At 35.7% G+C, this 144,179-nt stretch overlaps 6 protein-coding genes and 1 long non-coding RNA gene across 7 annotated transcripts in view; 1 reads left to right on the forward strand and 6 right to left on the reverse strand.

The window, feature by feature from the left end:
* Positions 1 to 5,471: 5,471 nt before the first annotated feature.
* LOC123530142 (uncharacterized) lies at positions 5,472 to 26,239 on the forward strand. The gene is made up of 3 exons (XM_045310863.2): positions 5,472 to 5,621; positions 22,989 to 23,546; positions 25,165 to 26,239. The coding sequence occupies exons 1-3, from the start codon at positions 5,558 to 5,560 to the stop codon at positions 25,437 to 25,439; spliced, it is 897 nt and encodes a 298-aa protein (XP_045166798.1). The 5' UTR covers positions 5,472 to 5,557; the 3' UTR covers positions 25,440 to 26,239.
* A 9,126-nt stretch (positions 26,240 to 35,365) lies between these two features.
* Positions 35,366 to 37,473, reverse strand: LOC123528585 (uncharacterized). The gene is made up of 4 exons (XM_045308407.2): positions 37,329 to 37,473; positions 36,987 to 37,200; positions 36,510 to 36,569; positions 35,366 to 36,243 (listed from the first exon to the last, which is right to left on the reverse strand). Exons 2-4 carry the CDS (start codon positions 37,188 to 37,190, stop codon positions 36,124 to 36,126), a joined length of 384 nt encoding a protein of 127 aa, XP_045164342.2. The 5' UTR covers positions 37,191 to 37,200; positions 37,329 to 37,473; the 3' UTR covers positions 35,366 to 36,123.
* A 10,041-nt stretch (positions 37,474 to 47,514) lies between these two features.
* Positions 47,515 to 60,065, reverse strand: LOC123528494 (S-crystallin SL11-like). The gene is made up of 5 exons (XM_045308253.2): positions 59,861 to 60,065; positions 57,430 to 57,525; positions 54,532 to 54,647; positions 52,871 to 52,987; positions 47,515 to 52,250 (listed from the first exon to the last, which is right to left on the reverse strand). Exons 1-5 carry the CDS (start codon positions 59,994 to 59,996, stop codon positions 52,104 to 52,106), a joined length of 612 nt encoding a protein of 203 aa, XP_045164188.2. The 5' UTR covers positions 59,997 to 60,065; the 3' UTR covers positions 47,515 to 52,103.
* Positions 60,066 to 66,154: 6,089 nt separating this feature from the next.
* Positions 66,155 to 72,591, reverse strand: LOC123528493 (S-crystallin SL11-like). Its single transcript, XM_045308252.2, has 5 exons — positions 72,258 to 72,591; positions 70,136 to 70,237; positions 68,211 to 68,323; positions 67,444 to 67,560; positions 66,155 to 66,596 (listed from the first exon to the last, which is right to left on the reverse strand). The coding sequence occupies exons 1-5, from the start codon at positions 72,391 to 72,393 to the stop codon at positions 66,441 to 66,443; spliced, it is 624 nt and encodes a 207-aa protein (XP_045164187.2). The 5' UTR covers positions 72,394 to 72,591; the 3' UTR covers positions 66,155 to 66,440.
* Positions 72,592 to 80,011: 7,420 nt separating this feature from the next.
* On the reverse strand, positions 80,012 to 83,366 carry LOC123530049 (uncharacterized). Its single transcript, XR_008366631.1, has 3 exons — positions 83,197 to 83,366; positions 81,910 to 81,969; positions 80,012 to 80,248 (listed from the first exon to the last, which is right to left on the reverse strand). It is a non-coding gene; the product is annotated as an uncharacterized LOC123530049 (long non-coding RNA).
* Positions 83,367 to 89,435: 6,069 nt separating this feature from the next.
* On the reverse strand, positions 89,436 to 99,124 carry LOC123529924 (uncharacterized). Its single transcript, XM_045310521.2, has 3 exons — positions 93,891 to 99,124; positions 91,450 to 93,687; positions 89,436 to 91,052 (listed from the first exon to the last, which is right to left on the reverse strand). The coding sequence occupies exons 1-3, from the start codon at positions 99,097 to 99,099 to the stop codon at positions 89,743 to 89,745; spliced, it is 8,757 nt and encodes a 2,918-aa protein (XP_045166456.2). The 5' UTR covers positions 99,100 to 99,124; the 3' UTR covers positions 89,436 to 89,742.
* Positions 99,125 to 99,943: 819 nt separating this feature from the next.
* The window catches only part of LOC128547776 (uncharacterized), a 143,623-nt gene continuing 99,387 nt past the window's right edge, over positions 99,944 to 144,179 (reverse strand). Inside the window, exons 106-138 of the mRNA XM_053520948.1 lie at positions 141,025 to 144,179; positions 139,801 to 139,937; positions 139,281 to 139,458; positions 138,593 to 138,870; positions 136,388 to 137,957; positions 135,407 to 135,718; positions 134,650 to 135,093; positions 133,367 to 133,508; positions 131,757 to 132,463; positions 131,439 to 131,560; positions 129,177 to 129,321; positions 128,097 to 128,255; positions 127,438 to 127,587; positions 125,570 to 125,656; positions 123,192 to 123,429; positions 122,170 to 122,798; positions 121,307 to 121,495; positions 120,305 to 120,820; positions 119,651 to 119,812; positions 118,636 to 118,841; positions 118,316 to 118,373; positions 116,860 to 117,006; positions 116,156 to 116,344; positions 115,454 to 115,573; positions 114,519 to 114,810; positions 113,992 to 114,109; positions 113,430 to 113,664; positions 112,911 to 113,065; positions 103,932 to 112,367; positions 102,767 to 103,201; positions 101,916 to 102,460; positions 101,484 to 101,605; positions 99,944 to 100,308 (exon numbers count right to left, since the gene is read on the reverse strand). The exon at positions 141,025 to 144,179 is cut by the window's right edge and continues 3,067 nt beyond it. Of these exons, the coding sequence (XP_053376923.1) occupies positions 99,944 to 100,308; positions 101,484 to 101,605; positions 101,916 to 102,460; positions 102,767 to 103,201; positions 103,932 to 112,367; positions 112,911 to 113,065; positions 113,430 to 113,664; positions 113,992 to 114,109; positions 114,519 to 114,810; positions 115,454 to 115,573; positions 116,156 to 116,344; positions 116,860 to 117,006; positions 118,316 to 118,373; positions 118,636 to 118,841; positions 119,651 to 119,812; positions 120,305 to 120,820; positions 121,307 to 121,495; positions 122,170 to 122,798; positions 123,192 to 123,429; positions 125,570 to 125,656; positions 127,438 to 127,587; positions 128,097 to 128,255; positions 129,177 to 129,321; positions 131,439 to 131,560; positions 131,757 to 132,463; positions 133,367 to 133,508; positions 134,650 to 135,093; positions 135,407 to 135,718; positions 136,388 to 137,957; positions 138,593 to 138,870; positions 139,281 to 139,458; positions 139,801 to 139,937; positions 141,025 to 144,179 (20,743 nt within the window). The remainder of the gene's footprint in view (positions 100,309 to 101,483; positions 101,606 to 101,915; positions 102,461 to 102,766; positions 103,202 to 103,931; positions 112,368 to 112,910; positions 113,066 to 113,429; positions 113,665 to 113,991; positions 114,110 to 114,518; positions 114,811 to 115,453; positions 115,574 to 116,155; positions 116,345 to 116,859; positions 117,007 to 118,315; positions 118,374 to 118,635; positions 118,842 to 119,650; positions 119,813 to 120,304; positions 120,821 to 121,306; positions 121,496 to 122,169; positions 122,799 to 123,191; positions 123,430 to 125,569; positions 125,657 to 127,437; positions 127,588 to 128,096; positions 128,256 to 129,176; positions 129,322 to 131,438; positions 131,561 to 131,756; positions 132,464 to 133,366; positions 133,509 to 134,649; positions 135,094 to 135,406; positions 135,719 to 136,387; positions 137,958 to 138,592; positions 138,871 to 139,280; positions 139,459 to 139,800; positions 139,938 to 141,024) is intronic.

Raw genomic sequence — 144,179 nt, forward strand, 5'->3', positions numbered from 1 at the left:
TCAACTAAGGCTCTTAAGTAACACGTTTTGGCGAATATCAATTATTTCTATGGAAATAAATAGTTTAAGGTAAGTTTTGTCCGTCAGTACGATCTGTAGACTTGCTATAGGGATCGTATAACGCTAATCTTGGTCGCATTTTTTTCGAAAAATTCATCAATTTCTTTTTATTATAAAATGCGTTAAGAGTAAGATATCAAACTGAGATTTCTTTTAAAAAGTAGTTGGAAATTGTCCAATCGAATATGAAAAACAATTGTCTTCTCCGATGAGCACGCCGTCGGGAACATTTGCTGAACTTTGCCATTTTTGGCTTATAAAATATTTACTTTGGCGAAATAACTGCAAATTAAAACTTGTTTTGACAGAAAATGACAAAATTTGAAAGTTTGTGACAAAAAAGACATTATCTTTTCGTCCGTCTGTACTTAATTTAGGATAAAAGCTGTATTTCCGTACTTTTCCGTACGGTAAAAGGCAGAGTTTTTCATTAACTTCACATAATTGTAGAATGTTCCAAACACAAGATATTTTAATGAAATAACTTTTATAAATTATAACTAAACATTGTCTGAGCAGATATGTAAATTGTATATTTTTATCGCCGACGGTGTCGTCGGAGGACCGTCTCAAAATGTATCATTTTTCGTGAAGATATGCATACTTCTTTCATATATTAAATAGAGGGGCTGGCCTTGTCAGAGGAATCATATCTTCATAACCTGATGTCCGATTTTAATAAGTGATACCTTGTTGCGAAGGGCAAGCAAGTACCTAAAGAAAACAGGCCACTTCAGGTTCGAACCCGGTCGACTAGGGGTCAAGGTCATAGGTCAAATTCCGTAATATTCTCAAAATATGAACTTTTCAGAGCAGTCAAGGCAGTCCTAAAACATTCAAGCACTACCATCACTGAGTCCAATGACGCCATTGAAGCAATTCTCACGGCTCCCCGGGACGGACGAGCTTAGTCTTGGCCAGCACCCTACTGCAAATAACAAGTTTGGTCATTTTCTGATACCTGTCCTGAGCTCTGATGGCATCATATGGACTTGTAAGTAGATTAAATGTAAAGCTAAGACATCTACAAACATATTCATATATGGTATAGGTAGGTACCTGGGCTGTAGAGACTCGAACAAGGGTCAAAATCTTACATAGTGTCATTATCAGCTGAAATTCATAGGTATGAATTTAATACAATACTATTCCTCCATGTATTACCTCCCCTGACACATATGGCTCACCCAGGTTTTCGAACATGGTCTTAATCCGTAGCCAGGACCCATACCTAGTCGACCATGTATTAAAAGGGTACAAGTTCAGGTCAAAAGGGACCCAACTGGGTTGAAAATCTTCCAGACATGGTCAAAGAAGCCACTTCGAACCTACTTCGTAGCCGTGACATGGCCTTATACCTAATAATAAATATATTACAGTTAATTGTGATTGTGTAAATAAAAACTGGCGGCACTTTAGCTACCTACCCTATGTTTTTAGCATGTTACCAGAAACAAACTTTTTTTGCCTAACCTTAAGGGCCATATCTCCACATTCACGTCATTTTTTTCAGCGTCGAAAAATATTATTGTAGTGATGTTTAAAAAGTTCTTATAGCCACAAAACGGCACGGTAAAACTTTCTGTTTTTTACTAGATATTTACAGGACGTATTAATGTAAAACATATTCTATTTTGGTAAAACAAAATACGGATGGATATTTTTTAACGCTGAGCGAAGCTATGTTTGTGAAAAAAATTTAAGTAAAAACAAAACTCGTTTTTTGGCTCTCATTTTATTACGCGAAAACGTAGAGCAATTCCGATTAAATCATCATTAAATAAAAATTTATTATAGTTGATTGAAAACGTGTAAATAAAAACTGGCGGCACTTTAGCCACCTACCCTATTTGTTTAGCATGTTACCAGAAACAAACTTTTTTGCCTAACCTTAAGGGCCATATCTTCACATTCACGTCATTTTTTTCAGCGTCGAAAACTGTTACTGTAGCGATGCTTAAAATTTCTTATAGCCACAAAACGGCACGGTAAAACTTTCTGGTTTTTACTACATATTTACAGGACGTATTAGTGTAAAACATATTCAATTTTGGTAAAAAAATTACGGATGGATTTTTTTTTAATGTTGAGCGAAGCTATTTTTTGTGGAAAATTTAAGTAAAAAGAAAACTCGTTTTTTGGCTCTCATTTTATTACGCGAAAACGTAGAGCAATTCCGAGTAAATCATCGTCTGGAGTTTCATGTCAGCTTTCATTTCATGTATAATTTATGGGTTTACGTCAAAAAATATTGCCGGTACAATAATTTCAAGGCAGATTTTGTCCCCGTATATCTGACGTCAAAAGTGCGCGAAGTGGTCATGTTTGCGACGTCATGGAAACGTCACTGATACATTAAACGTAAAAATACACACAGATCTAAATCAGAAATATCCTCCAGTTTTTGTTGGTACCAGTCAATAACGTGGGCTCTGAAAAAAAGTTATAGTGTGGTTCCTCCTTAAACATAAGATGTGTAGGTCCAGCAGAACGCGAGCAGCTGCTATAGTCCTACAGAGTATCAACATTTATCACTAAATGAAAAAATGAAGAGTTCTCACATGTAGCAAAGGCAAAGATTGTTTTGGCAACATTTCCCTACAAGCCCATTGCTGACGGTGAATACCATTTGCATTTAATATTCTACTTGAAACTCCATGTGTTTTGTGTGAAACTAGAGACAATTTGAGTACGTGTGGCGTACCGCTTATAGAGGATCGACACTTATAAACGGCGACCCAAAAAGCGTCGTCTTGGCGTTCTGTCGTTCTGGCGGGGGCTACGGAACGAAACAACGCCAAATGTGAAAGTATCGATACTGGCAGAAATCAACCACTATGGAATATTGTTTGCCTGATATAGGTGAGATCGCCGTGACGTCACGCATTAAAACCTGTTTATGTGGTGTAGGCTAAACAAATGTTTTTACATCGTTTGTGTATGGGATCGGAATTTTTAATTTTTAATAACTTTTTCGCTAATTTATGGATTTTAAAAATTCAAAAAGTTTTGAAATGCTTACGATTTTCATATTTTCTGATTTAAATATCTTTTTAAAATGAAAAACATTTTAAATGACATATGGTTTTAATAGCGGCGTAACGATGCTCCAAAGCTTTAGAAAAAAACACTGTAAGTTAAGCGTTCATAATTAATCCATTTTTATTTCGAAATAATAATTAAAAGTAATCAATAAATTGCTTGTTTTATGTCCTTTCCATTGATCAAAAAATATTGATATCATTTGTGTTTTAAGAAAGTTTAAGGCGTTAGAAAAACATCACTTTTACAAAAAAACATGGACGCTCGGCGTCTGCCCACCTGACCTTTGTCTTATCAGTTCTAAAAATAGAAAATACAACGGATTTGTATACAAACACGATCTCTCCTATTGCTTGTTCAGTTTTGAATATTTACTTTTATCCAGAAGCGTGCAAACTGCTACTAAAGTATAGTTCTGCGAGAATTATTGATTATACTGCCTAAAAACTACATTTGATTGACACGTTCGAGAATTACTTGTCTTTACAATAGTCAGCTGTGACCTTTTTCCGTCACACCGATACCGATACAACTACAGGTCATATGGCGACTTTCCAGCTTTTAGTGGTGGAGAAAAAAATATCAGGTGCTTCTCTGGTCGAGCGGGCATCTGGATAGAACCACCAACTACTCGTAACCCAGCCTGTCTTTCTCACGTGAAATAATTCTACACTAAAAAGGGGTTCAAACCCACAGCTGTAAGTGGGAAGTGATACGAAGTCAGCGACCTTAACCACACGGCCGCGGAGGCCCCCACTACGGTCGTTACAGATCACCAAACACCACGTGACCACCTATGCTTATATATTACATTTTCGTTGACATAGAAAGTGCGAATGCCCGACAATAAGTACAAAAGTTCTCTGATATTTGTACCTTTGTACTGAATAAAAACATACGAATTAATATTATATAATACGAATATAATAATAGTATTTTGTCAAAGTGATTTAACCTAATACCTTGTCAGGAATTTCACATTTTCTCATATATTTACTCCGCAACTATGCATATATGTTTTCTTGTACTGCGACAATCGGAAATAATTCCATCTTTTAATAATAACATGTTCTTTTTCTTCAAAACATTTCTTTTTAATTATTTCATTGTAGATATGATATTTAACTAGTCATGGAACTAAATGAAACATGTAACAACCTATATGTAGATTATGAGATCAATCCCTGCGAGTCGTTTTCTGTCGTTAAAATAGACTGGTATCAGTCGTTAGAGTCTTTTAAAAAAAACTCTACCATAAAATCCTCTTTAATAGCATTTTCTTGAAAAACTTACAATATCTCTTGTCTCTGACTCTGAGCTTAGAGAGAAAATGATTGCTGAGAGAATGTCAGTGTCAGTATGAAGAAAGAAATTAGCGTTATTACAGATTATTTGATCTCAACAGATTCTGTAAATGTTCAGAGCATACCGCTTTAAAGGGACTTATCCACACATTTAAGGCGAAAAATAATTTATCTCAAAAATTCATAAAAAGTGAATACTCTGAAAGTGACTAGTAGCACAAACTTACTAACATAAGATTTTTGCAAGATATTCTTATAAATAACCAAAAATATTGTGCAGAAGGTAGTAAACCGTTGCAACGCTTTTGAAATAATGCAGAAAAAATTTACATTCGTTTTGCAATTTTACCAATATCTAACTTTTATTTTCACCCACTTTATCATTTTTCAGTGTCATATATACATTCTATGTCAAACTTGATGGAAATGAACTTGTTGAAAATTTTCACCCATTCATTTTGTAATGAGAGAAAAGAAAACAACGTTTATGTCAAGTAAAACTGGAATGTAATGTTTTAACCCTTACCCTGCTAAATTTCTATAATGGACTTGTCCATCTTTCAAGTTGGACAGTACCATTAACTGTTAAAAGGGGTGAATTCCAAAAAGATACTGACTGAATGGCGAACAGTGCAGACCATGATCAGACTGCACGGATGTGCAGGCTGATCTTGATCTGCACTGGTCGCAAAGGCAGAATAAGTCGTGCCCAGCATGATAAGGGTTAAATGTACAAAAGATACATACACCGTGGTTACAGACCAGAATAATAATTCTGTTTTAGCAACAAAGTCCCTACTTTATAAAATTAAGAGAAATAAGTTGTGCTCTTTTCGTCAGAACCATGATGAAACTTTAAATCCTCCTCTTTTTTTTGCACCTATCTTTATGTGTAATGAAATAAAACATTATCCCACAAAAATGTATATTTGCATTTTGCTTGTTTTAAACATCTTTCTTTACAAAAAGAATCACGCAAAAACGAAATGTAGCGTTTCAAGCCTTTCGTCAATTTTTATTTATGTCTTAGGTAGACTTTATATTGTTCTGCTTAAAAGAACATCCATGCATATCTTCAATCTGTGTTAAATATCTTGTTTGGTCGAGTTAGTCTAGAGTTACCTTTCTGGATTGAAGCTGTACATGTAAAAATGTTAATGCAAACTAGTTTCCAAAAGCGGAATATATATGTTTTATTAGTATTAGTTGCAATAGGTGAGTTATTTTCTTTTTAACAATACATATGCTTCTCAAATGTGTAAAAATGTCAGTCGCCATTTCTATTTTGAATTTTTAACGATATTCAATAGTTTATTTAAGTATGTGTTTCGCTTTTGAGATACAGCTTTATCGAAGTCAGGTGCGCCATGCTAATTTCTAAATGCTAATTGACAAATATTAAGTGCTATATGCCAGTTACTTTATGCTAAATGCTAATATTTAATGTTAAATGCTACATACCAAATGCTATGTGTCATTTACTTAATGCCAAATAGCTATTTTGAAATGCTAATTGCTTAATGATAAACGCTGATTGTCAAATTCCTTGACTTTATGAGTGAATAGTCTGTATTTCTTAAAGGCTCATAATGTCTTTGTTTAACATGTGGCTGCCACATTTTTCGTTTGGAACATAAAATACATTAATTTCTTGTAAAATCCTATTTCTGATAACTACTTTCTTTAACATTTGTCAAAGGTTTGAATATTGCCGAATGTACTAGAATGTTTTATTGAATCTATTGTTTTATTACCTCCCTTTAATGCTCTAACTATAACAGTTCATGTACAATATTAAAATGTGTGCTTTTCTAACCGTGTAAGTACGCATAACATCTATTTGGAAAGCTATTTCATCCGTTTTTAAGATAAAGATTTAAAGCATTATGGACCTTTAAACTAATGAATGTAACTTTTAATTATTTGAAGACATATCATGTTCTACTCGAAAACATGTTTTACCGGTCATGGGAACATGGGACCGAAACATAACCTTAAAATCCGGATACGCCCATGGAGATCTTATTGCGGAAAACCATGTATGAGGAAATCCACATAATACTGTTAATAAATGAGCCGTGCCATAAGAAAACCAACATAGTGGGTGTGCGACCAGCATGGATCCAGACCAGCCTGCGCATCCGCGCAGTCTGGTCAGGATCCATGCTGTTCGCTTTTAAAGCCTATTGGGATTGGAGAAACTGTTAGCGAACAGCATGGATCCTGACCAGACTGCGCGGATGCGCAGGCTGGTCTGGATCCATGCTGGTCGCAAAGCCACTATGTTGGTTTTCCCATGGCACGGCTCAAATGAAGAGTAAAAGTTTACAGAAAAAAAAAGAACAGGCGAAAAACTTACACATTCTTTGTTACACCTGCTGGATATAGTAGGTTATGTCCGTGACAGTTTATAACCATGGCAATGCGAAAACTGGTCTCACTCTCATCAACTGTTTTGTCAATGTTTAAGTGTAAATTACTATTTTTTGAAAAAAAAAATGATATATTAAAATTATATAAATGTAAAACATGGAAAAAGTTCTCCAGTTTATTTTCATGAATAATAATCAATCCAATGTCGTTTAATTTTAATTTATTACTTTACATTAATTGTAGAGAAAGTTTTTGCATTGTATGTAACAACACTCGATCATTTCTGACCAGTACTTATGCCCTAGGTAAACGATTATGGAGACTTCGGTCAATGCTCTCAACAGTATTCGAACCCGCGACCTCAGGATCAGGACGTTCTACGTATGCATCACTTTATTTCCCATAGATTCAATTTGCCTACGCGAGCCTATTTATTGCGACCTTAGTACGTTATTTTTGCGTTTTGATTAGTGTACTCTTTGTGTGCTTATTTATACAATTTAACGCGCATATGATTTATACTTTACATGTGTATAAGCATGGTCTGTTTTAAATAAATATGATAAACATATTACTATTTTATTTTCAATTCATTTTGTCATTTTTATAATTATTATTATTGATGATGATGATTATGATGATGATGTTATCACTGTAATAATCACTATCATTTTATTTTTCATTTAATGAATACAACTGAAGATAACTGCAAAATACATCAAGAGGTAATACATGTTGACTAAAATGCTTACTTTTCTGTAAGGGATAAGAGAAATTGCGGACCGTATACAAAATCTTATACATATACGATGTTGAAGCATAGAAAAATTCTCAAGTTAGGCCTTTATTCGGAAGTGGTTATAACCATATATAATAGATGAATTACTGTTACAGAATGACAATTAAAACCATTTTGTACATTTTAGCATTTTACTATATTTTCGTACTTTCTTGAGGTAGATTTTGCTAACTATAAATATTTAAGAGTATGTGTGTTTTACATAACAATACATTGAATGCAAGATGAAAGCAGAATACAATGACCCCGATGGAAATAAGAGATGATTTCTATCTCTTTTTTGTGTCATCCTTTATGTTATAGGCTAATGTATATGGCATGACTTTATTTAACATGCACACTTGTTCATTGTTATCTGTGTGTTGTTATATATATACATATTGCCATGCATATGTACATTGTACACAGAAATTAATCTATCTAAAATCTATCTAAAGCCCGCCCGCTTAGCTCAGTAGGTAAGAGCGTTGGTCTACGGATCGCGGGGTCGCGAGTTCGATCCTCGGGCGGGGCGTATGTTCTCCGTGACTATTTGATAAACGACATTGTGTCTGAAATCATTAGTCCTCCACCTCTGATCATTCATGTGGGGAAGTTGGCAGTTACTTGCGGAGAACAGGTTTGTACTGGTACAGAACCCAGGAACACTGGTTAGGTTAACTGCCCGCCGTTACATGACTGAAATACTGTTGAAAAACGGCGTTAAACCCAAAACAAACAAACAAACAAACAAAAATCTATCTATATACAAAATAAACCGACACCACCGCCAACAACAACAATACCAACAAGGCACTCTGAAAGACAGCTAAATCCCCCGCCACTGCTATGGATAGTGAAAGGGTAAACCTTTGATTTAAGCTGTGACCTTGACCTTGAACTGACATGGCTGACTCATGAATTCTGCACAACGTCTTGATGAGGTGAACATTTGACCAAAGTTTCATGAAAATCCTTCAAGGGGTTTAGGAGATACAGAGCTGAAACCTTTGACCTTCAGTTGTGACCTTGACCTTGAGTTGATATAGCTGACTCATAAGTTCTTGATGAGGTGATCATTTGACCCAAGTTTGATGAAAATCCTTCAAGTGGTTAAGGAGATACAGAGTGGACACCAAATGGAAGGCTCAAACCTTCGACCCTAAGTTGTGACCTTGACCTTGAGCTGACATGGTTGACTCCTAAATTCTGCACATCGCCTTGATGAGGTGATCGTTTGACCCAAGTTTGATGAAAATCCTTCAAGGGGTTTAGGAGATATAAAGCGGACACAAAATGGAAGGCTCAAACCTTTGACCCTAAGTTGTGACCTTGACCTTGAGCCGGCATGACTGACTCATGGGTTCTGCATATTGTCTTGATGAGGTGATCATTTGACCCAAGTTTTATAAAATTCCTTCAAGGGGTTTACGAGATATAGAGCGGACACAAAATGGAAGGCTCAAACCTTTGACCTTGAGTTGTGTCCTTGACCTTGAGCCGGCATGGCTGACTCATGGGTTCTGCACATCGTCTTGATGAGGTGATCATTTGACCCAAGTTTCATGAAAATTCCTTCAAGGGGTTTAGGAGATATAGAGCGGACACAAAATGGCAGACTCAAACCTTTGACCTTGAGTTGTGACCTTGACATTGAACCGACAAGGCAGACTCTTGGGTTCTGCACATCGTCTTGATGAGGTGATCATTTGACCCAAGTTTCATGAAAATCCTTCAAGGGGTTTAGGAGATATGGACCGAACACGATTTTGTTACGGACTGAAGGACGCACTGACGGACGGACGGAAGGACGGACGCAGACCATTCCTATAATCCCTCCGCCACTGCGGGGGATTAATAAATACCCTAACTGAATGTGTATCTGCAAATATTTCGATAAATTATAAAATCTGTAAGGTTAATTTTGATCAAAACTCAAGGACAAATAACGTTCTTTATATTAAAACGATGGGGGACAGTATTTGCTAGTAGTACGGGGGCCAATAAGGTCAACCATGCACCCCCCACTAGACTTTTTTTCATAGGTACCAAATTGTTCGGCAGGACCAACTCTTTCAAAATAAAAAATGTTCCCATGAAAAAACTCTTTTGAACAATATATGATTTCACCGTTTCCATGGCAACCGTTCATTTTTGAAAAGGACAACCATATAGATGATAATCAGTCATATCTTGGTCAGTTTTGGTGATAAAACAATAAAAATGGTGTCAAAATGGAGCTAAGACATTAGCCTTTAAAAACAGCAGCATTTTTGTGTTAATTAACTAATTTGCATATTCATGAATATTAATGAGACTGTTACAAAATGACAAAATTTTGTTAAAAAATAACATTTTCTAAGTTTCAAATCAATTTAAATGTACCAAACAGGTTTGATCCGGTCTTGAAGTCTCTCGGTGTTTTTAATATATCATTTTGTTACTCTTATGGTATTTTTTTGTTCTCGGCTAATTTGCATAAAATGAACCAGTGTCACAAACAACGAATAAAATTCTGAGATCACTAAAACTGATTAAAATGTTATAATTAATTGTTATCAATGAAATTACAATTTTTATGTGGTCTATAATATTTGTAGACATAGAGTTAACACTTTATTGAAGGAAAAATAAAAATGTAACATACAGTACACATGTTACGTTACCATTTCAACAACCTTGTTGTAATGCATCAATTATTTAGAAAATATTCCAGAAACATAATTAATGTTACTTATTTTGTACTATAATACAACATGCTTCTTTACTTGTCAGACAGTGTGATTATTTTCCGTAACACACTTTAAAATACGTTACCACTACCATTGCTTTTTTTTAAAAAAAAAGATATTTAAGAAGAAACTGAAGCCCAAATTGTCACATACTGATTTATTTAAACTGTTAGCGGTAAGTCTTAAGAAGGTTTTCTTCTGTTATTTCAGAAACTGCCTAAACTATATATTGCATCATCAATGTAACAATAATTTTTGATGGAATTTTAATAAAACATACAATAATATCCATCTGTGCGTTCATAATATTATGATCATACAGCTGATATGTGCAGTCATCCTGCGAGTAAAAATCAAGTTTTATAAGAAGTTTTTTTTGAATTTTAGAAATAGTAGCATTATAGGATCATATGCTAAACCAACTCTAGCTCGATAGGACAAATCATTGTGTCTGAAGTCAACAGACTTACACCTGTATAGTACGGGGAACTTAGCACTTGCCTGTAGAGAACTGAGTAGTTTGGTACAGAATCCAGGGACACTTATTAGATTAGGTTAACTGCTCAACATTACATGACTGAATTTCTGTGCTAAACCAGAACTAACAAACAAACAAAAATATGTAGGTATTAAAGTAAAAACTTTAGATTTAAAACTTTTACCAGGTTGACAATACTGTTTTAGTGATACCAAATCAAGATATAAGAAATATATAAAACTTTATATATATGAAATAAAGAAGACTGTTGTTGTCATTTTGAAACATTTACAAGAACGACAGAATATACAAAATATTTTTTAAATAATTTAAATTGTACAGACACAATAAGACAGCAACTAAATTGTATTATGTGGTGGAATATTCCTGGATATGCCGGAACATTAAGAGAAACACTACTAAGAGAAACTATGCATAAATCATTACAAATAAAGTTTATCAATTAAGTTACATACCAAAGGTTATGACAAAGACATGACCTGTCTTTGTCAAAAGTTCAAACTGTAGCAAGAAACTGGAGAGCATGATACAAATTGCTTCAGAATCAAAGTGTGACCAAATGTCATTCATAAACAATAAAGTGATATTTTGAGAGCCTATGATCTTCTTTTGTCAGTTGCTTTCTATTTTATAAATAATATGTTAAAAAGCAACATATTATTCATAAAACAGCTAAACAACAAGAGAGCAAATACGCTATATAAGGTAACATTAAAGTGAAAATATCGGAAGTCACATCATTTTTAAGACATTTCATCTGATTTAAGATTCAGATTTTAATTAATCCATACAATATTACTATAACAGAACACTGTTTAAGCTAAAGCTAGGGGTGTGAGGGCAATTTCACATTTCACTACTTCTAACAAACAGACACAATCAAATCAAGTCGGCTGTTATTTGCTTGGTTGTGTTGTTGATGCTTCCAAAGGATCATCTTAAACAAATATTTGCTATCACAATAAAGTCTTTAAGTGCCATGTGATGGTTGTAAAAAGTCTCCTCGTACTCGGTTTCAGTGCTTTTACATTTTTCTGGTCCTTTTGGACCATGTTTACTAAAACAGAGTTCCTCTTAAGCCAGTGCTAGTGGGCGTGAGGTGTGTTTCACACTTCATTACCTCTCTTAAACAGACTTGATCCAACTGAGTTTGCTATTTATTTGCTTGGTTGCGTTCTTTGCTTCTGAAGGATCTTCATAAAGTCTATTGCAAAATGTTTTCAGCAACTCCGAAGTGTCGTTCAGAAGGCACTCAGTATCTTCCTAAAGCTTTGAATAGCATTATGTAATTGTTATCTTAACAATTTTGGTTTTCAAACACTTAATATTGTTCACATTCTTGACAGCTTTTTGCAATTTCATAAATTTAAATCTAAAGATTACTTAAAATACCTGAATATTTCAATTTGTTTTTAATAGTTTTTGTTCAGTGCTGCTTTTCAACAGTGATTATTTTATTAATAAGCCCATAAATATCTCAATACAATGCATGTTTTTCTAAACTCAAAAACAAAATGCTTTATTTCTCACGTAAATAACTGCAGAAATACACTTCACAATCACACAAAACAAGATAAATATTCCATAAAAAAACATTTTCCATGAAAGACAGTCCCAAATTTTAACCCAATTATCGGTGTATGGATGTTAGCAGGGATTTATACATAATTGATATATACAGAATATATACATAAAAATACATAATCAATGTAAAATGTAATTAATGACAACAATATTGAAACCATCAAATAAAAGAACAGCTTGATTAAGAAACTGATATTAATATAATTGAAAATGAAAAAGGAACACTGACTGTGTAATGAATGGTTCAGATAATTTCTTGGTTGACAAAAGTAAAGAAAGAATGTAAGAATTAATACTTTAAAGTTTTAACAAATCAATTATATCATAATATTGATAACAATGATTCAAATTTCTTCCTATATATATCTAAATACAGCAAAATACAGTGGTAACGTATTTTAAAGCGCCGTTATGAAAATAATATCATTACTTGAGAAGTATGAAACTATACTATTTTGTAAGAGCTAGTTTTTAATACCTTGATAACTAAATATCCCGCTACTACTTTTTGAGAAAATACCGATACAATAAAACAAAATTACTGGAATATTAACATAACATGTGCAAAGTATGCTAAACAGATTCCTCCTTCAAATAAGTATTTACACTATATTTTCATATGATATGGCTAAAATAACACAAGTTTATTGATCACAGTTTATTTCATCATGTCGTTCAGTTTTAGTTATATCTTGTTTCCAGAGATGTCTGTTTTAGCAAATTAATAGATTAATTTAATGCAAATTAGCTAAAATACCTAATGTAGAAAAAATTATTCATCTGCAGAGTAACAAAATACTATTCTAGAAAACACTGAGAGACATTAAGACCAGATCAAAACTGTCTGATCTATATTTTCTAAATAATTGATGTAATAAAACAAGGTTATTGAAAGGGTAACGTAACATGTGTTAAGTATGTTACATACTGATTCCTCTTTAAAAAAGGTGTTTAAACAACATTTCCAAACAATATAGTTCACATAATTGTTATTTCATTGATAACAATTAGTTATATCATTTCATCAAATTTTAGTGGTATCTTGTTTCCCGAGACGTTGGTTGTGATAGTGGTTAATTTTATGCAAATTAGCTAAACATACCTATTTTGGAGTAAACAAATTACCATCAGTGTTACTATTCAAGAAATCGCTGAGAGAGTTTCAGAACATATCAAAACTGTTTGGTACGTTTAAATTGATTTAAAACTTAGAATATATTATTTTCAAACAAAATTTTGTCATTTTGTAAAAGTCTCATTAATATTCATGAATATGCAAATTAGTTAATTAACACAAAAATGCTGCTATTTAAAGGCCAATGTCTTAGCTCTACTTTGACACCATTTTTATTGTTTTATCACCAAAACTGGCTGAGATATGACTGATTATCATCTATATGGTTGTCTTTTTCAAAAATGAACGGTTGCCATGGAAACAGTGAAATCATCTATAATTCAAAAGAGTTTTTTCATGGGAACATTTTTTATTTTGAAAGAGTTGGTCCTGCCGAACAATTTGGTACCTATGAAAAAAAGTCTAGTGGGGGTGCATGGTAGACCTTATTGGCCCCCCACCTATAGGATGTAGTAAAAAAAATTGAGCTTCGGATGTTTAAAATGTATATTATTTGACATACATGTTGTAACAATTGACTTACTGTGTCATCTGTTATCTATCAAAGGAGTAAAACAGAGAAACCTAGGGGACGACCTGGTTAATTTGTTTTGACGTTAATTCAATATTCACACTGAATGAGAAAAAGTTATAGCAATGAAAATGTCTCCAATAAATACATTGTACTATAAACACACTGTATTGCACGCGTGGATTAAGGCCTGGTATGAACGTTAACAGCAGCCGCATCAACATTCACAGCCATTAATGTACCGTGACTCGTTTTATGTAAACCTATCGTGTACAATTATTGTCCTTTGTGAAAAAGTGTCAAAAGTTTCAAAACGATCTTTGTGTTATTTGCAGTCATTGAAAAAGAAAGTAGGTTAGAACTGAACACATTGATAACGTATGTACAATTTTTTTCAACATATTTTTGACAATTTAGTTTTTTTTCAGACTCAGATAAGTGACTTCCAATGAATAGAGTGTATATAAGGAAAAATATGCATATGTTATAGGGGTAACGCATGTTTTTTCGTTTTATAACTTATAACACGAAAAAACATGCGTTACCCCTACGTCACAGACGATTTTTCAATAAAGAAAATGTCCAAATCACTAGTATTTCTAAGTCATAAACCTATAAAACTGAAGACAGAAGCCTGCTGGCGGCGAGTGATTCTGCCTTTGCGACCAGCGTAGACCCAAGATCAGCCAGCACATCATGGTCTGCATTAATCGCTATTCAGTCATTAAAGTTTCAGCCAGCACCCCTTCGAATAATAAATGGTACTGCCCAAATTGAATGACGGACCAGCCCGTTTTAGAAATTTAGCAGGGTAAAAGTTAAGAAAAAATTGGCATTAGGTGCACTTTGCTATTTATATAATCTGTTCAATGGTAGTCACTAATCAGAGTCCAAATAACACTATGTCTTCAAAATTGGAGATACGTAATCAGACAGACATCAGTTCCATTAAATAATATAAAGAGAGCATATGATCTGTAGTCAAACAGACTGCCCTGAATCTTGACTGATTTTCGTTTAATATTTCGTTTTCGTTAATATATTTTGTAAGTCTAATATTAAGTACTGCACTGAATACTTTTCCGAGACAACTTAAAATAGTATTCAAACGGGAATAACCAGGATCGTTATGACTTTCCCTATTTTTATAAATTGGTCTAATTATTCCTTAAGCCACAATTTTGGTACAAAGCCCGAACCCATGATTTTATTAAGATACGCCCTCATTTAGTATAAGATCAATAGAGGGAGTTTTCACGTTGTTTGTGTTCGAAATTGCTTTCTTAATTTCACCAGTAATTATTTTTGAGTTTAATGTAATATCATCCTTATTTATTAGAAAAGGTTCATTGGAGTTTCTATTTTACCAATCTGAATTAACATTTGTAAAGAAATCATACAAGTCATTTATCGTCGGGTACCTATTTTTCGGTTATATGTTAAGTAAAGAAGCACAAAAACTAACATGCGAATGAAGAGAGAAAAATTTAAAAAAATCAACAACAACAAAAAAAAAACCAAAAAACAAAAGAAGTATTATAGAGAGTTGATTCTTTATTAAGTACCTCAGTAAAACAACAACTGAATTTAAAAATTACATATTAATATCGCATGGTTTCACTTTCCGCTTGTGATTTACCTTCTTTAAGAAGATGTGATTTTAAAGCAGATTAAATCTTGTTTTAGTTTTTATATTTTTAGGCTACTGGGCATAGCATTTCAATCTGAAATTGCTTGATAAAAGAATGTCCTTGACTCAAAGGATAAAATTGTAGAAACTACAAAATCTTGTCTTTGAACGTATCTCTAACACTTTATTAAAGTTTTGTTTCAAATAGTTGGGGCATTTATCGTGAAAAAATATTGAATGCATGATTGAAACGGAGTTGCTTTGCTCTATCGCATATATTTTGAGAGTACTGATTGTTTTCTAAAACATCATAATTAATACTGGTTCTGGTAAATCGTTGAATTTTGCTCTCATTAGATTTCTGCTTAACCTAACCGTTTGAGAGACTTCCAAATACCTTTAGAATCAAACTTGTTTTATTCATCTCTATTAGAGTAATAGCTCCGGCTTGCTGGTTTAATAAGATTTTGAACTTTAGTTCTGTAATTATAATACTGCTTGTGAAAAAAGAAGATTTATGTTTCCGTGATTGATGTAAAGCTGTATCTGTTTAAACTGAAACTTAACAGAGTTTTTAATTTAGTATGTAATTAATATTAACCATCATCAGACATGGATTGAATACGTGAGTGAAAAGGTACAAAATGGATACATTATCAGATATCTTCAGTAACTTTCTTCTAGAATATTTCTAAATATATTACTAAATATATTAAAACTTTAATTAGGCTATCAAATGGAAAAAATATCCATAGTCGTGCGACACAGATTTTCAAACATGATACTTGCATTTGTCCTGTGTTTATCTTAGAAAGATAAAGAGACAAACACAAACATGTCAATAGTAATGCACTTTATAAAAACATTTTTGACAGTATTAACCCTTACCCTGCTCAATTTCTATAATGAACTTGTCCATCTTTTAATTTACTGTTCAAAGAGGTGCTTGCAAAAAAGATACTGACTGAATGGCGAACAGTGCAGATCTTGACCAGATCTACACTGGTCGCAAAGGCAAAACCAATCGTGTCCAGCATGATAAGAGTTAATATTATAGAAAACATATCATTTGATAAATTTGCTATGCTGTATTCAAGATAGAAATCTTGACATAAAAATATATAGCGTATGAAACACATGAAGATCATCCCCGCAGAATATGATACTACGAACATCATGATCATGCGTAAGATAGAATATGTTGATGAAATTTGAAGCATTAGACTCTCATATGTTTTAAAACATCAACCGCATCAACGATCACCATGAAATATACGTTTGTCAAATCAGGGTAGCTACACAATCATAGCGTTCATTGTAGCTATAAATACTGTTGTCAAGCTTAGGTAAAGTAAAAATACGGATAACATAGATCTTTATGGCTCATAGCACAGAATGAATACAATTAGTCATAAAACTGTTTACCTCTCCTGTTCTTTACCTCGGGGATAAGAGTAGATGTACCTCAATGCTATAAAATACATTTCAACCATTTAGAAACAATATCAAGGTACTAAACCATAATACTTGTCACAAACATCTCTTTATGACATTGACCTTGCAAATGGAGCAAGGAAATTATGATTGAATTATGAGTGAAATATAGTCAAAGAATAGATCGTCAAGACAAAAAAGAGAGAAAACATCTAGGGGATTCCATTACATAAATCATTGCAATGTTAAGAGAAACTTAAACAATCCAAATAAGAGTGTGTTCTAATAGACATTTACGGATTAAGTCTACGTGGACTGTGGACACCTAAGGCGATAGATTTTTCAAGGGGACCGTCTCAACATAGTTTAATTATATTATGCGCGATATGAAAAAAGAGTTTATAACGGCAATAGAGTTTGAGTTATTATATCATCACTATGCGGTAGGTGATATAAATTTGGATGTGCCTATTTTTAGCTCGACTTTTCGAAGAAAAAGTAGAGCTATTGCTCTCGCTCCGGCGTCGGCATCTCTGTTGGGTTAAAATTTTTGATAAAGTCAAATATCTCTGTTACTGTCAAAGCTATTGACTTGAAACTTAAAATACTTATTTACTATCAAAGTCTACACAAGGAAGAACAATCCCCATAACTCTGATTGAATTTTTACAGAATTATGTCCCTTTTTAATTTAGCATTTTTGGTTAAAGTTTTTGATAAAGGCAAATATCTCTGTTACTATCGAAGCTATTGACTTGACACTTAAAATAGTTATTTACCATCAAAGACTTAACCTGGAGAAACTATCCGCATAACTCTGATTTAATTTTGATAGAATTATGCCCCTTTTTAACTTAGAATTATTGGTTAAAGTTTGTGATAAAGTCAAATATCTCTGTTACTATCAAAGCTATTGACTTGAAACTTAAAATAGTTATTTTCTATCGAAGTCTACACAAGGATGAACAAATCCCATAACTCTGATTTGAATTTTTACAAAATTATGCCCCTTTTTAATTAAGAATATTCTGTTAAATTTTATTATAAAGTCAAATATCTCTGTTACTATCAAAGCTACTGACTTGAAACTTAAAATAATTATTTACTCTCGAAGTCTACACCAGGAAAAACATTCTGCGTTACCCTGATTTGAATTTTTACAGAATTATGTCCCTTTTTAATTAAGAATTTTCTGTTAATTTTTTTGATCTTGAAAGTCAAATATCTTTGTTACTATCAAAGCTGTTGACTTGAATCTTAAAATACTAATTTACTATTTAAGTCTACACGCGTAGAAACAATCCCCATAACTCTGATTTGAATTTTGTTAGAATTATGTCCCTTTTTAACTTAGAATTTTTGGTTAAAGTTTTTGAAAAAGGTAAATATCTCTGTTTCTATCGAAGCTATTGACTTGAAACTTAAAATATTATTTACCATCAACGGCTTCACCAGGAGAAACTATCCGCATAACTCTGATTGAATTTTGATAGAATTATGCCCCTTTTTAACTTAGAATTTTTGGTTAAAGTTTTTGATAAAGTCAAATATCTCTGTTACTATCAAAGCTATTGACTTGAAACTTAAAATAGTTATTTACTATCGAAATCTACACCAAGAAAAGCAATCCCCGTAGCTCTGTTTGGATTTTGACAGAATTATGCCCTTTTTTAATTAAATGTACTAAATTGAACAAATATATATGTCATTACAGAATAACTGTAGAACATTCAATCGCAGATTGAAGTGTTACAAGTGTGTAAGCTCTGTATGGAGCCACTCACGACAACGACTTTCAAGAACCGTACATGTCTGTGCATTCCTTGTGTGTAGAAGAAAACATGTCGGATTGATTGTATAAACTGATAAACTGTCAACAAGAAATGAATTTCATTTCATTCATGTTTATGCCATAATACAGTATAAATGGGAAGATTTTTTTCTATTTTGATTATTTTCCTATCTTCCGTTCATTTATCTAGTAAAAAAACTGTCCATCTCTTCGTCCGTCCACTACTGACAAATTAAAACAATAAAGTTATACAAATACAAAGTCTATAACGCTAATACAGAAATAACAAGTGCTCCGCCAAGCGGGGCAATATACGCCCGAAGGATTATATCAGGGGATGGGAGCAAAATTTAAAGAACTTTACTGTTGAAGCCCAAACGAAAAGGAAACCAAAGGGAAGAAATTCCCCGAAAAACTCTAAAGTCCACTAAAACCATTACCAGGTACAGATATGTCAAAATACACCTTAACTTTGCAGGTACCATCCATGTTGTACCACAGAAAAGTGGTATCGGTTTTTTCCCTACGGCCAGTAATAAAAATGTTACAAAATAACCTATTTATAGTAACATAAAAGGGAAGCAGTTCAATAAAAAATATTGTAAGTGGACAAAAAATGGTTATGCCAAATAAAACCAAGAGCACCGCAATGCAATGCAACATAAACACAAAACAAAGTCATGTGACCTTTGACCCCTAAGTGTGACATTGACCTTGAAGCGAGCCATGCGCTCTGCACGTCGTCTCAATGTGGTAAACATTTGTGCCAAGTTTCTTTAAAATCCTTCAAGCAGTTCAACAGTTACACATCGCACTCGAAACAAAGTTATATGACCTTTGACCCCTTAGTGTGACCTTGACCTTGTATCTAGCCATCCAAAACATGCGCTCTGCACGTCGACTCGATGTGGTGGACATTTGTGCACTGTTTCTTTAAAATCCCTCATACAGATCAAGAGTTACAGAACGGACACGAAACAAAGTCATATGACCTTGACCCCTAAGTGTGACCTTGACCTTAAAGCAAGCCACCTAATACAGGCGCTCTGCACGTCCTCTTGATGTGGATAACATTTGTTTCAAGTTTGTTTAAAATCCTTCAAGGAGCGGAGTCGACACGAAATTGTTAACGGACAGACGGACAGACAGACAAACAGACAGACAGACAGCCAGAGAAACACCTGTGGTATCCCAAAATACGTCCCTTCGGGCGTATAATAACAACAAAGGAACGGAGACGCAAGATATTACGTTTTCTACAGTTTTCACAATGTTTTACCTGCTGACCTACATTTTGATCCCATCTGACCCTGTTTAGATTTTTTCATGTTGGACGACGACGACGATGGAATACGGATACATTGCGATCAGACTAGCTCATCTTTTCAACTTTGTCGCAGATGTTCAACTTATAATATTGAAGAACATTTCAGGAAAGTGTTATGACGCTAGATCAAATACTTTTTGCGATATGTATAACAAAACATTTCTTTGGCGAACAGACGGACGGACAGACAAATCCAAATATTATCCTGTGCAGTGACATATTAAGCCAGACCTTACCATCATTATAGGAATGTTTTCCTACCAAACATAAATTAAAATTATCATGCTGAGACGGTCCCCTTGAAAAATTGATCGTCTCAGGTGTTCACAGTCCACGTAGACTTAATCCGTAAATGTCTAATAGACCTTTATCACGGACATGGACATGGGAATGTAAATGTAAACGTACTCTGTACTTCGTTCAAATTTGGGGGGGTTTCTCAAACATATTTTAGGAACTTGTATTAAGAATATATATGATAACAAATAAAAGCCCTGTAAAGTCGCATGTTGTATAGGCTTACAGAAAGCAATCATTATGGTAGAAAAAAATACAGATCGTTCACCTATTTGTTATTGTGTGGGAAAGGGTAGGCTGTAATAAAAAAGAAACGCAAAGAACTGAAATAGAAAGGAATATGAATAAAAATTACAATGAATAACTGAGGATAGGTGTAAAAGTGTATCGGGGGTGGGAGGCTGGGGAGGGTGATGGGTTTAGGATCTGTGTGTCTGGAAGAATAAAAAATATTTATTCAAATCTCTCATTTTTTAGTGATCAGCGTGTAAAAGTCAGTGTGTTGGAGGAAAAATAAATACTTAGAAACAAAATAACCTGTAACACGGCCTGTAAACACTGGCTCTACCTATTTTTGGTGGCAAATGAGGTAAGTCCAAAAAAGAGCTAATGATACTTCAAAGGTGGCGCTAAATAATAAAGAAAGTCTACTTTTTGTAACAATATGAAACAGAATTTCAGTTAAACGGGCAATTGGTTCCATATATGTAGAGCGATTTGCAGAGATTACTGTCTAACTTTAACGAAACTTGAAATAGTACCGAAATAGTTTGGTAAAGAGGAAGGATACTTATTTAGAAAAATAAATTATGTAGTGTACTGATTGTATTGTTTTGACTTGTCTATTTCCATTTTTGAGATGCCAATGCCACTTGTGTACGCGTTAAAAATTGGAGGAAATCTTTACCCCTAAACAAAACCAATCCTTAAGTAATATTTTTTGATTAAGAAGGTATCGAGAAGCGTGATATAAATATCTAACCAATATTATTGCAAAATATGAGATTTGATAATCATAGGGGCAGTTGAATGTGAAGTTTAGAAGGTGACCAACTTTTACCCAACGCCGGTGTGATAACAATATAGCCCTCCTTATTCGCTTAAATTGATTTGGCCAAATAACTGTAAATAAAAAGGAGATATTACGGTAAAACTTTGTTGATAGGAAGTATTTAAGATTGAAAGGCTCGGATATATTGGCAAGTACAGCTAATTTTAACTTATTTGATACTTAAAATAGAGACAAGGGTTTGAGGTTAAACTTGGGATAATACATGCATATAAAAACTCCAGCTTAAGATTCATTTCAGGTTGCTTTGATCAAGGTTGCTGTGTCTAAAACGATAAATTTTGTTCTATGAATTACTATACTAATTTGATTGACCTAGTTTGACCAAACTTGGTTATTATGCAGAGGCATAGCTCTGGGCTATTTGAATTGAGGTCAAATTTATTGCACCTTAACAAGAAACAGCCACCGGTAAATGAATTTAGTTCTGATTGAGACATATTGACACCAAACTAGTGTATTGCTAATGTATATCAGGACCCACCTTAAGAAGATCAACCGTTCAAAATTTGTTTTACTGATTGGGTTAATTGTTGTCAGACTGACAAATTAAATGTCGTGAATTTACAAAACTAGATCTAAAAGAATATTTTATAAAAAGGCAGACAACAAGTAAAATTAAAGGAAAGTGACGTTTTATTAAACTGAACCTGGTAATTTTTCGTAAGATGTAGATATATGTGTTCGTTTTTGTTCTTACACGGACAAGATTTATTCACAGTAGAGTATAACACTGTCAAGAATTATAAAAGTATGCTGTGTCTTTATTATTGGGCAAAAACTTTGACTTTGGTGTCTTAGAAAGTAAACGCATCTCTGCGGTTATGTTGTTCGATTTTTATGTTTTGAGAAATCCCCCAGATTTTGACCATAGTACATAGTACGTCTACATTGTCCGTATTCGTTGTAAAGGTCTAATAGGAAAGCTCGAAATTTTATGTGTATCTTCTGACAATGACCTTGAAGATGGAATTTTGTGCATAGCGAATCGCAATATTATGTTAAGTATTTTGCCGATGTTAGACAGAATCCCGGACAATATGGTGACAGACAGACAGAGCGACGGACGGGCCATGTGACTCCTACATTTGCTTCTGCAGATACTCTGGGCACATTCACCTTAAATGCTGACCGTTTACTACATAAGGAGTAACACTATAAAAAACATATTACCGTTTTATACCATATATTTTATTATTTATACATTGTAATACACATGTATAGTAACCAGTTTGATTTCTTGTACGTTCACATTTGTACAATATTCAAGTTGACATCACATTTTATAACAAGGTTTTGCAAGTGTATTGTTAGCTTACAATTCACATCTAAACCTGTTTTAAGAAGACACCTGGGACATAAAACTTCAGATTCTGGTCATACTATACTTAGATATTTATGCTTGTTCACTGACATTTCAGGTACATATTTGATGATGCAGTTTATACCAAAAACGCCACCGGCGGCACCCGAAGAATTGTGTACAAACACTAGCACACCCTCCGTGTATACCATATGTACATGGGAGGTAAAACATGACATGGGTATTTCCGGAGAAATTCACAGAACAGGACAATGGGAGCCGCATATAACACAAAAATTATACAGTGTACTCAAACAAGATAGAAAAATAACATTTGTCGATATTGGTGCAAATATTGGTTATTTTAGTTTACTGGCTGCTTCAGCAGGGCAAGTGGTAGTATCAGTGGAGCCCTGGAAACAAAATATTCAAAAGCTGCAACAATCGATTAGCAAGAACAAATTGGAAGGCAAGATAACTATTTTGAATAATGCTGTTTCAAATGATCGGCGGGTGATACGTATCAACGCTCCATATAAGGATAATAAAGGTGCTACAAGAGTTGTTTTTGATGCAACAGTCACTGGTCCCAATGTTTTCTCAGCTGCAACTATTACCTTAAACGATTTGTCGAACTATATTCATACCAAAGATGTCGTCATTAAAATAGACATAGGTAAGCACAATTGTTACTGGGCACGTATTCAAAAATGTTTCAAGTCTAAACCTCAAGACTTAGACATTGAAATTCTGAAATGAAATTACTTTTTGCCAGATACTATATTTGCAGATCTTGTATGGATATTAATGAATCTTGACATGGACATAGCATATACTACAGTTAATAGCAAGGCAACGTTTCAGCAATATATTTTTTACACAGGAATTTACAGCAAAATGTTGAGATTTCAAACTTACGATGTTAATGAATACAGGCCCTGGCTTTATGGAACTGTTTCAGAACTGAACGAAATGAACGTATCTCAAGCGCTAGAATGTTTAGGAGGAAGGCGCTACATATATCTCTTGAAGTTTAAGTAGCTTAACTTATATAGTAAGTTGTCCCGTTCGGACCATCGCCGCATAATGTGAGCTCGAAACAACGATACTGCGATGCTGAAAAGTCGATATAACGAAACTACGATGGTGAAAAGTCGAAACCACGACGATGAAAACACGAAACTACGATGGTGAAAAGTCGATATAACGAAACTACGACTGTGAATAGTCGAAATTTCACCTTCGTACTTTCCACTTTTCACCATCGTGGTTTCGTTGTTTCGACTTTTCATCATCGTAGTTTCGACCGTTTACACCATTGTAGATTCGACCTTTCACCATCGTAGTTTCGATAATTCATCATCGTATTTTCGACTTTTCACCATCCTTCTTTTGACTTTTCATCATCTTAGTCTTAATTTTTCAACACCATAGTATCACCTTCCTGGTGCCCATGCGCTGTTTACCATTACACTGCATGGATAGAACGTAATTATGTCTTTTTTTGTAATGTATAAATATACAGTTGTTTTGGTAGATATTTCGTTTGGTCAAGTTAAATGAAATGTATGTCACAATTATTTCCTCAATAAGATAATGCAAATAAATCCTGCAAAGTGCATAGATAATTTGTTTAATTGTCTAGAGAGTTTTTTTTACAACGGCCCGGGAAGTGAACCCATTGCTCGCAGACTCGAATCTCGAGATTCTGGCCTTCAGTAGACATATGTATCTTTTGAAGGGGGCTCATATTTCACTACATATTTTTCATTTTGGACTCATTTAGGATGAAAACAAGGGTTTTTATCAGTCTGGTCATACTTTTTTGTCCCAGGTTCGATACTCGTGCCTGTGGTCTAAGTACGGTGAAGAAATGTCGGATTGATGATGGTGTATTTAAACCTTAAATTTTTCATGTATACGTTGCAGAGGGAAATGAGTGAAGAGCGCTAACTATCCAATAAAGTCACTTATGAATTATAGAAATGTCAAAGTAATATGACGAGGTATTTGTGATTTCTATTTTTCTATTTCAGAAGAGCGCTAGTGAAATCGGTCGAGATATCCGAAAATTCAACGTTCTATTTTCATTTCTGTAGGAAATGAATGCAAATTGTTGGTGAAATAGGGTGAGATGTTTATTAATTTTTAATTCTTGTTTCTATTTTAGGAGTTGAATGTGAAGTGTTAGAGCAACAGGGCGTGTTCAAAGTCTTGTTTCTATTTCAGCAAGAAATTAGTACAAAGTTTTGACATATGGTATGTTGTTTTTCAATATCTTATTTCCATTTCAGAAGGAAATGAGTGTAGAGCACTAGAGAAGTCGGACCAAATATTTGATGAATTCAATGTTTTATTCATATCTATGGAATGGGACGTAATGAAGAGATTTGAAAATAATGCTGACACCGCTTGTCCACCTGAAAACATACAACAGATGGTGGAAATGTTGACTAATCGGGACTTTGTACCTTACGGCTTTTCCAATAATTTACCTCTAAATCCTGTAGAAAATAAAAAATGGACAGAAGTCGATATATATTGGAAACCAAAAAACGCCGTACGCTAAGATATAGTGGCAAAGCTCTACATAATTCAAAAACAAGATAAAATGTATGTCTTTAAATGGGGAACTTATCATTAACACTACGGGCTGTAATATGGGGTCTCAGCTATTGGGTTTCTCTTAACACAAGGAAAATGCACTATATTAGTTTTGTCAGTATTAATACTAACTTTTGCTAATCAGTTAAAGGGAGGCTACATAGGTTATTGACTTAGTAACTTCCTATTTTATATTTGATAATATATTTTGTGGAGACCAGCGCAGATACAACGGGATTTTCTGCTGAATACTAGTCGAGATATATTCCCGTGTTCAATTGATAAACTGTCGTAACTGCTTTTGTTATTGTCGTTGATAAACTAAAGCTTTTGTTACATACATGTTACTTAACTTGTTGTCTTTGTTACACTTTTTACACAGTCATGTTTAGCCATTGTATTTTATTAATACTGCCATATTTCTTCAGTTCTGCATTTGCGTGTTGATGCCGTTATTGTACCAAAGTTCTTGCCATTCCTTCACATAACATGTTGGTATTTTTACCGAAATATCATTTCCACTGATACATTGAACTATACATACGAGTTTGTGTATATATATGTCGTTTCTTTCTCAAAAATGTTATAACCGTAACAACATAAATGTTATTACAGTCACTATACACATGTTGTTGGCTTTGTAACATTTGCGTTATTACCAGTGCTGCAAGATGGCCTATTTTCTTTGCTACTACCTTGCAGTTACAGAGACAATTTCAGCCAAACAATTCAATCGTTACATTGAGAATAAACATTGAACATGAACGGAACATTGTATTCTTTTGAGTGAAGTAAGTCTATAAAGACAGTTTGAACAAAACTTTTATTAACGAAAAGTTCGATAAAACAAAATCAACAGGAAACGTTTAATGATAAGAATTTTGTAACTCTTATAGCAGAAATTATGGCAAAAGATTGTCCATTATGATACAAGACCTCACACTAGAGTACTTTATGCAAGATATCATATGTTCACTATGAACCATGTCTCAACATTGTTAATTTCAACACGTGGTTGGTAAAGGCCTCCGTGGCCGAGCAGTTAAAGTCAATTGAAATCACTTACGCCTTAACGCTGAATGTTCGAAACTTCCCTTGGGATATATATTTCTTTCATGTAAGGAAGCGATCCAGTTGGCTGGCGGAAGGTCGGTGATTTTACCCAGGTGCCCGCTCGTGCCTGAAATAATACTGTGACAGGCACATGGAGTCTTCTCCATGAGAAGGTGGAAAGTTGTCATATGACCTATAATTTTGTTCAGGTGACTTTAAACACAGCAAACAAAAAAGTAACTAAAATACACGTGATCACATCATTTTGAATCAGAATCACACCCTGTTCATTGTAATACTTGATCGCATAGCATCCATCAGAACAACATGATCTTCGTTTGAAGAAATATTATATAAAATGTAAAACAATACGCTTCTTCTAGTACATCATAACTTAAAACCGATCATTGATCCCGAAGCATTTTGCAATTTATAAAAAAAAATACATTAGAGGGAACACATGTTCAGTGTAGTTTCTTCCATACAAGAACTATTTTCTATGGTAAATTCCGGCCCTGCTCCCCAAGGAACGTGCAATACAGTCACATCACAATGATGACACGATTTCTGGAAATATAAGAGATATTCATACTAGGCTAAGGTCTTTTGAAATCAAAATATCAGAAATAAGTATATTGAAAGAATCATTGATGTATGTGAATATGTATACGTTTTGCTACATTTTCTGCTGGCAAAAACATAAAAAATGTAAAATAAAGCATAAGTGTTACTAATATTTTTCTAAAGGTTATGTATCACTTGTACAAGTACACGTACATTATAATGAAGTTTTGAGTTGTATAACATGTTTCACTTACCATTCCTCCGTTGGTGGTTTTAGTAGCATACAGCTCCATTATATATCTTATACCGGCTACCACCTACAAAAAGAGATATCATATATAAATAATACGACTCTTAATTAACGGAAACAAATATTGTTGACCTAAATCTATGATGATCAAAAATACACTTTTCTAAACAATTTTTCAGACCTAAGGACGAAAGTATGAACTATGAAAAGATAGTGAAAACAGAAGCAACAGCAAGAAAAAGAACAACAACAACAACAACAGTTACAACAAAACAAAAATCCCCAACAAACATCACACTTGCAATACTCAACAATGTGAGCATGAAAATTGAACCATTATGATGCTGGGCACGATTGATTTTGCCTTTGCGGCAATGTAGATCATGATCAGCCTGCACATCCATGCAGTCTGATCAAGATCTGCACTCTTCGCCATTCAGTCAGTATCTTTAAGGTTATGTCCAAATTGAAAGATGGACAAGTTCATTATAGAAATTTAGCAGGGTAAAGGTTAAAACTAACACTTTACCTGAGTTCGTGCGCAAACAACTGTGCAGTGTATATCCGTTTCCAATCTCACCCAAAGCAAAATTAGCAAGCTCTGTATGTAGTGGGTCATAGGGATCACATATGTTCTATACCTTCATCGTTTTTTGTTGTTGTTGTTTTCTACCCATAATTCCCGGAACTGCTGCCGCGCACTTCGCGCAGTAAATAATTTTCAGGACGACATTTGATAAAATAAAATTGCTTATGAACGATCCGGTGCCGCATTACCGTTATAGATATGTGAAAAAGAAAACAGATTATTCATATTCTATCGTATTCTGACGAGTTGAAAATTCGCGGTATTAATGGAATCGGTGTTATTCAGGTTTCCTCATGTAACCCAATATTGAATAATAATATACATTACAGCAGTGTTTGAATAACAAAATCATCGCCAATTTATTTTTTTAATGTAGAAAAGCCAATAATTTCAAAATGTCAAAGTAAAACGAATTTGGCCATGCTGCCGTAACAAAATTTACTTATATACATAATTTTATCACCAAATAACGTCACAGTTCCCCGTGGTCCAATGGTTATCGTACATGCTTCAGATGCGCGAGGTCTGGAGTTCGAACCTCTTCTAATATATATATATATATATATATGCGTTAAGCCCAATTTTATTTTTTTATTGATATTTATCACAATTGTTACAAATATTGGAACAGAAATCAATAATGTGTATAGTTAACCAATGTTCTGCCTGTACATTTTGAACAAAAATTCAAAGGCATGGAAAAGCATATGTTGCTTATCTCCCCTCCCTTCCACAGTCTTTCACATACATTGCAACTACTTTCTCAAAAAATCAATTCATTGACTAGAGTTTTAAAAAATGTTGGCTATGAACTTGAGAGGCCCCAACTACGATCCCTATCGAACTATGAAATTAACCTTAATCATATTCAAAAAAAGGCCCCAGACTATTAGGAGTTAGGTAATTGTACCCCCCGACAACAAAGTTGTAAGGGGGGGGGGAGGTATACTGGATTCAGGTTGTCTGTCTGTCCGTCTGTCTGTCTGTCTGTCCGTCGACACAGTCCTGTGCGCACCATCTCTTCTCATCCCCTTGACACAATTTAAAGAAACTTCACACAAGTGATCAGTAACAACAGTAGTTGTGCATGGGGCATGTTAGGTTCTTTCAGAAAAAAAAATTGCAGAGTTACGGGACTTTGTTTTTTGTTGCTATACTATATACATAGACACAATCTTGTGCGCACCATCTCTCCTCCTCCCCTCGACACAGTTTAATGAAACTTCACACAAGTGATCAGTAACAACAGTAGTTGTGCATGGGACATGTTAGGTTCTTTCAGAATTTTTTTTTCAGAGTTACGGGACTTTGTTTTTTGTTACTATACTATATACATAGACACAATCTTGTGCGCACCATCTCTCCTCATCCCCTTGACACAATGTAATCAAACTTCGCACAAGTGATCAGTAATAACAGTAGTTGTGCATGGGGTATGTTAGGTTCTTTCAACAACAAAAATTGCAAAGTTATGGGACTTTGTTTCTTGTTAACATACTATGTACATACAGTCTGCATATGCAATATTGTGCGCGCCTAATCTTCCGAACCCTTGCACACAATTTAATGAAACTTCACAACAGTGATCAGTACCAACCCTAATTGTGCATGGGTCATGTTACGTTCTTTTAGATAAATATCCTGCATAGTTATGGGACTTTGTTTTTTGTTACTATACTGTATACATACAGTCTATATACATACAGTCCACATAATTAAGCAATCTTGTGTGCGTCAAATTGCAATGTACTGTGTCAGCGCATGCGGGGGGTACATTCATCACCTTTAGTGATAGCTCTAGTTTAAATTGGATTTCTTGAATTTCGACCAGGAGTGTTTGTGTTATGGATAAAATTCTGGTAAAGAACTTTTTAGAATGAATTTGAAATAAGAATTTTACATGTAAATGGTTGTTTGTCATTCTCACATACAAGAGGTTTACCATAGCTGTATTAGTGGGCCAAAATTTGGCCTAAAAGGGTGTCATTTGACAATAATGGCATTTAAAAGAATTGCAATAGTCAGTGTTTAGGATAACATGATTATGTAAGTTCCGGTATCTATACTACAAAAGAATATAAGAAGAACATGAGGTTGAGCGTGATGTTACACAGGCTTAATGTGTAAATTGTTGGGGTGTTTTTTGGTCTTTTTTAAAAGCTATTTGTAACAAATGAACTGAAAAGAAACTGTGCATTCCCGGATTCAGAAACTTGTATTAGAAAAACGAACTGACAGCAATTTAAGCATGATCGTTGAGGCGCATAGCGCCGAGTGTAGGTATGTACCGAAGGGGGAATACTGAACAGTTTTAAATATTAGTACGTATGTAACTGGTGGCCTATGGGTGCATTTTGGGACTAGATTCTGAGCACCCAAATATCACTATTATCTTTAACTCATGAACACTATTTTTCAATGTCTGTCTAGTCTTGACACATTTGAAGAAATGATTAGATCTACGTTCATTTAAACAAAACATTTTAAAACATTTTTTTTTGTTCATAATTTTTATAACAAGAGCAAAACCGTCAGGCTTACTGTCAAAACTGAAAATATCAGAAAGAACAATTTATGCAGAAAGAAGAAAGAATCCGTATGACTAGGGTTTCCCGTCAGATAGGCAGCGCCTAATTTCATATTAAGTATAAATATAGATCTAACTTATCTTTTGATGAACAGTCTGCGGTTAGATATCTCCATGATGATGATAAAGTTATCTTTTAGAAATCAGACAATGGCTCTGTTACTGTTTTGATGATCAGTTCTAGATGATAACATAGCAGAGGTTCGAAGACAGTTTGACACAAAGTATAGATCGACTGAATATCCCCTTGGAACAATATAACCACTTCTGTGCCAAGGGTCGATTTTGGGCCGATTGCTTTTTTAATTACGTTGAGTGCCAAGGGTCGATTCGGGCCGATCTGTACAGAACATTTACATCGCTCATAGAATGAGCTGAACTCTTTTTTTCTCAACACAGAAACATAATTTTGTTCCTTTGGATATGAAAACATAACAACGTTACAAGCATATGGTGACCTCATTTTTGAGATGAGTTACACAAGAGTTGTCAACGAAATAGTATTTCCCGCGAAATAATAAATAGATTTCAGTCGTTTGAATGTGATACGTCCGACCGAAGAAATCTTCATATAGTACAACTTTTTATAGAAACTTCGATTTTTTAAAGAAGAAATATCAAATTAGGATGTTCTTAATTCTTTCATTTCATTTAAAATGAACGATCGACACACTGTCGGATCAGTATATGTTCACAGTATGACATAATACATGTTCTTTATAAAAAAAATAAAAAAAACCCGGACAAATTAGTATCTTGTTGAAATGTTTTCCTTTTCATCGTCTTTATTCAAGAAATGTCCTAAACTGTCGTAGACTGCCTTTGAAACTTTTTCAAATTTGTTGTAGTTATACAAACACGAAACCTGCATTTGTTTGTTTGTTTGTTTTAATATAAAATTTGGTGTATATATATTACAACTGTAAAAAAGAAATATGATCTTGAACTAAATAATACTCGCTCTTTGTGTTATTGTTACAGAAAATTTCAGGTCAAATGTACTGGATAGGAAGCAGTTGTTTGATCGAAGACATTCAAATGTGACTATAAATACCTAGTAATATTTTGTTAAAATGCGGCTTGTTTTTCACAAAAAAGCACGAATTGACAGAAATAAAAATCCGTATGCGCTAGATGGAAATCCGATTTCGTATCATACATGTGCCTGGAGTATTTTCATTAATCATCACCTGATAGATGAATAGTTGTTTGTTTCAGCGTTGTTTCAGTCATATTTTGGTACCTGTTCGGTTGTGTTCTATAATCAGATCAGTTTTTTATTAAGCAGCAAAAATAACAGCTGTATTCGGCTCTTGTGGATTTTACACGGCAGGATTAAACTCGGCGCTTGCACGACTCTTGTGATCGGGGCCTGGCAAAATTAACTAGTGTCGAATACAACATCTTTGATAAAGTTGCCGTTATAATAAACCTTATAAAACAGTCAAATTTTGATATGAAGTTAATTTAATGGATTTGCTGGATTTTAATTATATAATTTTTTCTCAGTGAATATTTAATTGGAGATAAATGGGTTGATATTCCAAATTTTTAAAAAAGGTTTACATGTTTAAGAAAATACATAGCTTCTACAGTCATGTTTATCGTATTTCAAACAACATCTGTTAGATGATGCCATGGCTTTTTTTACACATAAATGTATCTCGTTTTTATATCCAAACGACTTTGGGAAAAAAGGGTATTCAACTGGAGCCAGATTACCGAGTAAATAGAGATTTGCGGATTACAGAAATAGACCATATAGTGGCGTATACACAGCAGCTTTTCGTTCTAAAATAACTTATACATGCTACATATGAAATTGCCACTTTGGAGAGATTAATTCCTGCAGGTATGCGGAACTGTGATAAGAAACATTCTTTGCTCAACGATTGAGATTAATCAACTATATCTCAATTATTTCAATTCCATGCATTTTGTGTTAACGCCACATAATCCCTGTCTTACTTATTTAAAGGCATACAAGCTTCTTTTCTTTCACACTTATGTAAGAGAACATGTAACAAAAGAAAGAATGCCATGGCTGTTTTAAATGAACTGAAAAAAAAAGAAGATATGTTTCATTGTTACAATTCATCTCTTGCATTTACTTGTAATCTATTAGCTCAGCAGGAGAAAACAAAATACTTAAAATCAGGAAGTTGTAGCTTGACATTCTGGTTGAGGTGAAGAAAGATCAGATGAATGTAAAATATGTGTCCTTATTACAAAACATCTCTATCATCTACTTAGCTCAACAGGAAAAAGAAATACTTAAAATCATTCTCTACATGGTGATTTATGTACCACGTCTAATCTCACTCGTCATCCACCTCTGATTCATGCGGGAAACTTCTTTCAGTCACTTGCAGAGAATATAAGAATTACATATACAGTAGCTGCTATACATGTATGTTAATACTGTTAGGATTCGGGTAAGGAATCCAGCAACACTGTTAATGTTAACTTAACACCGTAAGTATATAAAATGCAGTTGAAATATATTTTTCATTGCACCGTATGCTCAATGCAACTTCTAAAGCGAGACGGAAATTTATTTGTTGTACAGAGGTTGTTGCTCTTGAGAAGTTAATTTAACCGCCTCGATAGCCTAGTAGTAGAGCGTCCGCTTCGAGTGCGCGAAGATGTTCGATCCACGGCCGCGTCATATCAAAGACGTGAATAATGGTACCAGTAGCTTCCTTGTTTGACGCTTAGCATTAAAAGGGAAACTGGCTTCTCTTCTCTCATACCCTCATGGCGATGGATTCTATCAGGAATGAGTTGTCGATAGTGATTAGTATAAGTTGTAGAACTTGTTTCACAATCGACCCAAAATATATTAGTATAAACTAAGGTAATTTACTATGAATTAAATGAGAAAGAAAATATTGTCTTTATAGCGAGGTATTCGCTCCTCAGAGGTGTTTTTATCAGAGATTATACTTTAACTTAAATGTTCTTGAGAAATAGCGTTAAATCCCATTAAAAACAAAATGTTTTCTTGCAGTTTTACACAGGTACTGGTTTGATACATACAGCAAAGTAAATCATCTTTAATATTTAATATTTAAGCAGTTGTTGTATTTTGAGTGTCACATCTATTGTTTTACATATATTTTATGTCTTAAAGGCAAAAGAAAAACGAACGTATATATTGGCGTGTAGAATTTACTTTTATGAGCGCCGCTAAAATGATATATTGATCTAGAACGTACTAGTAAATAATCTTGATAAATACTTCAGGTGGTACTTAATCAATATGAAAAACTTATACATACATACATACATACATACATACATACATACATTCAAAGGGCAATTATTTTGCTGAAAACAGACATATTTTGGATAAAAGTTTTGGGAAGTAGTAGTGCATTCTTAGGTGGCAATATGTCTCTGTAAATCATTTCGCAGTCACAACTGATTTGCTTTTGATTCGTAAAAACAGGGCAGTTTCTAAAAGTTTACATAACAGATCTAAGCATTGACCCTGTTAGTCTGAATGTTACCTTTTAAAATTTATAGCTTATTTGGTAGCGAAATAATTCTAGTTTAATATCGTATATTGTCTAGCAGACAATGTCTACCAACGGATTATGCTTTTCATTTCTCATGATCGGTAACAGTTTATTTTCGCACAAGTTCATTTCTCCTCTTTTATAGCATCATTATACCTTACGTGATTTTGATTTGTAACTAGCATATTTAACAACAGAGGAAAAGTATTTTCCATATCTATCTACTGCTAAGCATATGCAACTATTTGCTTAAAATCAGTTTTATGAAAGTTTCATTTAAAATATAAAAAAAAAATCTACCACATGCAAAACAAACTCTTTTAACGCATCAATTAACCGGAACGTAATCACTAACGTCAGGATTCTCTAACGGTTTTCGACGTCATCGACGTAACTTTGGCATCTTTTGAATTTTCTGTTGGCAGCGAAAGGGTTAAAGGGAGACTACATCATCATGTACTATACAGGGTATTGACTTGGTTAACTTCCTATTTTATATTTGATAATTTATTTTGAGGAGACCAGCGCAGCAGATACGCTGGGATTTTCTGCTGAATATTAGTTTAAATATATTCCAATGGTTAACTGAAAAACTGTCGTAACTGCTTTTGTTATTGCCGTTAATAAACTATAGCTATTGTTACATATATGTTACTTAACTTGTTGTCTTTGTTACACTTGGTACAGTCAAGTTTAGCCATTGTATTTGATTTACGGTACATGATTCTTCTGTTCTGCTTTTGCGTGTTGCTGCCGTTGCTGTACCAAAGTTCTTGCCGTTCCTTCGCAGAACTTGTTGTTCTTTTTGCCGCAATATCGTTTCCACTGATACATTGAACTATACATACGAGTTTGTGTATTGCATGTCGTATTTTTAATAATGTTGCAATCGTAACAACATAAATGAGCCGTGCCATGAGAAAACCAACATGGTGGGTTTGCGACCAGCATGGATCCAGACCAGCCTGCACATCCGCACAGTCTGGTCAGGATCTATGCTGTTCGCTTACGGTTTCTCTAATTGCACTAGGCTTTAAAAGCGAACAGCACGGATCCTGACCAGACTGCGCGGAAGTGCAGGCTGGTCTGGATCCATGCTGGTAGCAAACCCACTATGTTGGTTTTCTCATGGCACGGCTAAAATGGTATTACAGTCACTGTACACATGTTGCTGGCTTTGTTACATTAACGTTATTGCTAGAGCTGCAAGATGGCCTTTTTTTTTGCTATGTTTTACAATTTCAGTGACAATTTCAGCAAAAACTGAGAATGAACATTGAACATGAACTGAAACACTATGTTCTTTTGAGTGAAGTAAGCCTATAAAGACAGATTGAACAAAACTTTTATTAACGGAACGTTCGAGAAAACAAAATCAGCAGATATAATTTAATAAGAATTTTGAAACTCTTATAGCAGAATTCTAGGACATTGTGATAGATGGGACTTCTTTTTCATTGATGAAAAAATGGCAAAAGATTGTCCATTATGATGCAAGACTTCACACCGGAGTATTTTTCAAGCAAGACCTCATACTGTCTATTTAAAATCCTAATCACACACTGTTCATTTTAACACGTGATTTGTTGATGTTCACTATCTGATCATTGTTAATTTCAACAAGAGGTTGGTAGAGTCCTCCTCTGCCGAGAAGATAAAGTCAGTGACTTTAAATCACTTACTCTTCAACGCTTAATGTTCGAAAATACCCTTGGGGTATATAGATTTCTTTCATGTAAGGAAGCGATCCAGATGGCTTGCGGATGATCGGTGATTTTACCAAGTTGCCCGCTCGTGCCTGAAATAATACTGTGACAGGCACATAGACTCTTCTCCATGAGAAGGTGGAAAGTTGTCGTATGCCCTATGATATTGTCCATGTGGCTTTAAACACAACAAACAAAAAAGTACCTAAAATACACATGATCACATCGTTTTGAATCATAATCACAAACTGTTCATTTTAATACTTGATCGCATAGCATCCATCAGAACATCATTATCCCCGTTTGAAGAAATATTATATACAATGTAAAACAGTATCTCCTAGTACATCATAACTAAAAAAATTTGCAATTATATTTTTTAGGAGAAACACACGTTCAGTGTAGTTTCTTCCGCACAAAAATTATTTTCCAGCGTAAATTTCGGCCCTGCTCCCCAAGGAACGTGCAATACAGTCACATTACAACGATGACATGATTCCTGGAAATATAAGAGAGAGAGATACTCTTACAAGATAAAGGTCTTTTGAAATCAAAATGTACAAATAAGTGTCTTGAAAGAATCCTTGATGTATGTGATTATGTATACGTTTTGCTACATATTTTTCTACTGACAAAAACATACAAAAAAATGTAAAAACAAAGTATTAGTATTACTGATATTTTTCTTAAGGGTTATATATCACCTGTACATGTACACGAACATTAATAATGAAGTTTCGAATTGTACAACATGTTTTCACTTACCGTTCCATTGGTGGTTTTTGTAGCATACAGCTCAATTATATATCTTATACCGGCTACCACCTACAAAAAGAAATATCATAATTGAGCCGCGCCATGGGAAAACCAACATAGCGGCTTTGCGACCAGCATGGATCTAGACCAGCCTGCGCATCCGCATCCGCGCAGTCTGGTTAGGATCCATGCTGGTCGCAAAGCCACTATGTTGGTTTTCTCATGGCGCGGCTCATATATAAATAATACGATTCTTAATTAAAGGGAACAAATCTTGTTTATCTAAATATATGATTATCAAAAATAGACGTTTTCTAAACATTTTTTCAGACCCAAGGACGAAAGTACGAACTATAAAAAGGAAGTGAAAACAGAAGCAACAGCAAGAATAAGAACAACAGTTACAACAAAACAAAAATTACCAACAAACATCGCACTTGCAATACTCGGCAATGTGAGCATGAAAATTTAAAACTAAAACTTTACCTGAATTCGTGCGCAGGCAATCCTCTGCAGTGTGTACCCGTTTCCAATTTCACCCAAAGCAAAATTAGCAAGGACTGTATGCAGTTGGTCATATTCTTCACATGGCCCAACACCCCCGGGCATACTCCCGCCCCCTGGTAGTACACTGGCCATTGCCAGTGCGAAGCAGACGACAATCAGAAGATATGTGCACTTAGTTAACATTGTTGTTACGCTGAAATAAAAGAAAGTGTAAAAAAAAAAAACGTGGTACCAGCCTTTAACAGCCGTGTTTAGACGTGACAAGATGAATACTGTTTAAAACAAGTGAATATATTAATTGTTATTCAGTATAAAACATACCTTGTATTCTCTATTCGAGCAAGTTGCAGATAATTAACACCGTCTTAACTGAGTTGTATATATATTACTCCAAACCGGATGATATGTTTTGCAGAGATTAGTAAGGAGTTGCGTTCTTATAAATACGATATTTGTGTATCGTACCACGTGCATACCACACGTAACTCCTTCACAACGGATGTTAAGCAATCTGTCAACAACTGCATACATCTTTTTAACAAGTAGCAAGCGGATGTTTTTCAAGTAAATTAAAAAGGTAATTAATAATGCGGGTGAAAATGAGAAACTTAACTGCTTTGGTGGTAAACAACTTATAAACATCATTTCAAATCTTGAACATCCAATCATTGCAAAACTATTAAAATAAGTTGTTTTTTTAAAGATGAGTATGTTGTTTTTTTTTCTGACAACTATATTTATATAAGAGCCGCGCCATGGGAAAACCAACATAGTGGCTTTGCGGCCAGCATGGACCCAGACCAGCCTGCGCATCCGCGCAGTCTGGTCAGGATCCATGCTGTTCGCTAACAGTTTCTCTAATTGCAATAGGCTTTGAAAGCGAACAGCATGGATCCTGACCAGACTGCGCGGATGCGCAGGCTGGTCTGGATCCATGCTGGTCGCAAAGCCACTATGTTGGTTTTCCCATGGCACGGTTCATAATATGTAGGGAATAGGAATACTTATGATGTTATTTTAGGTTTTGAATAAAAGAAGGATATGAGTTCACGAGTGGGAATGAAATGTGCACCCCGCCCCACCCACAGCACCCCTTAGCACGCAATTTAGCCACTTCTATTATAGTGGAACTGAATGTACCCCATGATCCAAAACTACCTGAAAATATAACGACACTGAACCGAAGTACGGGGAGACTTTACAGTCGCCAGACAGCCATGGATTTCTTCAAAATGATAAGTATAAAAATAGTTCTAATGTATCTTTTGATGAACATTCTGTGGTTAGATATCTCTGTGATGATGATAGTAATCACTTAGAAATCGGACAGTGGTATGTTAATGTTGTGACCATCAGTTCTAAAAGATAACATAGCAGAGGCTCGGTGATAGTTTGACACAATCTATAAATCGGCTATGAAATCTCCGTGGAACAATTTAAGCAAGATATTACAAGTAAGTATTTTAAGTGATATAGATCAAATTCATGGTGCGGAATACTTTCTTTGCAGCACTCATTTATAAAAGCGTGTTTAAAAAAAATCGGGAAATCGACATATGTAAACAGATGTGGCGTCATGATGTTTCAGAAATGTACAGTTTAGTTTTATGCTATGGAGGCAGATTTTCTTGAAAACAACAATGCACTGTCACTGCTCTAGTTGACATATTTCCATCTAAGAAGATAGTGAAACTGAACTTTTAAGATTTCTTGATGTAATTAAGAGTGTGCAACCCACTATATCAAATTTATGCCAACAATGAATGTTCAAGATATACAACCACATGTCTTGATGTTAATATTATAAATAAATGTTTAGGGTAGTTTGTACCACCAAAATGTTTCGTTCTCATCGAGTCACTATAACAGTTCATGTGCAATATAAAAGGAATGCTCTTTTCTAACCACGGGAGTATGCATAACATTTGGAAAGCTGTTTCATCTGTTTTTAAGATAAGAATTTAAAGCATGATGGACCTTTAAATATATACCTATTGTAATGTATACAAGACTGTCAGATCTGAGTGATTATTTGGTGCATCCTATTTTGATAAAAGGAGTGAAATGTGTTTAGATTAAACATGCAACAGGACACGTTGCTCTTATTGCGGTAGTATAAATATACGTATTTACACTCACTATTTGCCTTTACCTGAGGAAAAGTATTTACCGTCGTATCTAAACATTATTGGTGCAATAATATCAAGGATGAATCTTTCCGTGAGAATGTACACGACATCTAACGTCATTCACAATAAATGTTCAAAAAAAAATCTTAAAATTAATGTTGACAAAACTAAAATTAATATTTCTGAAGGTAAGGGTGAAAATTGAATCTACAAGACTTTAAAATTAATTTCCTTGATTTAAGGATATTCTGAATAAAAAGTAGGAACTGTATGTATATTGAAGGCGAATTACAGTTTAACGTAGACGAATCATTTTGGCTTCTCAATTTAGATGTTGAAAAAAATCGATATACTACGGTGGTATGTTTAGGACATGCAATTATTTTTTTAGGATTAAATTATCTTGAGCGATCAACATCTTATCTCGTGCGCACGACATCTTATCTTGAGCGATCAACATATTATCTCGAGCGATCAACATATTATCTTGAGCGATCAACATCTTATCTTGAGCGATCAACATCTTATTTCGTGCGCACGACATCTTATCTTGAGCGATCAACATCTTATCTCGTGCGCATGACATCTTATCTTGAGCGATCAACATATTATCTTGAGCGATCAACATATTATCTTGAGCGATCAACATCTTATCTCGAGCGATCAACATATTATCTTGAGCGATCAACATCTTATTTCGTGCGCACGACATCTTATCTTGAGCGATCAACATCTTATCTCGAGCGATCAACAAATTATCTTGAGCGATCAACATATTATCTTGAGCGATCAACATCTTATCTCGTGCGCACGACATCTTATCTTGAGCGATCAACATATTATCTTGAGCGATCAACATCTTATTTCGTGCGCACGACATCTTATCTTGAGCGATCAACATCTTATCTCGAGCGATCAACATATTATCTCGAGCGATCAACATATTATCTCGAGCGATCAACATATTATCTTGAGCGATCAACATCTTATCTTGAGCGATCAACATCTTATCTCGAGCGCACGACATCTTATCTTGAGCGATCAACATATTATTTTGAGCGATCAACATCTTATTTCGTGCGCACGACATCTTATCTTGAGCGATCAACATCTTTTCTCGAGCGACCAACATATTATCTTGAGCGATCAACATATTATCATGAGCAATCAACATCTTATCTCGAGCGATCAACATATTATCTTGAGCGATCAACATATTATTTTGAGCGATCGACATCTTATCTCGTGCGCACGACATCTTATCTTGAGCGATCAACATCTTATCTTGAGCGATCAACATATTATCTTGAGCGATCAACATCTGATTTCGAGCGATCAACATATTACCTTGAGCGATCAACATATTATCTCGAGCGATCAACATCTTTTCTCGGTCATCTTATCAATATCTATTAAGGACCTTTGTGTGAATTCAGATCATTAGTAAAAACATACGGCTGACATCATTTTTGTTTTTATTTAGATTATACTTATACCCGTTTCACATGTTTGCAGGGTTAGACCTTTAAATACGGAAACTGATAAAAAAGGCAGCAAAAAATCAGTGATGATGCAAAAAAATAAATTTAAGTCCTTGACAAAAAAAAAGTATGTAGGCTTCGCTATGGAAGCCCTGGAGGGACAACTGATTTCCGTACTTCCCACTTCTGACTTCTAACTTTTGCACTTCTCACTTCCAACTTCTTGACTTCCTACTTCCTACTTCTAACTTCCCCACTTCTGACTTCTAACTTCCGCACTTCTGACCTCCAACTTCCCGACTTTCGACTTCTGATTTCCAACTTCCACACTTCTTACTTCCGACTTTTGACTTCTTACTTCCTTCTTCTAACTTTCGCACTTTTGACTTCTAACTTCCGCACTTCTGACTTTCAGCTTCCTGACTTTATACTTCCGACTTCCAACTTCCACACTTCTTACTTCCGACTTCCAAAAAAAGAAAGTTGGCAGTCAGAAGTGCGGAAGTTGGAAGTCGGAAGTCAGGAAGTTAGAAGTCAGAAGTGTGGAAGTTAGAAGTCAGAAGTGCGATAGTTAGAAGAGGGAAGTAAGAAGTCGGAAGTAAGAAGTGTGGAAGTTGAAAATCAGAAGTCGAAAGGCAGGAAGTTAGAAGTCAGAAGTGCGGAAGTTAGAAGTCAGAAGTGCAGAAGTTAGAAGAGGGAAGTAAGAAGTCAAAAAGACGGAAGTAAGAAGTGTGGAAGTTGGAAATCAGAAGTCGAAAGTCTGGAAGTTAGAAGTGCGGAAGTTAGAAGTCAGAAGTTCGGAAGTTAGAAGAAGGAAGTAAGAAGTCAAGAAGTCGGAAGTAAGAAGTGTGGAAGTTTGAAATCAGAAGTCGAAAGTCAGGAAGTTGGAAGTCAGAAGTGTGGAAGTCAGAAGTGCGGAAGTTAGAAGTAGGAAGTCAAGAAGTTTGAAGTGAGAAGTGCAAAAGTTAGAAGTCAGAAGTGGGAAGTACGGAAATCAAGTGTCCCTCCAGGGCTTCCATACTTCGCCCATATATTAAACGATTTTCCTTGTTTTCCCTAATTTCATACATGCAACTTTTCTGCGCGAATTTATCAGTCGAACTGAAATTTGTTGCTGTTCTAACATGCAGTAAGCATCATTGGTTATGTTCATTTGATTTTGAAAATAGGATGACCAGTTATATGCATTGCTTTCCCAGTTGATGTGATACACTTGTACATGTACTTGTGGGAAGTTTAAATAACAGCGGAATAGTCGGGACCCTAATTAACAACTTGACCTTATGTTTTACTGATGACCTAAATGCACACACAAAGGGCCTTAATATATATAAATAAGATGTCGTGCGCTCGAGATAAGATGTTGATCGCACAAGATAAGATGTTGATCGCTCAAGATAATATGTTGATCGCTTGAGATAAGATGTTGATCGCTCAAGATAATATGTTGATCGCTCGAGATAAGATGTTGATCGCTCAAGATAAGATGTCGTGCGCACGAAATAAGATGTTGATCGCTCAAAATAAGATGTTGATCGCTCAAGATAATATGTTGATCGCTCGAGATAAGATGTTGATCGCTCAAGATAAGATGTCGTGCGCACGAAATAACATGTTGATCGCTCGAGATAATATGTTGATCGCTCAAGACAAGATGTCGATCGCTCAAGATAATATGTTGATCGCTCAAGATAATATGTTGATCGTTCGAGATAATATGTTGATCGCTCGAGATAATATGTTGATCGCTCGAGATAAGGTGTTGATCGCTCAAGATAAGATGTCGTGCGCACGAAATAAGATGTTGATCGCTCGAGATAAATGTTGATCAATCAAGATAATATGTTGATCGCTCGAGATAAGATGTTGATCGCTCAAGATAATATGTTGATCGCTCAAGATAAGATGTTGATCGCTTTCTTTTATTTTATACCCGTCTAAACGCGTAAAAGTAGCATTTAATTCTTTACTCAAACCTTTACAAGCAGCACTAGTTCTAAAAGTTATGAAGTTAAGCACGGCCTTTCATGTATATTAGGAAATGTAGTTTTTTTTGATAAAATGTGTTTTGTGATACGAAACAGTAAAGCGGACAGCGAGAGACACTGAATGGAAACTTTTCTGGCGTTTCCGGTGGTTTTACCTATAGAGATGTCGACAAAATCCATATGCACCCCCACCACTCCTCTCCCACCCCACACAATTCCAGATAACTCTTATGCTGTTAATGACAACTATACCGCATCAAGACATAGCGCATTTAAATTTGATCAACTCTTTTACTAAGTAGCATGTTTAAAACAAAATGTCACATTGCACCACTTTCTTGATTAATTTATTCGCAGCATACTGAGTTGTTTATTCGCTTTGCAGAATAATTCGCCATCATTTTCGCCCAAATTGATCTCTTCCGCAAGCCGTATTCCTGGCGTGTATAAACAAAGGAGTGTGACGACCTACAATTTGGCGCCATGCATGCGCGAAGAAACATTTCCATCATATTTGATCTAAATTTAACAATAAACGACATATTCAAATCGAAATAATTTATAGCAAATCCGTGTTTGAACACTATTTATACACTCGGGCGGTTATACGTCGTTCGAAATTTCATTCGGGCTGCGCTCTCGTGAAATTAATACGCCCAACGTATAACCTCCCATCGTGCATTTATAGTGTTAAAACACGTTTTTTTTTATATAAATTATTTCTTAAATAGTTTCTCTTTGCTGTTTCTTCGACAATGTTTTCCTACCGATATTCCCATCCGCATTCACAACCGGTGACAGATTATCATATTCTCGGTTAAAATGTTATTTTACGAGAAAAAACATAACGTTACGCTTACGGTTGCGGTTTCGCTACAAATTATGAAACGCGAACTTTGGTTTTGTACATCATGACATAATTTATGTTTACGGGCGTTAACTTTAATCGCTTTGTTTAAATATGCTACTATAAGAAATATTGCTACAAAGAAAGTATATTTTGCTTTGCTTTATTTATTCTATAATTTGTAAAATACTATGTGCAAGAAAAACAATATACCTGAGTCGGACATCCCTATCTGCATCTATACTAGTGAGTATTTTAATCTAGACCGAAACCTTTTTTATAAGTAAATAAAATAAGGATCTGTCCGATCGCGAGGTCATTATTACTGGCAGTCACACCGAAGGATCCATATGTAGATTCATGGGTAAAAAGTTCTTCCGTGGATATTTATTATCATATGCACCAACAACAGTATTGTTTTAAGAGTATACAGCTTGAAAGGTGGAAGGAAACCATAGATGTCATTTGAACTGACTGACCCCTGAGTGGAGCAACGGCATTCCGTAAGCCAGTCACATGAATGCGCATGAATGCAAAGCGAGTCTTTAACCCACAGCGGTAAGATACAAGCAAAACGGAATCACCATCTTTAGAGTTGTGTCAGTCCAGCGTGTAGTTACAAGGAAGTTTGAAATTTCGCTCCTATCCTAAGATCAGGTTTATTATAGTCGATCTCCAAAAGTTGAACGCGTACGATACATATGCTACAAGAACTAATGCAATCGCTATAGACTTTTCATGATGCCTGCTTGAAATGTATCGGCATTACATTGGAAAGTTAAACAAACTGCACGTATGTCAGGCTAGCGATTTACCAGACACTCAGAAAATTGGTAACTTAAGCAGTAAATATATCTATATAGACAGTTATTAGACACTGTCATCCTCCAGCTCTCTTTCCCATCTAACTATCTTGTCAACATAGTAAAAAAATAATGTCTACGACAGAAAATGTGGTAAGAAAAACTGTATATGACTTTTATCGAAGTTTCTTTTTTTTGTGTATGCCGAACAAAAAGCGCGTTCACCAGCTTTTATCGGAATACTGATGTACGGGGAATCCACAAGAACTTCTGAATTATTCGCATTTACATGCATCAAATTTAGGATGGTTAATGTTCATTACTTTTGAACAAGTTGGCTTAACATTTCTAGATTTTTGTTTTGTATCCATATATTTGTTAGTTAAAATTATTAGATAAATGTCTTGTGTAAAAGATTCTGTATTTTCTAGAAGCAAGAGTGTCTTTGTTGATAATTTACTTTGTCCCTGGCTATTTCTGGTTTGGCTGATTACAGCTTTATGAATATCAACACATTCTTTAAATTGTTTCACGAAGATTTTCAACAGTATTGTCGTACAGTTAACCTAACCAGTGTTCATTGATTCTGTGTTCTCCGCAAGTTACTGCCAACTTTTCGCCGAGGGGAGAATACACGGGTTCTCTCTCCCCGTGCAGTTGACACACTTCTATCCCCGCTGTCCTGCGGGATTATTATCAAGAACATGATCAGCTAATAAATTATTCTATCACTTGTTCTATCTCCGCCGACGATCTGGCATGTGTTCTATCCCTGCAGCCCAGCTGACAAGTGTTATATCCCTGCAGCCCAGCTGACAAGTGTTCTATCCCTGCAGCCCAGCTGACAAGTGTTCTATCCCTGCAGCCCAGCTGACAAGTGTTCTATCCCTGCAGCCAAGCTGACAAGTGTTCTATCCCCGCTGTCCAGCTGACAAGTGTTCTATCCCTGCAGCCAAGCTGACAAGTGTTATATCCCTGCAGCCCAGCTGACAAGTGTTCTATCCCTGCAGCCCAGCTGACAAGTGTTCTATCCCTGCAGCCCAGCTGACAAGTGTTCTATCCCTGCAGCCCAGCTGACAAGTGTTATATCCCCGCTATCCAGCTGGCACGCATTCTATTCCCATCGTCAATGCTAGAGACAAAGCTTTTAAGTTATATGCACGCGACAGAAATATGGAAAATTTTAATTCTTTTAAGTCTCTTAGAAATAAAGTGCAGTATCTTATTCACAATGCAAAGACATCCTATTTCTCTTATGATCTTGAACAGAACAAAAATGATTCAAAATCTTTGTGGAAAACTCTAAATAAATCTTGGGTTATCTACTGTGTTAATTCAAATATTTGTCTTAACATTGATGATAAAGTTTGTTTTGATAAGAACTTTCTTTCTGAAACTTTAAACAATTTTTATTCAACTGCTGCAAGTAAACTTATTGAAAAACTAAAAGTGTAAACAAATTTAGAAATTGTTTTGTCAATTCATCAAACAAAGGTGTTTTTCCAAAAAGTTTCTCTTTTTTCAGTCATGTCAGAATGTAAAGTTTTTTAATATTTAACTTCACTCAGTACAAACAAAGCTACTGGCTTAGATAGTATACATTCCCATTTCATTAAGGATGGATCACCTATTATTATAAGTCCCTTAATCCATATAGTTAACTTGTCCCTTATACAATGTGTTGTACCTGATGATCTTAAGTCTACGGTGCACCTAAAGTGACATGTTACACACTTATTTTCCAGTTAGGTAATGTGAGACTTTTCTTTATTTCGTTTAAACGAAATGATTTCGTTTAAACGAAATGATTTCGTATAAACGAAATAACTTATTTCGTTTAAACGAAATGATTTCGTTTAAACGAAATAAAAAAAGTCTCACATTACCTAATTGGAAAAAAAGTGTGTAACATGTCACTTTAGGGGCACCGTATAAGTCTGCTAGAGTTGTTCCCCTTTTTAAGACTAATGATAAACTGTCTGTTGGTAACTACCGACCATTCTCAATTTTAAATATAGTTTCTCAAATCCTTGAAAAAGTGGTTTATGACCAAGTTGAATCTTATTTTAAGGATAATGACTTGTTATAAAAATTTCAGTCTGGCTTTAGGACTGGGTTTTCTACTGATACTCGTTTCATCTACTTAAAAGACTTTATCAGGCATGAAAATGATAAGATTAATGTTGTAGGTATGGTTCTGTTAGACTTACAGAAAGCATTTGACACGGTTGATCATTCCATCCTTTTGATGAAACTTCAAGCTTCTGGTCTTGGTAATGACATTTTAAGGTGCTCAAGTCATATCTTTCTGAGAGACAGCAACTTGTTGATGTTTCAGGTTCCTTTTCATCTGCCTCAAATATTAATTGTGGTGTCCCCACCCCAGGGTTCAACACTAGGGCCTCTCCTCTTTTTAGTTTACGGCAATAGTGAAAAATAAACTTTTGTTATATGGGGACGATTCTGGAATACATGTTCTGGTATCTGACAAAAAATAACTGATGTAGAAAATGCTGTATCTGAAGATTTGTTTTTAGTAAGTCAATGGTTTATTGACAATAGGTTATCATTGCATTTAGGTAAAACCGAGTCTATTGTGTTTGGTTCAAAGCACAAACTAAGGTCTACATCAGAATAAAATTAACTCGTGATGATACAGATATTGAAGAAACCACAGCTGTGAAGTATCTTGGGGTTACTATAGATCAGCAATTGTCCTTTGGTGCCACGGCCGACTCAGTTATAAAAAAGCCAAATTGAATGCTAGGTTAAAATTTCTATACCGTAAGAAAGATTTTCTTACTTAACATACCAAAAACTGCTTGTTATGTTCTTAATTCAGTGCCATTTTGATTACGCTTGTTCTGTCTGGTATAATGATTTAACTAATGTCTTAAGAACAAGTTACAAACAACTCAAATAGTATTGAGATTTTTGCGTAATCTTGATTCCAGGGCCCATGTAGATCTTGAACATTTTAAATCCATAAATTGGTTACCAGTTAGCATAAGGTATTTTTATACTATTAGTAACAATGTGACCAAATTTGTGATAGTCTGACTGTGATAATTTCAATTTGATAATTGCAATTTGTGATAAAGATGTAATTTTTCATTTAAATAATATATTTATTCTGCCTGCGATAATTTCAATTCGATAATTTCAGTTTGGGATAAAGATGTAATTTTTCAATTAAATAATATGTTTTAATCATTGCCTCTCTATGTCATGCCACTAATACTAAGAACCACAATGGAAATAAGAGTTTGATCTTTATTGTGTTATCAATGGTATTCGGAGTATGCCATGGTTTTCTTTTGCATAATATAATATTTAATGATGCTTATTGTGTTTGTTAATCATGTAAATGATATCCTTTGCCGAAATAAATCTATTTAAATCTATTTATCTATATATCTCTTCGGCTGGCACGTAATATATCACAGCTGGTTATCCCTCTTCTATTCCTACCGTCCAGGTGACACGTGTTTGATTTCACCATCCAGCTAACACACGTTATATTCCAGGCCGTCCAGTTGACATACTTTTATCACCACTGTCCCGCTGACACACGTCGTTTTTCGAACATTGCAGGCAATTGCAGTTATACAGAAAACTGTAGTGAACACTGTAGCCCTTTTAGAATAGTGTGAGTCATTGCATGTCACTGTAGTCATACAGAACACTACAGTAAGCCACTGCAGGCCACTGTAGCAATGTAGAAAACTGTATCATGTAAGCTGTTTCAGCTATCAAGTAGGGACATTAGCTTTTGTACTAGTGAAATGGGAGATTAATAAATTTGAAATAAGAATGCAGCAAACTTGCTTATTTCCCCTTGATCACTGTCTTCAATTATCTATTTTGAATGTACTGGAATTCTTATTGTTTTTAATTACATGTGCTCCAATATACAATTTTTTTTCTATTATCGAGAGATAACGGAAATCATTACTGGTTAAAATATCTCCATAAATAGAGTTTCTTATATCACAAAAAAGTCACAGTCTAGCAAAAAGTGCGTTGTGCTTTCCAGTACATTTTGTGTGCAAAACCTACAAAGTCTGTTCTGGCGTTTCACCAACATATCAACCAGTCTCTGTACGTATAGGCAATATACCACATCGAAATTGACACAGCATCGAACGTTCGTACTTTTTAAAGTTAATACTTAGATAGTCTTCACATCTGATCTTGTGTTTGAATGTTCTGTAAATCCGTAGCATCCGGACGTTTTGAATTCCCTATAACCATTTTTCCGCATAATTGTCTCGTATTAAATTTTTTGCTTGAGGTCAGTAATTGTTTCTGATTCAAATATTTGAGATATTCCGATATCATTCATAATACACTTCATCATATCACTACTTTAACCGTTTTCATTAAGATTTTATAGCTTTTCAACACTAAAGCTATTTTCCGAAAGAGGGACAGCGTTGGTGAACGCTATATTTTCTTTTCTTTTTATCATACATTAACTCTAATAAGAGCTATATATCTATATATTTTAAAATAAAAAAAATCTCCAATCTTTGTCTGCATCTGTCACTAACACCTCTAACTCTGAAAATTAGGTAATATTTAAGGGCAGCTTCCTTCAGATTTTAATTTCACAAAATATTGCAAATTTATAGACAATAAAATCAATTAACGTTTAGCCTGCTGGCGGCGAATATTTTTGCCTTTGCGACCAGTGCAGATCATGGTCTGCACTGTTCGCTATTCAGTCAGTAAATATTCAGCAAAAAACCCTTCAAATAATAAATGGTTTTGCCAAAATTTAATGATGGACAAGTCCATTTTAGAAATTTGGCAGGGTAAAGGTTAAACAAAATATTAGTATCATTTCTTTATTCACATGCATGCATGACATAATAAAGCAGTTCATGAAGCATAATTAATTATCGTAACTGTTTATGAATTTCGAGCAAATATTGATATTATCAAGTACCCACCCATCTGCAGTAACATTGTGAATACATTTTTGTTTCACGAATCCCCTATGAATGTTTTGTTTCTGACATTGAGATTCACATGTTTGGTGTTTAAACCTTTTAACTCCAATGCCGACAAGTCTGTTTTAGAAATATGTATGTATAAATTTGGTTAGAAACTCTGTTCTGAATACTTTACACACCAACGTTTTATGACCAAGATGGTAAAATACTAAAGGTAGGCTACCAGTAAGTGCTAGAGATCTTAATATATCTTTTTGATTGATACTAAAAGAACGCATTTTTGCTGTAGTATACCAGTAGTAGAACAATAGAGCATATGAGCCACGTCATGAGAAAATCAACATAGTGGCTTTGCGACCAGCATGGATTCAGACCAGCCTGCGCATCCGCGCAGTCTGGTCAGGATCCATGCTGTTCGCTAACAGTTTCTCAAATTCCAATAGGCTTTGAAAGCGAACAGCATGGATCCTGACCAGACTGCGTGGATGCGCAGGCTGGTCTGGATCCATGCTGGTCGCATAGCCACTATGTTGGTTTTCTCATGACGTGACTCATATGATCCACAGTAACAGCCACAATATGTACAAGTAGAAAGTTGCTGCAAGATGCAGCAAAAGGAAACTCCGCGCTAAACAAAGCAGTGTACATAGTACTGATAGAACAGGAGATGATATAACGATAATGGTGTCTTTGTTGTAGACCCTAGGCAAACAGACAGTCTGAATGGGTTTCATGAATGTTGGAGAAAAACATTGCCTTTGTAGTGTGAGCAGGATTTTATTGTTGTATTTAGTGACCTAATTATTGATTATGACCCATATATGCGAAATCGACATCTAAGTTTCGGTATATAGAATGAAATGTATTGCATACACAAGGTAGTGCTTAAATTCAGACTTACGTAGTTGTTCATCCGAAATGACTGAGTTTCAAACTTAGCTCAGATGTTATCAAGACCATTATTCTGATAATTATTCTGATATGATACTTTAAAGTTAATGATGAGGAAGGACTAAGATGTACAATGAATGAAACACAACAAACATCATTTTATCCCGCCCAGAGACGTGAAACTTACAGTTTAAAAGGAACAAGAAAATTATAAACCAAGTGTTATATGTTGACGATTACGTTGGTGTATTTACTAAGAGGGTATTGTTGTTGTTTTCTTAACCTCCTAGAACAGCTTATGAATACACAGCAATGAATACTGACTAGACAGTTCACTACTAGAAACATAGTTACCACTATATACAGTAATGTACTGATCAGCTGGTATTTTGGAAGGACAAACATTCAATGTTGTTCAATCAGTCGCCTCTCAAGAAAGACCATTGTTATGATATTGCTAAAGGTCAGCCTGTACGAAACCTACACTGAGATAATAGAGCAAGGATACATTAAAATGCAAGTCACCTTGGGTCAAACGCCAGTTTTTGCCTCATTATTAGGTGGCATTTGTAAAAAAAATGACTATAGTTATGCTTATCAAATATTAAACACATAAATACTAAACTTAAGAATAAAATAATCAAAGTATAAAACTAAAAATATAAGACACTTTTTACGGATGTTTGTTCAAGACATTAAGATGACGGAGCCTTGTACCTTTAAGAAATTGCAGAGGGAGTTGCAAACTTAATACATAGAAACAACGACATTTTAACAACACGATACACAGCATACAACAATCCTTAACAAATGTTTATACAGAAGTAGTAGTATAAAACTTACTTATATACATATATAGATACCAATAAAAGTAACATAATAAAGTGGGTTTAAAAATTATCATAAATTAACTTTACATGCATGTACAAAGCAGTATCCGGAATTTCGGTTGGAATAAAAGGCATATACCCCTATCATATGAAATAAATGTGGCAAATATCAATGCCTACAATATAATAAATCAATATTTAAAATAAGATAAAAATAAAATTATTACACACGAAAAAGGAAACCTTCTTTCTGGCGCATTCATCAAACTGAAAACGAAAGGAATTTTCCACGTGATGTCCGACACAAATTGCTTTTTTTTCTGCTCTTTGATTTCTTTCCTGCTTGTTTTTTTTCTAGTGAAACATAATTTTCTCGTTTGTGTTGTTAAATCCGAGCTATTATTATGGGCCAGATCAGACATTAAAAATAAAAATTTGAAATTTTACAAACCGATCGGTTGTCAAGCATTAAATGGTTGACCTAGAGCAACGTGTCAATCATAGATTAAGTAGTTTGCAGCGATTTACAACATACACAGCACTCACAAAAGGCCATCACAAATACCCCGCGCCTGTGGGCGGAGAGAATTAGATGTAGACGTTACTTCAGAATTACAGATGCAATATCTAAAAAATGTGCTTTGATATTTTTGAGGACTTTTTTTCTATGTTTCATTTCCTTACATACTACTTATTCCACACCAGAAAGTTTATGTTGGAATTAGTTCAGCCCCAGAATTTAAAATGACCAGCCTATAAAAAACTTAATATAAGCAATATATCTATACGAAGAATCAAGTTATTCAAATCTGGTCTGTTCCTGTAACTGATATGTAAGAACTTCCACTTTCAGATTTTTCATATACAGTTAGTGACGTAATGGTCGTGATTAATATCCAGGGTACTATTCAGTAATGGAGGTAACTGAAACTAGCACTGTTTCCAGCAGTTTCGGTCTAGATAGGACGCCTGGGAGGTAAATACAACACATGTCTAGAGCTCCACTGGAAAATAGTTGTTCTGTCTTTCCCAGGTGGGGACATTCGTTGACAGACAACATTTAGTAGAGAAACTTTTTCTTTTTATAGTATTTGAAATGTGAAAAGTTTAAATATTGCTGTAATTGTACATAGGATTCATTGGAATGACTAGTTATTGTCCACACCCAACTATGGTCTTATTTTCAGCCACATTGCAATCCGTTCATTTTCTAACACCTTTTCTCTGCTGACCGTCACTCTGGGATACTCCACTAATTCTCCTTCAAGGCGCCCGGTCTCTATTACATTAAATATCATTATATCGGCAAGGGAGAGCTGAAATGGAAAAAATGTCATCTGTCATTTTTAGAATCGTAGTATGGACTATACATGGTAATAAGAAACCATTTTTAAGGGGGCCTCAGAGTGGTTAAAGTCACTTCGAATCACTTGCACCTCACCGATGTGGGTTCGATCCTCACTTGGGGCGTTGAATTCTTCATGTGAGGAAGCCATCCAGCTGGCTTACGGAAGGTCGGTGGTCTACCCAGGTGCCCGTCCGTGATGAAATAATGCACGGATGTGCATCTGGGGTCTTCCTCCACCATCAAAGCTGGAAAGTCGCCATATGATCTGTAATTGTGTCGGTGCGACGTTAAACCCAACAAAAACAAAAAAAAGAAACCGTTTTCACTCCCTACTTTAGGTGTACAAAGTAGTCACAACGAAATTGATTAGAAACGTACATTTTAATGCATAGGAAAAAGACACTGAACGTCATTTTTGATATATATAGTACGCATAAATTTATATATAACCATGCCACGGTCTTTATTAAAGGACAGAGAATGTTAAACACCTAAAAATGACAACGGCAAATATCTATTAAAGATGCATGCAGAGAGCATACACACATACTTATGCACACACAGTCAAAAAGAGAATGTTTCACTTACTTTTGACCCAACGGCGAATCCAGTCTCTTTTTCCCCTACTCGTGATACTATTGAAGATTCTAGAAATCTTAGATACTTATGTGCTATCTCATGAGTAAAGGTTTTCACTGCCTCTTTCTAAAATAGTTAATTGGAAATAAAATGTTTGAAATTAATTCTTAGTGAACAATATAGTCCTAAGGACTGATTAACTATTATTATATAAACGTATTAGTTACCATGATGTCTGTTTGTTTTAGCAACTTTTGTATTTTATATTTCTAATAAGATCTCTGGAATTAACCTTTAAAAACGCACGAATCCACGCTACTAACGTATGTCGTTTGACATTATTCAGCTCCAGAATTTCTCTAGTTATGACTCGAAATCCATTAAAAATCATCGACATTACTGAACCCCAAAACAGTACAATGTATCACAGAAATTGGTTCTAAATCAAAGAAGGTTACCTTTGACCTGTACGTGTGTGTCTTTGTAGTCTATCGTGCTTTTTCTCAGAAATACAGTCTGAGAACGCTTAAGATACAAGGTAAAATACTGCAGTGCTTTATGAAAATTAACAAATAAGTTTACGCAAATTAAATGACCGCCTCAGTGTTTTATGCTTTGGCGTACATTATTCCTATAATCGTTATACTTCTTAAACCACAGCTGCAGTAATTGCACAGTGCAAAATCATTTTCTTGTATTAAAACTAGCCTTTACGTTTGTTAATGTAGAATCGACATATGTGTTCAAGATAATGAAACTTAGAGATATAAATACATTGCTGATGTTTCAAAGTCTTCTTCATAAAAAAATACAAAGGAACATCCGGAAATCTTTAAGATCCAACAAGAAGATTAGACATTACACTGCGAACGGATGTTCGAAAGGACAGTCAGGCGAACAGTCAACAATTTTAAATACCCTGGATAGTGTCGGCACTGACTTTAAAATGTAATGACAAAAATGCTGTGGTATAAACTTCTTGATATGCTGTATTTGTTTGATATTTTTTTGAGAACTTTTAATACTTCTTTTAAGAAATTAATTAATTTTTTAACCATGTAGATCTATGGTATGGACGTAATGGAATTGACCGTGTGCCACCATTTTACATGTGAATCTATTTATGATATGCTGCATTAGTATTGGTGTTATCATATTGATCTCCAGTACTGTGTTAACCCTTATGATGCTGGACACGACTAATTCTGCCTTTGCGACCAGTGCAGATCATGATCAGCCTGCACATCCGTGCAGTCTGATCATGATTTACACTGTTCGCCATTCAGTCAGTATCTTTTTGGTAAGCACCATTTTAACAGTTAATGGTACTGTCCAAATTGAAAGATGGATTAGTTCATTACAGAAATTTAGCAGGGTAAGGGTTTAACATCTTTTTCTTCAAATCTGTTACAGTTCTTTATTTTTCTAGCTTCATATAATTATAAGTAATTATTATAAGTAATACATCAATTACTGGCCTTTAGAGCTAAAAATCTGAATTTTCTTGACATTGAAGATTTTTTGAATAGCTTTAATTTCTTGGGCAAATTTATAATTTTCATAGGAAAAACCTAGTGTTAATTTGTTTTGTTTTGAGTTCAGCGAGAAATTGAAGAAAAGTCCTTGTTATGGAAGAGATGGATCGAACTGGATATTCATATTAAACTCACCTTCTTATTCTCATCTCTAATGGCGGACGCCTTTTCTGCCTGCTCAAGCAATGTAACACATGTATCCACTATCTCGTCAATAAATAAAGCCTCTAAGTTGGTTTGCCCATACATAGCTGGTAAACAAAAATAATATGTAGACACACATGTATAGAAAATAATTTATAATAATATAGTTTTATATGTTTATTCACGTCTCATTCTTGCATACAACATATAATTACAGTGTACAATTACATATAAACTATTGCAAGACCATTCTATTAAAAACTTATAGGAGACTACATGTAGTATAATTTCTGTACATATCACATAAAATATTCTGATAAGTTATAAATAAGATACATAAATAATTACTGTGTGTAAAAACCGAGAATCTGGCATTAATCTGGGCTTTTTACTGGCCTAAAAGCTGCCATAAAACGAGTATTATAACAGATACATGTAGATCGCAATCAAAGAACATAACAGCAGACCTGGCTTGATTACGTCTGTTAATGAGAAGTAATTAAATATGTAACACCCATCACGTCGGTCCCTAATACCGACTTAAAGGCGTACGCTAGTCTCTGCATATGAGACGGGCGAAATTTTTCCAAATAATAGAATATCTTCAAACTTTAGATACTGGAGGACAATCATCTAAGAAACAAAGAAATGCAATACAGGTCATAGGTCACCAGTACTAAAAAAGAGTTATCTACCCTTGAAAACTCCATTTTGGTGGGAATGAACTAAAAATAATAAGAAAAAAAAAAAGCCCACGTACAAGTCGACGCACGGTTTTTTAAGACTGATGTTGTGTAGAGGCACTAATATACAGAGGAGAAATTAAATATTTAAGTGAGAATTCATTAACAGCTCTTTAAATAGAATGACAAAATTGATGCTGGAAGTGCTAGGTCGTAAATATAATGAAATATGAGTAAACTATTTTCAACTTGTATTTTTTTAAATGTACACCAGTTGATAAACGAGATTCGTTACTGTCCACACTTTACGTAACTAGCAAATGATTAAATATCGTTAATAAATTATGATATAACATAGCTTCTAACATGATTAACAGATGTTATGATATAACACGAATGTTCAGAGATAAAATACTGATAAACTGAATGACAAACAACCAACATCTGATACATGTATCACATTTCTGTTTATTTTGTTAAAATTTTAAAATATCACGCTGAAAAACGTACATTTTCCGTATCCTATTAGGTGTTTTTCCCTTCCGACTTTCACATTTGCTGCTACACGAAATACTCTCTACAGAATTCGGACGTCGTTCATATGATACAACATCCAGAGTTAAAAGTGGATCAATTAATATTTTAAGTCTTTTGAAAAACTTAGTTAAATAGACTGCAGATAAACATAACAAATTTAGCCTTTTGCTCAAAGTACAGTTGAATATGACTTCAATATAACATGAAAATCAATCACAAATGTCAGCTAATAGCAACTGGATTGTCTTTGTTAGCCAGTTTGCAGATAAAAGAATGTACGCAATTGTTTTGTTCTTATCTACGGAAGAGCATTAGTGCCAGGTGTTATTTATTAACTCGAAATTTCGAGTTACTAACTACAATAGTTTATGTTGATGTATAGGTCCTGGCCAAGATTAGGTACCTGGTGTATCCATTGGGTAGCCCTACAGGGTCATATGATTAAGCTGACCGACCAGCGTTTGCTCATAAAAAATATCACTATTTAAGCCATGTTTAAGTCTGGAAGGTTTTCGACCAAGTTTGAGCCCATATAGAAAGGAAATATACACAAAACCTACAAGAACGTGTAATAATGAGTCTGACCAAGATTGGGTACCTGGATAGATCTAGATTTTGAGAAGAGGTCATGGAAGGTGACTGGGAAGAATTCTCACTATTTTGACCATATCTGGAAGGTTTTCGACCTAGTTCGAGCCCCTACCACCTGAACATACTATACATGTGAATGAAGATATATATCCTGGGTACAGTTTGAAATCTGGATAAGCTCTAGAGGGTATGGGGTAGGTCATACATTGATGTATGGTAGTATATGTTCAAGTCGCTACATGCTGGGTACAATATATGGATGTGCAGACAGATAATTCCACTTTGAAGAGTCAAAAGTCGTCCATTAGATTTTTGACCTTTTACAGACGGACAAACGTTCAAATTTTGCGGATAAAAGGGCAAGATACGAAGTCAAAATTTCGTGTTATTAACTCAAAATTTCGAATTACTTAACTCAAAATTTCGACTTATTAACTCGAAATTTCGAGTTAAATATCTCGAAATTTCGAGTTAGTAACACAATATCTCGAACTTTCGAGTTAGTAACCAGAAATTTCGAGTTAGTATCTCGAAATTTCGAGTTAATAAATAAAACGCACCTGGCACTAATGCTCTTCCATCACCAAAATAGTTGTTACTTTTTCCTCAATCATCTTCGATAAGATGACATGACTGAACCTTGATGTATATGCAAAAGCCCGAGTATTCTGGTATATGAATGTGTTATTTTATATGTAATTCCAATGTCAGCATACAATCTGAAGGAGTATGTGGCGGGTTGTTAGCCATTTGTTTCGAATGACAGCGTGTTTCTACAAAAAAAAAAAAAAAAAAAAAAAAAAATCTGCATCTGAACTGAGTTTATCGTTTTCTTTCTCTGCTGCAGTTAGCCTTATACCTTATACGGACTATTCATTTCCCAGACGTTGCGAGTTCAGGTTTCCTTCAAGTTACCTTACTGTTAAAACTTGACTGTAACCTCTACAGACCAGGTTGCTATAAGTCTGCTGGTGGAAAAAAAATTAATCAGTCTGCGCAGTTTATGGAATTCCCGATCTTGCTATATTTCTAAGCCTTTTTACTCAAGGATTATGTAATATATTTCAAAATAACTTACAGAATTCTCTTGCAAAGTATCTATTTATTGCCATCCATTGTGCCACTGTTGTGTTCCCATCAATTGTCAAATACGGTAAAGTTCCTTGTGGGGATTCTTAAAAGTAAAACAGCGTATGAAAGTGCAAAATTTAAATAATACCAATTAAAATAATCGCTGGTATATTCTTATTCGAAATCATATTATAATTTACCAGATTTATATAGTGCCCTTTTCATGATAAACACGTTCAAAGGCGCTTTACATAGCGCAATGGCAGCCTCTCAGGGACCCAAATGTCCTCTACTGGTACAGACACAATGCGATCTGACCAGAGGGACAGGGTTAGACAAAGCTCCCAAGAACAGAGAGAGAGAGAGAAATCCTTTTAGATACAAGCTTGCCTGACTAATTTAACCTAGCTCTTTGTGAATAGACAGTCTCGTTCTTACACGCGAAGCCGTCTTTCCTGGCAAGAACCAGTACCGGCCTCTTCGTTAGGTGGAAGTCACTGAAGAGCATCTCAGAAATTTCAAGTGCCTGGACCGGAATTCGAACCCAGGACCTCTGAACTGACAGCCAAGCGCGTTTCCACTAGACCACCGGGTCATCATTAGGGCACTATCTTCGCAAGGTTTCAAGGAACGGAAGTCAAAGCATGGTTTGATGGAGGTAGAGTCAACGTGCACGTGTGGTGAAACATCGACCTATTGCTAGCCGTTGTGAGTGAATTGAACCCTGACCATAAGAGCAAATGATTAAAATAACAAGAAATCAACCAATAAAACTGGGAAACCGGTGAAATATTATATATGATAATAATACGACGGTAATAATACTATAACAGTAGGTACAAGGACAAAGGAAATATGATAAGATAAAAAAATGGAACAGAATAAAACTAATGTAAATTACTCAATGACATACCGAGCTAATGTTATTGTATATAAAGGAATACATGTATTTATCTTTACTACTGGACTACGTGATGTTGTGTAATACAGGATACATAATAAAAATGAAACAGATACCATTACTACAATGAAATAACACAAATAGCAATGCAATATGATATTGTAAAAGTAATTTGGAATCAGAATATATAATTATCGAAAGAAACGACCTTGTCATTCATAAATGTTAGCGTAACTGAACAGTTGAACAGAATGACAACGATTTATTTAATGATCACTGCAGAAGTGGTCATTATCTTTTCAATGTGACGAAAACAATCAATATCTGTGTAGTATGGTGGCAGAAAACTGCCACCACTTAGCTATTAGTTTTCATGAAAACTTTCGCGAAAAGGTTTTCACGAAAACTAAATAATATCGTGAAAACAGATAAATTTCTCATGAATACAAGATAAATATCTTGGCATGAAAATTTGCTAGTTAGTGCTTTAAACTGCCACAATATAACAGATAAAGTTTCATGTTACCAGCTAACTAAACTTTTCATAATATTTTTTACTAAAGGATATAAATTTGGAGTCGGTAAACAGATACTCATAAGAGAGCGGTCCAGTGGTAACACTGACTACGTAACAGGTGGCCGTGAGTTCGAGCACCAGTTCCAACTAAAATTACTGTTGTATTTTTAGGAGAGAAACATTTGCCCTAGAACTCGAACCCACGACCCCCTGCTTGCATGTCAGGTGTTCTACCAACTGAGCTTACCGGGCTCCTGATTACTCAGAAGCCTGGAATCACTATACTTCTCCTCACTTAAACTTTGAAGGCTTAACCTTATGGTCGAATAGAGAGCGGGGCATCAACTTTTGAGCTTCCAACAGAGTGTAGCCTTGCAAACCGCATGCTCTTCATAACGTTACCACTTAGCTTTCCTTTACAGTGAAATCGCAGAACGAGGCATCAACTGTTCAGCTTCCAACAGAGTATTGCCCCTGCAAATACCGCATGCTATGGCCACTGTAGCCTGCACTTTCCAATTTACCTCGTCCCCAATGTTGTATTTTTAGGAGAAAAATCTGCCCAGTGTAGGACTCGAACCCACGACACCCTTGCTTGCAAGTCAGGTGCTCTACCAACTGAGCTAATCGAGCAAATATATTTTTGCTTTCATGAAAATTTATCTGGTTTCATGAAAACCACTATTATTTTCATAAAATTTTCACTTTCTTTAAATGGTGTCAGTTCACTGCACTAAATAGCACAATTTCGTGTTAAGGTATGTTTCTAATTTCATGAAATCCTCCATTATTAACGTGAAAACGTCCTTCGTTTTCGCGAAAGTTTTCATGGAAACTAATAGCTAAGTGGTGGCAATTTTATGCCACCATAGTATATACATAAAGCGTAACCAACACTTTGCTACAGTACAAAAATTAAAACGCAGTTGACAGCATACATGTAAATATTTCTTTTAAATCTTAATTTGAACTTAACAAATCGAGAATCTATTAAACAGTATCAATAGAAAAAAAACTTACTCCTTGTTTCTTCTTGTGCTTTGTCCAGGTCAACTCTGTAGTCTTCGTACTCCTCGCCATGTGCTGCTAGCAGCATCATAGTAGACTCGCCTCTCCCCCTTACACCTAAATATGTAAGCTTATATTTGTGAGCCATATCTACTCCATACACATTTTATAGTAAACAAGTCCGTGTCCGTTAACAGGAACGCTTGACTGGGTACTTTAAACGCTTTAAAATGCATTTGATAATAAAATCGTGACCCCGTGAGATAAGGTTGAGGACGCAGTCTAATTGATATCTTCATTAAACATACGATATGCCTAGTAGCTATGTTTTCTTCCCGGTATAGTACAACAAGAGAAAAGTTTTGGGAAGTTTAAAATAATATTTTTTCGCTCATTCAGTATCTAATAATTACACAGACACAAATAAATAAGCAAAATTAATGTGTCCGGCCAAAAACTGCAACATCAGAGTACCCACCCCTCCCGACAAGCAGGTATGATTTAAATCAATTATGCAGAAAAGTAAAAGTTGAGCCGTGTCATGAGAAAACCAACATAGTGGGTTTGCGACCAGCAAGGATCCAGACCAGCCTGCGCATCCGCGCAGTCTGGTCAGGATCCATGCTGTTCGCTAACAGTTTCTCCAATTCTAATAGGCATTAAAAGCGAACAGCATTGATCCTGACCAGACTGCGCGGATGCGCAGGCTGGTCTGGATCCATGCTGGTCGCAAACCCACTATGTTGGTTTTCTCATGGCACGGCTCAGTTTATGAAACACAGCCATTAGGAAATTGTTTTCTCATCTGTTGATGCAACTTTCTAAATTATTTGACTCTTCCGGTCTGTTTTTGTTCTCTTCCTCCGTATATCTGCAAGGAATGTACATTAAAAGGACTGGATTAATATTTTGGCTAAAATGATCTTTCTTTAAAATTGAAGTTTTGTCATGTGATGAATGTCAGAACTGAGCCTTTTAAACTACCTTAAAAAAATGCAAAATAAAGATATAAAAACATGTCCGAACCCTGGTCGCCGTGACAATTACAAGTTTCCTACCTTTCTAATTAAGGCAGTTTATGTCTGGTACCCTTTCCTTTACAAACGCATTTCATTTCTAATTGGAAAAAATACTGGAACAACGGATTCTCAAGTGTTTCCATAAACAATCTGTCAATAACCAAATTTAAAAACCTTCTTAAGAAATATAGCAATAATTTCCTGATGTCTAAAAAATTTTCTTTCTATTTGTTGTCGTACAAAACAAAATGATAATGAGAAAGAAATTCTGTTCAATACTGTATTTTATTTTATAAGAAGTCTAGACTGGCATCAGTCGTTAGAATACTTTCAATGAATATCTCTGCCATAAAGTCCTCTTAAAAAGCACTTTGGAGGAAATATACAATATCTCTTAACTCCGACTCCAACGACTGGACAAATGGAGCTGCCCGGCTAATAGTCACCATAAAATTGGAAATCATTTCAAATTTGTTCATGATGTAACATAAACCATGGTTGCCTCCAAGAAGTGCAGTGCTTGCCAATGAGTACTTTTTAGTACCAGATGAATGGGAAAGGTGTTAAGGTAGTTCTGCACGTTTGGATCGAATTTTTTTCTACATTGTAGAATTTGATTAAACTCTGATTTTTCACAACTTCAGAATATACCTAGAAAATACAGCAAATAAAAAAGATAGGGTCGTGTGCTTGATTTTTTGCTAGACTGATTTGAAAAATTTGGACCTCACGCAATATTTCATAATGGGAGTCTACAGGAAAATCATTACTTTCATAACATTTTCGTGAATATAAATTTTTCTACAATGTAGATTTTGATGGAACTTCTCACAATTGTAAATAAACACATGGCCTATAATTTAGTGAAATAAAATATATAGATCCGTGTGCTTATTTTTGAGATATTTGACCATAATTAAAGTGAACCGGACATTTCATGCTATCTTAAGACATTATTTTGATTATTTTAACGTGTCATATGTTTTAATATCATATTTTGACTTTAGAAGTATAGCAACAGTGCCATTGTAATAAATTTTCTCACAGATTTCAATTAATTGATAAAATGATTTTCATTTCCGTACGCCGAATCAAGCCTTTATTCTACGTTTTCCGGATAAATGACGTTACGCCATCACTTCCGGTTTATCAAACGTGCAGAACTACCGTAATAATCAACTTTGTTTAATAAACTTTCATAAATGTATAATTTTTAAATGTAAATAAAGTAGATGCTTTAAATGCGGTTACAGTAATTTCCTGTAACTAGTAAATACTTGACATGGATGTAGCAAAAAGATTAATGATAACACCTAAAATGGGAGGAAGTTTATTAATCAAAAGTCATTTTATTTAATAACTTTTATAAAATACTTTAATTATACTTTTGCACTGTCTACTTAATTTCAAGACAGGCCTCCATGGTCGAATGATAAAGGTTCGAAACCTCAAATGAGGTGTTTAAATTCTTCATGCGCGTAAACTGTCCAGGTGGCTTATGGAATGCTGATGGTTATACTCTGGTGTCAGCCCATGTCTGAAACAGTGCCTTGAGGTGCACCTAGGGTCTTCCTCTACCATTGAATACCGCCATATGACTAAACTGTGACAGTGTGACTCTACCCTTCCCCCACTCAACACCCCCAAACACACACACACACACACACACACACACACACACACACACAAACGCACACACACACACACACACATCAAAAACATCTAATTAAAACAATACTGAATTATTGACTACTTCATCTGTCAAATTCAGATTCTTTAATTTATACTAATGAAGCCTGTGTGAGAGATTGAAAGAAAGGAGATGTGCTTAATTATTTACAAATATAATAATCTATTAACTAAATCATGAAATTTTAATGAAATTATACATGGTCTGTCTATTATTGGTTTTGTGAAAATTTCGTGTTACTAGAATTTTCATCAAATACATCTCAGTGTATCTAAAACATCTGCATGTATTAATTGACAACAAAAGCCTAACTAGTAATTTCAGAAACAGTTCTAATGATATTATAATTAAAAACGGTCTGAACAACAGAAAAAAGTGTTTACCTGTATACATATACGTGATAGTTTTGATTTTCATAACTAAATATACTTGATTTTACTGCCCAAGGCAAGCAATCAATTTTAAATGATATTTTAACCATCAACAAAATCTCTTACTGGCAAAATTTATAGTTTTAGTTGTGGTCTTGGTGATATTCACTTTATTGTTGGTGTACAACTTAAACGTGAAATACAGAAATGTAAAAGAAACAGGAGTTCTTACAAATCTTCTTAACTATAATTTTCTTGATAATTTGTCTCGTACTGATTTATGTTGTAAACACAAACAACTGTTATCTATAAGATTTTAAAGAGACCGCACACATCAACCACCAATTAAAAACAGGAGCTGCCTTTTATAAATAAAATCCTAAAAAGGCCATACTGTCACAAACTGACATACGGGCCTCATTGTATCTGTAGTGTAAATGCAGGTATTGTATCATCTTTTTGTAAATTTTTCAAGTTATTGAGGTAAATGTCTGATTTTACGCATAAAATGCCTCTAATGTTTTTCTGTATTTCATAACTTAAATTTCTATATAAATTTTATTAAATTCGGTTCAGTAAAAAGACAGTTGATATTTTATAAACTTCAGTAATTTATGTTTTTATCCCCAAAACCACTATAACGGGCCTCAAATTGTCAATTTCAATCCGCGCCAAAGTAGTCAGATTTCCCGGCTATATCATGATTCCCGTGGAAAAGCAAATAGTCAGAGTTCACGCGTTAGTCGTGAGTCCCATGAAATTTAGTATTTGGCGGGACATTACCCTACAAATAGACTGGACTAGAAATACCCAGCGCACACCACATTTCGACATTAGACGAATCTATGTCAAATTGATTTTTCTTGCTAGAAATTTATGCTCGATCGAGGTAAGAAGTTTATTTGTTAGATTTTTGTATGATTTTTGAATTACGATTTTTATTTAGTAAATTTTTGGTCATTCTACAGAATTCTGTAACATTTACTTTTCGGCATGTGATTTTGGCTAGTTTCGGTATGTCAGGATAATTTATTAAATTTTTCAGACTTTTGTAAATTATTTCGAAAGAGGAGTCTAAAATGTTTCGTTTCTATAAGCTGTAAGATTTGTACAAAAATTTGTGTAACATGCTAATTGTAAAGTACTCTTTTTTACAAAAAATATGTCAAACATTGTAATATATAAATCTATGTGGCAAGTCTAGTATCATGTATGTTATATGTTATTGTAATTTGAAATTATTGTGTGTTCGTCTAAAGCATATCTAAACAGTGTTTGTTTTGTTGTATGGCATTTGATATTATATTCATGCTAGCTTTTGAATAACGTTTATTTCGCATTGCATTGTGCTAATTTGTAGTTGTAAATATTAGTTGCAGTTTATCATTTCCGTATCTATAATTTTTCATCATAAACTTTTCATATCTTTTTCATACTTCAAGTTTAGACTTTTCAGTAATTAATTTTAGTAATAATGGAAGTAATCAGTGACGTATTTTAATCACGTGACGTATGAACTTACTAGCACATATATTTTGTATAAGTAGCACGTATTATTTATGGGAGCCTACGGAGGTATGGTGTACCCAAAGGAGCAGTTTTATGCCCTTACATATTTGTTTTGCTATGGTGCTTACCATATGTTATATATTTTAGCTTCTTCCGCCAGACGATTTTACCTGGTGATGATGTCACAACCCGGAAGTACAATACCCGAGGTTCACTTGTCTTCACTCGCCTGGATGTGATTTTCCCAGCGCAGAGCTTTCGTCCCATAGTTGTGCCGTAAACCGCAAAGACGATGACTTTTGTGATCCACTGAAGTCAGCTCAGGGATCCAATCACCTACCATCATAGGGAGCCAAAACGGTGTCAACGTATTCACGGTTTAAAGGGACTTTACTTGAAGATATGTTGTATTTTTGTGCTACTTAAAGTTCAAAATTAACGGAAACAACTGTGCCACGTCACGTTAAAACGGAACTGTCAGTGTTAGAACTTTATATCTAGAGATACTGAGCTGTTTTTTCTTCTTTCTTTCTTATAATCAGATTTTTTTTCATCTATCATTTATTCATTGTAAATAATCATTTTCTGTAAATAAATTTGTAAATATTTTAATGGGTGTTGATTTGTTCTGATAGTTATTGTCGCCGGTACGTCCATCCTTGTCACACATACACTTGAAAATGTTTCAAACCAAAGAAATAGTGTAACAAGTATAAGAGAAAGTAAATTAATGAATATCTTACTCCAAATGTGTTGCTGGCTCAAAATCTAAATCTACCGTTTTTGTAAATACATGTGTAGCCTAAATAGACGTAGTGTTCATCTCTGTAAATGAAAGTCACGCAAGTACAGCTAAGTTGAAGAAAACTAGTCCAACTTTTCAGAACTAGTTTTTTCAACACGTCAAAGTTCATACAAAATTATTTTTTCCTCTCCTTTCGTCATAAGCTTTTTTTCATATCTTGGCAAGATATTGTAGTATATAACGTTACGATAAATTCCATATCTGTTGTTCTGCTTGAAAATGAAATGTTCAGGTCTTTAAAGTCATATAAGAATGTCTACTATTATAGTTTATTGTTGGTAATAAAAGTACCGAAACTCGATCCAAAGGCATAAAAGCATAAGATTTGTGCCTTTCTGATTGGTAAAGAAAAACATTTAAACATTTGCAAAAATGCATTTATATGAAGAAATAAAATGCTGATCAAATATCACATGTAATACATATGGTCACATGAAAACTTTGACGAATGTTCTATGTTTGGATCTAGTGATTCAGTAGTATATCTACGTTATTTACTTAGTGTTTGATCTCTTTGGTATTTACAACAATGTTTTCTATTATTTGACCTATTGACCTAGTTTTTAAGCCCAGGTAGCTCAGTTTCAAAGCTTGACTTACATTTTATAAGACAAGCATTCTTATTATATCTAACATTGTTTAGTAAGAAAATATGGCCTGTTAAGTGTTAACAAGGTTTTCCTGTGAATGATAACAGTTTTTGACTATTTCAGTGGCCAAAACATACCTATTATTGAACGTATAGTCATATATAAGTTTCATGAATATTGCTCAAGATATTGGATTGCCCTTAAACCCTTCTGACTTGGAGCTAAAACACGTGCCCCGCAAGTATATTATTTGTTACTTAAATTTCAAAAGTATATTTTTCTTGTATTGACTGAGTGAAAAAGAGACAAAACGATACAGCAATAGCTTTTATCTTTATTTTCTTCAGAACAAAGACTTTTAAAAGGTAAAATGGAATAAACTAGAAAATAAATACTGCCCTGTATAAGGTCTTACAAAAGTCTAAGAAAGGTGATTTACAAATAAAAAGAGAAACTTTTCAAACCAAAGACAATTCTATGAAAAAAATACATTAAAACGTTCGTACAATTTCCCTTTATTTTTTCAAAACAAAGGTACACTAGAAAAGTATGACTGTGTAGTAATAACTAATGGACAACCAACGAGTGTTGGAATAATGTATGTAAGTTCACATTCCTGTTGGTCGTTTTGACAACCATTCTGCAATTCTTTTATTTTCTGCGACCTTTTTAGTGCTGGCTTTCAGTCCGGGATATTTGGATATTTCTTCCGTCAGGTTTCCACATTCAATTGCGTTAAATATCATTATATCAGCTAGGGAGAGCTGTCAATATATATACATGTAGCAAGTATTAGAAAACAAGATCATTAAACGTAAGTATGGTTTTCAGTATGTTCCAATATCAAATAATATCGCTGTTATGATATGTAACTATAATACGATTTTAAAGCCCTGCTCCCGTTCTACCTTTTAACCTTGAATTTTCACTGAAAAAGCATGAAAATCCTGACTATTAACAGTGACGCCTGTCAAATTAGAGTCTATCTTATATACAATTCTATATGAAATACCTGTGGTTTTGCGTGTTAAAGTGTGGCACGTGGCCATTAACTGTTACCTAGTGTAATCATGGGTTGCATACACACAAAAGAATTTGAATAGCCGGGGAGCAGGGCTTTAAGGTTAACAGTGTTACACTTAAAGTGGCTTCCTTTAAATATGGGTGTATGCTGTAGAAACAACATCCAGCCTGTATGTACACCTTGCATAATAAAGCCACCCATTTGACCGGTCTAACATTTGACATTAATAAGTGTCTTTTCATATATCTCCAATTAATACTTGCCATATATGACTGGTCTATATCCGACACATGATTACTGGACTAATAAGAAACAATAATAAATCTGTGAAAATTAATTTCTGATGTCATGTAATAAAACACACTTATTGAATGAATTGTCGGTCCTTTGGAGTAGCGGCAAGCCATAATGACTAAAGTTTAGGTGCCTACTTCATATCTTAGAAGTAAGTTTATATTGATCAAATTATATATCATTGAACATTTTACATTTTATATCCGCAACAACGTAATACAAATTGTTTAATAACAATTATTTATGATGCATTGTGATTTTTATTCCTGTAAAATATTTGTACGTCAACTTACTTTTGATCCCACTGCAAACCCGTTCTTACTCTCTCCGGCTCTGGCTGTAATCGACTTTTCTAAAAATCCCAGCAATTTTGGGGCTACCACATCATTAAAGTTTGTCATTACTTCTTGCTGAAATAATTAAACGACCTCGCCAGATAACAAAATGGACAAAAAAGTTTGGACAAACAATGAAGTATAGAAATACCACAGTAATTTTGATCAGGAACTTTCTACACTTTTAAGAAGATGCAAAGGATCAACTGATCTTAGATATTTCAACGTCCAACAAGCAAGAGCGAGAGAAAATGCGTTCTATTAGCAAGATGATTTAAAGTTTAATCGAAGTCATTTTGCGTGTAAACTATATCTATTTTTTTTTCAGATGTACCATATTGCTAGCACGTATTATCTATTGATATATGTACTGTAAAATATATCTATCAAAAGTACGTGTTTGTTCAATATTTTAGTCGATCACTTGTCATTACTGCAGTGGGCTTGAAATACCCCGTGGATTTGTACAATTCCCTCATGCTTGGAAAATGTTAAACTAACTGGAAGGTGTTGTTGGTTCTACCCAGCCCAATCACCTCCCCCCTCCCCCCACACACCCACACACCCACATGCCGGTAATAACGTGCGGACGGGCACCTGTTGGCTTCTCATGCATTAATACTAGAAACGTCACCATACAATTATAACATTGACTGTGTCCATATGATTAAAAACCCATCAAATCCAAACAATTGCAAGTATTTGAATTTAGTTGACAAACATACCCGCTTTTCCTCTGGAACAGTGAAAGGTTTTAGTGCTTCGTCTATCAAGGTTGCAGCAGTGTCCGCTATCTCATTAATATACAACTCTTCCTCGCTGCTGGACCCGCACATTGCTAGTTAGAAATACAATTATCAGCTTTAGATCATATTGTTTCTCGAAATTCTTTTTAAAAAATGACTGAGAACATCATTATTTCTGTGGTTCTGATGGTGCGTTCACTAAGTTATGACGTAACAACCAACCCATTTTCATTGTGTCAATGAATTATAAAATGAATCGAATACGTGATAAAAAAAACTTGGAAGACTGGTTTAGCTTTTTTTTTTTAAAGAAGATATTACTGAAATCGTTTAGCTCGGCGGTAAGTACGTGGCACATAAAATGATGAATTAAATAGGAGTATGTTTTAGTTTAACATATCGACCAAAAGAAAGTTGGTTTCATTATTTTTTGTTTATGTTTTTATTGCTTTCTTAAAATACATGTTAATTTAACAGTAGAAAAAATCAATTATAGATTTAAGGTACATCATTCTAAACTATTTTTTTTATTTCATTTATTTCTTTATTACAGTCGCTTCCATTTACAAAATATATACAAATAAACTGATAGTAACGTACTGAAATTAATATTATTAAGGTCACACTTTATTATTTATAATCTTTATTGTGTACTGCGATAGCTACACCTTTTTATGAAAAAAGAGTTGTGTCATGCTTTAATAAAGCTTCATTGATAGTAGATAATAGACATGAATGTGTTGTAAATCAGTTTTGTCAGTCAGGAGATTTACACTGTACATTTAAAAATTATTTTAATTTTATACATTGCCTCTAGATTTTGGCTAAAATGACCTTTCCTTAAAATTGAAGTTTGGCCATATCAATAACAATAGAACATTTGGAAATGAGTTTTTGTTTCTAAACTATCTAAGAAATGCCAATCAAGAAAAAAACTGAGTCGGGAATCGAGCCCGTGTCTCCGCGGCATTAACAATTTCCTGCGGTCTTGACAAATACACCATGGAGGAATACATACATAACGGCCTTTAAATATATAACTTTACAATTAAGGCAGTTTACCTCTGGTATCCCTCTACAAACGCTTTTTAATAATAAACTTATAACCTGTCAGTAATTAAGTTTCAAGGCCTTCTGAAGAAATATACTAAATTTTCAACAATATTAACAATCTTGTTTAATGATTTGAATTCATTTTCTAACATTTAAGCTATTTTGACCCTCGAAGCATCTTACATATCTTTATGAATACTTAAAAATAAGCTTCATTATGGAGTAATCTTAGAGGTGACAACATTTGTCAAAATCAATTCTACAACTTTAAAGTTTACCTTCGTGCCATATCACAATATAAAGCAGAAGAGCTGCTTCTTTTGTACTTATTACGAAAAATAATCGAGAATCGTGAACTTGTATAAAATCTAATAAAAAAGAAACTCAAAAAACTCACCTCTGCCGCCTAATCGCCTAATGAAAATAAGTTATCATACGGAAACTGTCGAGTGTCATCACGGGCTGACTACCTTAATGTCTTACAAATATTAGATTGGACACACGCTTTGTTTACAAGATTTAACGCCATTTCTAACTATATTTCTGTTATGTAGCGGCGGTATGTTTACATTACGAGAGCCATTGGATATTGCACTAGTATTAACAATGACTAACAGAAAGATGAAGAATGACTTAATTATGGCATTTGCCCTGATAAATGTTCATGGCGTATCATCCTAAACTGTTTTGGAGCCGCATAGAAATTCAAAAATTGGGCATACTTTCTCAAAACCGCATTGACCACATTTTCATCATTTAAGTAACTTGATTCATGCAATATATAAATAATATATATAAAAGCAAAGTTTAAGCATCTTTGTTTTTAGGCATTACATGTAGGTTATACTTACGAGGATCAGCTATTCTGGCAATATATCTATTTATAGCCATGCTTTGGGAGACCTTTGTTCTTCCATCAATGACTAAATATGGTAATGACCCCTGGGGAGTATCTGAAAAATAAAGCATCAAGAAATTAAAAACAAATCCTTTTATAATTTAAATAAGGGCATAACACAAATTATTGTTTAATATGATATGAATTATTCAATTTGATTGGCTCGGCAGAAAAAGATTTCACGGTCCATTGCAACTAAAGAAATCTATTATATAGGTGAAACTTGTCAAAAAACAGCAAAATTAGAGGAACTTAGCTACACTTAATTATATCAACTTAAATATTTTATGATAGTTTGTGCGCAAATGGTTGCATTTTCATTTTTACAAATGATATTTTTGAAAGACAACTCGCGTGCACGTTTTTATAATTCTACAGAAGTGCATTCTTACGGAACGAAATAACTTATTTCGTTAAACGAAATAACTTATTCAGTTTAAACAATATTTACAGTTTAAATAATAATTATTTCGTTAAACGAAATGTTATTTCATTTAAAAAATTAAAAAACCAGGTGTCCTATGATTACCAATGTTCGAATAGACCATATCAGTTTTTAACATGTCCTTTTATGGTCACGTTTGATCCCATGTAACACAGTGTTGAATTAGACCTGTATTGCATAAAATTACCCGACAATTATCATGCCTTGGAATTTTAGAAGAGTTTGCAAGGAGTTTGCAAATTGGTTCAAAATCTTCTTATAACTGATTAAGACAGCGGTCAGCTATAATTTGGATCAAACTGTTTCTTATTTGAAAATTTAGTGAAAAGACTTGCATTTAGTTCTTTCATGTACTTAAGAAAAACACTCAATACAGAAGGTGGTTTTTGAATGATAAAAATGTGTTGATAAAAGAAAATGTCTTTGGTTTGCTCTGAAAAATATTCTTCAAATTCTGTAAAAATATCGGACTTCCATAAAGAGCAAAAAGATTTCTTGGCTCCAAGAAAAACCCCGGGCCTCCACACTCCTAAAAAGTTCAAATGGGCTGCCACTAAAGAAGCAAATGTGACTTTTAAAGTGTTACCAATGCTTTTCTACCATAACATAGTTTTAGCCCATAGACAACCCTGTGCCGATGTAGATTTTATCAGGAAAATTAATTCTGACTTCCAGCTACTGTCTAGATCAATATAAAAATGTACCCTATGGCGCACCTGATTTGACAAAGTAGCCATGTTTTGACTAGATATAGATTTCATAATGTCAAACATTTTGAGCAGGTTTCAAGTAGTTGTTAGAGGGTGAGTTGTTATAAAAATACTTTTTCTATGATTTTATCAGGTTTTTCCAAATACCTAGATTTTATAAAGTTAAATATTTTGAACATGAATAATCACGACTGGGTCAAAATTGTGACAAGACCTCTGTAGTGGAAATGGCAAAACTATTGACGATTGCGTACGAAGAGACGAATGTCGGGCGTAGGGTGGTGGCAGTGGCTCATCTGGAACAACTGGCGAGCAAAAATCGGCAGCTGTTCTGTGTGACCTGACATCCTTTACAACTATTTGGACAATACATACTGTGTGCATTTATTTGGAATTATGCTAATCTCTGATCTACTCCTCCTTGCATTTAACTATAATTGCTATCACTAAAATAATCATGTACATTAATCACAGTTGTTTTGACTCAATGAATGAATGATACTGGTATTCGTAATTTGTATAACTATAGATGCTAATTTTGTCAAATACTTAATTATATCCATTTATCTTTTATTAGTTCTATATATCTGCATATCAGATTGATAGAAGTTTTGTTTCGAATATCATGCAAAGTAATAAATTATTAATGTTAAAGTATACTAGATTAGCCATTTCATTATTAATGTGTATTTTACGTCTTATATACGTACCATAACTTGCATATGTCTATATGATAACAATAGAAATATTTTTCCGAAAAGCTGACGCTAAAATTATAAAATGATATATTTCACAAGAATTGGTGAATCTCTCAATAAAAGTAATGGATACGCGTCGGCATATCTTTGTAATGAGAAATATTTAAAATTTATTATAACCCGATTAAAGTAGGTTTTAAACTAAACAAACAAAGATGATACCTTTCTGTTTTTCGTGCCATTCAGCAAATCCAATCCTTGTATCTTTATATTGGATACCAGCAGCAGCAAAAAGCAGCCTGGTCGTCTCACCTCTAAGTTTGGCATTAAAGTACACAAATTCATATTCGTGAGACATTTTTATGTTTACTTTTATTAAATCTACCTTTTTGTGCAAAGTTTGCTGTTCTGTTACTGTATAATGATCCTGGTTTATTATCCGCTTTTATATACGCTTTACTACTTTACTTTCCGCTCTAGATGCTACTGTATTCTGTGTATGTATTACTTAAGCCTGTCCCGTCCTAGCTTTTTCTCCGCTCTAGATGCGTCATTCAGTTATTGATATTACGCTCTAGTTATTTATTCAAGGTCCAGATGTTACCATTCGTCTCAAATTCCACATTGTCATCAAACAAGATAATCATCAGAATTATTGACATGTTTAAGCAAACTGTCCTTTTAGGGCATGTCTGTTAGACATCGTGTCAAAAAGCGGTACTGTACACAGGTACATATATTACTAAATAAAAAAAAGATTTCAGACAGTTTATGTCTGTTTTTATATATTTATTATTATTATTATTATTATTATCGTATACATTATAAATTTTCATCATATTTCAACAGTGACGTTAAAGACTCATTTGAACTGTTAATTTAAACAATCACAGGATAAACAGTGAACTCTTGAATTCGTGAACAAACATGTGCCTATAATTCATATTTTAATCTAAACTTGTGTTTTATCGAAAATACAAGAAAGAATATATATTGGGTATATACCCGATGATTTTGCTAGGTTTATTTAAATACTAATTTTTATAAAATTTAAATAATAATTTTTCCGCCGTTTATGTGGATCCATAGAACTCAATTGTCTAAAATGTAACAGTTTTCGTTCATCAATTCCTTGTTCGAGAATAAGAGCACTAAAGCAGCCAAGAACTGCATTTACTGCATAAATTTAATCCCTTTCAACGACTGTAGCTGCGTGTCCAATACTCTGATATATCCAGATGTTTTACAGGCAGAGAATTAAAGGCCATTCTTATTTACGCCAAAATCTGACATACCGAAAAAAAGGTTGTACGTATTTAAGAACATGCATCTTCAATAGTATCATCGAGATATATTTATTAATCCCAAACGATTCCCCGGGTGAACATATGACGCGAATTCATCAATACTTTAAACAGTTTCTGAGTAACCGACGAAATTTCCCGTGGTAACATGTTTTTCAAAATGCGTACGAAATATTTAGATGTATTGAGGTTACCATTTTACCAGTGTTGTCATGTTTTGTGCATTTACTTTTATCGGCAGCGTGAATACACAAACGAGAGGTTGACTTTTTGAAACATTCAAACATGAAACAAAAGATGTCGTTTTGATAAACTATCGTATTTATCAAACTATAACGCGGCACGATACTGTAAAGTGCAACAGTGCAAAGGTCCATACCCTCTCTTGCAAAAAGATGATTTCGAAACACGATGTCATCTATTAAATTTCCGTGATTGTCTAATTTGAAGTGCTATTCATGCCTTGCTGGTAGTCCAATATTATAATCCTAATGACAAGTATATGACATTTGTCTTGATACTGACATACTAGTATGTTTCGGTCGTGCGGTCGCGTGTTTTTTTTTCAAGAGCGGGATACATGAAACACATCTAAGTATTCTCTTCTTCAAACTCTAACCTGTTAAATATTGGGGTTGTGATTATATAACCAGTGTTCAGAATCACACAGGTAACCAGCGCTGGACACAATACCTGTTGCATGCAGGGTAGCAACATTGATATTATCGTTAAAATGAGAACAAGATACAATGGTTGGTCAGGAATATGGATCGTGAATTATTTCATTTGCATTTCCATCATCTTCATCATTAACTGCCGAAATTCAAATCCGTTTTAGTTATGCCGACCTATACGTCTTAGACATTTATATCACTAAACAGTAATAAATTGATGTTATTGTCGTAGGGTCAGATATTTATCATCCATTGTAATAATAAAACATTTATAAAACATAATATTTATTCAGTCTGTTGTTTTCGTTTGTATTCATCCCTTTTCCATAAACCTTACTATTAAGGGGAAATAACTTAAATATTACTACAAGTCCAGCGTAGCGTATAACTAAGTACAATCAAACTCCTGGCCCTATCTCCTATATATTGATCGCTATATTGTCCTATACATGATCCCGTTATACGTTCACTCACATAATACTAACCCGCCACCCGTAACATTACAACAATGATGTTATGAAATAAAGCGATGGATCATTGCACTCGCCATCACTACGATAAGTGATATACACGTACATCATTGTTATTGTCGAATAAATATATATCTATGATATATTATTTATTATCATTACAGTCCTCTTGCCAGTAGAGTCTGGAAGGTAGAAACCCCTGCCCATGCAAATATAAATATGTTGCCATGGATAGACAAAGGTCGGCTCAAGTAGCAACATTTTAAGCTCTACCGAAGCAACCCGTGACACTATGATGAACACTTGCACATATTAAGTTTTCCGTGCACATATCCGGTGTTACTAAGGAAGTTTTAATATGATTCATACAATACATTTTAGACATTGTAGTTCAATATACCGTTTTGGAAAGTTCATTGCTTTTTCTTTTTTTAAATATAGCACAAGTCTATATAATTTTGGTGAGTGTCGATTCCGTTTCAAATACTGTCTTGCTTGACCGCGAACAAAACGTTTATGCTTCATCAGCTACAGATATACACGATCCAGCCTTTCGGAAAGGTAAAAATACATTTGTGATGACACAAAGTATTTCAGCGTTAAAGTTCATACTTAGATTAAGTATGGATACTCAACAGTATAGATATACACTTTGATTAAGTTAAATGTATTAGGCCGCAAGTTCAATTAAAAATCTGTCACCCCTTCGTGACAGATCTTACTTCATCTTTAACAGGTCTATTTCAAGTTAAAAATTGTTTGTCTAGCGGCAATAAAGGCTGGTTAGGTTTACTGTCCACCAGTAGATACTTAATCCCTGCTGTAAACGGGAGTGAAATAAATAAAAAAAAGTAACTTAAAAAACGTTTGTGACAACACCCGAACGTGCAATTGCATTGGACCGTGCGTGCATGTTTACAGGAACGCGTTGTGTTACTTGTTTGTCTATGTAACGTACGCTTCTGTATTTTAGATAATGGACAATATATTGATATAAAAAGAAATTCTGATTTCAATCAGCGTCCGTCCACGACCTATGGAAAAAAAGTGTATACTTTATTATTATTATTATATACCACATTTATATAGCACTCTTTTCATATAAAATACGTTCACCACTCGTGGAATATAATTTGTATAAATGCTCATATATTGACCGTGCTCATTTTGTTATAATATCAACAACAACAATATACATGTATATTTATGTACAGCATATGTTTTATTTATTGAAAACGTGTTTTCTACATAGCAAGATCAGTTAATGAAAGTAAATAACACGGGAAGTTTCGTAGACCAAGGTTTCGTTATAAATGGTAAAAAAATCCGAAAGCGCAGCAACAATAGATCACCTACATCACCGAAAAAGACATATAAAGACACACACAACTAAATATAAGCATCAAAATATTGACACTATTTTGACTTTGCCCAGTTTTATATAGAAAGGTAGTCAATTGGATACACGGATAAAAAATGATATATTATGGACTTACTATTTACACCACGCCCTTAGTATGAACTTATTCAGTTTGAATGTCTTTTCGTTTTTGCCTGTTGCTCTTTGTCATAAGTAATTATGAAATAACAGATTTTTGTAACTTAACGTATTCAAAAGATACATATATAAACCCATATAAATTCAAATTAAATTTAGGAATACGAGAAACAACTAATATATACGACAGAATGCATTTTCAGGGCTCAGTTGTGCAGGTGGAAATACATGTATATATTCTCTAAGACTAACCTTGAAACTGAAGACGCCAGAACTTTACCACGTCAATCTGATCACTTCACATGACAGTGACCATGACCTTTGACTAAGAAACTCCAAACCAAGTCAATGCCGAATGCCAGTTTTTGACTAAGTCTCTGTAATTTTAACCTTATACACATGACGTAAATATCATAGGGGTCATTCCCATGATCAATTTACATGGCGATTTAGAGGGTTGTAGGTCAAGTCATTCTGAAACGTTTAGTACTAACAGTCACTATCTTCTTGACCTTTGTTCCACTGACCTCAAAATCAATAGGGTTGATATCCTTCCTACTGGCAATGTGCAGGCAAAAGTTGAGGTCGCTGGTCAAATCGCTCTCAAAATATTGTGTTGAAACGGCTTTCGTATTAATATTCAGGTTAACCTTGACCTTCGACCCTATGCCCTTGAAATCCACTGTTCATAAGCAGTGCGCTGACAGCTAAGAGGATCGTAGGTCATGAAGTTCATATGATTTTTATACATGTTATATATCGTCTCAATGTTCAAATGCATTAAACAATTCTTCTTCGCAACTGTTTGATTGTGACTATTTTGAACAATTTATATGAGGATATAAGAGAATACAGGATGTAAGGATATATCCGTGTGACAGGGGTGCCCGTTTCATGAAGCCTACTTATGAAAAAACTTTGAATTTAGGAATAAGATGTTCCACAAATATCGTTTTACTAAGGCTCATGTTAAAGGCAATCTCAATTAAAGAAAGAGGGTAGATCTTTCATAAAATTGAATTAATGACAACTTTTTAAAAAGTTACAAGCTATATTCTACGAAATAAACATGTTTCAAAAAATCATACTTAGGAGAGAACTTAGGATAAACACGTATGAACTAAATGTGATGTAAAACTTCAGAACAGATCATTTATCCGCTTAACTTTGAGCGATATCTTGATACGCTAGAAAAAGATGATTTTCTATACGCAATACAAAGGACACTACTCTTAATTCTTTATGCCTTTTAGTGTTCATTTTGTACAGGCAACGATATTTAAGAAACAATATTTGTCCGTTCGTGCAAAACGGTCTCCTCACGGTTGGAAGAGCAAAACTCGTACTGTATCTTTTTTATCCTTGAATTATTTTTTATAAAGGTGTTTCTATATTTGTTGTGCATACTGTGCTGTACAATAATTGTAATACATGACTAAATTCTAGTCTTAGTACCTTTCATGATTTTCAGTTATGATATAATGCCCATACAAACTCAACGACTTGTTTGATAGATGTACAGACTGTGTTTTGCCTATCAAATTTGATCAAAGTGCTAGCCTGATAAATGACTGCGACTACATTACCATTTAGAATTGTCACTATACTTCTTTGCGGATATTTTAAATATCTATTATTTATTATAATATTTCTTTTAAGATTTTAGAAATTACTTTCGCATATTATCTCAATGTAAAAAAAACACACGAAAATTTGACTTAGCACAAGGAATATAAATGACATGGAATTGTCTTTCATCGAAAAAGGCTGGCAGACAGTTTGCCCGAACGGAAAATGAGTAAACCATTTAGGAAGATAAAAGGCCATTTTGTCGGAGATGTATCACCTTACATCCGGAAACTGATTTGTCTACAGACCGACCAACATCCATCATCAAACATTAATATTTACAATATACCCCTCCTCCTTCGAATGAAGGCAACTAAATTTCAAATTAGAAGATGCCCATGTCTCCCTAGTCCCCCAATGCATAGTTGTAATAGGCAAGAAGTCAATAGAGGATAGGAGCGAAAGACAAAGAGACACTTATGTTTGGCTGCAATAGAGATTATCTACTTGGCATGTCCAATCACCTTATGAAGTTACAAAATTCTGGGTCAAATTGTTCTCAAGTAAACCGTGTTCCATGTTCAGGCCCCTGTGACCTTGACCTTTGATCGAGTGAGTCCAAAATCAACAGGGGTCATGTACTCTGCATGTCAAATATTCATATGAAGTTTCATCATTCTGGGTCAACTGATTCTCAAGTTATTGATCCAGAAAGAGTCTCTCCATTTTCATGTCTCTGTGGCATTTCACTTAAGTTAAGTGACCCCCAGAACATTAAGGGTCATCGACTTTGTAATTCCTGTCATCGTGATTGAATGTTCTTGGTCAAATGATTCTAAAGTTATTGGTTGGAAACCGTTTTCAAAGTTCTGGTTCCTGTAACCTTAACTTTTGATCAAATGATTTAAAAATCAATAGGGGATATCTACTCAACATGTCCAATCATCCTATGAAGATTCAAAATTCTTAGTCATGTGGTCCTAAAGTTATTGATCAGAAACTCTTAAACTAAGAGCAGCCTTAAAAGAATATTTACAATGAAATTAAATGTTTCATTCAATTTTAAAACAACCAAAACAACTACTACTATCTCCAGTATCAGCACACATCATGATCTTCGGGTTGCATTCAGTCATTTTCAGCTGTAGATTAATATAATATGCCTCATAATCATGACAATATGCATGTTTTAGTGTTGTTAAATTTCTGGTCCTTTGGGTACATGGAGTCCATTCAACATTTGTGTAATAGAGTTCTGTTTAAGCCGGCGCTAGGGGTGGGGGTGGGGGGGGGGGCGGGGTGCACATTTCATTGCCTCTCAGGAACAGACTCAATCAAACCGAGTCTGCTATTATTCTTCTTTGCTGCATTGATCTTTTTACGAATATTATTGTTCAAATTCAAATATTTAAAACTGAATTTTCCTAGCTTTGAATGATCTCAAATGATTTCATTGCAGTCTTCCGAATTCCGCTATTGTATGATTATCCGAGAAGAAATCGTACGCCAGAACGTGAATATTTGTGGACGAAAACATCGCAAATCTACCGGCGATTAAAAGGCGACTTTGTTATAAAAACTGTTTCTTTCGAATTAATTATACCCTTTAATGATATGTCAATCACAAACACCAGCTGAAATAATTGAAGTTCGGGAAACAGGTACGAATTTTTCGCCCCTCCGTTACGGCTGCAATTATTTTCCTAAGTCGTGCAAATAAAAATTATTTACGTAAATATTAAGAAAGGATCGTATCTTTCTCTATGAAAAATAAATAGGATAACACCTCTTCTGTTGATTTCATGCAATATATCTTTCCATAAATCCATTTCTATGCTACAAAGTTCAACGGATACACGGGTGCAGTTTTATCCGAAAATAGAACGCATGCCGTGCTAGTTAGATGTGATGGAAACAAGCTCTTTGGTGTTGTTATAATAATAAAATTTCGATTAACTTTTCTAGCAGGAACTGAGTTTTAATTTAAAACGTTCACAAAAGACGCAGCTTGGTTTTAATGCCGATTATAGACCTACGCGGATGGTGCTGAATATACTCAAAGAGCTATAAAATGTATTTTATACTTCTTTGATATACTATAGTATTTATTTTGTAGGTTATTTACAGTTTATTTTGGTCACGTGATGAAGAATTGTTTTGGTCATGTGATCAAAGCAAGCATGCTCATTTTCTTACGCGTTGTTTTTGTTATTAAATATAGATTACGACAAATTTGTACTTAAGCAGTGCACTTCTTGATAAAGTTGAATCTCAGAAGCTTTCTGAAAGTTAAACATACTTTAATTACGTAAAAGTTACGGAGAACATGGAACTACTTGTTCTTCGGTTTCGGATAAGAATTTTGAGCGTAAATTTGTGGTATGGTAAATCTGTGGTCACACTTCGCTGCCCACAAAAATAATGACTGAATCAGAATTAGATAAGACAAGATAAGACAAGACACCGTCTCACATCAATTTACTCTTCACTATTTGTTGAAAATACAAAAAAGATAATAGTATATTTTTAATTTTGAATATATTTTTGATTCAGTATCATAACACAGATATTTTATGCTTCAAACAGTCAGTACGATTGTTTTTCATCTTCAGTTATTTTATTTGTTGAAGTGAATTTCTTGTCAGCCAGCTTTTCCACAGGTAACAGCAGACGACACCAAACAATACCACAATCCCACCTGCAAAAAATAAAATTTGTAATGATAAAACAAGCAAAAATTAAAATACTTTTGTGGACAACAACAATAAATAAAAACAATTTCTTTCTTGAAATCAAGTCACATGTTTCTTGCGCATTTATTAATTATTTTGTTGGGTTAAATGTCGCACCGGCACAATCATAGGTCATATGGCAACTTTCCGGCTTTGATGGTGGGGGAAGACCCCAGGTGCCCCCTCCGTTCATTATTTCGTCACTGGCGGACACCTAGGTAGAATCAACGACCTTCCAGCCAGCTGAATGGCTTCCTCACATAAAGAATTCAACGACCAGAGTGAGGCTTGAACCCACATCGATGAGCGGCAAGTGATTCTAAGTCAGCGACCATAACCACCCGGCCATTGAGGCCCCTTCGTGATGTATCATGATGTTTTTCGGCCTATGGATGTATGCTCCCATATATTGATAAAGAATATTGTTAATGAATATCAATGCAAGATAAATCCCGAAAAAACAGATCCAGATAATTTCCTTAAAATCGAAATGTATTTTTTTTCTCTTCACATTCGAAATATCTGGACAAATGCATTTTTTGGCTGTCGATTAAAAATATGTAAAATCAGGATCCTGGGCGATGTATAAACATATTTTAATAGTGTAGTCTTGTCATTTAAGTTTACATTAGTCCGGTGTTCTTGAATTTAGATAACGTGATATTTGATAGTGTAGACAGCAACACTGTATGTCTGTTTTATCATGACTTATACGAATTTAACGAGATAATTTCTTGAATGGAGAACAAACCCCATTGTATCGAAGCTGCAAGAGTATTAAGATTGGCAAGCATGAATCTGAACTTGCAGACAAAGTTTTACACACTAGGTTCCTACATACCCATGAATAGAGTTGAAAATGTCTTTGTCAAAGAAACAATTGAAACTCTTATTGATCTCTGTGAAGAGGGACTACTTCTTAATCTCTCATAAAAGTAAAGAATTTCTGCCAATAAGCAATCCAAACGCGTCTCTTTTTTACACATTCCTTTTAACTGCAAATTATGCAGATATTTCATAAAATCCACTTTTTTCTGTCAAATATATTAACATATTAACACGGAAAGAGATGATACATAAATAAATGAAGAAAATGAAAGAATTTCATGACATTTCCCCCAGCATTTTTATAACTGTTCCGTGTGTCTGTTGGGTTTAACGTCACGTCAATACAGTTATAGTCATGTGGCGACATTCTAGCTTTTAGTGGAGGAAGACTCCAGTTACTCCCTCAGGCATTATTTCATTACGTGCGGGAACCTTCCGTTAACCAGCTGGAGGGCTTCCTCAAATGAAATATTCTATGCCCTAAACAAGGCTGGACCAAATTCGGTTTGGGTAAACTCAGCCGCGGAGTCCGCCTAAGTTCTGTTAAACTTGTGAGTGATTCCAAATTAATTAAATTGTTGAACAAATGATAAATCAAACCTATATCAAGCAGACATTCAAGGGCATTTGACTAACGTTGAAAAGGCTATACTTACGCAGTTACATTTAGATATAAAACTACTCTCATGAAATATCAACATAATAAATGCGTATTTATAACAATATTTTGTGTTTCAATCTTTTATATCGTTATGTACATCTAGTGGGCTTTTACTTGACAAGAATTAAAAAAGTTCACCTTGACTTTTCACAGCGCTATCACAGCCATCGTCCGCATTAGCAAGTACTCCCTTTATCCCTATAAAAGGAAGCAAATGTATGATTAGTTATTGATATTCATGAGATAAATATTTTTATGTATGATCTAACACCTGATGGTTTGCAGCATAGACACTGTTCCGTTTTTTGTCGTTGTCCAATTTGGGTTATGTAAACATTTCGGAAATTATTCTAGTAGAAATCACAATTAGTTATTCTAACGAGGCATACAGACACTAAATAGAAAAAATGGCGCGAATATAAATGGTAGTCGCATAATGGCGGATGAAAATCGTCCTCAGTTTTTTGCTCTGTAGAGCTATTTTCCTTATTTTCTTTGCATTGTTTTGCTAAAATCACATGACAGATCTATGCTTGACATGTAGGTAGCATTTTCATAATGAAATAACAACAGATTATTTCATGGAAACTTAGATCATACACCACCACTATAATTTGGGGTCTATCTTTTAGCTGATTTTGCAGTTTGTGTGTTTGACTGAAATTATTTTTCTTGCATCAAACATGACCACCACTTTTCTTTTGATTTTTATTTAGCACTGACAATATCCTTCAAGAAAATGTAAGTTACAGACATTTAAAATGGGTCCTGATGTGTGCTGCGGCCATTGGAAATAGGTCCATTTTATATAGAATAAAGAACAACAACTATTTAGTGTGTCATAACCATATACGCAATCAAATAACTTATCAGAAAAGGTTGTACAATTTTATATAAATTTCAAGAAAACAAAAGGCCAACGGTCGTTTATTTTCACAAACATTTGATTTTGAGTTTTTAACGCCTAAAAAATTTTGTTTCATATAATAGTATTTCTGACTGTGTATATATTGCAGCTTGTTATGTTACAAAAAATTGTATGTGTGTTGGTTTATTTAGTTTAATTATCCTTGTTTAGTTTTTATAAGTTTTTCAATCGTCATTTATTATTAAATGAAATATTTCATTCAGCCAGTGTTTGTGGTTTTTCCTTTCAAAATCAAACAGAGAAAAACTATATATCAGCATGGGAAGAGTGAAAATCAAATTATGAGACAGATATAAATAAATTTATTACATATGAATATTCATATCTTGACCCATGAATTGAAAATGAACAGAGCAGTTAACAGAATAAACATTATAATTTTGTTAGTATTTATAGCGCAAAAACAAAAACAAAAACGTTAGAAAAAAAAGATAGCCGCTTTTGCTTAATAATGATACTTAGACACAAGGCTTAGTTAAAATATGAAATAAAACTACCTGTCTCCACAATAAGCAGAAATATACACAGCAAAGACATCATAGCTCCAGCGTTTAATATTTAATTCTTTTAATTGCAAAGAAAAAACAGTCCCCACACAGTCAGAAAGTTTATTACTTTAAACGTACGTCTATAAAATATGATCATGAAATGATTAAAGTGCTAAATGACCATGCTTATTTCACTTTAAAAACATTTTACCTTATCTCGTTGTTGTATCTTTAACGGCAGTAAATCATCGAATTGCAACAATTTTCATTTGTATTCAATAAACACACCCACGTGCGTGTTTCAATACACTATAGATTCAGTAACAATGTCTAAACGGAGGTATCAATTAAAATATGATTTATAGCTTTTTTCATTTCTATTAAGTTTGAAACTATTATACATCTATGAATACGTCAGTATGTTAAAGATTTTGCCCCCTAAAAAAGAGGACCAAACAAGAGCGATCAGAGGGACAGAAACGCTCAACATGTAAATCTGTAATGCTTATTTGATGTCCCTGTGCTCGGATGGTTTACTGGTCGTCTTGAATCATTTATAAGTTATAATTGCAGCCTCGAATTTTACCGTCAACCGGAGGCAGCCATTCAGCTGGTTTTCCGTGGGCCAGTGGTTATAATTTGAATTACGTAAATATTTTTGTCTTTAGTTAAATGAAATTCATTTGTTTGCTTATGACCCATTTCGTTTGTTATATATTACAAGTTCAAGTAGGTATTGTAATTTTTATCATTAATAAGCTTCTAATAAAGCAACTACATGTGCACTCTTTGATGTTAATTTTGTCTTCATCATGAGTTCTTTAGAACTATATCATGCTGTTTCAGGGTATTTCTTATTCTATTTTTTTCCCCAGATCGTATACGAACAGACCTACTTGTCCGCCATAGAAACGTTGCAACGTACCTCATTGAGACAAGTGCGCGAAGTTCGTCACCTGTACATTCATTGAACGATGTTTCATGTGTGCAGTCCGTCACTAAGGCTCATGTACGAAGACGGTCACTAATACACTATATGAATGTATGTAGTCCGTGAATTAGAAATCTTAGGTATGAAAACGCCATTGATATACATCTATCATTTGAACGAGGCGACTGCTCGAAAACCGCCACCTTTACATCCCAGATAAACGTGCGGAGACCGCCACTGAGACCAGTGCATAAATACCGTCGCCGATACATCCAGAGGATTCCTTAACGAGGCTATTGTGAGTAACACTGTGAAAGAGGCTATTTTCATCACAATATTAGGAATTAGGCTAATGCATCTTTGATACATCTCTAAACCAGACCAGTGTGCGAAATCCACCTCTTGCGCATTTTTTGTACGCGGCTAATGTGAGAGGGTCGTCACCAATGCACCATTTCAATGATATATCACTAAATACACTAAACCTTCAGACCGAGGCTAGTATGTGAGTTTCCTTTGAACGAGGATAATGTGTGATGACTGCCACTATACGCACTTCAGTGTACAAAGAAGCTAGTTCCTACATTGACATACTGTAATTAGAACGATGTATGTGGGTGATGTCAGTCACTCCCTATTCTGTTTTCTGGATGTACTATCAAAGACGAATGCAGACAGATTAAATTTTTATTTTGAAATAAACAAAAGGGTCCTAACAAATGATACGAGTAACGAGTGTTCAAGTCTCGTTGTGGTAAGGACAAAACTGTCCGTCCTTGGTCTTTAAACGAACTTCAATTAAATTGCTTGGTCTTTAAACGAACTTCAGTGTAGTTGAAAGAAAAATATCTACGCCTATATAATTATTCGTTTCCGATTTTCACCTGATATTATAATTAAAATTTACACTATTCTATAAAGAAAAAGTTTCGAAAATAAATCACAGTATGAAAGACACGCAATAATTAGCTCTTGATTTACGGCGCAAGTTTATGATTTATTGTAGGGGTATGTTCAAAACGAATTTATTGGAGTGACAGTTTCAATAAACGATTTTACAATAAGAAAACTATTATTTTAATTGAATGTCATTGCAGTGAAGTATGTATGAATACATAATGATGTAAGCTCGACTTTTCAATGGCAGGACGAATAGTAGTCAATTAAATTTTTTTTAAAGGGGACCACTCCCAGATGCTCAATTAAAGATATACAATGGCCATCTTTCACTAAAATATTTTATCTTTACATATTTGCAAATGTGTAAAATCCTCATCAAATGTATTTTACTTTACTAAATATATATAGTAAGTCTGCATATAGAGATACATTTATAATTAAATGTCATGTAGTAACAGCCGAGTGTGAAAAAAAAATCAGTCAGTGTTTAAGTGGTATTACACATTTATACTGTGTAATTCTATTCATGTATACGGTTTGTACTATGCATAGTACTGTCAATACATGTAATAATTTAGTAAAAAATATTCGTACCCAAACTGCCGATTAACGGTTACACTTTCATACCAAATGTTCTAAAAACGAAGAAATTTGTCATACATATTTGAATTTCTTCACACTGGTGCTACATTTAAGCCTCGTTCTTGTCATCGCGATGCTGTTTATAAATTTCAACAGTTCCTGAACTATTTTCTCAAAATAATTATGAGAATTCAATTTCTTTCAGCCTAAACCCGGGGACTCAAAATTTATACCACTAGTATCTTTTTATCAAGAGAAATATTTAAACAATAAAACTCTTTAAAATGTTTTCAACTTAATTCATATTAGAAAAATCTGCATAAACATTAAAACGATTTTGTTTTTCGTCAGTTGCCCTTCTTTCGAGTTTTTGCTAGTCAGGCAAAAGGTGTAGGCATGAACAAACTAAATAGCCGGCCTTCTTTATTCTTCTTTATTATATATAAAACTGACAAATTTCCAATAGCTCTAGGACCTTTATTAGATATCTGTAACTTACATTTTCTTGAAGAATATTGTCAATGCTGATTAAAAGTCAAAAGAAAAGTAAGGGTCATGTTTGATGCAAGAAAAATATTTTCAGTGTTACACACTTTCTGCGAAATCAGCTAAAAATGAGACCCAAAACTGTAGTGTTGGTGTGTGACCTAAGATCTCATGATACCTTGTAAAGCAGTCTGTCCAGCATTTTTCGCGAAGCCTGCTTTTATATATAGCGGTTTGTAGGGTGTAATAGATAGGGTGATTTTGTTTTGCAATTTATAAATTATCTTACTGGCATATACTGACTGCAGGACTGACATTCTGAGCATGTTTGAGGTGTTTTCTTTGAAAACCGAAGGTTCCTGGTGAGGACTTAAATAGTGTGTGTATGATCAACGGCAGGCAGTGTTCTAAAGCAGGTGAAAGAAATTAAAAAAGCTGAATAATTTTGAAAAAATTATCTTTTGTTTTAATTTATCGTAAAAACTATCGGGTGCACGTTTTATTGGAGTTTTCTTCTCAAATAAACAAATATAGACCAAAAATATCCATTAAATCAGTGTGTATGTTTAAGCAATAATAGGCAGTGAAAACTTTGAAAGAAATTATAGAACCTAATGTTTTGCAAAAAAGTATTAGTTATTCTGATTTCCTCATATGTCGCGTTCTTTCCAATATTTCATAAATTGATTAGTAGTAACTGCAGCAACTATTAGTGTTTTGAGCGCTTTGATTTACAATGTAATAGTTGAATTAAATTGACGTTGAAAGTTGCAACTGCGCAATGTCACCACAACAGATTAGTTCCTGAACCTTATTTTTTCATTTTAAAGCTTTGAATGAAACCAGTCTAAATCTTAAATCCAGTGCAATCTCAGAGAACATATGTAAAGTAAACCGGCTTTAGTCAAAAACTGAAATTGCTCTTTTACAGCACCAGTCCATCTCCGCGTTTATAGTGTTAAACTGTTTTAGAAGGTCATTGTCAGGAAGCCGGGTTAAAAAAGTATGGTATCTATTGCAGAACTATATTCAAAGTCGGTGTTATGAGAAGGAAAAAATGCCCTGGCTGGAACCATCTCATCCATATTATAATTTATTTATATCTGAAAGGTTTTAGTATACCGTGGCACATTATCATCCAGATTAAAGTTCAACGCCACAAGGATCAAAGTTCTGTACTTTATTGTTTGATATCTTGTTTTCTTGTTTTAACAATGGTCATATCACTACAGGTGTGCAGAGCCTATAGACTGCATCTTTGGGGTGAAACGAACGTCTACGGCCTAATGTGTTGTGAATGTGTTTGTGATTTTAAGTTGTACAAATACCAGTGTCACTTTTTCAGTTTTACGATTTTATTGAAAGAGGCACCACAAAATAACTGTATTCTTTTGTATTTCCATGATGGCAGTTATACATGATTTACATGAAAATTATGAGATATACCAAGAATATAGTTTAAAATTGACAGTGACATATATTAGGCCAAGACAATGTGTTTAATGTCTTTACATTTTATTGAATTAATGTAGTAATATGTACATAAATCAGTGTATTTAGTTAAATTTCAATCGCATTTTGTTTCTACAGTGCAAGACAGTTATTCATCTATATTCTTAAAACTATACCGAAAAGAGATTGACTGAATAAGTTTGCAGATAAAGTTGTGAAAACACACTTATTCAGGAAGGGCCTAAATTGTCTACCCGAAAACTTGTAGTATAGCTGTATATTATTTGTATTATAAGAATGATTTTCATGAAGCTTTTTGTGGGCGAAAAAAGTTGGTCACTAGGTCGTGGTGGGTCTTTAAAGATAACACGATATCTTTGACAGCTATAAGCATTGCTATATATATGTCCTTTCTATGTTTAGATCTGGAGTCAAAACGGTCTTGAAAAAAACATTTTGTCCGTTAGCAAGACTGTTTATAACAACATTGGCTTCTTTGGAGCATAATTTATGTTTTAAAATCTTTAAGCTAAAGAACAGTCTGAAAATGTACGAAGGCCGATCAATAAATAATCGGAAAAGTGCTTCAATATTTTTCTTTCTGATCCTGATTTAAGAAAGTTTGAAAATCTGATAAATCTTAGATTGTTGAATCTGAATACTTAAATCACACATATCAAAACATAAACATTATTTATCTTTTCTAAGGTAACGTCACTAGCACTAAAGCGGCCCAACGTCATTATGACGCTGTCATATCAACTAAAATTAATCAATACAATTCGTGATTACCATTTGTTCCATTGCTTCTCGCCATTACATGTATTTTATAATCCTTCCTGCGAGCAAATAACAAGAGCTGTCAGTAAAACAGCACAATCGACTTTTCTCAGTGCTTGACTCTGAATTAGAGCTTTGCCAGTAAAATATTTATGAAATTTTAACCAAACAATTCTAAGTTAAAAGGGGCATAACTCTGTCAAAATTCAAATCAGAATTATGGGATTGTTTCTCCTGGTGAAGACTTTGATAGTAAATAACCATTTTAAGTTTCAAGTCAATAGCTTTGTTAGTACGGCGACGCCGACGCCGACGCGAGGGCAATAGCTATACTATATCTTCGAAAAGTCGAGGAAAAAACTGTTATGTATAATATTCTTTTAGTATTGATGAAATGGGGCACTGAACTGTGATGCATCGATTCATTTTACTGAGCTTTTTAATTTTCAATACGTAACTGGACGCTAGTCCCAAAACCCCAAAATCCCACCGCTAAGATTTTTTTCTTTTCTTTAGGGATAAGTATCTCTGGTGTTTTTCAGCATATTTTCTTTTTTTTTCTGCTAATTTTCTATTCAAACACAAAATATTTCAGCTTTAATAAATCAACACCGAGTTTCAGGCGATGACCAACCAAATATGCCAGCAACACATTTTAATGATGTCACATTCATAATTTGACGTTATTGGCGAAACACTTACAATTCACGTCAATATTCACCAAGTTAAACGTAGCTTTGAAAATAATTAAGTGGTACGTAATGGTTTTGCGAATGAAAGGTAGAAAAAGAGCCAAAATTGGGCCGGATGACGTCATATGATAACAAGTTTGACATATCAACTTAACATTCCCTTTATATAACCGTTTCATTGATTTTTGATGATACATGTACACAATGTATGTGAAGAAATCAGGGCATTTTCGCGGGAGTTTATCGAATACTCCTCGTATATATTCAAACTTTGGCTTATATTGCAATAGACACAGACAACAATCATAGCACGTACAATATTGCAACTCAGGAGTTAAAGAAAAACAAAAATGAAAAGAAAACTTTATTTAGAAACAGAAGTATAAAAAATCAACAGATTACACGCATAAAATTCATACTAGCTGAAATCGTACAAAGTCTTTAAAATATATACAATGTTGCTTTATGTTTAAATAAAATCTCTGATTGTTGCAAACATATTATAAAGGTTAAGTAGTAAGAACTATCACAGGAAATTATCACAGTATATAAGTAAATTATCAAAGAATAAATGTAAACATTTTATAAAATTAAAATAGCACTTCTCGTACCCTCGTGTAGAAACCAATATCATTAAAGTAGTCGAATTTTACACTTTTGCACAAAGAATATTTATGTAGTAAACATATTTTATTTAACAAACATTTAGTCCAGTCCATTGATTCGAATGTTTTACGCAGTGTCTAGATCGTTCACAACGCTATCTGGTCTGTCCGGCGCAACAGCAACCGACGACTTTCTGGCATTCTGCGGCAGTCGTGGAATAGGTGCAGGCTTTTTCCATTGTTTCGCGTTACTACCGCCTAGAGATGTTGGTGCGTCAGCAGCAAAAGCTGGTTTCGGAGTTACCGCAGCTGCATTAGATCCAAACATTGGCTGTGGCGACATACCAAACATACCAGTTGGCGCGTTGGGAGCAACAGCCGGCATCGGTGTAGAAGTTTCACTTCCAGGAATACTGGAGAACTGAGGGGAAGTTGCACCAGAGTTGAGAGCTTTTTCTAACAATTTGCCCCAGTTTGCTACTGGCGCTGGACTTACTGGGCTTGTAGAAGTACTAGTCGTTCCTGGTTCTGGGCTTGTAGTAATATACCGTTTAGCTGGTTCGACCTTTTTATTTGGTGCGGTCGTGCTAGGATTTGGAGCCGGATGTGGTGATACCGGACCATTTTCTGTTGCTTTCTGGACCAGTTTCGACCAGTTATTCACAGCTATTTTCTTCTGTTCTGTCAATGGTGCAACGGTCATTGGTGAAACTGTACCTTTCTTAAAGAAAGACCCAGACGTTGAAGGCGTTGGGCTACTTGGTTCGTCGTCTGAAAACATTACTGGGGAGTTGACGGAAACCACAGAGTTTCTTCCACCATCGTCCCAAGCAGATTGACGCCGGGAATCCATTGACACAAACGATGTTTCAGTAGTATTTCTCCTCAAAGCCGTAGTATTGAATTTAGTATTGGAGACTAAGGATAAACTGGGATCATCTTCAGCAGCTGCTCGTTCTTTCTCTTTCTGCTTCTTCTTTTTTAGGCATATGATAAGAATTATAAGTCCAATTAGCAGCAACGCACCGCCTGCAGCGGCTGCAATAATTATCAGTGGTAATCCTGCGGCCTCTTCTTCGACATCTTTGCAGAAATAAAAATAACCAACAAACTGACACTCATCACCGCCCATTGCAGTAGCACAGTAGTAGATGAGAGTGGATTCTAAGATCCGTTGAGCCTCTTGTTCACCAATTCTATCATAATCACGAATACATGCTTCAAGGAAGTGATCGATGGTACCGCTTGAAAGAACGCTGCAAGTGGTTGAAATATTGTCATTTTTAATGACATCAAGGCAAGCTGTTGCTGCTGCTGTATAGTTAGTGAGAACGCTATTAGAGCTACTTCTACCATAGGCAGTTAATGTGTTCGCAGTGGAAATGTCTGGTACAGGAATAGACGACGGAACCCATGGATTTGAAGCACCGGTCAGTCCTGAAATAAGATAATTGATCCACATAAATGAATTTCTATATAATGCTTATCAGAATGAACATACGGCTTTATTTTAATGCTCTAGTTTTACAAGGTGGCATTATCAGGTAAAAATGACATTGGATTAGAACTACATTTTCTGATAGACAGAACTTTAAGAATTTTAAATTAAGTAAAAACAAAACTGTATAAAATTATTCTATGTACTAAAAATATAAAAAAATAAATAAAAAAAAACAAACGTTTTCACGGAATAACACTTACATATCAAATACGGATTTACAGTAATCATTTCACAAAAATATAGTCGTACAGAAATCATTTTACAAAAAAGCATTTACAGTGGTCAAAATTTTATTCATAATTATGAGGCTTCGAACATTTTTATTTGCCTTACCTGATATTGTTCCGGCGACTGTGCCCGTGACTGAACCTGAGTTTGTGCCATCATTTGTGCTGTATGTCGTTATTGATGTCGTAGTTCCATTTCCTTCATCAAATGTTATTGATAACATCATACTTGCGTCAGACGACGTAGAATCATCACAATAGTTATCCATATCGGATATCGATTCACTCAGTGTCTTCGTTTCGGTCCAGGATCTCAAACAGTCAAAGGAAACTTGTGCAGAAGTTGTTGTTGTCATTGTTATTTCACTGACGTCAACTGTTCCACCTACATTCATATTTGAAATGGAGTAGTCCTGCACATTATTATCTGAGATAAGGTATACGACCGCTGATCCGTCATCACTCCAAGAGAACGCAAGATAGTACCAAGTGTCAATATCAAGCATTAGCGTAGTTGTATACGGTATATCCCAGTCTATTACTAAATAGTCGCTGTCAACTCTAAAATCGATGTTTTGACTGCCAGCATCAATCGTTAGTAGCGGATGAGTTAGTGTGGATCGCTTCTTCGAAGCTTTAGAGGACTTAACCCAGTAGCTAGAGGTAAATTTGGTAAGACCCTGCTCCACAGTAAAGCCATTGACAGTGAACCCTTCACCACCTGAAAGTGATAGCGAATAGCCACCTGACGATAGGAAATCTTCAGAATCAGTGTGGTTGGTGAAGATCTGACCTGAACCTGTACCATACCGTTCACGTAGACATTTTCCGGCATATTCGCTTGATAAATCATCTTTGTTTAATGTTCCAGTATCACTGGTGCACTGGAAATCTTGAGTCCAGTCATTATCAGGTTTTCCGAGTAATCCAGAATTTGCTTTTGCATCGCCTGATGATACCTCTGCAGTTGTAACTAACCCCATATCAGAGTCAAACACAATAAATGATGAACTTCCGACTGTAACTTTAACATAGGGGTATTCTGTCATTTCTACGGTAACACCACTACTTGATGAAGTGTTCGGGAATAATACATCTATACCGTCTACTTTCACGGTCACATTTTGTCCTGTATCTTCAGCATGCTGTATCATTATACTAGAATCACCTTTTCGTACCGCAAATTCTTTCATGTAACGGCATCTATTATCACCAAGACAGGGCACAAATAGAGCCTGTGCTTCCATCGATGAAGTTTTGAGAAGAGAATAAACACCTGGCGCTACGTGTGTGTAAGACACGCCCTCAAAGTTTGTGACATAAGATCCATAGATAATTCCGTAGTAACTGGAAGATGACTTCGGAGTTGCTGTTGAATACTCACATTCTTTACCATGCCAGTTTTCTGAACAAGCGTCACATGTGTAATCTGATGTCATGTTCATACTAGAGGACGTCAAATACGTTTGCCAGAAGTCGCTTACTGTGCTTGATCCAGCGTAGTGTTTTGGATGGCAATTGCAAACACCAAGTCCTTCATCACAGACGCCAAATGTATTGCAAGCTCCAAGGGGACCTATCGGGCAGATAGAATCGCAAGACTGACCCCAATGAGTGTCAAAACAGACGCATGTGCCATTATCAACGGTACCAAAAACGCAAGTAGTACAATTGTCACCACTAGCGCCTATGTAAGTTGATACTGAACTCATAACATTACACAAACTCGCTAACGGGTTGGTTGATGAATTTGATAAGCTTATATACAAGTCCGCCGCACTTGCCAGTACCGCTTCTGCCTGTGCTTGGTCACCGGTAGCAGTTATTTCTTGAACACACAGAGCTTCGTACACGTCAGTTAAAACATCCATACTTGAGCCAATTATCGACAGTGAGAAGTTACTAATCAAATTGTCACACATTTGTTGTGCAGCAAGAAGTGCTGCAGCTGACAATTCATCTTCAGTTGTCAATCTTGGTGCATCGAGGTCTTTGTCTTCTGAGAGGTCAAGACTTGACTTTGCCCACACTGGCGGAGTTAAAAGGTTAACCGGTACCATATTATCACCTTGTCTATCCTCATAGGCTGTTAATCCAATTCCTTCATTAAATGTCCAGCTATGCCAGACATTGCTAGTGTCATCAGTAATCATTTTGCGGAAATTGTTTGTGATGACGGTCGGATTGTGAGGCCTGTTCCAAATGCGTACTTCATCAATGTATCCAGTGTAGTCACCCATGCTTATTGATACACCTAAGTCCGGTGTAAGCTGACCAAGTGTTAATGTTCCTCCACTGTTAAACACGTCAGTAGTGAGTGGTACAGCTTTTACTGTGGAAACACCTGAAAAGAAGACAAAAATAATACTTCATAAAAATGCTTTATAAACACGTTTTGCTTAACAATTTACTTATGACAAATACAGTCAGTACATAAAACAACAGAAAATTGTAAAAGAAATAACATACTCTTTTAAGTCTCCACAGAATAACAATTTTATGTGATTTATGAGTTTCTCCACTTTCCGTAATAAATGAACAACTTACCAGTATCATTTGTAAGGTAGACTTCGAGAATCTGTGCGTCATCTCTCCAAGCCAGACTGATCTGATTCCATACATCTAATTCCAATGGAAGATTTGTTAGATGATAGACACCAGGTAGTGCAACAATCATACCATCTTTGTGATTGATCAAAGTTATATAATTGCCGTTTGCATCATCGTAGGTCAACAGTATACCACCATGATCTGTCGGTTTAGCATGCATCTCAACAGTAAAGTCAGAATCTGGTAACGGTAAATCTGTCACAGATACACCATTACCGTCGTATTTAAAGCAGTTTGATTCCATCGCTGAAAGATATCTGTCTTCAATTAGTTCCATGAAATCTGTGTCGTTATAAGCAGAATTGTTCAGGAACTGAGAAAATGTTTCAGTTGTTTGGTTTAATTTGCAGCTGCTCGATATAGTCTGCGAAGGGTCTATGCATAAGGACTGTCTGCTAATACTACAGTTTGCTGCTATAATTGCCTTTTCTGTATTACAGGATGTGAGAACGCCTGTAATTTGAGACTGTCGTGAAGTCCACTCTGTCATTGGTATAGACAATGTAGACAAAAGGCGATCGCTTATCGATGACATTTTAACAGCAATATCAGAACCTTTCATTGTCATTTTCAATGTTGTTGGGGAATCAAGTTTTAATATCATATCGCCAAGTTCAAATTCATCGTATACCGTAATATTAGGACTTGTGGAAGACATAATTTCAACACTTGTGCCCGTAAATCTTTCATAGCTAACATAGTAACTTTCGCCGCCATGTTCCAGTACAAAGCCAATCAAACAGACGTGGAAGACATCCTCAGAATTACAAACTCCAAATCTGCCTTCGAGTGAGATGTCTAAATCGTTAATCGTCATCAGATTAAAATATCCTCTTTGAGGCATATCTAATATGATTCCGTCAAATGTTGACAGCTGCCCTATCATGTTAACCTGTGCTACAAGCGTTGTAGCATTATCACCAAGAGGGTCAAATGTGGATGTATATACTGTACAGTCGTCTCCTGACCATCCAGAGGAGCATGTGTCACATGCAGTGCCAGTCCAACGTCCCCAACACTGACAGTTACCGCCTACATCGCACTCGCCTTGACTGTTACATGGGTTGGAGGCTCCTCCCGGACAGACGCCATCACAACTTGTACCATAGTAGCCATAGTAACAAACACATTCCGTACCCGTTTTATAACCAAAATCACAGTCTGAGCATTTTCGTTCAAGCCAAGCTGGTTTATCGACGCTTAATGCACACAAGACATCGTAGATGTTATCAACATTGCCTCCAGTTACACCACACAGAGACGTGTAGTCGGCCATAGCCATCGTTGTGTCAGAGATATTTCCTGTATTTGTTGCAATTATCATACACGTTTGCTTGAACCACCATCTGATAAAATCGGATACCCCTCCACAGTTGGAAGAAACACTGCCTGAGTCGAAGAAATTTCCACACATTGTTTCAACATTTGCATCAATATTTATTGTTGAGTAAACTTCGCTGACTGTTGTTCTCAAAGGTTGCAGACCAAGATCTGAAACAATCCATTCTGGAGATTGCCAGGGTGCAATTGGTAAAACCATGTTATTTCCATTGATCTCTTCGTAAGCTACTGCACCAACACCTTCAGAGAATGAAATCAATGACGCCAACTCAGATGAAAAGCCTGAAACCTTCGTGCTAAGGAGGTGTGCCTGGTATATTAAAGAGTTTGGTATCGGGTTCTTCCAAATAGAGAATTCGTCGATCAATCCTGTAAAATACTGTGATCCAAAAGTATATGGATTACTGCCAACTGATGGCATGTATTCACCTAGCATAATAGTACCATCACTTTCAAATATACTGCCACACTCAAAGTTCACTACCTCCTGTGTCAATTTGGAATCAGTACCAAAATGGAAAAGATCAACTGTCCCTTGAGTCCGCCTAAATGTTAATATCAACTGGTTCCAAACATTTAGTTCAGGCGATATCGTACTTTCTACAAAACTGGTATCGCACTGAAACGTTATTGGATCCGAGTTTAAGACGGCGAACGTAGTGTTCTTTGCATATGACACGATGTAACCACCCAAAGCTAAAGGTTTGAAATAAAGCGACAAACTGAAATCAATAACAGAAATGTTGAAATCAGCTGGATATGACATTGGTACAGATATGCCAGCGGTCCTGTCAAATTTAAGAGCGTATCCTGTAATATTTGATCCGTCACCAACAGGAGCATTCAAAGCATCCAGAATTATGCTACTTGAAAGTCTGTAATTAGTAACGATGTATTCGTTGATTTCACTTGTGGTCATCGAAGAATAGTCCTTGCCATTTCCGTTACATTTATCAAATACTCCGGATCCAACTTGACATATTGTTGAAGAGGAAACGACAGACGCTTGCAGAAACTGTTCCTGAACAAGAACTTGTACTGTGATGCTTCCAATACCGGTGATAGTTACGCTGATATCTGTTAAAGAATCCTGTGTTACGGTCATGGACGCACTAAAAACGTTCGTAATGTCGTCAAGTATGATTTGCTTTCCATTCCTATATAGTACTGGATATATACCCTGCCCTGGTGCGGCAATGACCAGGTCATCAGTTGAGGAGGTAAGGGAAACTGCAGCAACACAAGATCCATAATGGCAACTTACTTGATATACATGAATATCTACACCCATCAAGGAAGAACTAAATAACATAAATGCGCCTGTCTCACCAATGAACGAGATCTGCTGACCGTCAAATGTCATATAGTGTCCATTACTAGACACAGCTGCTACCTTCGACGAGGACGAGGACAAAGATGATGTACTTAGAATAGAACAATCTGGCCCAACCATATCGCCCGAAGAATCTGATGTGCAGGACGAACAGTCTAAGCTTCCACCCCAGTTCCACCAACAGTCACATGTACCATCGGAAAGGCATTCACCATGGAGACTACAAGGTGAATCCGAACTTCCTGGACATACACCATCGCAGTTTGCACCATAGTAACCTTCAAAACAGGAACATGTTCCATTGGAGTATTCAATACCAAACGTGCATGTTGTTGTACAAGAAGTTCCATTTTTATCTGTATCAGAAATGGCTGAGCAGAATGTGTCTATCTCAGAAGAGGCTGTTCCATGCTGTGATACGCCTAAAACTAGAGCATCTAATATAGCATTGTACCCCGAGGTTTTATATTCTGTGACTGCCAAATTTTGTAGACAATTTAAGTAAAAGAAATTTCTTGTACTGTTGCTAATGCTGATGCCATCTGTGGCTGTGGTTATCGATAAACAGAATGTACTTGCTTCCGTTTCCCATGTGTCATTGTTGAAGTACGTCAGTGCAAAATCTGGTGTATAGCTGCTTATATAATCTAAATCTGAGATAATCCATTCGGGAGCCTTCCATGGGTATTCTGGAAGAGAAAGGTCTAAATTACCGATGTTGTCACTGGTCAATGTGCCATCTCCTTCGTCAAATTGAAGGGCGAACAATAAACTACCAGATGCCGTAGCTGGATCCATTTGCCAGAGTTCACTCACTTGACTCTCCTCTACTGTTAGGTTCCATATCATGAAATTTTCTAAACTACCATCAAATCCATTTGGTAAATCATACTGTTTACTGTCAAACGGCATGTTCCAATGACCGATAGTGAGAGTACCCGTAGACTCAAACAAGGCTGGATTTATTTCAAAATCGCCTGTTGTTGACACTGTTCCGTCTTTGTCAATAACATAAACTGTGCTTGTTCCATCATCATTATCGTAAGCAAATACCACTTTATTCCAGGCGTCTTCGTCTAATGCAATAGCTGTATCATACATGGTTTCATTGCTGCCTACGTATGTGTGAACTTCAAGAGAAGATTCCCCGCTTACAAGAAGAAGTGATGACGATGAACTACTTGTGTACGAGAATATTACACCACTGTTGTTCGCTTCATTCTGTTTAACAAGTAGTTCTATGGTCATACTTGTAGTGGAACTGGTATCCAAGACCAACTCCCTGTCGAGGCTCGACTTACTGAAGTTCAATCCATAACCTCCTTGTGTCTGATATTTCAACAGGTCGTTTGAAAAGTAAATGATACTGTCACATTCATCCACGATAAACCTTGAAATATCCAAGTCCGTATCATTTGAGTATGTCTGCGTGTAAGCTGTCAGACTTATTGTGTTAGAACTTTGCGATCCTTGTGCGGATTGAATGCTTGATGTGTCATTACAAATGGCAAAAAGCGGAACTTCTGCATTGTATAAGTGATCAAGCCGGTCAGTAATATTTGCATACAGTCCTCCACTGAGCAAACCTGATGTCTGAGTAACCAGCGTATCAACCAATTCCAGAGTCAAGTGCAAATATTGACCTTCATTTCTGATATAGAACGTTACTATATCTTTTACTTCAAATGTTACTTCGAAGAAATTGGACCTATACACTTTGAATCCGTTGAAATATGCTGGTGTATCCAAAGTATCACTTACACCATTGATGTATATCATTGGCTTGGAATCATACTTTCTTTCGGACTGAACTGTAACTGTTGCGTATCCGTTGATACCATCTCCAATTCTAGCAGCTATGAAAGGAACACATGAATAATTCTGGTAGCAGGTAACAAATTTTCCTTCGATGATGATATTTTCTGAAATTGCCATCAACATAAGCTCACCTTGCGTTTTAACTGAATAGCTCAAACCATCAAATGTATAAATTATGCCTAATTGTCCCAGTACGGCAAGGGAAGTATTGTCACTGCCAGTAACATTATTGACAGCAATCTCGCAATCGGATCCATACCAGTCCTCCGAACATAAGCTGCAGTCGTCTGCCGGCATTCTGTTAATAGGGCAATTGCATTCGCCCGTGACGGAATCACAAGTACCATATCCACTACAAGGGTTTTGGACTCCGCCAGGACATATACCAGTGCAGGTTCCATTCCAATATCCATCATCACATTCACATGCGGACGTCGACGTTTCTCTCAAACCAAATGGACATTCAGGCCAGCAGTTTGTACCCATGTAAGGATACAAATTGAAATCATTTTCAAATTCAAGGCAAGTCCTCTCCGCTGGCCAGAAGGCGAGACCAAGTGTTGTCTGACAGTCGTCTGCAAATTGTGATATAGCATTCGCCATATCCTCTTCATCACCATCAGCATCAATACAGTCCCACATGGCTGCGCTCATCTTTGGAAGTAAGTCAGTTGTGCTGCAGTTACTGAAGAGGAGAATACATTGTGCTGAATAAAACAAAATATACTTTCTAAAAGCGACAGTTGATTCTACATAATTAACTGGCATGGTGGATGAAGAGAAAATATAAGAATTAAAACTTACTTTTAAACATTTATATTTAAATTCAGTTTAATTACCGGAAGTAAAGATCATGCTAGATCTGTTTTTAGGTAGGCACTAGTCCTCGAATGTCTACAATGGAAACTGAGGTATACGCGGAAATTTTACCACAAAGAAGAAAAATAGCATGTAGCAATTATTCAAATAGGCCAACGCAGAAACTTGAAACAAATTTTGATTTTAATTTCACTAAACCATATATTTTCAAAGCATTCTTGTATCAGAACAGAAGGAATTTCAGCTTATAAGAATGATAGGGCCGTATGCTTCAAGTAATATTAGAACGATTTGAAAATATTTGTGCTCAAGTCAATTGTTCTCGCTAAATCACACTTTTGATGACATTTTCGCAAGTAGAGAAATTTATCTAATATAGATTTCAAAGAAACGTTTCACAGTTGTAGATTCAAGTATTTTAAATGATATGGCCACATAAATGTAACGGTTGGTTGTGTATTTTTCCACAATTACAAACTGAATTCCATAAACTGCAGCTTATTGTATGCTATAATTTTGAATTAGCTGCTCTATTGTCGAATTAACCTTAAGAAAGACAAAAGTGCCAACTCATTAACACTTAATACACAGGGTAAAATAGCAACACTTATGATAGGCTACCAGGAAAAGGATAAATGGCGATCGAGATTTTCAATGATGTGTTTATTAAAGAAACTACTTACTTTGAAAGGGACGATGAAGTACTTTGGAAGACGTTCTGACAGAAAGTATCAAACGAGTATGTAATTGTTCTCTTTGGTCTGTTCAGTAGTCGCTTGCTTGTGTATTCTTCACTTTGTCTCTTCGGTCTGTTAGAAATAGACTGCTGAAGCCAAAAGCCAGATAAATCGTATTCATCATCAACTGAACGCCGCCGTCTTGACTTTGAACCTAATGAAGTCGAGTCGTATTGAGGGCTATCAGAAGGTCGCTGAGCGCAAGAACTCAACGGATCATTTTCAAACTGAATGTGTGTTCGTGCTTTCTTTCCAAAAACTTTCTTACGTTCATCTTCGTCCAGATCAATTTCCAAGTATCCATTTGCTGCAATAGATAAAATTTTATACTGTTTAAAGAGTTACAATCATCCTCTTACTCATTTTGACCACGATTATGAATTGAGAACAAAATCAGTCCGGCATGGAACGGACGTATATGATAATATTATTTGTTTCACATCGTTTTGCAACAGTATTTCTGTGAAACATTTTAACACGAGTAAAAACGCCTACATCTGTTTCAAGAAAAATATACAAGTCAGCTTAAAGTAAACAAATAAAATCTAGAAAGTAGATCGGAAGCACCGAGAACAAGGCAAACAGTGAAAATTGCAGACTCGGTTTGACTGAGTCTGTTCATGAGCAGTAATGCAAAATGCAACACTGTCCACGCCCGCTAGCACCGGCTTAAGCAGTATTCAACCTTCAAATCTAAATGAGTTGAAATCAATGATCACGAAGGACCAGAAAATTTAACAACACTGAGACGAAGTCGGGGCGACTTTTTACGGCCGCCACACAGCACTTAACACCCGCTGTTGTGAAGTAAATAAAATCTGGAAAGTAGATCCCTCGGAAGCACCGAGAACAAGGCAAACAGTGAAAACTGCAGACTCGGTTTGATCGAGTCTGTTCATGAGCAGTAATGGAAAATGCAACATTGCCCACGCCCCTTGGTGCTACGGGATTTTTGTATTGCTTGTTAACGCCATTTTTCAACAGTATTTACATTATGTAACAGCCGGCAGTTATCCTAACTAGTGTTCCTGGATTCTGTACCAGTACAATTTTCTGCAAGTAACTGTCATCTTTCCCACTTGAATCAGAGATGGAAGACGAATGATATCAGACACAATGTCTTTTATCATATCGTCACGGAGAACCTACGGCCCGCCCGGGAATCAAACTCACGGCCCCGCGATCCGTAGTTTTGCGTTCTCCCTACTGAGCTAAGTGGGCGGGCTGGGTGCTGGGGGAAGTTGCACAGTTCATTACTTCTCATAAACGATATTTATAAAAGCAATTATGGAACTATTTTGCTTGGATGCGTCCCTTCCTTTCGCAGGACCTACTTAAAAGTATGATTTACTTCTGACCTATACTTGGTTCGTCCGTCATACCGAACAAATACTTGGCCGGCAGAGCAAATTCCAATAAGACTCACCGATAGTTTACAAACAGAACGGGCAAAACTTACTAGTTTCACAATTAAACACTTACTATATGTTGTATCTTCATCAAAGTCGTAGTAATAAAACCTGATTTCACTGTTCTCCAGATATTCCTTCACTTCGTCTATCGGCTTCGAATATAGAGACGATATAGTGATTGCATCTAGTGCTCTGTTAAAGAAATAGACAATGAATTTATTCAAAACATATTATTACATAATTACATATTTATTTTAGGTTATCTTTTGACTACTTTGTGCAACTCAAATCACAAGAAATTATTTAATTTTTCGTCGTTGAAATATAATGTTTATTTTATGTTTTTCAGTTAAATACTGAAATTTATCAGTGAAATAAAAATTTCATTTTTTCACAGGTACGGAACTACACTTGAATGCGAAAGAATATGAATTATAAATGAAAGAAAATTCCTTGCAAAATATACCTCCGTAAATGAAAAATAAAAATATTCAACACTCACTGTGTGGCAAATCCAAGCGAATCATAGCAGCCAACAAATGAATCAACTTTCTTCCATTTTGGTACAGCCTGGCTTATTTGGAACTTTCCTATAGACAGAGATCCTCCATTATCGAAAGGTTTCTCCTTGAATTTATCAATTGTATATATCTGCGGTTTATTTCCAGTATTTTCGTTGAACACATACAGTACCATTCTTTTAAGCGATTTTGACCATGTTAATACAATTTGGTACCATTCATTGTCCTTTAGTTCTATATTGGAGTCCCACTTTGAGCTCTTCCCATACCAAAGAACAATTGTTCCGTCATTATAATCCAAACTGAAAGGCTTTTCCGTCTTGTATGAAAGTATAACACCATGGCAACCGGTACATGTCTTCAAATAGAACATTATTGTAACTTCGGAGGTTTTCTCAGCAAACAGTTTAAAGTTTTTGTAACTAGCACTCGCAGAGTTGCAGCACAGAGCATTGCCAGACACTTTGTTTGTGGTGTTGGTGTTATCGAAGTAATTCGTATTGCTGAAGTCCATGTCTGCCTTACACTAGAAATATAAGAAAAATGTAAGAATGAGGCAGTTTATTAAGGTTTACTGTTAGTTTAATAAAGTGTTCTCATGAAAAAAATGTTCAATGTATACTTGAAAATAAACCTTAAACAAATATAAGGTATTGCCTCTTTTTTAAATAAGAAACTGCACAACCTGTACTCAATTTTTAACGTCACAAAATATCTAGAAGCACGTTTTGACAAGCCCTAAACAAAACAGATTTATTTTAAGTGCCGCTCAATTTACATTTGCATAAATAAGATTTACTTCCCTCACTGAAATAAATAAATGAATGCTTACAGTTGTCCCTGTGTATCCAGGAATAGGTGTGGCACTTGTAAACTTCTCGTACTCGTGTGTATAAAGGTCTGCAACTTTTGACGGTACCCACTGACATAGACCCTTAGTATCCCAAAGGCTCGACATCAGTTTAATGTTAACGACAAAGAAACTGCTGCGTCTGGTGATTTCAATGTATAAATTAAGCGGCTTGATAGTCACAGTGATCGTTGAGGTGTCTTTGTTTGTTAGCCACATATCCCCTATTGTTTTGTCAATTATTGTTTTCTTCTTCCATACAGTTCCATCGATAAGGACTTTTGACTTGGCTTTTTTACTTTTCTTCGTTCTTTGTTTTGAGAATTCGAAATTGACGTAAGAACTTCTATACGTTATAAACACTTTATCGATATTGATCGATTTCTTCTTTTTCTTTTTCGTCATAGACTGTCGTATCTAAAATGAAAGCATATATATATAATTTCAAAAAGAACTGTACCAAAACTGTATATTACATACAATAATTGATTAAGAGGACAACTAAAAAATACGATGACCTTCGTTACGAGGATCACGATGGCTACAAGGATTACGACTGCTACGAAAACCATGACTGTCCTTTATTGAGTGACTAAGGCTTTAGATACTATCACTAAATGAATAGTATAGCTCTTCCACTAAATCAGTTAACTTAAGTGCTATTTGAATAATCTTGCATATTTTAAATTTACTCCGTGATTCTGTGACACTTTTTCCTCTGTATGTGAATTTAATAAATTTTGCTTACGAAACAAGGTTTCCACAATTTATAAATTAATGAGTTGATTTGAAAAGCGAATCAACGCAAAAAGTCTAAGTTAAATTGTAAACAAAACTAAATAGAAACGCTATATTTCATTTATATCAAAACATATATGGTGATAAATATTAAACATAAACAAAACAATACTGCAATAAATGTAAACAAAAATGCCAAAGTGGCGTTTACACCTGATCTTGTCTATTTGAAATTCAATATATGTATGACACATCAAATCATGAATGGTAACATTCATGTTTATTATTAAATATGTTCAGATGGAGGTAATTCAAGGGCTACTGATCATCAAGTTTTAATGTACAATATACATGTACAGTTTTTTCTGACAGATATAAATGTCAAGCAGAAGAAAGAAAAAAAACCTACCGTTACTCTGAGCTTATGGAATTCCAAAAGAACGCCTTTGTCAAATGCCTTATTGAGCTTCTTTTGTTTTGTGTTAAACATGGTGATTTTTCCTTTTTTACCCTTGGCAACACAATATATAGGAGTATCAATACCCGGGGTGGTTGTAAAAGCTGTCGGTGTAACACTCGTACCACCTCCGCCACTTCCGCCTGATCCACTGCCACCACTTCCGCTTGTACTACCAGAGCTATTCGAACCAGAACCAGACGGTGTTGTACCAGTCACTCCTGTGGTCGTTCCTACTGAAGAGGTTCCAGTTCCACTGGTTCCTGTTCCAGTTCCACCAGTACCAGACGGAGTTGTACCAGTCACTCCTGTGGTCGTTCCGATTGAAGAGGTTCCAGTTCCATTGGTTCCTGTCCCCGTTCCATTGTTCCCTGTTCCTGCGGAAGTAGTAAGCGTTCCTGTGGTTCCCGGTCCAGATGAACTGGTAGGAGTGACTGGAGTAGTACTTGAAAGATTTGGGGTTGTTATCGTTCCGACATTGGGATCTGTACTAAATAAATCACAGTCATTTCCAGAGAAATATTGCGAACATGTCTTACACTCTGCATCGCCTCCCCAGTTTTGCTCACAAAAGCATTCCCCAGTAACAAGATCGCAAGTTCCATGATTATTACAGGGAGTAAGGTGACCACCAGGACACTCGTTTTCACATTCCGTGCCCCAATATCCGTAATCACATGTGCATTCATTTGACACGAATGAGCCAAAGTAACAGTTCTGTGTGCAGTTCTGACCTCCAACTACTGGGTAATCACGGCTACCAAACACATTACACATTGAATCAATTGGCAAACTGGGCAAGTTCATCTTTTTCATACATTCTGTGGCATATGCTCTAGCAGAAATCAAAGTATTATCAACATTATTTGAATCAGTAGCATCATTCAGACAACTCATGTACATGAAGTCCACAAGTTGATCCATGTTATTGCATGCTGAATTCATAACTTCTTTCACTTTGCTACAAGTATCATTTACACTGGTATCAGTAACAGTATCCGGAATGATATCTACGCTACTTTGATCTGGCACGCCTTTTGTTGTTATTGGAGGATCACTTGGAACCCAGCTGTAATCACCATCAAATCCAACAACAGCGTCTTTTCCGCTTATGAAATCCTTAGCTGTGTTTCCAGCGCCTTCATCAAAGTTTACACCCATTTTGGGCTTATCTTTTCCATCAACTGTATAAGATATCGTTCCACTTGACGATGAATTTGATACGCTTCCTGATGACGGAGCCAAACCAGAAGATGAATTAAATGATGAGCTGGACGTTGATCCAGTGGAGCTGCCTGTTGGCGATGCATCTGACGTATCTGATAAATCGGACGTGGTATTGTCAATATTTCTCTCATAATGGTCTGTAAAATCATTCAATGTTAGATGATCGTCAAACAAAAGAAACCTATCAACAGCAATAACAGGCGTATGTGAGTCTCCGGGACCAGACGATGGCTGACTTGTTGTAAGATTCTGCCACTTTCCAATCATTGCCGTACTACCATCAGAAATAGGAGAACCAAACTGAGAAATTTGATCTGACATATTAATGAATTTGTATTTATAACCAGTCTCATGTATTTCATGGAATAGAACTTCCCCTGATGTGTCATTCAGAGCAATTCCAATGTTTGTCCATTCACCTACAGTCACGGGAGTATTTGTGGCATATGTTTGGTTCCCATACTGTAAAAAGTACTTTTCATTCTTTATTACAACTCCAAATGTTGTGTTGTCATTGGCAACACTGAAAATTGTTCCATCATCTGCCGTATCAAGCTTCAGTCGCATTTCTACAGACTTTTCAGTCGAGTCTGCACTTATAACACTGTCGTCGAATGGAGGTAAGGATATGTATCCACCATCTGCAATCTTTAATCCGGTACCAGAAGTTACTTCTGTTTCGCCTGAACCTGCAAATATTGAATTATCATAATGTTTTGCTGAGTCAGCAAAGAAATCATCAAGATCTTGAGTACTTGCCCCATATCCACTACAGGCCTCGGCTACTCCAACCTCCCGAATAATGCAGTTCATGTCTGCTGGGTCGCACTGACTTGCATCTCCAGCTGAACATTTTCCAAGAACACCTGTAGAAGACTTACAACTTGATTTAGGAACAGTCAAGCTTACACCCATTCCATCGTCAAACATTGGTATAGTCATTTCAAAGTTGTCTGGCCCGTTTATCACATATTCGGTTTTACTACTTTTTGCAACTGTGTAACCTGACGGTAAGTCAATACTTCCAAGAGTAACAAATGAGCCATTCAGCATCACAGTTCCTGAATCTTGAGGATGTATAGTAACATTTTGCCCGCCGACAGAAAGAGCAACTGCTTTAATCGAACTTGGGTAAATGTCTGTTGGCCCTTTTTGCGCTTCAATTTTAATTGTGCCATCATTGTACAGTTCAAAAGGCTGATCTTTATTGTTTAATTGAACGTATGCGCCATCTATTGTTTTTATGTAGCTATTACCCGTTACAAAAGTTGTATATGTATTTGCAGAGAATGGAGTATTCTGAACAGCAGCCTGACAGTCCGCTCCAGTAAATCCATCTGCACAAACTGAACAGTCATTCCCCTTGTAATTAATACTACATGAACATAAACCTGTAACAGTGTTACAAATTCCATGAGAGCTACATGGATTAATTGCTCCACCGGGACATTCTGTATCACAAGCAGTACCCCAATAGCCTAATGCACATTCACATGAAAGTCCATCACTTGTTGGTTCTGGATGTACACATCTTATATCGCAATTAGCTCCGACGAAACCAGCTTTAATTTTGTCATCAATGCACAAATACCTGATTGGATCCATGAAAGGTGACTGTGTAGAGTTATCATTATTATTCTCTATCAGCTGGTTATAACACAAAGTTGTGTAAGACTGTAAAGCATCTAATCCGCTGTTTAGATCATTTGTTCTAGCTATCTTGTCCATACAATTTGCCTGGTAAACGGACTTAATTGCCAAACTAAAGCCTGAACAATCAGAGTCAATATACGTGTTATTAAATAACTGTGTACAAGTATCAACTGCTTTATTATAAGACTCTAGATCTGTAAATCCTGTCGTTGTGTCTGTAATAATTTCTGGCGCAGGTTTTGTTGATACATCAAAAGATGTTGTTCCTAATCCGTAAGGGTCAAAAATTGTCAGATTATGCCCACCTAAAGATGCGTCTACAATGACAGTGCCATCGCCGTCATCAAATTTCAAATCAAGAACAGCATCATCGTTATCGCCGGAGTATATTTGTACGTCCTCTATTTCACCTGTAAAAGAACCGTCTGTCGGAACTCCAAGGGTATCATCCATTGACAAAATTGGTTTACCAATCACAACACGCCCGTTATCAGAAAAACAAACACTTGGAGCTGTAAATATGCTTGTCAGTGTGGTTGTATCTGTTCCAGAAACACCTCCTGGAGTGCCTGAACTTAAATCAGGGCTTGTGACTTTGAGATTCATCGTCTCAGTAACAGGATCAGTATATATTTCAATATCGCTCCAAAGATCTGGAGGCAAGTCAATGTTAGTATCAATGATTTGAGAATCCGCTTGTACTTTTACTGTGCCATTATCCAGGAAAACGACGAAAGTGGATTCACCCACATGCTGAAAAACACCGCCACTACTACCATTGTTTGGTTTGAGGTTTATTTTGATGGTAGTTTTCTCATTAGGGTCAAGCGTATCTCTTAAAACTGGCGTAGAGATAATCGTACTTGTGTCACCTGTAGATGTACAAACTATAGGTTTGTCATATCCTAGTCCACCTCCACTGCTGGACAAGCCACCACTACCTGTACCAGATGAGCCTCCGCTGCCTGTACCAGAAGAGCTACTAGAACCTGATCCACCACCAGAGCCAAAGTTCAACGAGTAGTAGGCGGTTGTGTTTGGTTCGATAACAGTATCATCAAGCGTTTTATTCTGTGATGGAACAAGCGTGTCACCAAATGTTGAGGGGTCAGTCGGGTCATAGGTCTGAATAAAATTTGCCTCGGGTTTACACAATGTGTAGTTTGTGCATGCTTCACAATCTGTCTTCAGAAGAACATTCATGTATCCTTTATCTTCAAAGCTGACTTCAACTCTTACATATCTAGTAAGCTGTCCACTAACACTGACAAATGCAATTGTGTTATCAGACTTTTCAGAGATGGTGAAAAATTTAAGCCCATTCAGATCAAAGCCACCGTTCAATCTAACACGTTCTGTTTTGCCTAGTGTTCCATCAACCACAATACTTTCAGTCTGGTGTGAAATCTGCATCGATTTCAAACAGATACTTGCTCCACACTTTATACTTTGCACTTTTATTTCAGGTACATCAGTCCCCAATGGAGCTAACAGATACCATTCATTAGTTGTAGCAATTGAAAATAATTCATCTGCAAAAGACTTGACTCGCAGCATACCGAATAATTGACAAGTTACATATTCAGCAACACTCGAACCAGATCCCCCACTTCCGCCAGAACCACCACTTCCAGGACTTGATGTGGTCGATCCAGAACTACCAGATGTGGTTGAACCAGAACCACCGCTACCAGAAGTTGAATTCGAACCTCCAGATCCACCTCCACCTGGGTTTGTGGTTGTCCCTCCAGAACCTCCTCCGCCTGTGGTTTGTGTGGTGCCTCCAGTTCCAGAGCTTGAATTAGTCCCTCCAGAACCACCACTACCTGAGCTGCCTGTTGACCCTCCGCCGCTTCCACCCGTTGTACTACCCCCGGTTCCTGGCGCAGAAGTTGTACTACCTCCACCACCAGTAGTAGACGTAGTCGGAGCAACAGTTGTTGAACCTGTTGGTGGTGTTGGGAGTGTAAGATTTGCTTCGTCGCAATTATCTCCAGTAAATGGAGGTAAACAAGTCTGACAGTTAACACTTGGGTCAAAACCTGGGTAGCAAATACATTCACCTGTATCTGTATCACAGGAACCTTGCTTAAAGCATGGTAGATTGTCAGGACCAGTGCGATCTGGACACTCTTGTGCACAATTCCATGACCAGAATCCAATATTACAAATACATCCTTGCGAGGTTGGTGTACCTTGCATACAGAAATGACCACAGAAACTATCATAGTGGTCTGCTTTATGGTCGCTACATAGGTCATCTATTGGATCCGAGGTTGGATTTATAATGGTCTCACATTCTGTAATGTAAGAAACCAATGCTGGAACATAACTGTCGTCACTCTTGCAAGCGTCAATGTAGAATGTAGAGAAGTCTGTTCCAAGCCCACTGCAAGCGGCAGTGACAGAGTTTGTCTTGAATATATCTTCGCATTCTGCCGCTCTTGTGCTATCAATGGTTCCAGAACATTCAAAACTTTCAATAGTCTGACCGGGTTTATCAGAGATTATCCAAGCTGTGTCACCGGATTCAGCAATGGTCATTCCAATATTCTGGTGTGAATCGTATGTTACATACCCATAGCCCTCTTGAAATCTATAATGCATTACCAAACCAATAACTCCATTTATATCAGGATTTGTATTTAACTGATAGATCTTCTGGCTGTCCAGGAAAATATTCCAAATTCTTATTTCACCAACAAGTCCATGAAATATTCCAAACTCAAGCGGAGGAGCAACTTCCCAGTCACCAAGCAAGAAATTACCAGACGGGGGAAAGGTAACATTAATATTTGTGTACTGCTTTGATAGGAAAACAGCACCATTTGTATATAAAAACAAGTCCATTTTGTTGCTGGTTACATCAAAAGTCAAGATGATGTGATACCACTGGTCCTTTGTTAATGTTGTGTTTGTATCATAAACAGTACCATACAGATGTATGTGAAGTTTTGAATTGTTCAAGAAAAGACTAAAGTCATTGTCAGAATCTGCTTTGTAGTACCCAAGAACAAGTCCACCATCAGCCAAGAATTTCATTTTAACCTCTACAGATACATTAAATGGCAAGTTTTCAAAGAAAGCATCTGTAGGTACTCTGCCGGACATAGCTCCCGTTCCATTGAATAAAAGACTGTAGCCTTGGACCATACTTTGAGGTTCACTGATGCTTAGTCCTGGATAGCTGTACACAAAAGATCTGCTAAGTGACTGATCTCTTGCAAAATATTGTGTAAACTCATCATCTATTATAGTATTGCTAATATCTGCGTATGCCACGGCATTTCCGTTGATGTCTACAAAATCATCATCAAGGTCTTGGTTACAGTTACCAAGCAATCCTGTTTGGTCGCCATTTGAGCAGGCAGTCTCAACATTAACTGAGAGGTATGCAGAATTCTCCAGATAAGAAATATCAATAGTTACAGGACCGAGAACAAACTGTAACGTTACTTTATCGATCCAACTAATAGTGGTTGCAGAATTTATAGTATATGTTGAGAGACTTAAAATTGTGACTGGTGAACCGTTATGCTCCAAAATTAGAGGTTTATTTTCGCTTAATGGTACTTTTACTGTGAAATCATCAGAAGCCATCTGGAACCAGACTTGTTGGATACTGGCTTTACAGCTTGCACAGGGTCTTACTCTTACAAAAACAGAAAGGTTTTCAGATACCTTTCCAAACAAAAGATATTCTCCTGATTTCTTCATGTTAAATGCCTGTCCATCAAACATGTTGCAATGACCTTGACCAAAACACATGGCTGAGTATTTAGACAGTGAGCTTGGTATTACTGCAGCTACAGATGAGCAGTCTGTTCCGATCCATCCACTTGCACATGTCTGACAACCTGTCGATGGATCAAACTTCTCAGACGTACATGTACAATCACCTGTATCTTTATCGCAAGTTCCACCACCACAAGGTTCTCCTTGAGCATATGGGCACTGGTTAGCACAGCCATATCCATAAAACCCGTCAACGCAATAACATTTATCGTCATTAATATCATAAATACCAGATCCTTGGACACAATACACATTACAAAATTTGCCATACCAATTTGACTGATCGGGGTAATCATTACAAAGATCTTTTGTAGGATAATCAGGATCAGTGCGATTTGGTTCTTTTGTGTCTGTGATTGGCGTCAGAATATCATCCCCGGAATCTGTATCATTTGTAATAGCTATGTTTAGAAGACATTCATCATAGTAAAGGTATTTAGCAGCATCTCCAAGCTCGTTTAAATATGAAATAGAATCTGTTATATTTTTACATTTTTCTTCGTCTTCAGGTGGTGGGTCGGATATAAGGATATCTTTGATATTTTCATCAGGATACGTCATTTTATATGCACAAACAGACCAATGAATATTTGCCCAATTTCCATTTTCCCAACCAAGTTGAGCAGCATTCGAAGTTGAATCTTCAGTTTTGTACCCATTACCCTCGTTGAATCTCCATATATACGATAGGTCAGTTTGGTCGGACACAGTTGTATATTCAAATGCCCGTGCAACGATTTCATTGAGAGTAAATGATGCTTTCCAGACAGTAAAGTCATCTACATAACCGTCAAATGGATGGACAAGGAAGTCATGGGTAATGCCTAGCATAAATGTTCCACCAGGTGTAAATGCATCCAAAACATTACTGGCAGTAGCAAAAGCATTTATGAAAGACAGATTGTCTTCGATCAGGTAAAAGTAAAGAGTTTCATCAGAACTTGTCCAAACAACGGACAGTTTATACCATGTGGAAAGTTGTACTGGTAGAGTGTTTACAGAAGTCCTGTCTTCAGAAGGATCAAATGTGGAAAATGCAATGTACCCATCACAAACAAGTGCAGAGAATATTTTTCCCGCTGGATTCTTGTATGACCACAAGGTGGCACAATCTCCTGTTACTGACTCCAAATAGAAGATAAGATCAACTGTGATTTCTGACTTTGTGAAGTAAGTAACTTCCATACTTTCCATTGGACTGTTTATGATATGAAGACAAGTTTCACCTGCTCCATTATCGTAGTCTGGAATTAAGTTGGTGAAAACTGAATCATCAACCTTCCATGATGGTACAAAAACATCAGCTATATTCGCGACTGTAAGAGGATAGGTTGGATCTCCTTCAAGAAGTGTAACTCCACCAGAGGTGACAAAGTCATTACTTGGACTCGAATCACACGCTCCAAGCAGCCCCTGTCCAGTTCCACAAACTGAAGATTTACCACTAACGTAGGTGTCTATAAACCCATCTTTCATATCAATAGTGATGAAGAAATCAGTAGAAGCAGTAAGGATGTACTGAGAAGGAGTTGTCTGTACAATCTTGACTTCAGTAGCAAGCTGTAGTTCATTTCCAACTGTCGTCAACTGGTCATTTAGGTATTGCCTGCCTTCTGGATTGACACCATCTGACTGGATCACAAGAGTGTTTCCTCCAATAGACAGTCCAATTGCATTTGTTGTTACCACTGGCACTTGATTACTGCCAGTAACCTACGTTATAAATAAATATGATATTTATTAAACATTTAAGAACCCCAACACGACATGGAACATTTACAATTTTTGTTGCATCTTTGCCGCAGTCATGTGATGCCAGAGACAATTCTACAAGTAAATTTACAACTGCCATATTTGAATACTTTTTACTTAATATTATTCAAAGTATTGTATTAAGTTACTGCTTCACATATGTATATTTTTGATTTCTGCAATTACAACTATTGAAAAACAGAAACATAACAGTCTTTTGTTTTAAATACACACTAGACATCATTACACTTAATCAAAAAAATAAGAGACCTTGAATGGAGTATTTAAACGTATCTTTACCAGATTTTAACAGCAAAAAAAAACAACTTTTTTTTCTCAAAAAGAAGAAAATCAGACTATTTAAAATAATAAGTGAATACAGTAAACGTTTTTAAATGCCACACTCTATAATGTGTATGAAGTAACTATAAAAGTCTCTATAAGATGCTGCGCATGATATTTTGATAAGAAAATCCAAACATGATTTATCCTGGTTTCTCGTACCCTTAGAGCATGAATATTCAACGTTTGTCCAGTTGCAACGGTAACACTGGACACCAAGTACTGGCCAACTTCATTTGTGTCATATTTTGAACCATCATAAGTCTGGCAGTGTCCATAGCCATAAATCATACCAGTGAACCAGTCTGAGGTAGAATCTGAAATATATTTATAGTATTTAAAAATAATCATTTATCGAATTTAGAATAGCTATGAATATTCATATGTAAAGTTATGCAAAGATTTAGGGTGTCATTTCGTGACATCTTCTTCAATTTATTTAAACAATTTTCTGAAGTCTTAAAACTGTTGCAGTATGATTTCATTTTCCTAGTGTTGATAGAAATAATCTTGAAATTTACCATATTTGCCAAATTTAAATACATATTATACGATATCAGTTTATACATTACAGGAACAATATTTAAGTCAAGTATTTACATTTTCTAAGCAAACTTACTCAAAGGAGAGATGTTCAATCAATTAAATAACTGCGCACGAGGTTAACATCAATATCCTTACTTTGTATGTTTGTACCAGCAAACTTGCAATCATCACCAAACCAGCCAGGTATGCACGTGGCACAGTCAGTACTTGTGTCAGCACCCTCAATACACGTGCATGTTCCGGTAGCAGTGTCACATTTACCCTTCCCATAACATGGATCACTACCACCACCTGGACACTCATCCCAACATGCTGGACCATAATAGCCGTGGTAACAGCTACATACACCCTGAACCACTGGTAATGTAGTCTAACAGAAAATGATAAAAATGCTGTATGAATGGTTTATATTAAACACATATTTATTTGACTAATTAGTCAAAATTTTTAAATTTAATTTCTGATTTTCTAACTTGCTTGTGAGTAGTCAAAACTATCAACCCACGGTCCTTAAGACCTCTGGCAATAGTTCTTACCACTGACCAGCAAGCTATTCAAATAGTGTATAATATTAAAATCTAAACATCTAAGACTAGTTTTTACTTTGCCATAAAATTAATAAAAAATAATAAGCTAAATTTGTAGAATTGAAATATATATGTATATATAAAACATTTTAACTAAATACTGTACATACCAGTTGTGGTGCACTTGAGCACAATATTGAGCTATCAATTTCTGCTGTCAGCTCTGTTGCTAATGACAGGGTAACCACTGACCAGTAATAATCTGTTATTGTGGACAGGTTGGCTGGTCTGTACAATGGCAGATTAAATAAACAGTATATTAGTAAGTGATAAATATTTATTTTATTGTGCTTATCAACATAAAATACTATTCTACCTAACATTAAATAAAATGACAGCCATTTAATCAAGATTTTTACATTTTATAAGCTTAAATCCCTCGACAACAATATATAATAAACATATTTAGTACAATATAGAACCTTATACTGAAGCATGCGCAAACACTTTACAGAAAACAGAATGAGAAATAACATACAAAATATAAGAACAAAAAACAAATATCTAGATCTCTACAATACAAATTTGATTGTTTAATCTGTTAGTTAACTTTAAATGCATTATAAACAGACAAAAGATTGAAACATATATTTAATGAAAAAAAATACTGCACGTTAAACTGGTAAATCCCACTTACCCAATAACAGTAGCATAAGTAACATCGCCAATTATAAACTTGGTAGGTGGGGTGTAAACACCGGACACTATTCCATTGGTATATATGGCATTCTCACTTGATGCTGTGATATATACATTATTTGGATTAGGGTTGCTGTAACCGAACCAGGCCTGGTAGGAATCAACTCCAACTGATTCTAGACACTGGAATATTGGTATTATTGGAGAAGAAATGTTTGTTCCATCATCAACATCCACAAAGTACCCTTGGAAGTCAGCGCAACTAATGTCACAGTCTGGTCCAACATAGTCTGTACAAATACCAAACAAAAACTGGATTAAATCGCTGTTGCTGCATACAAATATTAAATCTATAAGAAATATAGGACACAACCAAGCACATGTAATGAATACTAAGTTTAAATTAGACTGCCCATAATAGGTAATGAAATGTGCAAAACCCCTCACACTACCTAGCACCAACTAAAGCTGAATTATATTAAAGTAAAACTGAATGGCCTACCTGATCCGAATGGACCAGAAAATATAACAACACATAATCCAAAAACTGGGATACTTTCTACAGCTAACACACGGCACTTTAAGACTGTTGTTGTAATAAGTAATTTTTTTTTTTGAGAACGTCCTCTGGAAATAAAATCTGTAAAAAGATCCTTTGGAAGCAAAGAATGCAACCAATAAGAATAATAGCAGACTCGGTTTGATTGAGTCTGTTCATGAGAGGTAATGAAATTGAATGCAACCAAGCAAAATAATAGCCGAGTCTGTTTGAATGAGTCTGTTCACATCGTATCCTGAAATACGGTTTAAGGTTTATCAAATCACTAAATGCCTTTAAGTTATATTTTCACAACAAACTGAAGTACCTGACATTAATCAAAAGTAAAACAAAGCAATATTTCAGTACAACAAGACTGAGCAATGAATTCTTACTTGCAGCACATTCTGTGCAGTGTGGTTTATTCCATCCAAGAAGACAGTCCACACAACCAGTTTGTGGGTTAATCCAGTGACCATTTACATCATCATCAAAACATTCACAAACGTCACCGCCTAAACATCATAAAACAATGATGTCAATTACAAAATGTGAGCAATCATTTCTTTTACAAACTTTTGCACGTGCTAAAATATGCGAGTGTATACAGTATTATTTTAAAACAGATGAACACGCTAATTTAGGATTCACATTAATATTCTAAACATGACATCAAAATATCTACCAGACCAACAGCATTATTACAATTGTTTTGGATATGCTAAAAGTACGAATTACCAATCTACCCTGATTAAAACATATAGGTATTATCAATTAACATCAATTAACATCAGTACAAACATAGGTAAAAATATCATTAATGAAACAAGATATACAGTTGAAAAACGATATTTCGACTTCACTTATCTCCAAACTCCGGCTAGCTTGAAGACATTTTCAAGTTTCATCCCGAAATACGTAGACAAAATATCAATTAAAGTCAAATTTAAGCTATCTAAACGTAAAACGCTTGAATCTTTGGAATTCAAGATGCGAGTTTCAACTGTATTTTGGTCAGACCAAAACATGCATATTTTTCAGACTGAAAACATCTGTCTCAGATTGCAGCTTATTCTGTTTGCGAAAATGATCCTGACCTGTTACTGTGGCATATCCATTAGCACAGAATGTGTCACATGTTGTGTTGTAGCCAATATAATCATCCCTACATCGCTCACAATTTGTACCAACAAAATTAGTAACACATGAGTCACACGCTAGGCCATTGAAACCATGGTAACATACACATTGGGGTGCAGAATATCCAGGTAATAAGAGACAATCTCCTGCAAAAAGTTACCACAAATAAAAATTAACTTTTTAAAAATTATGAAGATTTTTGTCTGAAAACGCAAATAACTATGGTGGAAATCAAATAAAAAACAATGCTGAAATAAACAACAAACTTCTAGACGGTACAACAACAAGAAAGGTTTTATGCCCGGCGGCTCAGGTTTTATTCCCGACTTAGGCATCTCGTTTTTGTTCTTGATTTGGCAATTTTAAGATAGTTTAGACACAAAACCTCATATTCTAATGTTCATAATATGATCAAACTTCAATTTTAAAGAAAGATCTTTTTAGCCAAAATCTGGAGGTCAGTGACTTTAAGCAAAAATCTGTCAAATAAAGATTTTTCCTGAGTATCTTTTATCAAATTATTTAGATAAAAAAATCAGCAGCTCTGAAGTCACAGTTCTAAAAACTTTACATCTTTTGCTGATAAAAACGTAATGCTAAATGTCACAAAAAGCAGTGACGTATGTCTTAGCAAAAATTGGAAGAAAGGATATAAATTTACCATTTCCATTGCACGTATCATTGACAGCTCCAGGGCAGACGAATTCTGAACAATCAGCCCCAGTGAAACCAGCATCACACACGCAGATGGATGAGTTTGTAGCTGTATCTCGGATACATTGTCCATATGTACTGCAGTCGGGGTCACCTGTTACACATATACAATATAGATACGATAATGTTATCTTGCAATATCTTACGGCAATCAGGGTCACCTGTTACACACTATATAACACACAAATACAATAATGTTATCCAGCAATATGTGACTGGAATCAGGGTCACCTGTTACACGTTGTTTTACAGAATATAAAATACAAAATAATGCTATATAACACAACGATAAATAATTATCTTTAAAAAGTTAAAACCACTTTGAATAAAATACCACTTTATTCTTTTGTTTTTTTTTTGCCATTTTTCAAACATACCAGCATTTTTTTAAATTGTGGCTTTTTTTATTAAGTTTTTTTTCCCAGCATTTTCATGATCATAACTCTTTGTGTATCTTCACTTTTAACATACATTTTCTAAAAAATGTGCTGTAAAAAGACGTATATATAGATTTGAAAATATGTTAGTATACAAAAGGTTCCTTATTGTTTTCTGATTGCTTGATCTGAGCTTAAGCTTTAAGATATTAAACCTAATGGAAATGGAGGGTACTTAATGACGATGAAGAGGACATGGGGGTGAATGGTACTTAATGGTGATTGAGGTTATTTAATGGTGATGAAGAGAACATGGTGATGAAGGATACTTAATGGTGATGGAGGTTACGTAATGGTGATGAAGAGAACATGGTGATGAAGGGTACTTAATGGTGATGGAGGTTACTTAATTGTGATGAAGAAAACATGGTGATGAAGGGTACTTACTGGTGATGGAGGTTACGTAATGGTGATGAAGAAAACATGGTGATGAAGGGTACTTAATGGTGATGAAGGTTACTTAATGGTGATGAAGAGATCATGTGGATGAAGGGAACTTAATGGTGATGGAGGTTACTTAATGGTGATGAAGAGAACATGGTGATGAAGGGTACTTAATGGTGATGGAGGTTACTTAACGATGATGAAGAGAACATGGGGATGAAGGGTATTTAATGGTGATGGAGGTTACTTAATGGTAATGAAGAGAACATGGTGATGAAGCGTACTTAATGGTGATGGAGGTTACTTAATGGTGATGAAGAGAACATAGTGATGAAGGGTACTTGATAGTAATGAAAGGCACTTAGTGGTGATGAAGAGAATTTGGTGATGAATGGTAATTAATGGCAATGAAGGGTATCACATGGTGACAATGGGTACTTAATGGCAATAAAATGTACTTACTGATGAAGGGTACTTAATGGTGATGAAGGGACGTACTTGGTTATGAAGGCCACTTAGTGACAAGAAAGGGTACTTAATAGTCAAGAAGGGTACTTAGTGACGATGAAGGGTACAACACACCTGGACAGTCCAACTCCTCGCAGAAATCGCCTTTGTATCCTGGCTCACAATCGCATGACTGTCAAAAACAAAGATATTACTTTCTTGAGCATTCAAAATTATAAAGCTGACAGAAAATCTGATAAAATTCTAATTTTGAATGCTTGTAGCAAAATTACAGTAACATGAATGTTTCAGAAAAATGAAGCGGTGGTAAATTATACACACAATTTAATTAAGCTGGCTCTAAACTAAGTAACTGTTTTATTTTAGGAAAGAACATTAACACGATCACATTACAATCAGTTTCAAGTTAGAGTAAGGAAATTAAGTATACTTACATTGGTTGCATTAGCAGCGACACAAGTTCCCACATTATTGCACTCAATGTTACATGCAAAATCGTCATAACATGGGTCACATACACAGATACTCGAGAACTGTGGGTATTCGTTACCATGTACACAGTCATACTGGCATTCTGATCCCATGGAGTCGGTACAGTTGACACACTTTGGAGGCCAGTGATTTGCACCGTCACAGGAACCTAAAAGGTAAAAACAAAATAAAAATCTAAATAAGATTCATGTAAGCTATGTGAGTCAATTTTCCATTTATAAAACACATATTTTAAATGAAACCATTAGAATGTCTAGAATCTGCACACTGTAATACCACAATGAAAAAGTCACACTATATTTCTATTTTTATTGTAAAAGTTCTGAGATTTATAATAGGGAGAATCATAATTCATATCAACTAGGATATTTCGAGGGCTCAGAGCGAAACTTTGTTTGTTTGTTTGGTTTGGGTTTAACGCCGTTTTTCAACAGTATTTCAGTCATGTAACGGCGGGCAGTTAACCTAACCAGTGTTCCTGGATTCTGTATCAGTACAAACCTGTTCTCCGCAAGTAACTACCAACTTCCCCATATGAATTATCAGAGGTGGAGGACGAATGATTTCAGACACAATGTCTTTTATCAAATCGTCACGGAGAACATACGACCCGCCCGGGGATCGAACTCGCGACCCGTAGACCAATGCTCTCCCTACTGAGCTAAGCGGGCGGGTATCAGAGCGAAACTAATCTAACTGTATATAGAATAGAAGCAGATAGACTAGTTTCGCTCTGAGCCCTCAATTTGTAGTCTGCAGCAAAGGCAAAAATGAACTCAACAAGGATCAAATGAAATAATTATTGTCAGTAGTGTAAGTCAAATGACACATACATAAAAGATTACATTTCTTACTTGTTTGTGTACAAATTTGTAGAAACTTAAGAAGACATCTATAAAGGACTAAGTGGATGACATAGAAGTAAAATAAAAAGGAAAGTCGTATGATGGAGCTTACCCTTTCCATTGCAATCGGGTGTACCAGGGCAATCCCATGTATCACAGCCAACACCTGTCCACCCAACGTTACAGGTACATGTCTGGGAGGCCACTGTACAGATACCGTTACCAGAGCAACTTGACCCATCTCCAGGGCAGCCACGTACATCGCATTCAGTACCTGACAGAGCAAATAAATTCGTTTAAATATTTATGATGCTGCTGTAAACGTCTGGTGACAAAACACAATTACACATAAGCTTAAACACAATACATTTTAATTCCATAAATAAATAAGTACTTAATTTCTTGAATCCTTAACAAATAAATACAGTTTTACTACTGGTCTATACAATGAACTTGAAATTTGGCTACCACTTCAAGGCATAAATACTTGTTGGATTAAGTCAGAATGCTATACAAATGCTCTCAATTTGATGAAAAAGTTAATACAGTAGACAATGACCAACATCTGTCAGTGACAATTTTTTAGGTGCAAATGTCTATAAAATTATCATTAAGATGTATATTTATATCAACTACACTTCTGTTCAAATGCAGATAAAAGAAAACAAAAAAGTATTATGTAGATGAAAAATTGACAATATATAAATTATACGCTTTCCGTCAGAAAATGTGTTTTAATATTGAGTAACAAAACAATAAATCATACCCCAGTATCCACTATCACAGGAGCAGGTATCATTAACACAGGTACCAAGTCCCGAACAGATCTGGTCACAGGCAGCACCTGTGTAACATGGATCACACAAACAGGTCTGATCTGGCTGTGCCGCTCCATTTATACATGGATACTGACATTCATTACCCATCCATCCTTGATAGCAGGTACAGACAGGTACCACTCCACTAGTATCACAAGCACCATTGCCGTTACAGTCTGGTGTACCAGGGCAATCAGGAACATGACAGGAAGTGGCATTAATTGTCCATCCAGGATCACACTTACAGCTACCCTGGATACACTGACCGTGACCACTGCAAGATTCACTCATACCAGGGCAGCCTTTAGTCTCACACAGTGTGCCCCAGTAGCCGGTTGGGTTGTAGCCAGTGCCATCATGACAGACACAACTGTCAGTAACATTATCACATGTTCCATAACCACTGCATGATTCCAGGCAGTTATCTGCTTGACTCTCACAATTACTTGTACATACACAGATTCCTGCAAAAAGAAGTAGGAAACCAGTCTACAGTCAATTGAAAGATCTTAGATATTTTTATGTAACGTGAAGCTAACACCAACTTGTATCATTCTTAATTTGCAAGGTGGCTTATAAAACCCAGGTGTAAAGGGGTTTGGCATCTATGACTGAAGACCCATTTATAGTAAGGAATATGGCAACAGCATTCAGAAGAAAAATTCTAGAACTCTATCAATAACAAAGTAAAACCATGAACTATAAAATGCATACCTGTAATTAAACTAGAAAATAAAATCGTGACGAAACTACAACCAGATGAAAGGAACGAAAACATTTTTGACCCATGCAAATTTTTGGCAATATTCAATATCGTATATAGTTTTACTTTAAGGTATGTTAAAACATAATCTTTATATTCTCTCATAATTATAACCCTCTGTAGTTCACCACATCATACCATAAAAGGCGATACCATAATACAGCATATAAACTATCCTGAAACATACCACTGTCCATAGGTTGTTGAATTCCGTAACAGGGTGTGCTACAGTCTGGACCCATCCAGCCTTGGTCACACTGGGTGCAGAAGGGAACAGCCACTGAGTCATTACAGATACCATATCCAGTACAGTTATTGAGACATTCAGCTGTCCAGCAACCGTCTCCTGTCCAGTATGTGTTACACGTACATGTACCTAGAAAAAATTAGCATTGTTTTAATTTATTTCCAAATCCAGAAGCAATTCAAAGTTTTATATTGCTCTAAGACAATTATATAAGTTTTTCGAGTTTCATAAGAAGGATGAAGTTCAATCAAAATAAAGTCAAAACTTCAATATTTAATTTTTTATTTAACCTTCCCCTAGGAAGAACATGATTACACATTTGAGAAACATTCTGAAGTTGTTCGCTCAAAGTATCTTGTTTATACTGAACATGACCGTTTACTTTACCAGTAATATGTTCATCAAATTTATCAGAAAAGAAAACCTATGTAAACCCATATTATAATCATTTAATCATTATAGTGACAAATCTGTTTTGAAATATTAAAATAAATTCTAAAATTCATAAACAGAACATCCAAACTGATACATTAAGACTTTAATTTTAAAGAAGTATAATGCACTGTTAATCAGTTCAGAATTAGGAAGTGAATGTTACATTCCTATTTATTTTGTTTGGTTTTACGTCGCACTGACACAATTATAGGTCATATGGCGACTTTCCAGCTTTGATGGTAGAGGAATCCCCCAGCTGCCCCTCCGTGCATTATTTCATCACAAGCGGGCACCTGGGTAGAGCCACCGACCTTCCGTAAGCCAGCTTGATGGCTTCGTTACATATCAGACTTATGACATATACTTACCAATTGTATTAGCAGCACCAGTAATACAGCTTCCATGACCTGAACAATCTGTACCATATAAACCAGGACAACCAACTTTCTCACAGTTATCTCCTCTCCATCCTGCAGAACCGCAGTCACAGGTACCATTGTAGCATGTTCCATGTCCAGAACATTCTGTGTTACATTCAAAACCAGTGTAACATGAGTGACATTCACAGTACTGACTTGACAAATCGTTTGGATCCGGTGTAATGATATTGCCGTTGTAGCAATAACTTCCACAGTCTGAGCCGAAATACCCTGCACTGCAATTACATTTTGGTACAGCTATTTCTAAACAAGTGCCTGCATTGCTACAGTCATTATCACATTTTACAATGTGGCAACCTATACCAGTCCATCCGGTTGAACAACTGCAAACACCAGTAGCAGGATTACACTGTCCATGTCCAGTACAAGAGACATCGTAACCGGGACATTCTTTGGTCTGGCAGTAGTCACCACGGTAACCATCAAACCCGCAATCACAGGTGCCATTAGCAGTGCAGTTGCCCTGGTTATTACATAGGGAGTCACACTCAGCCCCACTGTAGCAAGGATCACAAATACACTCAAATGTGGCTGGATCCTCAACACCATATTCACACCTACAAACAAAATTAAGATTCACTTAAAATTATACAAAAGGACACACTGCTGTAATGAAAAGATATCTGGGATACAGTACAGGAAAAAAATCATGCAGCGATATTACTGGAAAGTTATGCAATTATATTGCAGAGAAGTAACAGATTTAAATTAAAGACAAATCATTCTTTTACAGAGCTCATGCAGTTATATTACAGGGAAGCAATACAAATATAGTGAAATCATGAAGTTGCATTATAGTAAAGTCATGTAGATACATTCTAGAGAAATAATTCTGTTACATTATAGAGAAATACAATTAGAAATATTCAAAATAAGCTGGTGTCTTTCAAATATGGTTTTAAGCATATAATTATGCAATATCAGAACAAATTGATTTTGTATCTGCTAACCTGAATTGACACTGGTCCCCTATATAAGGTGCATCACAATCGTAACATCTTGGTTTCAGATCGCCAGCCCTCTGTTCGCATGTAGCATTGATACCGTTACAATCACAGTCTGGGATATGACATGCATGACCCTTCCATCCTTGGTCACACTGACACTCTCCGCTAGCAGCATTACATGTTCCGTGGTTCATACAATTGTCAGGCCAGCCAGGGCAACCATCAATATTACACTGATCACCTGAAGTACAGTATAAATAGTTCATATCTTTAACCTTTTCCCTGCTAAATTTTTAAAATGGACTGGTCCAGCATACAATTTGGGCAGTACCATTAATTAGTCGAAGGAGTATTCGCTGAAAATTCACTGACTGAATAGCGAACAGTGCCTGCATGGTTGATCTTGGTCTGTACTGGTCGCAAAGGCAGAGTAGCTTGCCATCAGCAGCCTAAAGGTTAAAAACTATTTTCATACAAGGCCCCTCTCACACATATTCTTCATAGCTGCATAAACATGCATAATTAAGATCCGGAAATACAGTTGAACTTATTGTAGCAACCGCCTAAATTAAATAGCCATATTTGCTATATGTAAAGCGCCTTTGAACGTGTTTATCATGAAAAGGGCGCTATATAAATCTGGTACAATAATAATAATAATAGCAACCTGTCTAAAACAGTGAACTCAAATATCCCAAATGAACATTTGTTCTATTTTCCTTCTGATAAAATCAGTCTTAAGCAGTCACCTGCCTTTAATGGAAATATTTTGTTACTCCCTTTGTTGGCTGCTATACACATGTTTGACTGTAACCAAATACTGGATACTAAGAATATTTTGAAGAGGAGATGATGACACAAGTAAATAAAGATTGCCCAGTAATTTTTACCATAGAAAAACCTGTTATTTTAATTGAATCATTGATGTTGACGTTGCTTTGTAGATTTATTAATGTTTTAATATGCTCAAAAACTACTGGTGTATTTCCATCACACAATTACAGACCTTCATATTTTAAGATTTAAATTGGTGGTTACAAGTCTAATATAATGTAGAAAAATACATCACAGTTCAAACAAGAGGGCCATGATGGCCCTATATCGCTCACCTGAGTTTAATTGCTTTCTTGAAAAAAATTCTTTGCTAAAGCTAAACAAATAACCCCATGGGGTGGGGTCAATTTGACCCCGGAGGTAATGATTTGAACAAATTTTGTAGAAGTCTACTAGGCAATGCTACATGTCAAATATCTAAGATCTAAGCCTTCTGGTTTATTTTTAGAAATTTTTTGAAGATTTTCCTATGTAAAATCAAGTGACCCCTGGGGTGGGGTCAATTTTAAACCCGGGGGTCATGATTTGAACAAATTTTGTAGAGGTCCACTAGGCAATGCTATATATGAAATATCTAAGCTCTAGGCCTTCTGGTTTATTTTGAAGATTTTTCTATGTACAATCAAGTAATCCCATGGGGCGGGGTCAATTTGACCCCGGGGGTCATGATTTGAATAAATTTTGTAGAAGTCTACTAGGCAATGCTACATGTCAAATATCTTCGACCTAGGCTTTCTGGTTTATTTTTAGAAAATTTTTGAAGATTTTCCTATGTAAAATCAAGTGACCCCTGGGGTGGGGTCAATTTTGACCCGGGGGTCATGATTTGAACAAATTTTGTAGAGGTCCACTAGGCAATGCTACATGTCAAATATCTAAGCTCTAAGCCTTCTGGTTTATTTTTAGAAATTTTTTGAAGATTTTCCTATGTAAAATCAAGTGACCCCTGGGGCGAGGTCAGTTTTGACCCCGGGGTCATGATTTGAACAATTTTAGTAGAGGTCCACTAGGCAATGCTACAAGTCAAATATCTAAGCTCTAGGGCTTCTGGTTTTTGAGAAGAAGATTTTTTAAGATTTTCCTATGTAAAATCAAGTGACCCCGGGGCGGGGTCAATTTTGACCCTGGGGTCATGATTTGAACAAACTTGGTCGAGGTCCACTAGGCAATGCTTCACACCAAATATCTAAGCTCTAGGGCTTCTGGTTTTTGAGAAGAAGATTTTTAAAGTTTTTACTTTTGGTTGCCATGGCAACCAGAATTCTGTATGGAATTCAATTCTTTGAACAATTTTTAAAGAAGACCATCCAAGGAACAACCCTGTGAAGTTTCATCAAAATTGGCCTGTTGGTTTAGGAGGAGATGTTGTTTAAAGGAAAGTGTGGACGGACGGTCGGACGACGGACGGACGGACGGACGGACGGACGACGGACGGACGGACGCCGGACGGTGAGTGATCACAATACCTCACCCTGAGCACTTTGTGCCCAGGTGAGCTAAAAATACATATATTTTAATGGTTTTTACATGTATGTAATAAACCTTACCTTTGTATCCCATGTCAAAATCACAAATACAGCTTCCATTGTTATCACAGGCACCATGTCCTTCACATGTCAAGTGGCAAGACAAACCTAAAACATACATATAAACTCTGCTATCAGACCTGCATATTATTTAACATTAGTGGTGGGAGGCCCTGTATCCCTCACCTGCCCTAATATTTACCACAAATAATCTAGTATCTAATCTGACCTAGATTTCAATAAAACACACACTCTGACCACATTTATATGGATGAGGTAAAAAGTTAACAAAGAATTTCGATAATTTGACATCGTGACCTGGTTTCTATCCAAGATAAGCTGTTGATGATGGACACAGGGGTATCATAATAACTCACCAGTTGTTCTTAACTGCATTTCTTACACATTCCCTTCAATTTGAGGCCCAGCCATTTTCAATTAAACAAGAGGACCATGATGGTCCTGAATCGCTCACCTCTTCCCACATGACCCAGTTTTGAGAATGACGTCGTTTTTTCTATTATTTGACATAGTGACCTAGTTTTTGAGCTCATGTGACCCAGTTTTGAACTTGACCTAGATATTATCAGGATAAAAATTCTGACCAATTTTCATGAAGATCCACTGAAAAATATGGTCTCTAGAGAGGTCACAAGGTTTTTCTATTTCAAGACCTACTGACCTAGTTTTTGATCACAGTTGACCCAGTTTCAAACTTGACCTATATATCATCAAGATGAACATTCAGACCAACTTTCATACAGATCCCATGAAAAATATGGCCTTTAGAGAGGTCACAAGGTTTTTCTATTATTTGACATACTGACCTAGTTTTTGAGGGCACGTGACCCACTTTTGAACTTGACCTAGATATCATCAAGATGAACATTCAGACCAACTTTCATACAGATCCCATGAAAAATATGGCCTCTAGAGAGGTCACAAGGTTTTTCTATTATTTGACCTACTGACCTAGTTTTTGATCGCACGTGACCCACTTTCGTACTTGACCCAGATATCATCAAGGTGAACATTCTGACCAATTTTCATGAAGATCTCATGAAATATATGGCCTCTAGAGAGGTCACAAGGTTTTTCTATTTTTAGACCTACTGACCTAGTTTTTGACCGCACGTGACCCAGTTTCAAACTTGACCTAGATATCACCAAGATGAACATTCAGACCAACTTTCATACAGATCCCATGAAAAATATGGCCTTTAGAGAGGTCACAAGGTTTTTCCATTATTTGACCTACTGACCTAGTTTTTAAAAACACGTGACCCAGTTTCAAACCTGACCTAGATATCATCAAGGTGAACGTTCTGACCAATTTTCATGAAGATCTTGTGAAATATATGGCCTCTAGAGAGGTCACAAGGTTTTTCTATTTTTAGACCTACTGACCTAGTTTTTGATGGCACGTGACCCAGTTTCGAACTTGACCTAGATATCATCAAGGTAAACATTCTGACCAATATTCATGAAGATCTCATGAAATATATGGCCTCTAGAGAGGTCACAAGGTTTTTCTATTTTTAGACCTACTGACCTTGTTTTTGATGGCACGTGACCCAGTTTCGAACTTGACCTAGATATCATCAAGATGAACATTCTGATTAATTTTCATAAAGATCCCACAAAAAATGTGACCTCTAGAGTGGTCACAAGCAAAAGTTTACGGACGGACTGACGCACGGACGCACGGACGGACGACGGACGCTGCGTGATCACAAAAGCTCACCTTGTCACTATGTGACAGGTGAGCTAAAAAGAGACTTCTTGTTATCATTAACTAAAAATAGTGATTCAATTAAAGACCCTTAGACTGGAGAACCAGCTATTGTACTGAGTTAATTGTTTTAATTTTTTTTTGGTTCTGATCATACCTGTATCACATGTGCGGTAACAGGAGCATACGCCATCACCATTGTTAGTACCATTGATGCACGGAATACTGCAGTCATCTCCGATCCAGTCAGGGTAACAGTGGCAAACTCCCGCTTCCAGGATGGGATCATACTCACAGTCACCAACACCTAGGTTACACAACGGAAAAATCATCTTAAAACAGTCCATTTAAAAGATTTCCAGTTTAATTCTAAACATGTTATTATCTGTCTTATGTCATCCAGGTTTCCAGTTTTAGTCATATTTTTTTTTATCACGAGCTTATGTGTCTCTTGAGTTTAACTTGTATGTTTCCAATTACAGTACGCTATAGTACACTACCATTGTAATCAGAAGTAAACAGGTTGTTTGCAAACAGTACACACACCTTTATGTTATAACGATGTTTCTCTTGGTAGGTCTTTTTCTATGACAGTTTCTTAAAGTTTCAACATAACTCCATATTCACACAAAAGAGGCAAGCCTTATATATCTAATGACTGACCCAAATAAAGTTACTGTCTCAATGTATTTTTCACTTATAATTACAAAGTACCTTCACCTTGGTCACTTCTAATAAAACCAAGCTTTTAACTTAAGTCAGTATTGTTGCAACTACAGCTGCATATAAGGACATACTGGCTCAATAATAACTTACCATTACAGTCATTGGGGCATTCTGGGATACTACAATTGTATCCTTGCCAACCAGGGAAGCAAATACATTCCATATTGATGCAAGTACCATGTCCATCACATTTTCCATCTGCACCAGGGCAACCCTCTGTCTCACACAGACTTCCAACCCATGCATTTTCTGAACACATTTATATAACATTTAGGTTGATAAATGACAATCACAATCAGGGTTGCCTCTTACTTGAGAAAATAAAATTCCCTGACTTTCTCCTGACTTTTCCCTGACTAAACCATACTTTTCACTGACAAATACCACCATATTTTTGGCCTCCTCCTCCCCTACAGCCATCCAATCCACCCTTTTATATTTATTTTGTTTCAGGTATGGGTTGCAAAGCCTTTCAGTCTTAAAAATTCCAAAGTTAACATAAAAAAATGAAATCGATTCAAACACATTTAAATTATTAAATATGTTTATACACAACTACACCGAAATGTGTTTGGAAATACTTATAAATACTGCTTGAAGACTGCCATAACCACTGAAAATTTTAAACATCGACCCAGAATTTCATTTTCCCGTGACTTTTCTTAAATTTCATTTTTCACCAATCATTATCAAGATTTCCCTGACAATTCACTGACCTTGAAAAAAATTCAATTTTCCCTGACTTTTCAAGGTAAGTGGCAACCCTGATAATGGAACAAATTCAATAATGCATTTTTAATGAAAGGGAAATTCAATGACACCCATTTTGTTAAGCTGTTCGTGTCACATCTAATACAGTCTGAAACTAACTGTCTGATAATTCTTTCAATTTGTTTCTATATTCATACCAAATAAACATAAAATAGACCTGCAAGAATTTCCGAAGACTTGGGCCACTGCAGGAGCTTACCTATGGCAAAATTCTGAAATCGCTTTTAGATGTATTTTGTATTTTTAACAAAGAAAACTAGATTATAAACTCGTTATGAATGTTAGTTATATCATTTCCCCCGGAAGAAGCTTTGAGCAGCTTCGTGCAAGCAAATACTCCTATTATATATCAGCAATGACAGATATACTCACTAGGTTGCCTGAAGCAGTCACATGTACCGTTGTCACAGATACCATTATCAGAACATTCGAGCTGGCATCTATCACCATTGTAACAATCAAAACAGACACATTCTCCACCCAGGTTGTTCATGACAACAGTTCCATTCTCGCACTTCTTGTCACAGTCAAGTCCAAACCAACCCTATAAGGCAGGGGATAAATAGAACAACTCTTTATTTCTTTGTGAAAAATGCCAACAAAGAAATGCAGGTGGTTAAAAATATAACACATGTTTACAATCTTAGCAATAAGAACTTGTATCCATATCTGAAGAGAAATACAAATTGTATGCGCATGGATGGAGTGACATGGTGTTAAGTATATTTACTGAAAGTTAAACACTTGTAAAATTGAATAATTTGAAAAATCCGTAAGTATTTTTTGAACAATTTCTTTGCTTGTATTTATACTTAGCAAACAACATAACCTTCTCATATTATATGTTCACCGGTAGCTGAATGGGTAACAGACAGATCAAACTAAACGTAGAACCAACAACAGCACCACCCAAACAAGTAAAAAGATTCTCATATCCTAACCCAAATAAAGGTTGCACAAACAATAAAAATGCACAAACAATAACAAGTTAGCACAATAACCTTAAACTAGAGCTATCACTAAAGGTGATGAATGTACCCCCCGCATGCACTGACACAGTACATTGCAATTTGACGCACACAAGATTGCATAATTATGTGGACTGTATGTATATAGACTGTATGTATACAATATAGTAACAAAAAACAAAGTCCCATAACTATGCAGAATATTTATCTAAAAGAATGTAACATGCAGCATGCACAACTAGGGTTGGTACTGATCACTTGTGTGAAGTTTCATTAAATTGTGTGTAAGGGTTTGGTAGATTAGGCACGCACAAGATTGCATATGCAGACTGTATGTACATAGTATGTTAACAAGAAACAAAGTCCCATATCTCTGCAATTGTTGTCGCTGAAAGAACCTAACATGCCCCATGCACAACTACTGTTGTTACTGATCACTTGTGTGAAGTTTCATTTAATTGTGTCAAGGGGATGAGGAGAGATGGTGCGCACAAGATTGTGTCTATGTATATAGTATAGTAACAAAAAAACGAAGTCCCATAACTCTGCAAATTTTTTTCTGAAAGAACCTAACATGCCCTATGCACAACTACTGTTGTTACTGATCACTTGTGTGAAGTTTCATTAAATTGTGTCAAGGGGATGAGGAGAGATGGTGCGCACAAGATTGTGTCTATGTATATAGTATAGTAACAAAAAAAACAAAGTCCCATAACTCTGCAATTTTTTTTTCTAAAAGAACCTAACATGCCCCATGCACAACTACAGTTGGTACTGATCACTTGTGTGAAGTTTCATTAAATTGTGTCAAGGGGATGAGGAGAGATGGTGCGCACAAGATTGTGTCTATGTATATAGTATAATAACAAAAAAACAAAGTCCCATAACTCTGCAAATTTTTTTTTCTAAAAGAACCTAACATGCCCCATGCACAACTACTGTTGGTACTGATCACTTGTGTGAAGTTTCATTGAATTCTGTCAAGGGGATAAGGAGAGATGGTGCGCACAAGATTGCGTGTACGGACAGACGGCCAGACGGACAGACAGACAACCTGAAACCAGTATACCCCCCCCCCCCCCCCTTACAACTTTGTTGTCGGGGGGTACAATAAAGGATGCATAAATAATAACCAGGCCCCGTGTTCACAAAACATTTATTGGTCTCAGCTGAGTTCGAGTTTGAAATTTTGATATCAGTTTTATGAAAACTTCAAGGTTAAATTCCAACTGAGACTGACCATCAATACTGAATAGTCACTTCAAAATGGTTAGTAACTTAAAATTAAGTTTAAACCATGCTATTTAGATACAAATGACAAATAAAGTTTCATTATCAAACTCAGCTGAGTCTGAAAATGTTTTGTGAACACGGGGCCAGGTAACACAATAATCTAAATAAAGGTTGCAAAAACAAAACAAGGTATCACAACAACCTAACTAAAGGTTGCAAAAAAATAACAAATAACGCAATAACCTAAATAAACATTGCACAAACCATAATTAGGTAGCCCCATAACCCAAATAAAAGTTGCACAAATGATAACAAGATATCACAAAAAAACTAAATAAAGGTTGCAGAAACAAACCAATGTAACACAATAACCTAAATAGTTTGCAGACAATACAAATTTATATAATCTTCACTGAATTATACAAAATACAGGCATACATTGATAATGCTATTCACATACCTCTGCTATATTACAGACACACTCTGGTACCCCTGATGAACCGTCACATAATCCTCGGCTCTCATTGGCATAGCACGCACCATATCCACAGTCTGGTTTAGCACAGTCATCACCTGTCCAACCTTAAAAACAAAATTATTTAATTTAATTAATTAATTTAATATTTTGTATTAGTTACTTCTTTTTAACAAGAAAAAATGAAGTTATCAACATATGAAAAAAGAGTTTTGCTAAAACATCATTTTTAAAATTGTAAGAACAGTACTATATAAATGCAAGGATGAAACTTCTTTAGTTGTAAAGGGAAAAGCTTCTTACCTGGTAAACATATACACATGTGCAAGGCTGAGTTACATACACCATGGCCTGTGCAGTCTGAACCATTGCCAGGACATCCTGGGACCTCACATTTAGAACCTCGCCAGCCTACAGTGCAATTACATGATCCATTGACACATTGTCCATGGCCGTCACATTCGACATCACAACCCTTGCCTGTGTAACAGCTGTCACATTCACAGAAACCACTGTTCATTGGGCTCTGAACTCCATGGACAGCATCGCAAATATCTTCACAGGCTTCTCCCATCCAGCCAGGGTTACAATCTTTACATTTAGGTGAGGTGAGTGTATCATCACATATGCCTTCACTGTTGCAGTCTGGTGAACCAGGACAGTCTGGGACATCACAACCATTTAATAACGGGTCAACATATCCTGCACCGTTAGCCTGACCAGTCCATCCACTGTAACATGTACATTCATGAGTAGCTGCATTACAGTCACCATTTCCGCTACAATCTGTCATGTTACCGGGGCAACTTGGTATATCACAGACACGTCCACGCCATCCAATATCACAGACACATGCACTGTTGACAATTGTACCATGGTACGAGCATTCTACATCACAGTTAATGCCCACCCATCCAGGATCACACTCGCAATTCTGACTTCCAACAGGATTCATTTGTCCATTGACACAGGGTTCCTCACATGCTTCACCAAACCAACCATTGTAGCACCTATATTACATACAACACATTATAGTATCTGAATGACAAACAAACTGTTATAGCTCGTAAATAACAAACCAACTGTATCAGCATCTAAGTGACACAAACTGTTGCAACACGTAAATGACAAACAAACTGTTACAGCACCAAAATGACAAACCATAACAACACCTAAATGATAAACAAACCGTTACAGCATCTAAATGACAAACAAACTGTTACAGCATGTAAATGGCAAACTGTTATAGCACCTAAATGATAAACAAACTGTTATAAATGAGAAACAAACTGTTGTAGCACCTAAATGACAAACCAACTGCTACAGCACCTTAATATCAAATACTTTTTACAAACTTTAATTTTATGGAACTCATGCTCTTTTTTGTTTTTGTTTGTTATCAAATATCTAGACAACCTGGCCCCGTGTTCACAAAACATTTTCAGACTCAGCTGAGTTTGATAATGAAACTTTATTTGTCATTTGTATCTAAATAGCATGGTTTAAACTTAATTTTAAGTTACTAACCATTTTGAAGTGACTATTCAGTATTGATGGTCAGTCTCAGTTGGAATTTAACCTTGAAGTTTTCATAAAACTGATATCAAAATTTCAAACTCGAACTCAGCTGAGACCAATAAATGTTTTGTGAACACGGGGCCTGTTCAACAAAAAAAGAAAACATGTCTATAAACATAAACATTTGTACCAAATGAACAAACAAACATATCATTTGTTTAAAACAACAACACTATTGTTATGAAACTTAACACATATTAAATGGACTAAATCTGTTGAGAGTTTCTACATTTCTGTGCTTCCATTGTTAAGTACAGTAAATTAACTTGATCTACAAACACACTGAAGACAGCAAAGCTATCATAAATGGAAGAGTGTTATAAAATAAAACTTACAAGCAAGTTGGTGGGTCATTTGAGTCTATACATGTTCCATTAGTGTTACAGTCTGGATCTCCTGGGCAATCAGCATATTCACAACCTATACCTTGCCAGCCCTTGTTGCATGTGCAAGTTGCTGTTGTACTATCACAACCACCTTAAATACATAAATCTGACGTGTAATACATAATCCAATTTGTCAATCAATTTTATTACATAAAACTGACTTGTATACTTATCAGATAATGAAGTTCTTTAATGACAATAGGTCCCTACTCTAAATATGTACTTTTGATAAAGATAATTATAATATAAGGTATCTTACTAAATCACAAGATACAGTCTTGAAAAGTTGATCAATATCATCAGATACTGCTTTGGTACAGGAAAAGTAAAAATGTCATGAACAGGACCTTTGACCTGTAAGTGTGACAAGGGGCCTTGGCTGTGCACTCTGCATATTACTTTGAGGTTGCTAACAACTGATGCTAGTTTTATGCAAACCATACTAGCAGTTAAGAAGATAGAATAAACACGAATTTAACTATTAGATCTTTGAAAGATATGTGTGACCTTGACTTAGGACTTAATGACCCTGGTCATGTGCTTTGCATGTCTTTCTTGACGAGGCTATATTAGAACACTTGGTCCATTTTTTGATAAAAGTCTCCTAATGGGTTTACACTATATGGAGAAGATGAAAGTTAAGCCATTTGACCATTGATCTGAAAATGTGACCTTGACCTCAGACCTAGTTACCTTGGTTGTGCACTATGCATATCATCTCAATGAGGCAAATAATTGATGTCATTTGTTATGAAAATCTTCCCTGCTGATTAGTTATGGAGTAAAACAAATTAAAGCTATTGGACTATTGGCTTCCAAGTATGACATTGAACTTTGACCTAACGACCTAAGCTGTGTGTTTTACACATCTTATTGATGTGTTTAATACATGACGCTAGTTTTATAAGAATCTTCCCAATACTTTAGAAGGTATGAAGCAAACACAAATTATGGATAAATCGACCAGCGGACATGTATTACCCTCATATAGCCCCATATACTTTGTCTTGGGGAATAATGATAAGTACAATTCATAATACAGTCAAACCTGTATTTGTAGACATCGCTTCGTAGCAAAAATGCGGATCTCCAGAGACAGTCTTGTTCAAAACTGGTCATTTACCTCAGGTTTGACTGTAATTTGCTACAGAAACTGAAATAATAACAGAAGATGTTAGTATGATTAATCATACTTCAAATATCTGGATTTGACAGTAAAGTATTGCCCCTACCTCTACCGCTACAGTCAATCCCGTTTAAGCCTGGACACCCAGGAATGTCACAAACTCTTCCTTTCCAACCGAGAACATATGTACAGTTACACATTCCCGTAATAGAGCTGATGTTTCCATGTTCCGAACATTCCGAGTTACAACCAACACCGGCCCAACCTTCATCACAAACGCAAATACCACTATCCATGGGTGTCTGTGTTCCATGAAGGCAGGGGTCATTACATGCAGGACCCATCCAGTCGGCATCACAAGACAAACACAGTGGTGGGCTGGTAGATTCATCACAAGTTCCACGATTGTAACAATTTGGGTCTCCAGGACAATCTGCTATATGACAGGCAGAACCTTCCCATCCAGCTTCACACATGCACTTTTTAGTTGCAGAGTCACAGTTACCACGGTTACTACATTCCACATCAGTCACTGGGTTTCTCGGACAGCCTGAAATATTTTAAGGCATTTTATAATATATATCATTTATTTCCAAAGTAGCAACGGATGTGAGAAAAAAAACAGAAAAAAAACAACAATTTATTAAATGCTTAAATTGTCCCCAAAATGCAACCATTAAAAACAGAAACTGTGATAAAACTGTTTAATTCGATGGGCATAATATTTCGTGGGGATATAAATTTGTGGATTTAAATCTTTGAACATTATAATGAATGGAAGTGCTACTTGTTAGCTTAACTCAAAACAATGAAATCCATGAAAATTAATTGTCCATTAATATTAATTATTTAACAGTAAGTACCTGGGACTTCACAGTAGGTTCCACTCCATCCAACCAATGGATCACAGAAACAGTCACCAGAACCATTTGGATTACAGATACCATTTCCAGAGCACTCTATATCACAACCTTGACCGTGGTTGCATGTCTGGTCACAAATACACATTGTATGGTTAGAATTTGGTGTTCCATGTAAGCAGACGTCATCACAAGCCGGACCCATCCAGCCTGTCTGACAGTCGGTACAGATTGGAGGATCATACAGCTCATTACAAACACCGCGATCATTGCAGTTTGGTTCTCCAGGACAATCTGGATCTCCACAGTCCGCCCCTTAGAGAGAAAAGATTAAATGAAATAAAAACAGATCAAGCCTCTATTCATAATCTACATCAATAAAATTATATTTGTAGGTAGACAAAAACTTAACTGATAATTATTTATTTTCTAAAACTGGCCAAAAGTTAGACAAAATGCTGTAAAGTACATGATGATAATTATAAGTTATAGGTAATAGCTTATCAGTATGTGGACCTAAACAAAAATGTTAACTTTACATCAACTGTTCAAAAAAGGTAAGCTAAACTGTTATTTGAAGTATGTTTATGTTGTGGGATACAAAAACGTCTCTTTTTGTTGGGATTATCGTAGCACCGACACGTGTTATATGGCGACTTTCCAGCTTTGATGCTGGATGAAGACCCCAGGTGCCCCTACGTGCATTATTTTATCACAAGCGGGCACCTTGGTAGAACCACCGACCTTCCGTAAGCCAGCTGGATGGCTTCCCCACATCAAAAATCCATGCCCAGAGTGAGGCTCGAACCCACATCGGTGAGGGGCAATGATTTGCAGTCAGCGACCTTAACCACTCGGCCACTGAAACCTCTCAAAAACGTCTAAAACAATAATGTAAGAGTAAAGATTAAATATCTGCAATACAAAACCCTACATACAACTAAAAACGCATATTAATCTCAACTTCATACTATAAAACCATACCTTTCCACCCTATGTTACAGAAGCATTCGCTTGTCCCAGAGTTACAGATTCCGTGTCCATTACAGTTTAGATCAGCTCCTGGGCAACCTTTCCTGGTACATTTTTCATCACCCCAGTTAGCATCACACGTACAATTGTTGTTCACTGCATCACAGGTACCATGAGAATTACATTCAGATTCACAGAAAACACCAAGATGACAGTCATCACACACGCACTGGTCGGCGACACAGGCACCAAATCCTCCACACTCTATGGAGCAGTCTGGACCAGAGAAGCAAGGGTCACAGACACAGGCACCGCATGTTGAGCATTCACCGTGACTGCTGCAGTCAATGTCTCTGTGACACTGACTTTCACAGTGGGTTCCCACAAATCCAGTGTTACATTCACATTGTCCTTGGTCATTGCAGACACCATTTCCATCACAAGTTATATCATTATCGCAGTAAAACTGACAGTCTGCTCCAACAAAAGATTTGTAACATTCACACAGAAGTGTAGAAGAGTTCCATACTCCGTGTCCACTGCATGCATCACCATGACTTTCTTGAAGAGAACCAGTGCTACCGCTTTGGTATGATCCAGAGCCTCCTGCAACAGAGCGTCTGTGTTGGATAACTTTGCTGGTGTATTCTGTGCCATATGACCTAATTCTTCCACCTCCGCCACCACCACCTCTATGTCCATTACAACAGGGATTGTAGCAACCACCATCAGTTCCAGCAGATCCTCCAGATGCATACAGGTAACCCCAACCGGAAATAACGTCACCATCCAGCCAAATGGACCCTCCAGCACCTCCTCCGCCACCTCCTGTGCTCGATTCACCATTCATTGTTATCTGACCTTCAACGACTGTAAATGTGTGTACAAGTCTTACAGCTGCGCCACCAGCACCGCCTGTCCCATGAGAACAAACGCCGCCTCCACTGCCGGAAAGGGAAGGTAACACTGAACTGTCGTATGTTCCACCACCGCTACAACTTCCACAGCCGTAGCAATTTCCACCACGGCCCCCGTGACCTCCACCTGACCCACAACTGCTAGAACATCCAGCACCTGTACCAGAATTAGTAACGTATCCTTCACCAGCTCCATCTAGAGTTGACTGTTTCTCAATCTCTAATAAACGGCCCATGAAGTTGCTTGCCTTCATGATGTATCCATGCGACTGACCTTCCATGTGGAAAACATCAGTAAATATAGATATACTTGCATTTGAATCATATCCAGGATCATCAATCTCAAATGTACCATCACTAAGAGCAGTAAAAGTAGTCAAATAATACTTTCCCACATGGCTTACGCCAAGAGAACATTTAGATTGTCCTGTTGAAAGTAACTTAGTGTGCCCTCTTGTGTACCAATGCTCAACTCCAACCATTTTGCCTTCATTTGTAACAGTCTGTTCAGCATAAGTTGTTGTTGGGAAGCTAACCACTCCATAGATGTAGACTGAGGATTGTACATGTGTCTGTTGGTGATCCTGGGCAACATCCATTGTAACACTCGAATCAACTTGAATTTCTCCAGTGCCGTCCCCACCAATGTGTTCAACTGTGCAATCCTGGAGGTATAAAGAAAATAGAAATATAGGAACAAGTTTGATCAATGACTTAAATATAAAACTTTGTTAAAATGTTCTACTATAAAGATAATTAACTTCACCCTGTCATACTTTAAATTTTTAGGACTATCTATCAGTCACTTATAAAATTAAGAAGGAGGAAGTTTTCTTTATTGTTTTATGTTCCAATACATTAAACATTTTGCCTAAATATAGCCATGTTACTCAGTATAGGCAGTAAACAGTATTACAATAGAGAATATACCTACAACTATTTTATTACCCGCTTTGTACCATCTTGACCAATGGTGAAAAGTTATTAGACTTACTAAATAATTTACAAGGCTTTATATAAATCTAAATACAAAAATTCGTAAACAGAAACAACATTTGTGAAATACATTTGTAGAAGCAAGAGCACAACTTGCACGTGCCATTGCCCATCTGTAAGTGCTTGACATATAAAGTTATAGTTCTTGATCTTCTTACTCACCTACTGATGATAAAAATATAGTTTCAAAGCTAGAATATTCAAGAGAAGTGAACCTAACAATCTTAACTAACACCAATTATTAGGCGACAACAATACCTCGTATATTATAAAAAAATCAAATGAACTAAAAATAAGTCTTTACCAAAGATGGATGTACACAGGCTGTTCTCATTGGATGGAAATTATTGATTTCAGAAACATCAACATAGACAGGGTAGCTGGTGCAGCCTGAACCACGCGAGGCATGATCTACCCACAAGTGGGTGACAATGTCCGAGCCTTCAGTGGAATTCACCCACACAGTTCCAGGGGAGCCATGGGAAGCACTGCTGCTTCCTCCAAGAGCAGTCAGTTCTCCGAGGAATCTCAGTTGTTCTGAGAGGTAGACACAGACCCTGCCACCAGAACCACCGCCATTACCTAAATATACAGATGCAAAATGCAGTAAACAAAATTTGGAATTTTAGTGACATAATGCATTTACTGCAACAGGTTTACTACTAATTTCTCACATTTCTGGCTTACAAACGTTTTACTAAAAGGGTTATTTCCATAGTTACAATATACTTTTCCAACATCTTTCTATCCAAAATGTAGGAGCGGTACCTTTATTATGAATAATTTTGGATAGAATGTTTCAGGTCTGCGAAAGTGTCAACTAGAATGTTAACACATTAAAAGCCTCAATTTCAACAATCATACCATAATTATCAATAAATCACAAGCTGTTGTGTCAGCCGTTCTGCTAAAACATTGACTGTGTTTCAGTGATATTTCAGATTTTTTAAATGTTTATATCTTTTTCGAGACTACAAATCAGTTTATCTTACCAATTACTGTGGAGCTGTATGTTCCATAAATTCCATTTCCACCATGACTGGTAAGGCTACCACGACCAACGAGGGAAGCTGTGGTTAGTTTGAGAGTACCACCACTACCACCTCCACTCTTGTAGCCACCAATACCTGATTCTCCATCAACAGCTATAGTTCCATACACAGTTGTTTTCTACAGATAAAGAGAGTGAGCTAGATTTTATGGCAAATCAACAGATACAAAAGAAGCATTTCCATGGTTTAAGTTGCGCTTACAATAAAAATACCTCCAAATACACTATACAGATAAGAGAACAAATTTCACAGTAAAAATCATACAGATAAAAGACTCCTTAAATAATATAAAGAAATACATGTAATAAAGATTCTCTTACCATATATATATATACGGTAAATAAATTAACAATTACAGTTTAACGATGCTGGGCCAGAAAAAAGCTAATAATAATTATAGTGTTAGATAAATACCAAATCAGGTTAGCTCGGGCTGAAATATCACTAAAAAGAAATCTACCGTTCCAACATCCAGCTGCAAGTAACAACCACCAGCACCACCATTGTCACCACCACCACCACTGCCGAGATGGATATCTGAGCAGTCTGTGGAACCATAGGCTGCACCGCTCACAGCTCCATGATGACTGTTACCGCCTAGTAAAATAAAATTTGAAAATAACATCTTTTTCTATTCAAAATTAAAGGGAAATATGGTTCGGAAGAAACTTTTACGTCCTAGCATGCAGTGTTTGCTTAAAAAACTACATGATGTGTTGATTGAATCAAAATATGCTCTAAATCTCTAACATTTTATATGAAATTTTTACTGTGTGACAAATGCAGGGCCCAGTTTCCTCAACGTTTAAAGATTGACACTTATTTTTGTACTTAAGAAATTTGCCTATAGCAAATTCATATAACTGAAATTTAGCTTAGTAATCAAAAGCTGCAGAATGAAGGTTCTTGCAAAGTTTCCTTCCAATTAATCTATGCATATTTGCTTATTTAACAAGGAAAGAACAAAATGAAAATACAGCATATCAATAAGTTTCAAATGTTGAATAATGTTCCAATAAACAGCAGCTGTCCAACCAGTGTTTTTACAAACATATACTGTTTAACATATGCAAGTACTACCTAAATAACAAAAAAATACGCAAAACCTAAATGACTGTAACCTTAAAATTTAGACCTGCTCGTTAGTTATTTATGGTTTAGATTATTAAAGAGATACTTTTCTTATTAATTTAGATTTGAATACAAGATATAAAAATAGTAAAAGGAATCACTAAATCAATGATGAATTATTTTAAAGCCAAAAATTTATTGAAATAACTTAGTGCAATATCGTAGGATTTTTCTACATGCGAAATATTATCAGAATTTTCATGTGAACGCTCATTGTAAAATATTGTTAAGGTCACCTTTTTACAAATTAGTTCAACAGAAATGGCTTTTCAATTGACTGATCCTTTCAAGTACATTATTGAAAATTTGGATGAAATTAATTTCAGTAGTGTATTCAAACTTGTAGAACTACCTTAGAATTCTGGAATTCATGTACCTCACACACTCTCTCTCTGACCAGTAAAAGAACTTCAAGGTTAATAAAATTCACATTCACAACCAGAATATGTATTACTGTAGGAAGCATACACACTTTTGACTAATAGGTTAAGTTCCTCAAATTAAATATGTAAACAGTATCATACAAGATTTTCAAAAAAAATGTGGAACATACCTTTGCTGGCTAAAGAGCCTCCACTTGCATCATAAGATGATGCAGTTCCTGCTCCTGGTCCAGTTGCCTTCTCGTGACCTTGCCCTGTGCCATCAATTGTACCGCCATATTCGACATCTAGGTTAGCTGATTCTATGGTAACCTGTTTGGTGTTTACTGCAAAGGTTCCACCATTAAGTACAGTCAACTGACCAGATTTGATGGTTGGGTGGAGAGGGTTCATGTCTGTCGTAAACAAACCAAGGTTATTGACAGAAATTGTTGGAACATCAAACACACCTGGATTTGGGCTTTGCAAAGTTCCCATACTGATACTAGCAACTGTAAGTGTACTTGCAACATTGTCTATAACAAACTCAGCATCACGTTCAATGACCAGTTCTTCAACACCTATCATCATTCCACCAAGGATTGTTTTCTCAGTTCGCATTACAACTGTAGATGGCAGGATGATTTCTCCATTAGGATCCACATGAAAACCACAAGGTGTGTCAAGATATGTATGAGTGGCTGCTACAAAGTGAATCATTAGCTGCTGATCACTTTGTACTCTCACCATACCCTGTTTATTACCCGTTAACTCATGGACAATCACCTGGACAACACTTACAGTGCTAGGATGGTAGAAATGAACATAACTGTAACCTTCAACCTGAATCTCTTCAAATTCATAGTAAAAACTGTTTGCTTCCATTACAACTGCTGGGTTTGTTGTTCCTCTGTCACCATTTTCAACTGTCAGTTTTCTGTGTTCTGGTTCTATCATAGTTTTGTTCAGTCTGGGGTTGTATTTAAGCTCTCTGTAAGCCGGGCTCCTGTTCGATTCAAATTTGTAGATGGTTCCTGGACCACCAGCATTCTGGGCCACATTACCCAGTCCACCATGCGAAAGATATTGGCCAGCAAATAGGTTGAAGCTTTCAATATGGGCAGCAATTCTTCCGCCACTTCCACCATATCCGGTTCCACTACCATCTCCACCAGAAACATCAAGAGTTCCAAGACCAGACATGTTGAAAGCTTTAATAAAGATTGTCCCACCGCTACCACCGCCTCCATTTCCAGATGCACCTGCTCCATAGGCATCAACAATTCCATCAATGTGGAGAGATTTACCAATTGTGAAATTCAAAAATCCTCCACCTGCACCACCAGTACTTCCACCACCACCACTACCAAGATGGTAAGGATCAAATACTGAACCATAGGCATCAGAGTCAGTTGCACCGCCTCCAACACCACCATAGCTACCACCATTGTTTCCTGTCCCATTACCTGGTCCGTTTTGAGCTTCATATCCACGACCTTCAAGACTTAATGTACCAGTGGACTCAATATCTAGATCACCAGCTTCAATATAACCATGGTTCATCAATATCAATCCTCCATATTTCAATTCCAAGAAAGCTGCACTGATAGTAAAATCATTACTTATTTTCCTGAACTCCATGATTCCATCTTGCCTGACATTGATTGTAGGAAGGTCAAAGTTACCTTTATCAGATATTTTTACTTTCTGCTCATTTTCAAGTTGTGCTGTTTGTGCTGTGCTGGATACACTCAATGAACACCCATCTTCAACATAAAGATGGTGAACACCAGTAATCATACCATCTTGAGTTGTATTTATACCTTGTAAATGAACTTCAGTAGGGAAAACAACTTCCGCTCCATCATCTATAATGTAACTAACTGGTGCTTCAGTCACATTTGATTCCGATTCAACATATTCCACAAAAATTGTTTGGTTTGACCTCACATGGACTTGTCCTGTTCTATCTCCCAAGAATCTGTGTATAACAACTTCAACTTGGGAATCAGTGGGGTGGTAAAATAGCACCCTGGTGTATCCATCTACTTGAGTTTCATTGAACTCGTACAATTTTGTTTCATTTTCCATGATCATAGTTGCTACAGGAGATGCTACTCCATTATTGTCCATATGTATATATCTGTGATCCACTTCAAAGTAAGCGACACTGGAACCTGGCATATATTTCAAGATTCTGTATTCTAGTGGTCTGTTATTGTTCTTAACGAAAGTGGTACCAGCTGCAGCAGCATGACTGGCATATGTTGCATTGGTTTCACTGATTCCACCTTGATTTTCAAAGGTTCCACCAAATGTGTACCTCAATTCACAGTGTATAGCTGCTCTACCACCAGCACCACCACCTCCAGTTCCTGTTCCATTACCACCAGCTGTATCAATTACGCCATGTCCAGTAAAATTCATGGATTCAATGAGCAGAGAACCACCACTACCACCGCCAGCATCTGTTCCTTCTCCATTTGTTCCTTGAATAGCTAAAAGACCATGCAACTCAAAATAATGACTTGTGACCCAATGTAAAACACCACCACCACTTCCACCAACCCCACCGCCATTACCACCACCGCTGCCTGGCTCTCTTGGAGAAAAGATACTGCCATATGGTACTGGTGCTGCTGAAGGATCAGATCCGCCACCAAATCCTCCGTGGCCAGCACCATAACCAACTCCACTACTGTTAGTATGTCCTGCACCTGGTCCAGTTTCTGCTTCATAACCATGTCCATTTAGATGGAAGATACCTTCACTTTCAATCCAAGAGTAGGTACTGTTAATCTTCGCTTTGTTCATGTATAAGTTACCTTGATATTTCACTTTGATTTCACTTGTCTCGACTAGAAGCTCATTTGTAACATCAAGGAATCCAGCAGTACCGCCTTTCTTCATATGAAGCTGATCCCAAATAAAGTGACCTGGAATTGTTTCCCTGAAATACTGGCCATTCTCAAGCAAAGACGTATTACCTGTGCTTTTAAATTCAGCCCAGGCTTTATCTTCGATATACAAGTTGTGAACACCAGTCATTAAGCCTGCAAATGTGCTATTTGTTCCATGAATGTGTACTTCAGATGGGAAAATAACTTCAGCCCCATCATCAATAATGTAACTCACAGGAGCTTCAGTTTTGTTGGATACAGATTCAATATATTCCACCCAGACTCTCTGTTTTTCTCTAATATGGAGCTGTCCAGTTTTATCCCCGATAAACTTGTGAGCAATCAGCTGAACAAGATTAACACCAGCTGGATGATATATCCATGTGTATGTTGAACCTGTTATTTCCATTTCATCAAATTCATACAGTTCTCTTGGAGGATCCTGA

Source organism: Mercenaria mercenaria, chromosome 13, assembly GCF_021730395.1.
Source record: "Mercenaria mercenaria strain notata chromosome 13, MADL_Memer_1, whole genome shotgun sequence".
Classification (NCBI taxonomy): Eukaryota; Metazoa; Mollusca; class Bivalvia; order Venerida; family Veneridae; genus Mercenaria; species Mercenaria mercenaria.

What these genes read in the sequence shown, in the direction of transcription:
- LOC123530142 (XM_045310863.2), top strand. Translation starts at nt 5,558, where the DNA reads ATGTTAATGCAAACTAGTTTCCAAAAGCGGAATATATATGTTTTATTA. An exon ending in ATTAGTATTAGTTGCAATAG is followed by an intron (nt 5,622 to 22,988) that starts GTGAGTTATTTT and finishes CTGACATTTCAG; the next exon opens with GTACATATTTGATGATGCAG. An exon ending in CGTCATTAAAATAGACATAG is followed by an intron (nt 23,547 to 25,164) that starts GTAAGCACAATT and finishes TTTCCATTTCAG; the next exon opens with AAGGAAATGAGTGTAGAGCA.
- LOC123528493 (XM_045308252.2), bottom strand. Translation starts at nt 72,393, where the DNA reads ATGTCTCACGAATATGAATTTGTGTACTTTAATGCCAAACTTAGAGGT. An exon ending in TGCCAGAATAGCTGATCCTC is followed by an intron (nt 68,324 to 70,135) that starts GTAAGTATAACC and finishes ATTTCTAACTAG; the next exon opens with CAATGTGCGGGTCCAGCAGC. An exon ending in CTGTTCCAGAGGAAAAGCGG is followed by an intron (nt 67,561 to 68,210) that starts GTATGTTTGTCA and finishes TAATTATTTCAG; the next exon opens with CAAGAAGTAATGACAAACTT.
- LOC123529924 (XM_045310521.2), bottom strand. Translation starts at nt 99,099, where the DNA reads ATGAGCGCAGCCATGTGGGACTGTATTGATGCTGATGGTGATGAAGAG. An exon ending in CTACCTTACAAATGATACTG is followed by an intron (nt 93,688 to 93,890) that starts GTAAGTTGTTCA and finishes TCTTCTTTTCAG; the next exon opens with GTGTTTCCACAGTAAAAGCT. An exon ending in AGTCGCCGGAACAATATCAG is followed by an intron (nt 91,053 to 91,449) that starts GTAAGGCAAATA and finishes ATCTTATTTCAG; the next exon opens with GACTGACCGGTGCTTCAAAT.
- LOC123528494 (XM_045308253.2), bottom strand. Translation starts at nt 59,996, where the DNA reads ATGGCTCACAAATATAAGCTTACATATTTAGGTGTAAGGGGGAGAGGC. An exon ending in TTAGAGATGAGAATAAGAAG is followed by an intron (nt 52,988 to 54,531) that starts GTGAGTTTAATA and finishes TAACTATTTTAG; the next exon opens with AAAGAGGCAGTGAAAACCTT. An exon ending in GATTCGCCGTTGGGTCAAAA is followed by an intron (nt 52,251 to 52,870) that starts GTAAGTGAAACA and finishes TTTCCATTTCAG; the next exon opens with CTCTCCCTTGCCGATATAAT.
- LOC123528585 (XM_045308407.2), bottom strand. Translation starts at nt 37,190, where the DNA reads ATGTTAACTAAGTGCACATATCTTCTGATTGTCGTCTGCTTCGCACTG. An exon ending in TTGCCTGCGCACGAATTCAG is followed by an intron (nt 36,570 to 36,986) that starts GTAAAGTTTTAG and finishes TTCTTTTTGTAG; the next exon opens with GTGGTAGCCGGTATAAGATA. An exon ending in CAAAAACCACCAATGGAACG is followed by an intron (nt 36,244 to 36,509) that starts GTAAGTGAAAAC and finishes TTATATTTCCAG; the next exon opens with GAATCATGTCATCGTTGTAA.